The sequence below is a fragment of the Pelobates fuscus genome, chromosome 1 (genome assembly GCF_036172605.1).
Source record: "Pelobates fuscus isolate aPelFus1 chromosome 1, aPelFus1.pri, whole genome shotgun sequence".
NCBI lineage: Eukaryota > Metazoa > Chordata > Amphibia > Anura > Pelobatidae > Pelobates > Pelobates fuscus.
In genome coordinates this window covers 320926771-321070949 of record NC_086317.1, presented here as the reverse complement: position 1 = coordinate 321070949, position 144179 = coordinate 320926771, and positions in this window count along the sequence as shown.

Here is a 144179-nt window from a genome sequence, read left to right as displayed (position 1 = left end):
GCAAGTAACCGGACGTCCTCACGTGCCAATGGAACACCAAAATGCTGAAACACGTCCCCCAGAACCCGCAGCAGCAGAGCGCAGACACAAGAAGTCGTCCAGGCAGTGCACAAGGGGACCAACCTCCCGCCTCCCTACGCACCACCCATTCCAGGAAAGTGCTAAAGCTCTCAAAACAAACAGGATAGGGAGCCACCCCTATGGAGTCCACAGAAAACGGACCGTCAAAGGTACAGATCCACAGAAAACTGACCGTCAAAGGTACAACCCAGGAGACGGTGACCATCCAGGTGCACCGGAAGCAGCTGAAAAGCCGATTCCACATCCACCCTTGCCAGCAAGGCCCCCGAGGCCCGCAGCCCATACTATGTGAACCGCCGCATTGAAGGACGCATAGGAAAACCGGCAGAGTTCGGCAGCAATGTCAACAATTCACCGAACCCCCAGGAGGGTACGACAAATGAGGAAACAGGTGATATTTCCCTTGTTCCTTCTGTGGAACCCTACACAAAGGTGAAAACCCTCAAATAGGACATGGGGGAATACAAAAGGGAGGTCAGCCATTTGGCGCTAAGACTTCCTTAGCAAGCCTCTCCCAAACCACCTGAGGGAATTCCCATACAGACCCAAGGTTCTGAAACCGAGAGAGAACGCTCCAATAAAGGGAATGCCAAAACCCTGCTCAAAACCCTACAATATCTGTGTAGCCTGACGATCCTAAAAAGGTTGAGCCACGGGCGCATTGAGTTTATGACCACCGGTCCCGTTGCCTTTAGCCCCCACTAGCCCAGTGTTGCCCCGCTTAAAACAGCGGGAGCTGGGATGGGCCCCACCGCAACCAGAGCACTCGTGCTTGAACCGGCACAAGGACCTCCACTTACAGTGACTGTCATTGAATTTCCGAAAACATTAGGGGTCGATGGTGAATGTCCCCTCCGATTGGGGGCCGATGGGGAGGGGGATGTCCCCCCACCGGTCCCCCTAAGAAAGGACAGAAAAGTGCCCTGCAGAGGTGCCGGGCAAGTCATAATTGAGAGCCAGAGGCCGATGTCCGTCTGGTCCCAGGACAAACGAGAGTCACACCGCCAGGTGTACCTCCACCAACCCATCTCTCTATAGTTACAACAAGCGTTCCAAATTGTGTCCTGATGATAAGGGAATCTTTTAGGCAAACCAATAAGTTTGAATGACTATCTGTTCCTGACCAAATTAGAGATGTTTAAATTGCGTATACGCAGAAGTAAATTCACACTGACACACGGAGTTCAGGTTAAAAGAACTTCAAGGAAATTTATTGGCATCTGTTAAAAAGCGGGCTTGCAGACCCTTTTAAAGGCAAAATTACATCATTGGAAGAAATCAAGATATAGGCAAATAAACATTGTCAATTGGCTCAAGTGCAAAGTGGTTAGTCAAATGCCCTCCTTGTTGGGTGTTACATCTTTATGTCATAGCTGACGTCATGACGAGCTCCTACAGGTTTCGGCTCCATTTTGCTGGGCACGAGGGAGCTTACTCGATGGGAGGGGGGCTTTGGCAGCTATCCATAATGAGTAGCTGGTACGTTAGTCGTTCAAGGTTAGTATCCTCAAGGCCTTTTTAGCAATTATACATTCTATTAAGACTATCTGCTACAGTGTTTCATTTAATCAAGATTCTAGCATTTCCTGCTGACATGCTATTTCTACGAACAAAGCAATCTTGTAAGGTTTAAACTATGAGGCCTGAGAACTGAATATGAGAATATAGTATTAAAGGGGCCCAGTAATGGTTATAGTTTATAAGGGGCCTAATAATTCTACAACACTGATAGCAGAACAACGCAGAGCATTACTGGGGAGACTTCTCCCCAATAATGCTAGCCAGGATAGAAAAACGCCCGTAATCAATTCCCAAACGTGTAGGGAATTTTCCGTAGCGGAATCGCTCCCTGACCTTCTCGGACTCCTTACTGTTCTGTCCGACCACTGGGGGGTGGGTGGCTGGCAATAGGGAAAAAATTGCTATAAATCCCATTTTCAAATCTTATCTCTATTTCCTGCCTCAAGTGCACGCCCAGCAGGCCAGACCAGCACCTGTAAGAAGCGGGGACACAGAGAGAACAGGGGGAAGGTGTGGAGGGCAGAAGGGACCCGGAAAGAGCAGGGAGAAAAAAAGGGAGGGAAAGAAGAAAAGGCAAAGAAGGACCCAGCAGGGTGGGAGCAAGGGGGGCAGAAGGACATAAAGAAGCAGGAGGGAAACCAGGGGGCCCCCCCAGAGCAAGCTAGACCCCCGGCAGATACATAGGGTGAGACCATTGAAAGGATAGTGGGGAAAAGAGACAGAATTGGGGACAGGGGAGATAGACCCATGGGAGCCTACCTTACCACCAGATGAGGATCCTGGCCCACCTGAGGTCCTTCCCCCACTCCTCAACAGCGGTACCGAGGTACCCCGCGTGGCCCTACCAGGCCCACTCACTGCTGAGGCCCTGGACACAGCCCCGCTGTCCCGCCTGCTGTGGGAGGATCGAGAAGGCTGCTGGGGAGCCACACGCCATTGGGGAGGCGGCCGCACATCTGGAGTAGTAGTTGCAGCCGCGTGTCTGGAGTCCCAGTAGTGGGACAGGAAACCGAAATCAATATTTAGTCCTCTATTCTTGCTGTTAAAAAATTTGATCATTCTGTCTTCAAAAGTATTTGTTTCTTGGGTATTTTTAAAACTCCCTTTCAGTACTTTGATTTTAAGATCCTTCATTGAGTGGCCAGGCTGGGTAAAGTGGTGTCCCACAGGAGTGCAGTAGGATTCTTCTTTGTGGTGCTTAATAGAGTGTCTGTGCATATTCATTCTGCCATTTAATGGCTGGGTGGTTTCCCCAATGTAGCATCCTAGGTGGCATTTGGTGCATTGAATCATGTATACCACATTGCTGGATGTGCAGGAGTATGAACCTTCAATGCTGTAGGTTTTATTGTTGTGTGTGGCTGTGTTGTCTGTGCATATGTGCTGACACAGTTTGCAGTGAGGTTTTTTGCATTGACTGGTCCCATATACTTTATTCTTCCCATCAGTGGGCAGCTTCCTGTTGATTAATTTTTGTTGGAGGTTTGGTGGTTGTCTGAAGGCCAAAATGGGTGTTTCAGAGAAAATGTTTTTCAGAGTATCATCTTCTGTTAACATTGGTTGCAGGTCTTTAATGATTTTCTGTATTTATACATTATTACAAATATAAAAACCTTAGGCTTATTAGTTAAATACAGTTGATGTAAATGAGTGCTTATTAAAGTGCAAGTTTTATATCGATTGACTGTGCAAAATAATTAATCTCTTAGCCGCTACCATGCTGTAATGTGCAATTCTCCAGCAATCACATAAAAGACACCATTTTTTGTACCAGATTCAGTGGAGTGCTTAAGTTTGTGAATAAAACTTAATGGTACACCTAGTGCAAACAAGGAATGTATATATACCATATTTGTATATATTTTTTTTTATCCTTGGACATCCATTGTTGTGTATACCTTTAAGAAAGAAAAAACAAAACAGAAATAGCGCAGTACCCTTATGTACAAAAGTGTGCTATACACATAAATTGGAACACTCACATATTCCAGAGCTATAGCCTAGCTCTGTGAGTTATTCGCCTGTAGGTGACCTGACCCTTTTTCTTTATGAAGAGTAGTTTAGGAGTTTTCTTGTGTATAACTCCCAGAACTAGGCTATAGCTCTAGAATATGTGAGTGTTCCAACTTATGTGTATATCATACAATAAATCCACTATATACACAAACAATATGTGGTAGTGAGAGTGTGTAGCGCTTAGTAATAATCACTTACTGCCCAGCAATTTCTTAAGGGTATGTAAGGTATCTGGGTAGTGTTGGATCCGTTTGTTGTATGTTCCTCAAAAAAGAACAAAAAGAAAACAGGGGAAATTCGCCCTGGTGTTGAAATCCTTATAACTTTTGATATCAAAAATAAAGGTGAAGGTATTCTTCTCACCTGAATAAGAGCCTGTAACCTGGCTCTAAGTGTATTGGCCCGTGAGTCCTTTTAAGGGATGACTCCTTCCCCCTTTCAGCAGGATAGAAGATGTACCAGATGCATGTAACTCAATAAAGATTTATTCATACGAACATTTAAAATCATTTAAAATACATACAATGTCCTGGTAGCTGTCCAAAACGCGTTTCGCCGATCTCTCTCGGCTTTCTCAATTGGTGACTTCCATCCTGGTTTGTTCTATTTAAATATCCCTCCTTCCGTCCGGATTGGAGGAAACGGACCGCATTCCAGCCAATCACGGACGTTCTCATGGGGGAGTGTGAAGAAATTCAGCTGAAAGTGCTCTATCCCTTATTGGTGACGTCATCGCGCACGCACGTATAATCGAGCGTGTGACGTCACTTCCGGGAATCTGAATAGTCTCTATCCATTCCACTATTCGATGATGCCTCCCTCCCGGTCACGTGGGATCCAGCATAATTTCCTGTGATGTAGATTCGTACTCAGGTTTCCACATATGCAGAGGGTGATTTCGCCATTTTATTAGAAATAGCAAAAATGGGTTTTTAAAACATAGTGTATCTTTACATTTTAAAAATTATCACAACAGTAATCCACATCTAATGGAATTTATGGGAATCCAAAAAGTAATTGGAAATTGGAGAGGCGGGGATCCCATAAAACTAATTGGACAAGCAGAGATGAAATGGATTTTTAATTTGAACACTATGCAACCTTATGGTCTTAATGATGATTTTGAAATATGCCACTTTCTATAAATTCTTTTAATATATATTTTTTATATATATTTATCATGATTTTTACATAATTTTTTGCTATACATTTTTATTACAATATCTTCTTATTTACTTACTATTTTTAATATTAATTTTTGTATTTTATTCTTATAAATTGAGGTGGAGAAATCATCATAGTAACGATTATAGAAAGACCCCCCCCCCCTTTTTTTGCACAGCTTTTTGGGTTGCTTTTTGGTGGAGATGATATAATGATTTTTAATGTATTTGGTATTGACTAATAATCTATATCTCTTTATATCTATATCTATGTTTTTAAAATGCTCTAATATGAGCATATTATCCAAATAAAGGGAAGAATATGGACTTTTATGTGGACATTACTAAGGACATACTATTGCCAGCACCTTGCCCTCTAATAAAATGGCGAAATCACCCTCTGCATATGTGGAAACCTGAGTACGAATCTACATCACAGGAAATTATGCTGGATCCCACGTGACCGGGAGGGAGGCATCATCGAATAGTGGAATGGATAGAGACTATTCAGATTCCCGGAAGTGACGTCACGCGCTCGATTATACGTGCGTGCGCGATGACGTCACCAATAAGGGATAGAGCACTTTCAGCTGAATTTCTTCACACTCCCCCATGAGAACGTCCGTGATTGGCTGGAATGCGGTCCGTTTCCTCCAATCCGGACGGAAGGAGGGATATTTAAATAGAACAAACCAGGATGGAAGTCACCAATTGAGAAAGCCGAGAGAGATCGGCGAAACGCGTTTTGGACAGCTACCAGGACATTGTATGTATTTTAAATGATTTTAAATGTTCGTATGAATAAATATTTATTGAGTTACATGCATCTGGTACATCTTCTATCCTGCTGAAAGGGGGAAGGAGTCATCCCTTAAAAGGACTCACGGGCCAATACACTTAGAGCCAGGTTACAGGCTCTTATTCAGGTGAGAAGAATACCTTAACCTTTATTTTTGATATCAAAAGTTATAAGGATTTCAACACCAGGGCGAATTTCCCCTGTTTTCTTTTTGTTCTTTTTTGAGGAACATACAACAAACGGATCCAACACTACCCAGATACCTTACATACCCTTAAGAAATTGCTGGGGAGTAAGTGATTATTACTAAGCGCTACACACTCTCACTACCACATATTGTTTGTGTATATAGTGGATTTAGTGTATTGGATTATAATAGGATTGGAGAGTTCCTATTTTTGTGTGGGAGCTGCTGCACTAAGAGCACCTTATTTTGGAATTTGCTTTAAGCGCCTGTTAACACAGATTACTTTGTATACTTGTTATTATGTGTATATCACACTTGTGTACATAAGGGTACTGCACTATTTCTTTGTTTATATATTTTTCTTAAAGGTATACACAACATTGGATGTTTAAGGATATGTAAAAATACGGTATATATATATACATTCCTTCTTTGCACTAGGTGTACCATTAAGTTTTATTCCCTTATTAGTTAAATACTTCCAAATAAAATACCATCCATTAAAAATACAAATTCATAAAAAAAATGTTTTTATTAAAAAAAAAAAAAAAAAAATAAGATATATATTAACTCAGAAATGCTGAATCTCAAAACCATTATTAGGACCATCAGGGATAAGAGTATTAAGATTAAAAATTAAAAATCCATTCCATCTCTATCTTTTAATTAAAATTTCCCCCGCTCTGATCTTGCTCTACCTGTTTCATTCCTATGAATTTTAAGCCATTTAAGTCCATATTGTGGGGCTCTTTGAAATGTGAGGACACACCATGATTTTCAAAACCTTTCATAATGTTTCTAAGTGTTCCTCTATACAGGTGTGTAGGACTCTAGTTGTTTTTCCTATATACTTTAAGCCACATGGACATTGAATCAAATATATTAAATTCTTAGAGTGTCATGTCTTGAATTCCTTAATTTTATATTTTCAATTAACAGTTTAAAATTCCTTAATTATTATATCGTTTGCATGCCAAGCACTGTCCACATCCATAAAAGTCAATATGATTATTTAAAAAGGTTGTTTTTTTGTCATTATTTTTTATAAAACTCTAGTCTTAACTAATGTGTTCTTCATATTACGCACTCTTCTATGAATAGAAGTAGACTTTTCTGGTAGAATGAATTTTAAAAGAGGATCCTCTAAAAGTATAGCCCAATGTTTTTGATTATTGCCCTAATTTATTGTATACGCTATAACTTCATATAAAGGGGATATCTTCTGTAATATTAGTTACTTTAGGCTTGTATTGTAAAAGTTCCATCCTATGTTTTTTATTTTTTTCTGAATATAACTAGTTTTTGTTTTCATTTAAAAAGTCTTGTATTATTTTTAAGGATTGTTTTTCGAAGGTCACGTCATCTGTACAATTCCTTCTTAAAAAAGTGTCCTTTTGGTGCATTCTCTAGCCAAAGGGAAAAGTGACAATTATCTCTCTCAATAAAACTATTAGCGTCTGCTGGTTTAAAATAATTTTTGTTTTTCATAATACCTTATAAAAAACTACTACCTCTTTACTCCAAACACTATTTGATTGAATCCCCCCATTATTACAATTTAAGAAATATTTACATATTTACAATGTCAGTTCCTTAAACATATTCATGCATAGAGTATTTGACAATTTGTATTTATATTTCAGTTTCATACAAACTGTTTAGTAATTAATTGACAATCTTCATCAGGCGTAAAGATTTAAAGAGAAGTAATATATTCAACCTTTTTATACTGATCTCCAATATTTCTGCAAACTATGAATGAACAAAAGGAGAAATAAAATCTAAAAGTAAACATCCTTACATTTTTAGATACTATCTCTTGAATTTAAACATATAAATAGTTTTTTACTTTGTTAAATTGCATTTCAACATTTTCTTTTATATTTTATAGAACTGGGAGGTGAAGACACTATAGCTTAACTTTTTGCTCCTTAACGCCTTAACAATGTTACAATGTTTTTATGCTGTCCGAATAATAGTGGACTTTAATACCTGGGGCACTCTGCTGTAAGCTGGGGCCATAGTTAGCTCTCCTGAGTATCAGATGACTTGTATGCATTGCTTAAAGTGTGCACTGTATGCAGCCATTTAAACCAGAAGCAAACATTGGCTCAAAGCAACATAGTGGGGTTGCAGTGCCCACAGAAAAGAGACACAAGAAGTAATCTTGAAAGTAACACAGAGAGAAGGTACAGCAGCAGTAGCTCCTGGGTCATGCCAAATGTAAGTGCATAATGTGATCTCATTCTCTCCCTCAGTAGCCTCAGTGTCTGTGTGAAGCTTCATTAAGCAAGGGGATTTACTAAACTATGGTGTTCAAAGAGAGCACCAGAAAAGTCCAGAGAAGACAAGGTAAGGAAGAGAATATGGCAGACATTCCTAACAGTATTATTCTGCCTGTCACTAATAGTTATTTTATTTAATAGTTTAATATATTATTAAAACAAATACAAAACAATAATCTTTATTTAGTCAAAGGAACAATTTAATAAAGTGAAGTGTAACACATGAAAATAACTAATCTTTGGCAAAATAAATAATAAAGTATGAGGATGTTTGAATAGACCCTAAACTCACAATACGTAATACTTAGTGAAGTTTAATTGGTAAACATGTAAGAGGGTCTATATAGTGCATACATTCAGAGGTCAGAAACAAAATAAACACTTAGTACTTTAGAGAACAATCATAAATAGAAGTACTTAGTATAACCATCTTAGGAAAAGTGTGGCAAACAAGGTTACACTAATAACAACATGGTTATAAAGTTCATCTTCTGGCACTTGGTCAGAGAGGGTCAGAAATATCTATTGCTTATACTTGTAACCAAATCCTAGTGCACTGAAACACTATTATAATGACAGAGTGAGACAGGGTAAGTATATCAAATAAAAAAAAGTTTCAACGTTTGGCACTTAGCCAGAAAAAAAAAATGGTAGCTTTACTTATACTTGCAACCAAATCCAGACCTCAAAATACTGTAACCCTACTTGAGAGACAGTGACCTTGCATCTTCTAAATTCTGCCATGAATGTTATTGACACATACCAACAACTCCCTCCCAGGAGATATATTGCCCAGTCACATGTGAAAAATAAAAAAAACACTCTTACTACCTACAGGAAAAATGTAAAAGGTAAAGAAACAGGTACTCCTAAAACTAATAGAAGAGTCATGGGGAAAAAGTACACCTTTATTTAATTCCATGGTTAACATATAATGACATAAAACCTATCATATGTTTCTTAGCAGGTCTTAAAATAAGGTAAATACAATCTCAGATGAACAACACATATTACATGGTGTCATGATTTATTTGACAGAAATTAAGGTAAAATGAGGAATCTGTGTGTGGAAAATGAAGTAAACCCTTACTGCTTCCATATCTATTAAGAGGCTAAGTAGCAGAGGGGTGTGGCTAGCCAAGCGACAGAGGCAAGGACTTGCGATAATAGGCATCTATCCACATTTTAAAGCTCCCATGGGTCAAACCCTTTATCTCCTCCTAACAGAGAACACGATGGGGCGTAAGCACCAAAATTTTCACCCACCACCTGTGGCTGTGGCTCCCTCCAAAATGGTGCCCACAGTGCAAATTGAAGAAGAGGCCTCAGAGGCATCACAAGATGAATGGGAAATACCTACCTTGCCTGAACTGAAAGACGGCTACTCAGATACAGAATCAAATAAAGACTCTACACCGGCTACAAAAGATGGTATAAAGCACCTCCTGCAAGACATATGACGGATCTGAAAATCAGACCTCTGAGTGACACAATCGGAGATACGGGACCTCCGAGGTAGACACTAGACAGCAAACCCATGAGAACTGGATGCAAGCCACCCAGAGCCAGGTGGAAGATCTTGCCCAACAGGCACAGAAACTCACCCCATCTGTAAACTCACTAGAGTCTCAACACAGAAGACAGACTATACGTGTGAGGGGAATACCGGAAAAAATTAGGCGGAGATTCCCTGCTGCCCTTTCTTCAACAAATGGTGGCCTCAATGAGCCTTAAAGGAAATCACACCATGGGGATACAGAGTCCACAAGAGAGCAACCGCTTCTCATGGAGCGCCCAGAGACACGATAGCAGTCACCAGAGACATTATGGTTTGATCCTCTCATGACTAGATCCAGAGAGCTCAGGGCTGTCCAGTTTGATGTCTGTAGCAGTATATGGAGACCTCCATTCGCTGGGCTGATGTCAAGGAGAAAATTGCCACCAATAGCCAAGAATATGAGAGTAGCAACAATCTGCTATTGCTGGGGGGAAGATGGGACACTAATTGTCCCACAGGGAACCGAGACACTGAGAGGACCCCACGTTTTTCTTTTAGAGTCTGAATCTGCTGGTCGGAGGTCCAGAGGGAGCTGGGACTTAACAGTACAAATGAGGTTACAGGGAGAACCTCCACAAAATATTATGCCATTCGGCCTGCTTATATTTTGTTGTTCAATTTTGTTGGTAATTTTTATGATGTTTTTTCTAACTAGTGCTATTCCCATCAGCAGTTAGACCTTTTAGACCTCTTGTTGCATCACTGCATCACTCTTGCTATACCAGCACCTCTGTAGTTGATAGTGCAGTCCTATCTGTACAGCAAGGAAAAAGTATTTCCAATGTCAGCTAAAATAGATGATATTACTTTATGCTCTACTGTAATGCTCTGAAACAGTTGTATTTTAAATGATAAACCTCTAATAAAATACAAATTAAAAAACAAAAAAGGCTACGTAGCAGAAAGATGCTGCTAATCAAATGCCTTTAATTAATTGGTCAGCAGCAAGTGTGACCATTACTATAAAAGCCAAGGTTTTAGCAGTGTGCTGGTCTGAAGCATTCAGGTGTGTGTTAACACAACGCCAAAGAGAAAATACATCAGCAATGATCTTAGAGAAGCAACTATTGCTACCCATTAAAATGGGAGTGCCATTGGGTAATTTTTTAAACAATTGCAAGTCTGTAATTCTACAGAGGGAAAGATTATTGAAAAGTGGAAAACATTCAATCTTCCCAGGAGTGGACATCCTAGTAAATTCACTCTAAAATCAGACCATGCAATGCTCAGAGAAACTGCAAAAAAGTAGCATCTGAACAAACCACAAGGCTTCTGGAACTATGTCCGTTGTTTGGCCATAATACACAATGCCACGTTTAGCGAAAACCAAACACAGCATATCAGCACTGTCAAGCACGGTGATTATTGGGTAATACTTTTGGCTTGTTTTGCAGCTACAGGACCTGTAATTGAGTCTACCATGAACTCCTCTGTGTATTAAAGTATTTTAGTGTTGTGTATCTATCAGTTAATGCTTGGCCAAAACTGGGTCATGCAACAGGACATTGACCACAAGCAATCTACAAGAAAATGGCTGTAAAATAAAAAAAAATCAAGGTGTTTAAATGACCCTTTCAAAGTCCAGACCTCAACCCATTTGAAATGCTGTGGCAGAACCTTATGAGAGCTGTGCATAATCAATTACCAGCAATTCTCAATGAACTGAAAAAACTTTTAAAGAAGAGCCAAGGACTGATAAAGAAGGGCCAAGGACTGATAAAGTCAGACAGAAAATTATTACTTCAAGTTATTGCTAAAGGGGTTCTACATGCTATGGACTCACAAGGTGTACTTAGTTTTTCACACATGCCTTCTCCATTTTGACTTTATTTGTGTCAAATAAATAATGGCACAGTGTAATATGTAATGTGTTGTTGTTCATCTAAAGTTGTATTTACTTACTTTTAAGACCTGCTAAGGAACAGATGATTGTTATAATGTCCTGATATGTAAAACCATATCATTCAAAGAGGGTGTATTTTATTTTTGTAAGTGGACCTGCCTGTATACCTTGGTACAGAATAAGGTGTCAGAAGACCTACATAACTTAATAGTACTCTTAACTAAGTTACATGCCTAAAAGTAAATGGGGAAAAACTAAACCACCCATGCAAAAGACCACCATACAAAAACATGCTGAAGTGCGCACAATGCACATTTCAGTGTCAAATTGCTTTTAGGCCCAGACAAATGTGCAGTTTAGAGCCAAAACTTGCATCAGGCAATTCTTTCTTTTTTTGTTATTTTTCACTACTGGACCCTTAAAAAACCACTATAGTGCCAGGAAAACATACTTGTTTTCCTGGCACTATAGTGCCCTGTGGGTGCCCCCACCCTCAGGGACCCCCTCCCGCCCGGCTCTGGGGAGAGGAAAGGGTTAAAAATTACCTTTATTCCAGCGCCGGGCGGGGAGCTCTCCTCCTCCTCTCCGCCTCCGATCCTCCCTTTCGGCTGAATGCGCATGCGCGGCAAGAGCTGCGCGCGCATTCAGCCGGTCTCATAGGAAAGCATTTACAATGCTTTCCTATGGACGCTTGCGTGCTCTCACTGTGATTTTCACAGTGAGAATCACGCAAGCGCCTCTAGCGGCTGTCAGTGAGACAGCCACTAGAGGATTTGGAGGCTGGATTAACCCTATTATAAACATAGCAGTTTCTCTGAAACTGCTATGTTTATAAAAAAAAAGGGTTAATCCTAGAGGGCCCTGGCACCCAGACCACTTCATTAAGCTGAAGTGGTCTGGGTGCCTAGAGTGGTCCTTTAAGCATTAGTTTTTTTTATAGTTGGGGGGGGGTTTAGTGTTTTTCCCTTTTACTCTTGTTTCGCTTGTATCCTTGCAAGTACTATACTTTAGGAGTCAGAAGGGCCTATGCTAACAACAAATAAATGAAAACATGTGAGGGTCCAAAGGAACCCATATTAACCATGAAGAAGCCAACAGTAGTTCCATTCCCTCATCCCATGTGCAGAAGATGATCTTCATGGGATCCGCACAACAGTAGGCATGCCATGCAATCACATAGGAAATTACTTTAATCATCCAATCTGCAAGGATAAAACAGGTTCTAAATCCCCTGGGCTAATCCTGAAGATTAGTTTTCAATACATTTCACTGGTTGGGCAAATATACAAATATATTTCCCGTTTGTGGCTTCGTTTTCCTTATTACAATTTTTTTTAAATATATAAATGAGTATAAAAAGAAGACTTCTTGGGATTGGTTGAATAATCTTTATAAATATATTGACTGCCATGGTCACCCGATGGCCACTATATATATATATATATATATATGAAATATATGATGAGCATTGGGTGACTATGGCAGTCAATTACAGAGCCATTCTAATGTCACTTCAGGTAAGTATTATAATCACTATCAGTAAAATAAAATCACTAATTTCCTTATTTTGCATAGTAGCTGTTTTAATAATAAAGATGTTTATAAGACTATATGAAGTTTCTATTTGCATTAGGACATGATCATCCCGTTAAAAAATGAATCATGAATCCCTTCGGGACACAACTTGATTCTGTAATCAAATGTAAATGTGCGCTTTGGAAAATTAAAAACTCTATGCTTTGATATACAATCAGTCAGTTTGCTAAACAGTTCATGGAAAGGGACATTACTATATTATTTAGATGTTTGAAAGGGGCAAGTGCATACAGGCACATGACACTAATAACAAAGGAAGGGGAATGTAATTTATACAATTTAATCTAATTGTTTAAAACCTCAAATTTGATTCTCATTGACCTATATACTTTGTTAGTTATTAGACAGGGAAGTATTGGGATACTCTGACATAAAGAAAAACATCCGGGATAAGATATTATACAAAATAATGCATTTGAACACTATATCAATATAAAAAGTATTGGGAAAAAAAATCTGTTTTATTATATATCTACTTCAATATTTACATTGCAATATTAGTCTACTTTTATTGTGCGTATATAATCTACAAAATCTAAAATTATATGCATAAAAATTCAAAATCTGACGTAGAAGCCCATTTTACCTTGTAGTTCATATGTTCATTGTTTTTTGCCTCGTAGGGACTATATTTTATGTTTTCAATCAAGAACTTGTGCAGTGTTGAGCCAAGGGCTTAATCACTTTTAATATAATAAAGCAACATTTCAAGATATTATTAACCTCATCTGTCTAGATTTGGAACTAATAGACCATTGTGTGTGTATTGTCTTCATCCCTGCCAGAAATGTACATATTTATTTAGCCAGTCTTCAAGAGGAACATTTTGTAAAAGAAAGCCACCAGTAACCTTCAAGTGAGCGGGCATAGGTTAGTAGGGCACTAATTAAATGTCAGTCTTGACAGATTAAAATTATGAAATTTAAAATCACAGTGGAGCTCTTTGTCATTGTCAAATTAGGAGCCGATGTGATGAGGAGCGGGGGGAATGAATGGTTTAATGGATTGAAAGGAAATCTGAGTTAGCAGTGAGGTTTTCTTGTATTCAGATCAGGCCTTTGCTTTAAAACCAAATAATCCAAGTTCAATTTCACATTTAAAAACAGGTGTAGAATTGAAATACATTAGAAGACATTTTATTAAAAAAAAAAATCTTTGTGTCTCTAGATACCTTATTTTTTCCATTGAATTTAATTTCTGTCTTTTTTTTTATCAAAGATATATTTAAATGCTAAGATTTTTGTAGCTATACGTATTACATTATGCAAGATATCTCTGTTTTACTGTATGGTTGCAGAAGCTTTTTTAATGCTTTGACCATAGAAATGATGTTATTCAACACAAACTGGAAAGCTTTTCATTCAAAAAAAATAAATAAAAGATATTATAATATGGCACTTGCCAACGCTTGTGGTATAGCAGACTACTATTTAATTGCTGTAATCAAGGAGGGACAGTTATCAGTAGGAGTTAAAGCACATTTATTTTTTATTTACCACCATTTGTATTTTACTATTTAATTACTGTACTCATGGCAAACAAACCATAAATACCTCTATTTTCTGTCGATGGCTTTAAGCTAATGCACACAGCTCACGAAAGTATGGACAAGTTAACTATAAGGGAATTAGGATACAGCAAATGTTAGGCTTTCATTCTCATATGTAATATATAAACCCAACAAAAAGATAATATCCTAAAAAACGATATATAAACCCAGCAAAAACATTATATCCTGCCCGTGTCTTATCTCACAGACAAGCACTGCAGGAATAGGACAGGAGACAGAGTTGCAGGTTGCAAGTTATGGTAGAAACTGTTTTGCGTGTAATACACGCGCACTGTATTATTTGCATGCTTTTTATTGCATAAACAGAACGCATATATCTTTAATTTTCTAACACTGCGAGTCTGAGGCTAACTGAAAGAGAGACAAATGACTGACAGGGAGATTGCATGACTTGGAGTGTGAGTGCACAGTGAGTGGAGAGTGTGATATAGAACAGTGTTTCCCAACCCAGTCCTCAAGGCACACCTACCAGTCCAGGATTTAAGGATTACCCAGTTTTGTCTAAGGTGTTTTTAGAAAAAAAAGAAAAAACACCTTAGACAAAAATCCTTAAATCCTGGACTGGTAGGTGTGCCTTGAGGACTGGGTTGGGAAACACTGATATAGAATACGGGAGAGATCAGAGGGAGGATTTGGAATCCTGCGTATTCAGAGGTGGCTACAGAGTGCGGCCTAGCCGACAAGATAACAAAGGAAGGGGGATGTAATTTATACAATTTAATCTAATTGTTTAAAACCTCAAATTTGATTCTCATTGACCTATATACTTTGTTAGTTATTAGTCAGGGACGTATTGGGATACTCTGACATAAACAAAATATATTTTGGAATAAGAAATTATACAAAATAATGAATTTGAACACTAATTAGCACACTAAAAAGTATTGGAAAAAACAACATGCAAAATAGAGGTAGAAGAAATACCAACTACATAAACTCCAAACAGGGAAGGCTCACATGAAGCAGTAGAACAGAAAAGGGAAAATGCCATACAGATCATGCCAGACTTAGGGCAATCAGACTCATTAATGCAGAAAAAGTGGCACTAGTGTGGACCTGTTATGAATATGGTTGCTGAATTATAGTAAACAGTCTCTTAAATAGTAAGGATTTATTATATACAACTCATACATCAGGCATGTTCAATCCCTCTAGTAAGACACACTGTAGCATCTATCCAAAGTGAACAGTTTCAGACTCTTCAAGACATTCTTACAGTAGTACAAGAGGTGGACAGATTTTAAGTATATAGTCAAACAGAACAGAGGAAGCACTGGACCTACCTACATTACCTCACTGCAGTATCAGCAATGCAATATGAGAAATCTAGGCAATAGGAAGCACAATATGTATAGACTCAATGTGGAATCAATGAGGCACCAGTTAGTGCACAGGGATACCTATGACAACTGTTTGACTACAACTACCATCATGCAGAGCCATCCAACACGTATCTTGCGGTCAGACAACAACTGCAGTGATATACCCATGCCTCCCAACCACCCTGAATTCAGTAGGTGCAGTCCCGATTTTTGGGTCCTGTCCCGCCCTCCCACTTTGTTCCCTAGTGTCCGGCTTTTGAATACACAAAGGAACTGTCCCCAAAAAGTGTAGCACAAGAGCATCATTAAACATGTTCAAGCTGCACTCAGGGCACTAGGACCCTGGAGAGAGAACTCAAACAGTGCTCTCTGCAAGTCCTGGCCTCAGTGAGCAGGCTTGCTTGATTGGGAGGCTAACCTGCATGTAATTTTCAGGTGGGTCGACCTCCTTTGGGCTCCCTGAACCCTTTACCCATCTACCACCACTGCTGGAGGGTATAGATATACCATTTACAGCATGGCAGGACACGGGATTGGGATGGTGCACAGTATAACAGCAGAAATAGCTTGACAATACGTAGGGGTCAAGGATAGATAGAGAGGAACAAACTTAGTGAGAGAAGGAGAAGTCTATATACATCTAGCTTGTCAATATCTATGAAACATACAGAAGACGGGTCAGCGCCGAATAACATTATGAATTGAAGTATGTATTTGTTATGGGTGTCTCTGGTCTAAAGCATATCATAACAAACCAGATATGCCTTAGCAGTGAAGGTAGGAATTCCAAAATCTCTTGGAAGCTTGCACAATGTCATCTGTGAACTGGAAAGCATGCTGGCCTTTCCATTAACAATTACTCACCATTAAACCCTGCAGTCCTGCTGAAACATCCTCAAAGTGTCCAGGAGATGAGCAGAAGAATGTACTCTCTAGGTCTGACAACTAATTGCCCAGATACCCTATCTTTAAAAAAAAATTTTTCCATGCCTGAAGGAATTGAAGGGATAATTTAAATCACAATGCTGTATGACCCCTTTTAAACACAAAGCAAATCTACAAAACAGAGACGTGTAAGCGTTATGACATTAGCACCAGCTGCCTCTTATTAAAGGGGAACTGTCAGGTCTCTGGAATTTACCATTGAATAAAACATGGATACTCACCTATAAGTTGTAACCTGTCACCTTTTCCTTCTCATGAGAAACTCTTTTAAATGTATATTACATAGTTAGCAGATTACAGCATAATCCAGTTCACACAAAGTGAAGCCAAATCAAACCGTGCAAATGAAGAGGAGACATTTTATTTTCTACAAGTTTCCTTTATGCTGACTGACAGGTGCAAAATAGTCTGTAACAATGCATGACAGCGGGCTAAGATGGAGGTGCCTTGCTGCAAGATGAAGAGGCATGGACTACTATATTTACTTTTATTTTTCACACATCACAAATACATATTTTTTCAAAATAGTGGATAAGTAAAGGTATTGTAAAAATCTGATAAAGTGACAACCCTTTAACATGCACCCAGCAAACAATGAGCAGAAGCAATTAAATCAAGCAATTGGATAGTTAGTTACAAGACCACCGGCAGCATCAGACCCGACATCTACATCCACTATTTCAGCATAAGTAACTCCAACACATACCCCGACTACACTATTCTTAAAGGGACAGACACTGACCCAAAATGCTGTCCTGTTCTACTCCTCCCGGCACTACCCCTTACAAGAAGAAAAAGAGGTGACCTATCTGATAATCTGTATTGCAAATCAGGTACACTGAGGGTTTAGGCTTTTGAAAGAAAATGTCGGTCCTCTATTCAAAGCATTGCATCGATTTAGACAAGCACACAGTGACTTAAAATTTTTATTTCCTGACATTAGGCCTTGTCAAGCTATCTAGCACACTGCTTCAATGTTATATAAAAAAGTGCAAACAAGTACATGATGTCATTAAGGGGCATACGAATGATGTCCATACAGAGTCACATGAGATATGACATACCTTGTAAACAATGTTTTGGTGATAGATGTAAATATATAAAAAATTCAATTAAAAATACGATGACTAGTTATCCTTTTCGTTTGTCCTTTAATAATCCTTATTTCACACTCTTTATTTAATGTCATTATCTAGATTTTTAGAATTCAGGACCTGAAGTCTCCTGTGTTAATAAGTAATTAACAAAACCAAAGATTGTTAGATCTAAATGAATAGGCAAAAGTTTGGAGAAACTTAATAGTGTCCCCTACGGTAATAAGTAATACTTAATACGACTTGCTTCAATTTGTTCAATTTAGATACACACAACACAATATTAAAATCATAGTTGCTCTAAGTTGAGGATATTTAGCTGTAAATCAGTATTTAGATAACATTAATGGATGTTTGACAAAGAGGGAAGCTATAGTGCCAGGAAAACAAGTATTCAAACTAGACTGGGGACATGTAGTTCCAGGTTTCCAGGTGTCAGGCAAGCAGAGTTTTGTGGCGCAAGTGGTGCAACTGCTGCAGGAAGTTTGGTGAAGTCTTATCCAGGGCAGAGATCATTTGATCTGCACCATGGCCATGGAGCAGACCACAGTAATCTCACCCTCATGGCCGGCCGGCCGGCCTGCCTCACTAATAGATGGAACCTGTAAAATAAAGGTGGGGCATAGTCTTCCCCAACCATGAGTACTGGGTGGGGGATTTTAAAATAAATAATGGGGGTGTTGGGCACATCACTCTCCACCCCCTGCACCACCAGTGGCCATTTATTTAAAAAAAAGGGGAGAGAAAATGGGTGGGACTCTAATTATAATATCCAGAGGTGGACCTAGAGTGTTGCTTAAACCACATTTTTTGGCTGTCATGGGGCTGTATGAGCCTTATGTATCCGACAACCCCCACCCAGCCCCTAGTAATCCTCTGCCATTTTATCACAGGCCCCATTCTCATGGGGGCCTTTTTAGCAACTGTGCAGCAATGCCTTCCCAATCACTAGTTTTATAAGTTTAGTAGATATGCCCCCATCTGCTGCATGGCATTAACACCTCCTTTACAGTAATATGGAGTAATATGTCTTACTGAGCTCCATATGATTTTCATTTATTTATTTATTCATTCATTATTTATTTATTTGTTTATTTTTAATTATTTAATGTCCTTAGTCAAAAAGGGCTAGCCAGCAGCCACATAATTAACCTTTGCACTCTCAAGGGTTTTTAACTATTTGCCCACTGACTGCTACCAAATTCAGGCCTGTTTGTAACCTGTATTGCAAAATCCAGACATTGTTCATTAGCAAGGAGTAATGTCCAGATTTTGCAATCCAAATGGCTTGCAGCCTGCTCCCCCCCAGAACAGCCAGCTCCCCCAGAACAGCCTGCTCCCCCAGAACAGCCAGCTCCCCCAGAACAGCCAGCTCCCTTCAGAACAGTCAGCTCCCCCAGAAGAGCCAGCTCCCCATGGGGCCCCCAAAAGAGCTTCCTCTGCAGCCGCCAGCAGACCCAGCTGTCTGCCCGGCCCCAGGTGCCGACGGCCCACCGGGAAATTTCCCAGTATCCCGGTGGGCCAGTCTGGCCCTGCATTTAATACCGGTGAAATTACAATTTAAAAGGGTATATGATAATTTTCAGTTTAATTATTGTCAATAACATAAGTAAAAATGAAGATTTTGTTACTTAGAGCTTCTAAGCAACTGAAAACTTCTAACTAATCCTTTCACCTGCTGTTAATATTGTAGCTGCAAACAAACATGACAAAAATTATGACGCTAATAATATCACATACATGTTTAGCCTGAAATCTAAATAGAAGAAAATGTTTCAATATTTTATTTTACTTTCAGCAAATTAGCTTTTTTCTATTGTTTGTTATTGCAGTCATAGTTCAAACACCTATGTATAAACAATCCCATACTTTATAATAGGACAGTCATGTTCAAAGCACAGCTTGCAATAAAGAAATTAGCAAACTAGAAGCTGCAATTTCACTGAAGCACTCAAAAACAAAGAGGATTTAAAGTGACAAGATCCAATTATATTTAATTACCTGAGCTGTATTTTCATTTAACTGACACTTCATATTAAGAAGCCACATGCACTAACTTCAGAAACATTGGCTAAATTACAGACTAGTAATACGGTTATCTCATACAAAATTCTTACTATCTAATTTTATATTGCAAAATTATTCATAGAGCATTAAAACAAGACTTATGTTTGCTATTGCAGGACATAAATTACAATGTGGGTCTTTTTTATTCATACCGCACACACACTGTTCTGTTATCGGACTTGATACCTTTAGGGTGGGATTATTTCATTATTCTGTTAGCTCATCATGATGCAAGGACAAATATCCCCAACTTAAATACTTCAGAGAATCTTTTACAGTACTTACAATGGATAATTCTAACTATATAAATATTCAGCTTGTTGGCAGAATTCATACACTCTGTCTAGTCAGGTGTACTGGAGGTATTTAGCTTCCAGGGCACATTTGCCTATTGGCAGAGTTTTCCAAATTTAAAGGGGTGCTACAAACACAACACCAACTACAGCTTAGTTTAGTGACTCTCGTGCCAGGAAGCTATGGGTGCGGTTCTTCTGTTTGTTATTCAACTGTTTTCAAAGTCCACTATTTCTGATGGCAATATTTTAGGACTTTTCTCTTCCTCATTATTTGTTGAAAATATTCATACAAGGTAAAGCAAGATTCTGCCATGTCAATTTGCAGCCCTCCCAGTGTGACCAGATTACCTTTAATATGTAATCTTTTTTCCACACACACAGTCCCTTTAATGTTATTTTAGTATGTGTGGTTTGAGTAAGATTGTGTGTCGTGTGTGCGTGAATCTTGACATGTATGTATGTGTTTCACAAGTTTGTGTGATCCTGAATGTTTCTACCCTCTCTCTAACTCACACCCCCCTTTGTGTTCATCTACCATTTCTATCTCCTACTTGTGTCTCTATCAACAATTGTGCTACCATTGCTATCTCTCCATTATTTATGTCTCCATCTTTCCCCACTTGTGTTTCCCTTTTTACTTGTGCCCTTTCCCCATGTTTCTCAACCATATTTACCCAATTTTCTTCAACTCCATCTCTCCCCCATTTATGTCTTCCTTTCAAGCTATTAATACCTATGTGTCCCTTAACACGTGTCTCTCTCTCCTGTATCCCTTCTATGTCTCCCCATGCATATTTTGTATGTGTGACTGCATCCATGTATTCTAAGATTATATGGACTTGTGTTCTTGTGACATTTTTGTAGAAAATGTATGTCTAATGAAAGTTGTTTGTGGGAAGACTGTTTGGATGTTGGATGTATGTGCTGGGATCTGTTTATGGTGTTTTGTGTGTGGAGAGACTGGTTGTGGTGTTGTGTGTGGTGAATTCTTATGGTGTTGTATGTGTATAGGTAAACTGCTTGAGGTGTTGTAGTGGATTTTAGGCTATTTGTGGTGTTGAGTGTGGAAGAATGATTGTAATAAGTGAGAGCAGGCTGCTTGTGGTGCTTTATGTATGTGTAGGGAAAATCTGCTTGTTACATTATGGGGTTTGTATTGAGGAAGACGCATTTGTGACATGTATGTGGGGTAGCTGCTTATAGTATGTGTGTGGGGAATGTGAAGAACAAATAATGAATTGAGAATAAAACGATGGAAAAATAGAGAAAAAACTAATTTCTATAAGTATAGAGAGCAACGGTGAAAAGGTTGAGGGAGCAGTGGAAGTGAGCAATAAGTGCATATATAAAAGAAGGAAGGGATGTTGGCAACAGAGAAAGTGGAGAAAGTATTGGGAGAGAAGCGGGAACAACACAGTTAATGGAAGAAAAGACAATAGTGGGAAGAGATATAAAGACCTAGACCTGAAGTGAGACCAGGGCAATTTGTGACCTAAGAGACATAAGGACTGTGTGTAAAAGGTAAAGGGTTTGAGGGTAAGAATTCTTGAGACTAAAGATGAAGAGTAAGATAATTTGGGAATGGGAAGAGTGAGGGGAAAGGACCCAACCTGCCAACATGAAAGCCTTGGGATTAAAAGTAAGAGGTCAGGGAATTGAGGTTCAAAATATTAGGAAGTGGAGATGTCACCACGTTTTTGGAGGATCATAAAAGTATTTCATGTTAAAAAGGTTGCTTTTACCATGTCAGCAAGGATTTTATGTCTGAATGAGCTGTCACATTGCTCTGAATGTTTCTCATGGTCTATTTTATTTATTTCAATTAATTTTATTTTATTTTTTTCTGAAAATAGTTTGTTCATTTTTCAGAAACTTATTGCTGAGCATCCACGGTGCTATTTTATCTAAAATGCAAGGTTTGATTCAGGTTAGTTTAAAGTTTGTTTAGTTGGATTTGCATTTTGAATTAAGTATAGTGAATTTCCTCTTCACTTTGGCTCCTAAACATTTAGCCATTACTTTTACTGTATTCACTGCTGAAATAAACCTTAAATGTGTTTTCAGTTACTGGGATAGTTAATGTTGTGTAACTTGTTTCAAGAACATTCTCCTTTATTTTCAGAAAATATAGTGATAGCATTAGTGTAAGGTCACAGAAAGTTAAAATTCTAAATTACCTGAGAGAATTTAAAAATTTTGGTTTTAAAAAAGACCGTTATACACTATACAGTACTTAATTTTTTTCCTCTGAGAAGCCAAAACATTCTCATAGATTGGACCTATGTGTTTTTTTTCCCAAGAATTGCCTCCAGGGCTTACCTTGAATACAGATTAGCTTCATTTTGATTTACTTGTTGTTGACCTATTTTTGATTCTTAACTGACAGTAAAAAGATGGCAAAGTACTGTTATTTATTAGTGATGGATTGCAAATTTTATTTCTGGAAGGCACTCACAACAAATCTGTGTTTGTATTTTTATAGAATAAATATGTGGGTTTCTCTCTTCTACTCAAGAGGATCCTTCTAGAAGGATATTGGATTCCAAATACATTCAACTGTTCTTCCAATAACAAAGATAAGCAAGTATATATAATTTACATGTTTTGTGCTGCATCTTGCTAAGTTGCGCGGGATGCAGAATGACATACCTTAATACCTGCAGGAAAACTTGGGGGTCACTCCTCTTTCCATTAGCATTTTCTTATTTGTTAGTTCCCTTGATAGGGGAAGTCTTTAAAATATGTCCAGTCCGATGTCGTCTTTTGGGGGGGCAAGGTGGGGCATTTACCTTTCTTCAGTACATCCTTTCTGTATTTCCCTGTTGATCCCTTAACTCCATCCTCCTCCACATTTCCTCAGTAGAAAGGTTTCATCAAACGCGGATATGACGTGTCGTAGATCCTCCCAACACGTCAATTCCGTGAAATTAATATATTCTACTACTATTACGGATAGTTGCTTAATTGTATAATTGTTTCTGATTTAGTATTGTTTCATAATTTGTATGATGTCTGGGGAGTACAACACCTTTTGAAGAAGGAGTTCACTTTTCACTCCCATATCCATAGTTCATACTCATGGACTGACAGGTTCCTGCTCTCTTCCATGCTTTTGGGAAGAGCTTGTGCCTCTGGTGTGAGTTTCCCATAGGAAATACTTTTCTCTGAAAAGCCATTGTTTACATTAAAAAGCTGTAGTTGTTCTGGTGACTATAGTATCCAATTAATATACATTATGGTCAACAAGAGGGCTACATTATCAGAAGGTTGAAATGTAAACAGTGCACCCAAGGCAACAAAGCAGGGCTTCTTCTAGCAAACAACTTAAACTTATACAAAACAATTCATTTTGAATGACAATTGTCAGAAACTTTATAATCTCAAACATATAATTTCAGCCTTTGCAACTTTTTATTCAAATGTTATCACATGATAGTAGGCTTCATATTTTGCATAACTTTCTTTACTTTATGCCTCCAGCAGCACAAGTCAATCAATAAACTTTAAAGCAATCAGTAACAGGCATTAGTGATGTCGCGAACCCGAAATTTTCGGTTCGCGAACGCGAACTTCCTCAAATGTTCGCGAACCGGCGAACCGCCATTGACTTCAATGGGCAGGCGAATTTTAAAACCAACAGGGACTCTTTCTGGCCACAAAAGTGATGAAAAAGTTGTTTCAAGGGGACTAACACCTGGACTGTGGCATGCCGGAGGGGGATCCATGGCAAAACTCCCATGGAAAATTACACAGTTGATGCAGAGTCTGGTTTTAATCCAAAAAGGGCAGAAATCACCTAACATTCCTAAATCACAATGGATATGGATTGACACCTGACATATGACATATGGACACCTTGACATATGGATTGACACCTGTCTTCAGAGCCCCTGATGCACACGGACACAGAGCAGAATAGAGACTGTTCCCCTTACATATGGTCACTTGGCAGGTATGGATTGACACCGGTCCTCAAAGCCCCTGATACACACTGACACAGAGCAGAATAGGGACTGTTCCCCTTACATAGGGTCACTTGGCAGATATGGATTGACACCTATTCCTAAGGATCCCTGATACACACTGACACAGAGCAGAATAGGGACTGTTCCCCCTACATAGGGTCACTTGGCAGATATGGCGTGGTCGTGGGAGGAGGAGGAAGATGACTTTCACCTCTTCCCTGTTAGATTCCCGTTGTGCTGTGACATCACCCTTATACGCTGTGTAAAGCATACTTTTTAATTTATTTTGCAAATGCTGCATCCTTTCCGACTTGTAATTCGGTAACATTTCCGCCACTGTCTGCTTATACCGGGGGTCTAGTAGCGTGGACACCCAGAACAGGTCGTTCTCCTTAAGCCTTTTATACGAAGGCACGACAGCATGAAAGACCCCATTTGCACAAGGTTGGATGCCGAGCTACTCATTTCCCGTTCCTCCTCCTCACACAGAGCAGAATAGAGACTGTTCCCCCTACATAGGGTCACTTGGCAGATATGGATTGACACCTGTCCTCAAAACCCCTGATACACACTGACACAGAGCAGAATAGGGACTGTTCCCCCTACATAGGGTCACTTGGCAGATATGGATTGACACCTGTCCTCAAAACCCCTGATACACACTGACACAGAGCAGAATAGGGACTGTTCCTCCTACTTAGGGTCACTTGGCAGATATGGTGTGGTCGTGGGAGGAGGAGGATGACTTTCACCTCTTCCCCTGTTAGATTCCCGGTGTGCTGTGACATCACCCTTATACGCTGTGTAAAGCATACTTTTTAATTTATTTTGCAAATGCTGCATCCTTTCTGACTTGTAATTCGGTAACATTTCCGCCACTGTCTGCTTATACCGGGGGTCTAGTAGCGTGGACACCCAGAACAGGTCGTTCTCCTTCAGCCTTTTTATACGAGGGTCCCTTAACAGGCACGACAGCATGAAAGACCCCATTTGCACAAGGTTGGATGCCGAGCTACTCATTTCCCGTTCCTCCTCCTCACACAGAGCAGAATAGAGACTGTTCCCCCTACATAGGGTCACTTGGCAGATATGGATTGACACCTGTCCTCAAAACTCCTGATACACACTGACACAGAGCAGAATAGGGACTGTTCCCCCTACATAGGGTCACTTGGCAGATATGGATTGACACCTGTCCTCAAAGCCCCTCATACACACTGACAAAGAGCAGAATAGAGACTGTTCCCCCTACATAGGGTCACTTGGCAGGTATGGATTGACACCTGTCCTCAGAGACCATGAAACACACTGACACAGAGCAGAATAGAGACTGTTCCCCCTGCATAGGGTCACTTGGCAGGTATGGATTGACAATTGTCCTCAAAGCCCCTCATACACACTGACAAAGAGCAGAATAGAGACTGTTCCCCCCTACATAGGGTCACTTGGCAGGTATGGATTGACACCTGTCCTCAGAGACCATGAAACACACTGACACATAGCAGAATAGAGACTGTTCCCCCTGCATAGGGTCACTTGGCAGGTATGGATTGACAAATGTCCTCAAAGCCACTGACAAAGAGCAGAATAGAGACTGTTCCCCCTACATAGGGTCACTTGGCAGGTATGGATTGACACCTGTCCTCAGAGACCATGAAACACACTGACACAGAGCAGAATAGAGACTGTTCCCCCTACATAGGGTCACTTGGCAGATATGGATTGACACCTGTCCTCAGAGACCATGATACACACTGACACAGAGCAGAATAGGGACTGTTACCCCTACATAGGGTCACTTGGCAGGTATGGATTGACAAATGTCCTCAAAGCCCCTGATACACACTGACATAGAGCAGAATAGAGACTGTTCCCCCTACATAGGGTCACTTGGCAGGTATGGATTGACACCTGTCCTCAGAGACCATGATAAACACTGACATAGAGCAGAATAGAGACTGTTCCCCCTACATACGGTCACTTGGCAGGTATGGATTGACACCTGTCCTCAGGGACCCTGATACACACTGACACAGAGCAGAATATGGACTGTTCCTCCTACATAGGGTCACTTGGCAGATATGGATTGACACCTGTCCTCAAAACCCCTGATACACACTGACACAGAGCAGAATAGGGACTGTTCCCCCTACAAAGGGTCACTTGGCAGATATGGATTGACACCTGTCCTGAAAACCCCTGATACACACTGACACAGAGCAGAATAGGGACTGTTCCCCCTACATAGGGTCACTTGGCAGATATGGATTGACACCTGTCCTCAGAGACCATGATAAACACTGACACAGAGCAGAATAGGGACTGTTCCCCCTACATAGGGTCACTTGGCAGATATGGATTGACACCTGTCCTCAAAACCCCTGATACACACTGACACAGAGCAGAATAGGGACTGTTCCCCCTACATAGGGTCACTTGGCAGATATGGATTGACACCTGTCCTTAGGGACCCTGATACACACTGACACAGAGCAGAATAGAGACTGTTCCCCCTACATAGGGTCACTTGGCAGATATGGCGTGGTCGTGGGAGGAGGTGGAGGATGACTTTCACCTCTTCCCCTGTTAGATTCCCTTTGTGCTGTGACATCACCCTTATACGCTGTGTAAAGCATACTTTTTAATTTATTTTGCAAATGCTGCATCCTTTCCGACTTGTAATTCGGTAATATTTCCGCCACTGTCTGCTTATACCGGGGGTCTAGTAGCGTGGACAACCAGAACAGGTCGTTCTCCTTCAGCCTTTTTATACGAGGGTCCCTCAACAGGCACAACAGCATGAAAGACCCCATTTGCACATGGTTGGATGCCGAGCTACTCATTTCCCGTTCCTCCTCCTCACTGATGTCATTGAAGGTATGTTCTTCCCCCCAGCCACGTACAACACCACGGGTACCAGATAGGTGACAACAAGCACCCTGGGATGCCTGTTGTGTTTGGTCTTGCTCCTCCTCAAAGCCACATTCCTTCTCTGACTCCTCTTCCTCACAATCCTCTTCCAGCGTTGCCGCAGGTCCAGCAAGCGATGCTGATAAGGCTGTTTCTGGTGGTGATGGTGACCACAACTCTTCCTCTTCCTCTTCACGCTCATCTACGGCCTGATCCAGCACTCTTCGCAGGGCACGCTCCTGGAAGAAAACAAATGGTATGATGTCGCTGATGGTGCCTTCGGTGCGACTGACTAGGTTTGTCACCTCCTCAAAAGGACGCATAAGCCTACAGACATTGCGCATGAGCGTCCAGTAACGTGGAAAAAAAATTCCCAGCTCCCCAGAGGCTGTCCTAGTACCCCGGTCATACAAATATTCATTAACAGCTTTTTCTTGTTGGAGCAGGCGGTCGAACATTAGGAGTGTTGAATTCCAACATGTAGGGCTTTTGCAAATCAAGCGCCTCACTGGCATGTTGTTTCACCGCTGGATATCGGCAAAGTGAGCCATGGCCGTGTAGGAACGCCTGAAATGGCCACACACCTTCCTGGCCTGCTTCAGGACATCCTGTAAGCCTGTGTACTTATGCACAAAGCGTTGTACGATCAGATTACACACATGTGCCATGCAACTTCAATGCCGCTAACAATTTTTTTCCATTGTCACAAACCACTTTTCCGATATCCAGTTGCTGCGGAGTCAGCCACTTTTCCACCTGTGCGTTCAGGGCGGTGTGACTCTCTGCTTTCAAGCAAGTCAAACCCAAGATGGCATGACACTGCCGTATCCGGGATGTGGAATAGTACCTGGGGAGCTGGGGGGGTGACGTTGATGTGGAGCAAGACGCAGCAGCAGAAGAGGACTCAGCCGAGGAGGTTATGGAAGAGGATGGAGTAGGAGGAGTAGAGGAGGTGGCAGCAGGACTGCCTGCAAATCGTGGCAGTGTCACCAACTCCTCTGCAATGCCACGCATTCCATGCTTGGCAGCCGTCAGCAGGTTTACCCAATGCGCAGTGTAGGTGATATACCTGCCCTGACCATGCTTTGCAGACCAGGTATCAGTGGTCTGATGGACCCTTGCCCCAACACTGTGTGCCAGACATGCCATTACTTCCTTTTGCACAATCGAGTACAGGTTGGGGATTGCCTTTTGTGAAAAGAAATTCCGGCCGGGTACCTTCCACTGCGGTGTACCAATAGCTACAAATTTTTTGGAACGCCTCAGACTCCACCAGCTTGTATGGTAAAAGCTGGCGGGCTAATAGTTCGGACAAGCCAGCTGTCAGACGCTGGGCAAGGGGGTGACTTGGTGACATTGGCTTCTTACGCTCAAACATGTCCTTGACAGACACATGACTGTGGGCAGATGAGCGGGAACTGCTCAAGGCGGGAGACGGAGTGGCGGATGGTTGAGAGGGGGCAAGGAGGACAGCAGTGGTTGACGTGGCTGAAGATGCTGGACCAGGAGGAGGATGGCGGCTTAGAGTAGGCATGCTGCTTGTACTCATGTGTTGATCCCATAGGCGTTTGTGATGTGAGATCATGTGCCTAAGCAAAGCAGTTGTACCTAGGTGGGTGTTGGACCTCCCACGACTCATTTTCCTTTGGTACAGGTTGCAAATGGCATCGCTGTTGTCAGAGGCAGACACACAAAACAAATTCCACACTGCTGAGCTCTGCAATGACGGCATTCTGGTGGTGGACACAGCATGCGTTGATTTGCGTGCTGTCGGGCTGACCCCTGGTGCCGATGCATGCTGTCTGACTGTGCCACTAGCTCCTTGCGACGACCCCCCCCCCCCCCTGCTTCCAACTCGTCTCCTCCTCCTCTCTGTCTCCCCATCTGAACTTTCGCCCTGTTCTTCTTCTTGCCGAGCGGGCACCCACGTGATATCCATGGACGCATCGTCATCATCAACCGCTTCACTTGTATCTGACAACTCAGAAAAGGAAGCAGCAGCGGGTACAACATCATCATCATCACACCGTACCTCCATGTGTTTAATGCTGCCTGCCTGAGACATATCCCTGTTATCTACATCCTCTGTCAATAATGGTTGTGCATCACTCATTTCTTCAAACAGATGTGTGAATAACTCCTCTGACATACCAAGTAAAGCGTCTGTGGTGCTAGTTTTGGTGGTGGCGGCAGGCGGGTGAGTGGAATCTTGAGAGGTGCCTGAAGCTAAGCTGGAGGAGGATGGTGCGTCAAGGTTCCGAGCGGAGGCTGTACAAGATTGGGTGTCCTGTGTTAGCCAGTCAACTATGTCCTCAGAACTTTTCAAGTTCAGGGTACGTGGCTTCTGAAAACTGGGCATTATTCTAGGGCAAAAGGGAATCACAGCACCACGACCACGACGGCCCCTGCGGGGTGGCCTGCCTCTACCTGTCAGTTTTTTTGGGATTAGTGGTACTATGCGTGCAAGCTACTGTGAGACCAGATATGAGTGGCAATGTGCACTGGCAGCGGTCTGCAGAGCACACGCTGAAGGAAGGCCTGACAGAGCCGCTTGAAGGACACTGACTGGCTGCTCTTAGCTTACACTGGAAACCTTTTTTTATTTGTAAAAGCACGCTTCAGAGACACCAGATAACTGGCAATGTGCACTGGAACAGTTCTGCAGAGCACACACTGTAGGCCTGACAGAGCCGCTTGAAGGACACTGACTGGCTGCTATTAGCTTACACTGGAAACCTTTTTTCTTTGTAAATGCACGCTATAGAGACACCAGATATGAGTGGCAATGTGCACTGGCACCGGTCTGCAGAGCACACACTGTAGGCCTGACAGAGCCGCTTGAAGGACACTGACTGGCTGCTATTAGCTTACACTGGAAACCTTTTTTATTTGTAAAAGCACGCTATAGAGACACCAGATATGAGTGGCAATGTGCACTGGCACCGGTCTGCAGAGCACACACTGTAGGCCTGACAGAGCCGCTTGAAGGACACTGACTGGCTGCTATTAGCTTACACTGGAAACCTTTTTTCTTTGTAAAAGCACGCTATAGAGACACCAGATATGAGTGGCAATGTGCACTGGAACAGTTCTGCAGAGCACACACTGTAGGCCTGACAGAGTCGCTTGAAGGACACTGACTGGATGCTATTAGCTTACACTGGAAACCTTTTTTCTTTGTAAAAGCACGCTATAGAGACACCAGATATGAGTGGCAATGTGCACTGGAACAGTTCTGCAGAGCACACGCTGAAGGAAGGCCTGACACAGCCACTTGAAGGACACTGACTGGCTGCTATTAGCTTACACTGGAAACCTTTTTTATTTGTAAAAGCACGCTATAGAGACACCAGATATGAGTGGCAATGTGCACTGGAACAGTTCTGCAGAGCACACACTGTAGGCCTGACAGAGCCGCTTGAAGGACACTGACTGGATGCTATTAGCTTACACTGGAAACCTTTTTTCTTTGTAAAAGCACGCTATAGAGACACCAGATATGAGTGGCAATGTGCACTGGCACCGGTCTGCAGAGCACACACTGTAGGCCTGACAGAGCCGCTTGAATGACACTGACTGGCTGCTGTTAGCTTACACTGGAAACCTTTTTTATTTGTAAAAGCACGCTATAGAGACACCAGATATGAGTGGCAATGTGCACTGGAACAGTTCTGCAGAGCACACACTGTAGGCCTGACAGAGCCGCTTGAAGGACACTGACTGGATGCTATTAGCTTACACTGGAATCCTTTTTTCTTTGTAAAAGCACGCTATAGAGACACCAGATATGAGTGGCAATGTGCACTGGAACAGTTCTGCAGAGCACACACTGTAGGCCTGACAGAGCCGCTTGAAGGACACTGACTGGCTGCTATTAGCTTACACTGGAAACCTTTTTTATTTGTAAAAGCACGCTATAGAGACACCAGATATGAGTGGCAATGTGCACTGGAACAGTTCTGCAGAGCACACACTGTAGGCCTGACAGAGCCGCTTGAAGAACACTGACTGGCTGCTATTAGCTTACACTGGAAACCTTTTTTCTTTGTAAATGCACGCTATAGAGACACCAGATATGAGTGGCAATGTGCACTGGCACCGGTCTGCAGAGCACACACTGTAGGCCTGACAGAGCCGCTTGAAGGACACTGACTGGCTGCTATTTGCTTACACTGGAAACCTTTTTTATTTGTAAAAGCACGCTATAGAGACACCAGATATGAGTGGCAATGTGCACTGGAACAGTTCTGCAGAGCACACACTGTAGGCCTGACAGAGCCGCTTGAAGGACACTGACTGGCTGCTATTAGCTTACACTGGAAACATTTTTCTTTGTAAATGCACGCTATAGAGACACCAGATATGAGTGGCAATGTGCACTGGAACAGTTCTGCAGAGCACACACTGTAGGCCTGATACAGCCGCTTGAAGGACACTGACTTTCTTCTATTAGCTTACACTGGAAACCTTTTTTATTTGTAAAAGCACGCTACAGAGACACCAGATAACTGGCAATGTGCACTGGAACAGTTCTGCAGAGCACACACTGTAGGCCTGACAGAGCCGCTTGAAGGACACTGACTGGATGCTATTAGCTTACACTGGAAACCTTTTTTCTTTGTAAAAGCACGCTATAGAGACACCAGATATGAGTGGCAATGTGCACTGGCACCGGTCTGCAGAGCACACACTGTATGCCTGACAGAGCCGCTTGAAGGACACTGACTGGATGCTATTAGCTTACACTGGAAACCTTTTTTCTTTGTAAAAGCACGCTATAGAGACACCAGATATGAGTGGCAATGTGCACTGGCACCGGTCTGCAGAGCACACACTGTATGCCTGACAGAGCCGCTTGAAGGACACTGACTGGATGCTATTAGCTTACACTGGAAACCTTTTTTCTTTGTAAAAGCACGCTATAATCCCCCTCCTCAGACCACTCCCAGGAAATCTCTAAGTGGTACTGATTGAAACAATTCTGGGTGACCCCCAGTCGTACGTGGAGGCCCACTAAGTGGCAATAAGTGTTCTGCCGTACCTGACACCTGTTCGGTACCCCACAGACCGAAAGAGTGTCCCAACATGCCATAAGAGACATACATACAGGGGTGACCCCCATACACTGGGTGACCCCCAAGCGAGTCTTACTCCGGTGCTAGTGGCATAGGTACAAATGGGTGACCCCCCCTGCTGGACTGGGTGACCCCCCGTGCCCTTTCTAGGGTTTCTACCTTCAGAGTACACTCTGTCATTGTATGCACAGACCAGGGTGCACTAGATGCATGTATTCTGACACGTCTATGCTTCAACTGGAGGATCCGTACGCTTGGATTGATGGAGATATAGTGATGGCCATGGCTATTTTTATCATCTGTGGTGGTTATGTCATCTCATACAACAGTATTAGTCTCAAGTACACATTCATGTGATTCACATTCACAAGAGTATGTGGAGTATTTTCTATTGCTAATTCTTCCTCCAAACATTTATCATGCTAACGCTGGCAAGTGGGCACACTTCAAATTATCTTTTGCTTGCAAAACGCTAGTGAAAGCTAATTTACTAATATACATCCTACTGGATGCATTCAGTCACAATTGTTTTATTTTTTAAATAGTTTTTTTGTTCATATTCCAAATCCCATACTTTGTGTAGGGTTCTGATACAAAAAAACACAGATTTTGACCCAGATACCAAATGCATCCAGCTGATTCGTGCAGATTTGGTCGGGTTGGTCAAATTTTGACTGGAATTAGATTTAGTAAATATTACAAAGGATTGCCATTGTAGTCTGAATTTAGCCATTTTCATTCCAACAGATTCCAGTGTTTAGTAGATAACTCTGTTATTTTTTTCTACTGTTTACATCATCTTAAACTGTATAAAAAAATGTGCAGATGGATAAATAGATTTCACTTTTTACTTTTCATTGTTTTTCCTTTCCTTGCTAAGTTTCTAGGCTCTACTCTTTCTCCAATTTTCTGAGTATCTTGAATGCTAAACCAAACTGAAAACGCAGTGTCAGTACACAGGTCAAAGAGGTCAGAAGTGACAACAACTTTAAGTGTTATTAGTTCTGATACCATGACAAGACAGATACATTGTGGTTTGACTAAAGTGATGCATGTTAAATTTGTTGCAAATTACAGACATGATAGATATATGGATGGCTCATTGCAGCTGTCACTGTGTTTCTATCAGTCTCTCAGCTTTGGTTCTCCTGATGTTTCGTACCATCCCCCTTTTGAATTAAGCCATGTACAGTGGAGTGGATACGGGAAATGAGACATTCGTACAAGACAAATTGATTCTTTGCTTAACTATTACATTTAGAACAGAAACCAATAACATATAACTTCTAACTTGTTTAATGTATGCATTACATATACTTTTATTAAAAAAAAGTTACAAAGAGCAAATAACCACTGAGATGGGTGTTAAAACTAATAGTTTTTAAAAATCTTGTATATTAACATGTGCTACACTTATATATGTATATGTTTAAAGCTGAGTTAATTAAGGTGAGGTAACAAAAAAGTTAGTATAGGCAAAAATATTTTTATTTCTTAATTATTTTGACCTAAAAGTTGCAACTCAGTGTTTCCTTAATAAATGATTTAACTTCATGTTTGTCCTTTTTACTACCAAAAACATGTTGAATCATGGAAACATCATTGTCCCACTGTCTTGATGCACTGAATATGTGAACTGTAATGACCCTTAAAGGTACACATAGGATATAAATAATTTATATACTTTAGTAGAACTGTGTCTGTACTGATCCATAAGCTGTATATGTTTACATAATTTTATGCAATAACTATTAACTATCTCCATTAGCTTTTAAAGGAACACTCCAAGGACCATAACCACTACATCATGGTGCAGTGGGTATGGTGTCAGGAATACCCTGACATACTCCAATGTAAGTAGTCAAACCATTTAGTAAGTGACAAGGGAAGCATGAAGTTTCTTATTCCTTTTTAAAGCTGTTTCTGATATTCCTGTTGATTTTAGGTATTGACCTATGGATTGTTTGACTATTCTGTTTTCTGTACCCATGACCTTGGCTCTGTCTCTCATATTGTGGCTTTCTGGAACCTTGACTTCTTCTTGTCTTTGACCCTGAGTACCCACTTGCAGGTATTTCTTATTTACATTTGCTAACTCCAGACCGGTAATATGCTGTGTGATGGTTCTCGTCATCTGTCTCAGTTTTGCTGACCATTGCACTTAGTCAATTAGCAGGTCCAGTTTTTTTTTTAATTCAAAAACTTGCAGGTATTTGACTTGCATTACTTTTATAACTATATCTTTCAGGGATCATGGTAACATGATAAAAGTAAGGTAGATCATTAACCCTGGGGATCCAGTCCAACTGACAACAATGAACCTCATTGCATTCTTCTTTTCCTCTAGAACAGGGCAGTTCTCATGCGGTATAATGTTTGAGGAAGTCCTCCTGAGGTAAGGGGCGGGTGTAAAATGCAATTTCTCAGTAATAGTCCTAATGCATAGCACTGTGAGGGAGCTTGACTGTGAAGGCAGGGAGACCAGTGCTATGCTATGAAAGCTTAGAGAACCACTATAGGCACCCAGATCACTTAAGCTCAATGAAGTGGTCTGGGTGCCAGGTCCCTCTAGTTTTAACCCTGCAGCTGAAAACATAGCAGTTTCAGAGAAACTGCTATATTTCAACGAAGGTTAATCCAGCCTCTAGTGGTTTTCTCACTGACAGCCGCTAGAGGCCGCTTCCACTATACTCACTGTGAAAATCACAGTGAGAAGATGCTGGACGTCCATAGGAAAGTATTAAGTAATGCTTTCCTATGGGTGGTTTGAATGCATGCATGCACATTCGGAGCTGACGTTGGCAGGTGGTGGAGAGTTCCCCAGCGCAGAGGGAGCCTGGCGCTGGAGAAAGGTAAGTGGCTGAAGGGGTTTTAACCCCTTCAGCCCAGTGGGAGGGGGGCCCTGAGGGTGGGTGGGGGGGGACCTAATGACCCTATAGTGCCAGTAAAACGAGTTTGTTTTCCAGGCACTATAGTGGTCCTTTAATGAGAGTGCACAACTCCCTCTCAACTACATCATATGGGGAAAAAAAACCTCAGTAACCTTGTTTGACACATCTGTAATATATGACCTTTGTTGACACTCCTGTAATATTAAGGGAACTACCAGATATGGTGGTTATGTCCTAAGAGCCATGTATTTTGGAATAGAATTAGTAGGCTGTTTTTTTTATTTGTTTTTGAGGATTGTCCCACGCTATCCTTGGAATTTATTTTTTCTTTTACCTCCTCTTCTAGAAGGCCTGTCAGGATCCGAGAATACAAAGATCTAGTTATCAGAGAATAGATTACTTGTAATGGTTATACCGATCCCCCAGCATACAGTGCAAGAGTGCCCAATGAATAGTGATGTCCCGAACGGTTCGCTGACGAATAGTTCCTGGTGAACATAGCGTGTTTGCGTTCGCCACGGACGGCAAACTTATGCGATATTCGGTCCGCCCCCTATTAATTTACTAAAAATTACTTAGTATTAGTAAATTGTGCCCCTACTCGCAATACCGTGAGTAGCGGCATGTCTATTAAACAGTGAGCAGCCTGTGGCTGCTCACTGTTAAAAAAAAAAAGGGTTGGGGGCCCTAAAAATAACAATAAGGGGGGACCTATTGTCCCCCCGGCCCTCACCCCTGAGCGGTGGGTGGGGGCCATAAAATTAACAATAAGGGGGGGACCTATTGTCCCCCCCGGCCCCCACCCCTGAGCGGTGGGTGGGGGCCCTAATATTAACAATAAGGGGGGACCTATTGTCCCCCCCGGCCCCACCCCTAAGCGGCGGGAGGGGGCCCTAAAATTAACAATAAGGGGGGACCTATTGTCTCCCCTGGCCCCCACCCATGAGCGGTGGGTGGGGGCCCTAAAAATAACAATAAGGGGGACCTAGTGTCCCCCCCCCGGCCCCCACGGGGCCCTAAAATTAACAATAAGGGGGGACCTATTGTCCCCCCCAGCCCCCACCCCTGAGCGGTGGGTGGGGGCCTTAAATTAACAATAAGGGGGGGGACCTATTGTCCCCCCCGGCCTCCACCCCTGAGCGGTGGGTGGGGGCCCTAAAATTAACAATAAGGGGGAGACCTACTGTCCCCCCCGGCCCCCACCCCTGAGCGGTGGGTGGGGGCCCTAAAAATAACAATAATGGGGGACCTATTGTCCCCCCAGGCCCCCACCCCTGAGCGGTGGGTGGGGGCCCTAAATACAAAGGGGGGGGACCCTAGTCACTCCTCCCCCCCAAAAAAAAAATTATCTCCCTACCTACCCCCCTCACCCTAAAAATAATGAGGGGGGCCTTTAACTAAAAACCTGAAAAAAATTAGATAAAAACAACCATTCGATGTTTTCTTTCTTCTACAATCTTCTTTTTTCAGCCCCAAAAAGGCCAAATAAAAAACCATAATAACCGACGCAATTAAAAAAAAAAAAAAAAAACTAGCGCACAAAAAATAATCCATCTTCACCCATGGAGGGCTGCGCGCAGTTCAATTTTCCCACGCTGTGTAAATTGACACAGAGCACTGTGATTGGATGGATTTCAAGCCATCCAATCACAGTGCTCTGTGTCATTTTACAGAGCGTGGGAAAGTTCAATTTTCCCACGCTGTGTAAAATGACACAGAGCACTGTGATTGGATGAATTTCAAGTCATCCAATCACAGTGCTCTGTGTCATTTTACACAGCGTGGGAAAGTTCTTTGGAATTTTCCCACGCTGTGTAAAATGACACAGAGCACTCTGATTGGCTTAACGCAGCCAATCAGAGTGTTCTGAGCCTAATTGCAGGGCGGGGCAAGGCTTTATAAGCCTTCCCCCGCCCTGCAGAGCTCAGTCTGCGCGGAGCCCTCCATGGGTGAAGATGGATTATTTTTTGTGCGCTCGTTATTTTTTTTTTTTTAATTGCGTCGGTTATTATGGTTTTTTATTTGGCCTTTTTTGGGGCTGAAAAAAGAAGATTGTAGAAGAAAGAAAACATCGAATGGTAAGTTGTTTTTATCTAATTTTTTTCAGGTTTTTAGTTAAAGGTCCCCACCTCATTATTTTTAGGGTGAGGGGGGTACGTAGGGAGATATTTTTTTTTGGGGGGGGGGGAGGAGTGACTAGGGTCCCCCCTTTGTATTTAGGGCCCCCACCCACCGCTCTGGGGTGGGGACCGGGGGGGACAATAGGTCCCCCCTTATGGTTATTTTTAGGGCCCCCACCCACCGCTCAGGGGTGGGGGCCGGGGGGGACAATAGGTCCACCCTTATTGTAAATTTTAGGGCCCCCACCCACCGCTCAGGGGTGGGGGCCGGGGGGGGACAATAGGTCCCCCCTTATTGTTAATTTTAGGGCCCCCACCCACCGCTAAGGGGTGGGGGCCGGGGGGGGACAATAGGTCCCCCCTTATTGTTAATTTTAGGGCCCCCACCCTCTGCTCAGGGGTGGGGGCCAGGGGGGGCAATAGGTCCCCCTTATTGTTAATTTAAGAGCCCCCACCCACCGCTCAGGGGTGGGGGCCGGGGGGGACAATAGGTCCCCCCTTATGGTTATTTTTAGGGCCCCCACCCACCGCTCAGGGGTGGGGGCCGGGGGGGACAATAGGTCCCCCCTTATTGTTAATTTAAGGGCCCCCACCCACCGCTCAGGGGTTGGGGCCGGGGGGGACAATAGGTCCCCCCTTATTGTTAATTTTAGGGCCCCCACCCACCGCTCAGGGGTTGGGGCCGGGGGGGACAATAGGTCCCCCTTATTGTTAATTTTAGGGCCCCCACCCACCGCTAAGGGGTGGGGGCCGGGGGGGGACAATAGGTCCCCCCTTATTGTTAATTTTAGGGCCCCCACCCTCTGCTCAGGGGTGGGGGCCAGGGGGGGCAATAGGTCCCCCTTATTGTTAATTTAAGAGCCCCCACCCACCGCTCAGGGGTGGGGGCCGGGGGGGACAATAGGTCCCCCCCTTATTGTTAATTTTAGGGCCCCCACCCACCGCTCAGGGGTGGGGGCCGTGGGGGAACAATAGGTCCCCCCTTATTGTTAATTCTAGTGCCCCCACCCACCGCTCAGGGGTTGGGCCAGGGGGAAAATAGGTCCCCCCTTATTGTTATTTTTAGGGCCCCCACCCACCGCTCAGGGGTGGGGGCCGGGGGGACAGTAGGTCCCCCCTTATTGTTATTTTAAGGGCCCCCACCGCTCAGGGATGGGGGCCGGTGGGGACAGTAGGTCCCCCCCTTATTGTTATTTTTAGGGCCCCCACCCGCCACACAGGTGTGGGGGCCGGAGAGGGGGAGGACAGTAGTTCCCCCCCTCATTATCTTTATGGCCCCCACCCGCCGCCCAGGGGTGGGGGCCGGGGGGGGAGTACAATAGGTACCCCCCCTTATTATCATTATGGCCCCCACCCGCCGCCCAGGGGTGGGGGCCGGAGAGGGGGAGGACAGTAGGTCCCCCCCTCATTATCTTTATGGCCCCCACCCGAACCCTGGGGTGGGGGCCGGGGGGGGGAAGGAGAGTAGGTCTCCTCCCCCGCCTTCAACCACTATTGTGGCCAGAAAGAGTCCCTGTGGGTTTTAAAATTTGCCTGCCTATTGAAGGCTATGGCGGTTCGCCCGGTTCGCGAACCTTTGCGGAAGTTCGCGTCCGCCGTTCGCGAACCAAAAATTTTATGTTCGCGACATCACTACCAATGAATAAGCAATTTATACAATCCTTACCTTGCACGAATCTAAATATATGTGATTACGGGCCAAATGTATTCTGTAACTTTTTTTCTGTATAGAGGACTACATTTATTTAACTTTTGTTTTGCAAATCAAAACTGTTTCCTTTTCTGCAATGGAAATCAAATTATCAAATTATTTTTTTCAGGTTGTAAACTGGTTTTGTTAGTCACGAATATGCAACCAATGATGGTTTATTAAATTAATCTCACTTGTTCCACACATAGAATTTGCAAGCCATGAAATCAGTAAGGCATCTTTCATTAAACAGTATATATTTTTGTTTTTGCTTATGGGCAAGCAGAACTCAAAGCCACTTTGAGATTCATAATATACAGTTTATTTCCTCATCCACCTATCAATCCTGTCTAAATTTGTAATCGTTTTTTGTAAATTGTTGTTAAATCCTCCCTTTATAACATTGTAAAGCACAGAATAAGTTGATGTTATATAAAAATCAATAAATAATAATTGGATATGCCTATTACCCATGTACTCCTATTGTGCAGTGCCTAATACTGAAACCCAATTCTTCCATCTAGATTTTGCTCTGTATTCTGTTGTGTGCCTGTTTACTTGGTGTTCCTTGTACTTGGTGTTCCCTGTTGTCCATTTGCTTTGTGATTCTTACTTTGGATCAATTATTGGACGTCTGCTACTCTGCTTGTGACCCTGATCTTGAATTGCTTATTGGATTTTTGTGACACTACTTGTGACCTCAACCCTGGATTGTTTGTGAGCTTTGCTCATGCTTGTATTGTGTGCTGATTGACACTATCCACCAGTTTTCTAAATACAAAGCCCTGCTAAGGACTTGTCACCTAACAGGTCAAAACATGGAGGGCAATCTGTTGTCCAGCTTAACATACCTATAGTGCAACTGGATTGTACCTGGGCTTTAAAGCTCCTTTCACATATGGGAAGTAAATAAAGAAGTCAGAGAAAAATCTATTTAAATTATATTGTTTACAATTTTTCAAATTATATCAAGCTATTTAATTATGCTGCACATTTCAATGATTCACATTGCTACTGCATACATGTAGGACAAAACTGCAATGGCGTATATAGTATATACAAAATAAAAAAAAACCTAAATATACAACTTTACGTTTGGCATTTGTTTTTCATCCTTTATAGAAATATTAGAGGGGGTGAAGGACATAATATGCAATCCCTTACCTTGCAACATTTTAACAGTGTCTGATATGCAAGCAACTAGCCCAAATATATATTTTGTCACATATGTAGGTGTCCTTCTAACAATTTAATTATAAGGTAATACATATTAAAACTTGGTAATGGACATTTACAAATTAATGTATGCATGTGGGCAAAATTATCAGAAATTATTTAAAGGGTTACTCCAACCATTTTTGACATTTCGTGGTTTGTGATGTACATGTACAATGCCCTTTTGGGTATTAGTAATAGGTCCGCCCTTAAAACCTGTAAAAAAAAAAAAAAAAAAGTTTGAAATTTAGCAAACCATTCCTCCATCCTTAGTGCCCCCTGACGACAGACATACATTTTGCACAGAATTGACACTTGGCAGTCTGGTACAAAGTTCTGGGCTTCCTAATCCATGTGAGGGGGGTGTAAATAGTCCCCTGGCACACAAATGCAATTATGGTGATCGCAGTCTGGATGCTGCACATCCAGACTGCTACCACCATGATAACTTCAAATCACTGAAGTGGTTATGATGGTTGCAGTAACCCTTTAAGTTACATCACATGCTACTATGAAGCGCATAAGTTACATCACATATCTGCTCTAGGCAGTTTGCAAATAATAGAGAAAAAGATGAAAAAAACTGTGTACAAAAGGCGCTTATAAAATATTGAAAATCGTGTAGATGCTACAACACTCTTGTGGGGGTCCCTCACACCCACCTCAAATTGTAGAAACTAGAAGAAAGGTAGAAAAGCCAGAGGCAGTTCACCTATATGAGTGGAGCATACAGTGATAATAATGGATATCTACCCTATAACAAGGGTCATCTAGTCCTGATATTGTAGCAGTATCACTTTAAATTCAGCGTATATATACATAGAAAGAAAAACATATACAGGGAAATAATAGTGCAAATCTGTATGGTAAATAACCGTTGTGCAGTGATCAAAACAGAATGCTAACTCACATTTTTTAGAGCCTAAGATGGGATAGGCTCAAATCACTTGCGCTTTAGTACCGTCTGGTGGTACTTGTCCCCTTTTTTTGAAGCGTTGGTGGAATCCCTCAGAGATAAGAGATACAAAGAAAACGTAATAGGAGATAATATAGTGTAGTAACTTAGGTTATAAAGGTGAGTATACTGTATCTTTAAATAGGTGCTCACCTTATTCAGAGCCAGGTACTCGGCTCTGAGTTTACCAGCTTGAGTGTCAATAAGGGAGACACTTTCCCTTCTTGGAGCAGGTTTGGTGAAGATCAGAGGAGACTTGAATTAAAAATAAAAATTTATTTTGCCAGCAGGCAGTAAAATACAAACAAATAAAACAGAGTAAAAAATGTCCCATAAATATCCTTCACTTCCGAGACGCGTTTCACCCTACTTGAGGGCTTTCTCAATCGGTGTTCACTGCTCTCCTCCTCATTCTGGTTTAAATATGCTGGTCCGGTTCTTCATTGGTAGATTTCCTCATTGGTTAGCCAATCACATCACTCGTTTGGGGGGAGTGTACAAGCCACACTACACTCCCCCCAAACGAGTGATGTGATTGGCTAACCAATGAGGAAATCTACCAATGAAGAACCGGACCAGCATATTTAAACCAGAATGAGGAGGAGAGCAGTGAACACCGATTGAGAAAGCCCTCAAGTAGGGTGAAACGCGTCTCGGAAGTGAAGGATATTTATGGGACATTTTTTACTCTGTTTTATTTGTTTGTATTTTACTGCCTGCTGGCAAAATACATTTTTATTTTTAATTCAAGTCTCCTCTGATCTTCACCAAACCTGCTCCAAGAAGGGAAAGTGTCTCCCTTATTGACACTCAAGCTGGTAAACTCAGAGCCGAGTACCTGGCTCTGAATAAGGTGAGCACCTATTTAAAGATACAGTATACTCACCTTTATAACCTAAGTTACTACACTATATTATCTCCTATTACGTTTTCTTTGTATCTCTTATCTCTGAGGGATTCCACCAACGCTTCAAAAAAAGGGGACAAGTACCACCAGACGGTACTAAAGCGCAAGTGATTTGAGCCTATCCCATCTTAGGCTCTAAAAAATGTGAGTTAGCATTCTGTTTTGATCACTGCACAACGGTTATTTACCATACAGATTTGCACTATTATTTCCCTGTATATGTTTTTCTTTCTATGTATATATACGCTGAATTTAAAGTGATACTGCTACAATATCAGGACTAGACGACCCTTGTTATAGGGTAGGTATCCATTATTATCACTGTATGCTCCACTCATATAGGTGAACTGCCTCTGGCTTTTCTACCTTTCTTCTAGTTTGCAAATAATCCCTATACTGCACTAAGTAATATCAGAGCCCTCTCTGTTAGAAGGCAGCCATAAAGTTTGTCCTTTAGAACTTGCTATATTGTGTGACAAGTGGGGAGAAAGTTGATCACTTCCTGAAATGCAGCAGAACAGAATGGAGTCTTGACAGATTTCATTACTCTGCAGGGGGAAAACTGTCAAAACTGTAAGGGAAGTAACTTGGGTTTTATAGCCTAAATATTATTTTGCTCCGCAAAGCAAAACAAACATTAACTTGGAATTACTCGTTATTGGCAAGGAATGGGTTAATGTTCTTTCTTGCTTACATGAAAAGTACACCAAGAAAACAATTGGTGACACACTATGCCATAAAGGTCTAAAATCCTGCAGCGCCTGCAAGGTCCCCGTGCTCAAGAAAGCACATGTACAGGCCGTCTGAAGTTTGACAATGAACATCTGAATGATTCAGAAGAGAACTGGGTGAAAGTGTTGTGGTCCAATGAAATCAAAATCAAGCTCTTTGGCATCAACACAACTCGGTGTGTTTGGAGGAGGAGGAATGTTGCCTATGCCCCCAAGAACACCATCCCCACCGTCAAATATGGAGGTGGAAACATAATAAGCCAGTCTCCAGACCTTAATCCCATAGAAAATCTGTGGAGGGAGCTGAAGGTTCAAGTTGCCAAACGTCAGCCTCGAAACCTTAATGACTTGGAGAGGATCTGCAAAGAGGGGTGGGACAAAATCCCTCCTGAGATTTGTGCACACCTGGTGGCCAAGTACAAGACACCTCTGTGATTGCCAACAAGGGTTTTGCCACCAAGTCGAAGGGGCCAAATATTTTTTTCACTCATTGACATGCAAATCAATTCATAACTTTTTTGACATGCGTTTTTCTGGATTATTTTTTTTTTCTGTCTCTCACTGTTAAAATACACCTACCGTGAAAAATTATAAACTGATTATTTCTTTGTCAGTGGACAAAGGTTCAAAATCAGCAGGGGATCAAGTACTTTTTTCCCTCACTGTATAGGAAAAACTAAATTTTCTATTTTCTTCTAAAAATAGTGAGCCTCTAAATCACCCATCTTAAAAAAAAAACACACAAACAATAAAAAGAAATTATAATGTTTGCATGCATACTAATACATTTTAAAATTTTTGGTTTACACTTTTTTGTTATCTTTTCTCCACAATATCCAAAGACTATTTATTTTTCTGTGTTACCATTAGTTTGTTACATGCTTTGTTATTTTGTTTATTTGCTGTAAACTATTCGTCCGATTGCCAGCACAAAATGTAACTGATTGTGACCAATGCTTTGAACATTTGGTATGTTTTCCACGAGATTAAATTTTCAAAATGTTATCTTGATGCAGTCAGACAAAATGAAAGGTAATATTCCTTATCTGCCATAAATTGCTGTAGATCAACTGCTTTCATATGAACTTAAATAAGATTTAGTGTTTTCTGTCCTTCAAACAGTTACAATTGAAAGTGATCAGGATCAATATCTTTGCCCCTGAACACAGCCTGAGCTTTGTGCTTCACAATAGACAAGAGGTCTGTATTCAAATATTTCGGTGTCAAATTAATTTCCATGTTATCTCCAAATTCAATTAACTAGGAATCCTGTGGAACTAAGAAAAAAAAAGCCCGACACCCGGTAGTGACAAATTGCAGTGCTTAGTGTGCATATCAAGGTGAAGTGTTGAGCCTTGCTAATCTTCTCACTAATTCTCAATTACCGTAAAATGAAGTCATAAATCACCGAGACAAGGGATCGATGGAAATGTTGTTTTCAGGGTGATTGGCAGTCTAGCTTTAGATTTTTTTTTCTTTTCAAGATGTTTTAAGGTTACCATTTGGAAAAGGAACAGAGGGAAGGAAAATGAAGGGATTCAGAATAATATAGGCCCACAGGCCTCTGGGAATAGCGTGGAGGGACCACACCAATTTCAGGCCATCAGACATCAATTTTTCTCTTTTCATACCTGCAGTAGTAAATGAGAAACAAATTAAATTTCCTTTCGCTATTTTCACAGAAACGATTTAAATTTTTCATGGAAACTAATTTGCCCCTAGATAGATTGCACCTCATTCTATGAAAATATACAGTGGCACAGCAGAAAAAAATAAATTTGTGTCACTCCAGATTTGCCATTCTGTGAAATGTCATTCATAGCAGAGCGATAAATGAGGCCCTTTTGAAGCACAATGGCAGTACCTTGTGCTCTGGTGAATTAGCATTGTGCTCCCTACTCCATGGCATTCTCATATTCTCCCTGATATTAATTTGCAGTCTTTGGTTTTACATTCATGAGACTGAGATTGAAATGTAAATGAGGCACAAAATAAGTAGTCAGCACTAGACCTGGCCAAGCAGCCTATGTCATAGACTCATGGACGTACATGAAAATAGTTATCATTCTGAGAGATTAGCAGCTCGGAACATCAATCACTTCTGCAAGGAAACAATGAATAGAAAAAAAAACTCAACATGAGGGAGGAAATTACAACAGCTTTAAACTGGGAAAGGAATATGTAATAGGTCCAACCTGTTGTTGAAGCATTAAAGTGGTTGTAATGAAAAAGGAAAAAAATATTTTGCATTTACACTTTCTGGCTCTGTCTGCTGGTATCTTGTATTCAAATTATTCCATTTTGTAATCTCGATTTATCTATTAAATGAATCCAGCTTCTATATATAAAATCCCGCACAGAACTGACAAATACAGCAATGCTGTGTTCAGTGTGTCATTTTTCTTTTACTGAATTTCAAAGCACTGAAACTTTGGGGGGGTTGGGCGGGGGGAAAGATAAGCATATAAGTGAATTATGAATAATACCTTTTAAGGCACCCAAAATTATACTTTCTATTCTTACTATAATCTATTGATTAGGCTATTTTAAAGGTTGATATTAATATAACTAAAAAAGGTAAACATTGAGGGAATTACAATGGAATGTTTATTATATTTTTCTTTTGTCCTGGCACCGGCATCCCATTATAATAAGTGCTGGACGTGATTTACTTGTGTTTGCATTACTTCCCGGAGTGGTAGAATCAGAGTTCATGCACCATTTATTAATTTTCTTATGTGCGTACCCTCCCCCCAGTTTCATTATTTAATTCATTTAATGTTGACAGTTATAAAAATGTTTCAATGACGCCATGTGAAAGTAACAGAGAAAAATGAACTTTTATTAACAATATGAAATTCTTCCCTCCATATAATAATTGTGAACAATTCTTACAATACAACAAATCAGTTTAGTTATCTGCAAGAATACAGTATAAATGAAAATATAAAGAAATAAAATGCAATAGAGCACTATGCATGGCTAGAAACTTTAATCCAGTTGACCAAAGAGTTAAAAGAGACACTCTGGGTTACATACTTTATGATCTCTTCTCTTTTTTCTTTTTACTGTCAATTAAGTTTTTATTGATATGAAGGCATACAATACACAGCAAGAAATAAAAAAAAATAAAAAAAACAGCTTCTGACGCATAAATTTAGTGATAAGGAAACAACATTTAGCCTAGGCCAAGCTGTTAGAGGAGAGCGTCTCATTTTATAGGATATACATGTTTGTCGAACATAAAGTAAGAGAACAAATTTGGCATTATACTGCATGCATAAACCCTCAGGAGTGAATGCCACTGGGTGATAGGGCATAAAGAACACCATCCTGGTCTCTCCAGATTACATGTTGTCCAGGGCAAAAGAAAAAACTAAAGCAAATAAAATGTTAGCACGAAACGATATAACAATAAACGTAAAGGAAACATAGCAGAGTACTCTGTTCCCAACTGCTGTCAGCCAACCCCTGACTGGGGTAGATTTTTCGAAGTACCAATCCCCAGGTAACTCCACAAGCCCTGGGTCATGACCAGAGCCGTAACCAATTCCCACTGATTCAGCTGCTTATAGCACCGTAACTGTTATCTCTGAAAGGTGCAGCAGTATGTTCTCGCAGATGCCCCTTCAGGTCTCTCCGAGGGTGTGAACTGTACTGAGGGAATGATACCCCTAAGACTCTAGGCCTAGGAGAGTGAGAACTGGCAGGAGGTGACTTATTGAGTTGATAGCTTGACAGCACTTTGGGAATAAAATCCTGCTGCTTGTAGGTAACACATGCCTTGTGCCACTTAAATTTCGGTAGAGCTGATCAAAAGTTTGTGGTAGTGTGTCAACGTGGGAAGGCTGTTTTGCCTCATGATATATAGGAGAGCCTCAAGACAGCAGCCATCTTAGAGACTAGGCTCTGTGCAGTCAAGAGAGTATATATGTGGGAGTTTTGTTTAAGAGGCAAGGTAAGCACACCAGCAAGGACTGGTATAGCCTCCACTGTTCTGGGGTGGCCGGACAACGACTGCTTGTCTTTGTATATCCAGGTTGATAGCTAGCAGCTTCAGGTTGCTGCTCAAGGAAACTATAGGCAGAGATATCAGCCAATTCTTCAGTGCCCAAGCCACCACACAGGCTGCAAAACTACACTACCACCAAAACCACCCGGTGACATCTGCGATACCCTCACTTTGCGTTGCCATGAGCACCGAAGAGTAACTGAAGAGTAAGGTAAGTATAAAGCCAAGGTAAGTTGTATTAGTCAATTTACAATTTTCCTAAAACCTTTTCTTCTCCATTACTTTCTGCTCCATGGCTGTCTATGGTAAAATACTCTCTGAGCATACTGTATATCCGCTTGCAAAGTTCTGGGTATAGACCTGACATCTTCTGCTGAATCACAAAGCATCTTTTAAATAATACATCAGGCTTCTTTAACTGCATCCACTGTGTAAGTTCCAGAAAACAGTCCACACATAACAAAGTAATTAGGCAGATGCTTCCTGTATGCTTTCACTAAGATCCCTTGGAAAATTAATTCCAAAGTTTAAAACAAAATTGCTGGATTGAAAGCTGACTTGGAGTATGTTTGGCCTTAAATTTAGTCATTCTCTTTGAATTCACTTTGAACTCCAGACAAGTCTCACTTGTAAACAACGCTGTTAATGTAACTTCTCTAGAGAAGCCCAATTTGAAGACAATCCTTTAGGTTGTATAATTTCACTATATAATTTCAATTATAATTCCATCTAAACAAAAGGTCACATATAAAAAAAAAAAGTTATACATGGCTGGGATGAACTAACAGTATCACATATCATTATTTGCTTTGTTTAAGTGTCCTTATTCTATCTGTACTTTTGCATAGAGCTTCCTATATTGCACCTGTTAATGACAGTTACAGTAATATTTCTTGTGTTAAGTGGAGTAACTAAGGCAAAGAGGATTTTAAGGTGCATTGTTTCTCCTTGTCATAATTTGCTAGTCTTAATAACAGAATGCGGGAGAAGAGAACAGCTTTGCTACAGCTTGCGTCTAAGTTAATAATAGTTTACCAATACAACCTTAAAAATGTCATTAATTATAAACATGATCAACTAAATGATTTGTAACCCCACTTTTTGAATAGTAACATTTATTATCCAATACCTGTACTTTATTGTGAAATAGATAAACGACGATAGCCTGTTTTATTAGTCAATTCAAATGCTTACAAATGACTCATTCCTGAAAGTGAACAACTTTGAGATGAGAACATTGACACATTTTGTGGTAACTGATGGGATAAAATTGATTTTCTAGCAGATGGGAAACATATCTGATTTTGTATGATTTTATAGTGCCATAATAACTGTCAATGTCTTAAACCTTTGTGAGTACAGGAAGCTAACTGATATGCATAATCATAAATTATTTTCGTAATTAATGTCAAAGTCAGATTTCCAGATACACAAGATTTTCTCAAACAATCTCACTTTTCAAAAATACCCCATCAGTGGAATGAAAAAGCTTGCAAAGAACCCTACAGAGGTCTGCTCGTAACATATTTACTCACAATGTCTGTGTGCAAGAATGATGTGAGAGGATAGGCCATTAGAGTACTTAATTTCAAGGACAATTATGGGATGCACTTAACCAAGTAATTTTATGTTAAGTACGTTGACCACTAATAACACCAAATTTTCCTTATGATGAAATGCAAATGCAATGCTAATAGGAATTACCATGCCATCTCATATTTATTTCCTATTCACTATATTCAATTAACCTAAACAGGGCTCAACAACATTATGTTAATTAAGTAAAATGTAAAAATATCCATGTTGTCTTGATTGCTATTGTCCAAGGTAAGGTCAGCTCAACCGTGGTATTGAATAGGTTACATTATTGAAGCAAATGACAATTTGTTTTTTGAGTCTGAAAATTCATGCATTAGGGGGATATATTTCTCGAAAAAATGATTTCTTAAAGACTAAATTGTCAAAAACAAACACACAAAACAAAGATCTGTTATCGGAATAGCCAGATCTACGGGGTTATTTACTAAAGACCAAATTTAACTGGATGAGCAAAATCTGGTGAAAGTTACCAAATTCCAACCTCAGTTGTAATTCTCACATTTACAAAAGCCAAATTCAGTTGGTATTCAGTCTGCCCAGATGCATTCAGTGTCTGGATTAAAATCAGTGCTTTTGCAACCAAACCCTATACCAAGTATAGGATGTGAAAGATTAATCTGAATGCACCTGGCATTCGCTAATTATCATTCACTTTATTCAAGAGAACGATAATTAAAACCCCAGCAGTGTGAGGGTTACTTATGCGGTGGCTGACCAGTGCTTGCTAGCAAGCCGCCACATTAACAAAGTTTTTAAAAATGTTAAAAAATGAAAACCCTAAGGGGATCAGTAAGATCTCCATATTACTGTAATTGAGGTTTTAAACCTCCCTATGACCCCACCTCCCATGCAGCAGGTGGGGGCATATTTACTAAATGCCATTGCTGCCCAGTCACTAGAAAGTGCCTATTCCATGGGGACTGTGTCCCTTATACCCCTACCAATGGGCGTTATTAAAATAATTAAAGGAGGTAGACAGATTACTATTTAGTTAAGGAAATGGGAAGGAAAGGATCTTATTATAATATTAAAAGGGGGAAGATCTGGTGTCCTCTCCTGGCCCCTACCCATTTGTGGCAAGTGGGGGTTCTAACAATGATATTAATGTGAGACTTCTTTTAAGACTTATCTGTCAGATCGCATTGATTGATTGACTTACAAACCAACCAATTAGAGTGCACTTACTGTTTTCCCAAAGCATTGCAAGTTTTCCCATGCAACGTAATAGGTGACAGGGCGGAAAAGACTGCATAAGGCTTTCCTTGCTTATGAGCTCAGTCAGTGGCGAGACCTCGTAGGGCAAAGGTGGATTCATTTTATTGCTTCATGGGTTTGGATTTTCTAAGTTATTTTTTTTTTCATTAGAATCACAATGGCTGCCCAGTGGCTAGGTTTAACCCCTTAACGCCGTTACGGCGTGCTATGCCGTCACGGGTTAAGTGGGCTTTAAAGCCGTTATGACGGCATAGCACGCCGTAACGGCTTGCAGCCCCAGGAGGTAAGTTATACTTACCTCCGCCGCGATCCGCTTCGGGAGGACTGCCTCACAGCCCAGGCAGCCCTCCCACGGCAAATGAGGCCCCCGGGGGCCATGTGATCGCTCTCAAAGAGCGATCACATGGCCCCCTATAGCTGGCTGTGGATCTGCCAGCAGGGGGACTGTTTGAAATATCAGACAGTCCCCCTGCTGGTGGGAAGTATAAAAAATAAATAAAAGACAAGTGTAAAAATAAATTAAATATATTTTTATATATATATAATATGTATATATATTATATATATAATATATATACATATTATATATATGTAACGTCATACAAAGTGTATTTTAATATTAATATAAGTATATATATTAATATTAAAATACACTTAGAATGACGTTACATATATATAATATGTATATATATTATATATATAATAGATGTACATATATATATTAGATATAAATACGTATAATTAAAATAATAAATAAATTAAATAATAAAATAAATAAATAAAATATTGAAACAAAATTTAATATAAATTATATATGCATATGTAATTTCATTCTAACTGTATTTTGTTATTAATATATATATATCGGTAACAAAATACACTTAGAATGACATTCTATATATATCTATATATATATAAAATACAAATAACCGCAAATATATATATATATATAGATAAATACATATAATTACATAAAAGATTACATTAGTATACACGTAGAATTTAAATACCTATAAATGCATATATATTAAAATTCTACATGTATATTTAAATAATCTTTTAACGTAATTATGTGATTTGATTAATTAAAATTTGATTGACATGCATGACAACACAGGGAGAAAGTGCAGAGAATTTAATTCGCAAGCACTATATTTGACCCTGTAACTCTCCAAGACACCATAAAACCTGTACATAGGGGGTACTGTTTTACTCGGGAGACTTCGCTGAACTCAAATATTCGTGTTTCAAACTGGTAAATTGTATTACAACGATGATATTTTAAGTAAAAGTGACGTTTTTTGCATTTTTTACAAGCGAACTGCACTTTTATGGTCTATATTATTGTTGTAATATGTTTTACTGTTTTAAAACACTAATATTTGTGTTTAGTGAAGTCTCCCGAGAATAACAGTACCCCCCATGTACAGGTTTTATGGTGTTTTGGAACGTTAGAGAGTCACATATAAGGCTTGCATTTCATTTTTTTCACATTGAAATTTGCCAGATTGGTTATGTTGCCATTGAGAGCGTATGGTAGCCCAGGAATGAGAATTACCCCCATGATGGCATACCATTTGCAAAAGTAGACAACCCGAGGTATTGCAAGTGGGGTATGTCCAGTCTTTCTTAGTAGCCACTTAGTCACAAACACTGGCCAAATATTCGTTTTTTGCTTTTTTCACACAAAAACAAATATGAACGCTAACTTTGGCCAGTGTTTGTGACTAAGTGGCTACTAAAAAAGACTAAACATACCCCACTTTCAATACCTTGGCTTGTCTACTTTTTCAAATGGTATGCCATTATGGGGGTAATTCTCATTCCTGGGCTACCACACCGTCTCAAAGGTAACATTACCAATCTGGCAAATTTCAATTTGAAAATGTAATGTTCTATATTTGACCCTGTAACTTTCCAAAACAACATAAAACCTGTTAATGGGGGGTACTGTTGTACTCGTGAGACATCGCTGATTACAAATATGTGCATTTTTTTGCAGTAAAACCTAACAGTATTATGACATTCACAGTTAAAATGTCAGACGGAAATGCAAATTTAAAAAAAAATCTTATTTTCTCACTTTTTTTACTTTTATTCATAATAAATGATGTTCCATATATGAATAGTTAATAATAGATTAAAGCCTTGTTTCTCCTGAACAAAATGATATATAATAAGTGTGGGTGTATATAATTTGAAAGAGGGGAACTACGGGTGAACAGACACATAGCGCAAATTCCAGTTTTTGTTTACGTTTTGTTTTGATCAGAACGTGCACTATTGACTCCGTCCTGAAGGGGTTAAGCATTTAGTAAATATGCCCTAGCCTGCCATAAGGCAAATGGGACCATAGGGAGGCTTAAAACCTCTCCTACAGTAATATGGGGGTATTATTGACCCCTATAGGCTTTTAAATTATTTAGTTGTTCATTTTACTTTTTATTATGTGTCTACCAAGCGGTGGCCAACTGATACATAATTAACCCTTACACTGCCAAGGTATTTTTTAAAACTATTTCTCTATTTAACTATTTGCCTATCAAATGCCTTTTCAGTATTAAGGGCATAAAAAACAAAAAGATTCCCGTTCCTATGCTTGATGTCCATTAAATCAAGAACATTGTACTGTTAGATACTTGTTTATGGAGCATGAACCCAGCATATTCCTTGGTGGTCCAGTGGTGCTGCAGAGGCTCTCTCCCTTCACCTCTGCCGGATGAAGGCTCTTTCTGTGAGTCCCGCCACCACGTGTAATCGAGTGTGCCGTGGTTACCGCAGCAACGCTCAAAAAGCCGGGACTCAGCACGCAGGTGAAGGCATAGAGCCTCCTCCCCTTCCTGCTGCGCAAACTCTGCAAAGACTTATAGAGGGAGATCAAAAGATCTCCCTGACTGGGTCTGTGTGCTTGTAAATGGTCCGGGCTTGCAGGACCCTCAGGTGGCCTGGGCACCTTACTAGAGAAGTAACTGTACCCCTCCTGGAGTGAGGGGCCTGGTCGCAGCTGTGTTAATTCTTTACAGGAATATCGGGAGGATGAAATGTTTTAGGTACTAAATGGATACCATTTCACACAACTTTTGAAACAAGGTTTAAATGTTAACATAGATGCAACAATACCATTTTTGTCACATTCAGTCGGTGTTGCAAAAATAGATAAAATAACAATTGTCCTACTTCCTGCTGTTGGGTATTTATAATGATCTTGATATACATTTTTATTATTATATTTTAAGCATATTCAGCATCAATATGTGTTGCCTTAAGTGCTGCAGCTGTGTGGTGATTTTCCAGTATATACAGCAAAGCTATTAGAGTCAAGAAATTACTAACTAGAGCTTGGGCCTTAGAGACTGGATTTTTCACCAATTAGAGAACTACAACTCCCATGAAGCTTTGCATGCCCTATGAATGCCTTTAGAATGGCAAAGCATCATGGAAACTGTAGTTTTGAAACATGCAGGGATCTACCTTTTGGGCACCCCTAATTTAGGCCTTAATTCTACCAGATTTTGGTGTCCACTCCAGGATTTGAAAATTACTTTTTGCATCCAATAAGCGTTTGTAACTTATTTGTACATTCACTCATTTATTTTATGTGGTTAATAGTTTGTTGTCTGTTTGCTTTTAACTTTATTAATGGGTAAATTGGGCTAGTTCAACACACATCATTTTATAATCAATTTTCTAATCATGATTTTTTTGATACTCGATGGCATTAAATCACCCAGTAGAAGTCATAGCATAAACGTTGCATTAATGTTTCAATGATGAGCCATCTCCAATATTAACCACACAGAGCATTGCGTTACCTATATCATCATTACAGTAAAATAGCATACAAATTCTAGATTAAAACAAATGATTTCATTACTAATTGTGTAAACATAATAACCTAGTTTAATAAACGAATATACCATGTGTTTCTTCTTACAAATGTTTAGACAATCTAAAACGATTTATCAGTAATTTGCAATAAAAAGCTTTGTACTCTTCAGATTTCTGCAAACCACCCCTAGAGAAACAGATGCTTGACTTACGTTCTATAAAATCAAATTGAGTTATTTTTTGTAGCAATGTTTTCTACAGTATATTAATGTTAAATGAATAAAAATGACATTAGTGGGAAAGATCTACATGGTTACAACAAACTCCTGATGCAAGACCAGATGGTCACTTCTAACTGATGTAATCTAGCAAACTCTGTTGAGAGTCAAGCTATTGATTGAATTTCTGAGTTTAAATGCAGGCCCCATATCTACACATGTCTACACTGATATCACTTGCTTGAAATTCAATACAGAGGTGTAGATTGGGAGAGGATGTAGCTGCAGCCTATTAAGCCTGTCAATTCCATCAGCTGTCTAATACTTTAAAATGCTGTGTGTAGTTTTTAATAGAATGACATTAGATTTGGAGAACATATATTTAGGCTTTGATTGCTTGAGGTGTGAAGTGTGGGTATAATTAAATTGAATGCTGTCCAATAATACTGATAACAAATATTTAACATATTTTGTAGGCTACATTATAATTGAATAAAACATAATTCACCATAATGAGAGTAATTATTCCCTAGATATGAACAATTAATGAAAGTCTGTAAGACACTTCTATACCGCAAACAGAAATATACTTAAAGGGACACTATACGCACCCAGACCACATCATCTCATTGAAGTAGTCTGGGTGCAGGGTCCCTGTCCCCTTAGCTTTAGCAGTTTTAGAGGAACTGCAATGTTTATATTACAAAGTTAAGACTGCCTCTAGTTGCTGTTTCTTGGGGTGCTTTCTGCAATTGAGTTTAACTTAAGTTTAGCTTTGTATGAAGAGGTCCAGCATCTTCAAAATCCCCATATGAAAGCTTGTATTCAATACATTAGCTTCTCCCCCATTGTCGCCGTCAGAGGAGGCAGAGATGAATCCAGTGCTGGGGGGCCTCAATGCTGGAAAGAGGTAAGTGTAAAAGGTTTTTTTTAACAGCTTTCAACAAACAGGGGGGAAGGGTCAGACAATAGCCTCATGGATGAGGAATACTATAGCGCTAGGAATACACTTTTGTATACCTAACACCATAGTGTTCCTCTAAAGGGACATTATAGGCACCCAAACCATTTCAACTCTTTAAAGTAATCTGGGTGCAGTGTTTTTGTCCCCCATAGACCTGCATTATAGGTTTAGAGAAACTGCAACGATTACATTGCAGGACTAAGACTGCCTCTAGTGGCTGTCAATCGGACAGCCACTAGAGGCACTTCCTGGTGGCTAGGCGACTTTTGGTCGCCTAACTGAGGCTGGAAGTCCTCACGCTATGCTGCATCAGCTAAATCCCTGTAGGAGGCATTGCTTTCTTATGGGGAGGGCCTAATGTGCTTGCGGAACTCGCTGCGCATACGCATTTGGCTCCCCGTTGGATGATGTCAGAGGAGGTGGAGACTTTTTAATGCAGGGCCATGAGAGAGGGGGTGGGTAGAGGGAACTATAGTGTAAGGAATACAGATTATAAAGTATCCCTTTAACTAACTGAACATTTAAGACACTTGAGCTGAAAATGCTTTGAGAAAGCACGTTATATATATTTTAATCCTGTCTCATCTCCCCATCTCACTAACTTTCTTCTATTGCTTGTCCATCTGTTTCATACAGTATTTATAGATCTTATTATATTTTGTAAATTAACTTTGCAATCAATTAAACTTAAAGGTGCACTATCAATGCACTATCAATGTGCAGGGTGTTTAATCATGTTTTGCTGCTCTACTTCACCTAATTTAAGAAAAAATAAAAAAAATTCCCAAGTTTTTTTGTTTGAAAAAAATGAAAAAAAGAGGGATGCCTTTTTCTTATGGGGAGTATGATCTTTGGCAATTATTGGAAATAGGTGGAGCTTAAACAAATTTTCATTTTAGTTGCAAGATAATTTACCCACAATTCATCAGACAAGAATAGCAAATCTCAGACATCATGGACAGAGGATAACAAAATGGAAGCACCTGAATATTAAAGGGACACTATAAGCACCCAGATTACTTCAGCTCATTGACATGGTGCAGTGTCTCAGGTCCCTTAACCCTGCAAAGGTAATTACTGCAGTTTTTAATATACTGCAACAATTACCTTTGAGGGATAACTCCATCTCTAGTGGCTGTTTAGAGGGACGTCCGGATCATTAGGCGACTTTTGGTCGCCTAACAGACACTGGACGTCCTTACGCTATGCATGAGGACATTCAGCATCACCCAAAATCCCACAGGAAAGCACTGTAGAATGCTTTCCTATGGGTGAAGTCTTAATGCCATCGCATGTGCATTAGGTTTCCCCCGGAGGCTGATGTTGGTGGGGGAGGACGGAACGAGGGCAGAGGAAATCAGATAAGTCACAGAAGGGGTTTTTTTTTTTTTTAAATTCTTTATTTTTGTTGTGCAGGCAGGTAAACGACATGTCATGCGCCACAGTAGCTTGCATAAGTAGTTACAGAGATTGAGTAGTGGCGATATTACGTGCACATTTTTTTTCTTTTTGTTGAGAAAAACAAACCGTTTAACAAGTTTAACATTGATGAATATTGCTGGACCTTTGCTGCCAAGTAGTGTAGTATATAGAGGGGTCAGCTTTACTTAGTTGAACACTATTGCTGTGTAACGAATGCTGGAACAGTTAAGTCTGCATGGAAAACCAGGCTGGTAGTACAAGTGTAGGGTATTGCAGATTTGCGAGTTTTCTTATTCAATGTGTTAGGTATGAAGAGAAACACATGCTCTTCATTTTGATCAAGCTTATCTATGTAGTGAGTGGTGTGATCAGGGTATATATGCCTATCGTAACACTTTTTTGGTTGGCAAGCTATTGCCGAGTCGTGAGCCGGTGTAGGAAGTATTAAGGGCGGTAGGCCTCTCACTAGTGGCGGCTGTCGCCTAGCGTACGGATGGGGTCCCTGGCAGTAGGCTGTGCTGTATAAAAGTGGTAGCACATCTAATTAAACACATTAATACCGATTATAACCAGTATGAGTTTTTCCTTGGGACTGGAGTGTCCACCAATGTTGCCCTTACGGTAGCCTTAGTTCCAGTCTCGAATGGGCCAGCCCCGAACAAGTGCCCTTGTGGGTAGACAGCCACTAAAAGTGTTGTGAGTAGGGTAGTCCGTCTATGCTGCATGTCCCATGCTCGCCTAAGCGGTTAGGAGTAATAGGTCTTATAAAAACAACATAGGGGGGTATATAAGGAAATAGGTTGAAACCAAAAATGCAGTGCTCGACTTTGCGTAGCTCTGCTTGTGTGGCCGTTATGCTGGAAAACTCTGAAAGCGAGTCTACGCTTTGGTCAGGGTACCTCTGGGAGAGTCTCCCGTGAATACATCAAGTGCCATGCCTAGTAGTCCTGTCTGTTAGTTATCATGTCGGTTATGTCGGATTTATTATAGAGAGCGACTAAGGTTTGCGCTTACCTCTTAAGTTGCATTCTGTTTGCCTTGTGGGTGCTTAAGAAAATAACCAATGGTAAAATAATAACCTATACTTGCATGAGAGTAAAACTAGGGGTTCGGGTGTCTATCACAATATGTCCTATGTATTCTTCCCTCTCTCTCTCTGTCTCCCTTGCACCTGTCATGTTATACCTTTTCCCCTCCCTCAAGTTTTGCACTTCAGCTGTGCAGTGTATGGTGTCTCTACGTCGTGAACCTTATCAGGGCAGGGTTGGGCCGAGTGCATCCTAGCAAGTTGGCAAGATGCTGCCGTTTGTGCCAGGGGGCGAGTGAGTTCGTCTAACGTCTAAGTGTCTAAGTGTATAAGTGTCAAGCGCTGTAATACTGTGTATAAGTGTATAAGTGTCAAGCGCTGTAATACTGCTCGGCTACGCCGAGGCGACCTCATCACCACCTAACACTCTGGTGACCTAAACATGGCGGTGAGGTGCAAACAATTAGGTTAGTCGGCTGGGTAAAGAGGGATAATGAGTGGCAGTCTTTGTAAATGCAGTCCTTTATGGTGGGGAAATGTCCCAGGAACTCGCATAGTCCCGAATTGTCTTTCAGGTTGTGGCAATGGTGGTGGTTCCGGCCTGTCTTCTGGGCACGAAGTCGACGATGTTGGCAGTTTCCCAACTTGGGGGGTACGGACGTCTTTCCTTGGGTATCGCCAGTGTTGGTATGTTCGGAGGGAGGCCGAGCAGCCCCAGGATCGCTGGCGCCTCCTGCAGGCTGTGTAGCTTGTGCGTATCATCGCCCTTCGTAACCAGCAGAGTGTGAGCTGGGCCCCATCGATATTTGATATGTTGCTCCCGTAGGAGTGATGTGAGCTGGTGCAGGGATCTCCGCCAGGCTAGCGTTGCCCCTGAGAGATCCGCATAAAATGTTAAAGTCATGCCCTCGAAGGGGTAGGTCGATTGTGCCCTGGCCGCTGTCAGGATTGCGGTCCTGTCTTTTTGAGCTTGAAACTGCAGAATTACATCCCGGGTGGCTGATTCCGGGGCCTTAGCCGGTTTTGGGATGCGGAACATTTCATCCAGCGCCACCATTTTGGCTTGCTTTGGGTTAAGCAGTACTGAGAGGAGCCTTCGTACAAAATGGGGCAATTCAGAGTCCGTTATAGTGTCTGCTATGCCTCTTATCTTGAGGTGCTTCAGCCGACGCTTATCCTCCATCTCAGCATATCGTAGGTCATTCTGCGTAGACATGTTCCGCAGCGCCTTGACCTCCTGTTGTAATTCCTTGATTTGTGCGTCTTGGGTTTGCGCGGTGTGTTCCACAGCCCCGAGACGTCCGCTGAGGCCCGTCAGAGTGTCCCGAATCGAGGCCACGTCCGCCGATATTTTTTTATGGTGGTCGGCCATTAATTCTCTGATGGCCTCCATGCTAACCGGTGTAGGGGTAGCGGTAGGCGGAGGGGGCTGTTGTCGGGTCAGAGGCGATTGAAGGGCGGCCTGTGTGGGCTCCTCTTCTGCCTCATCTGATGAACCACTGTAGAAGTCTGAGCATCCCCCATGGAGGGACGCCATGTTAAGGGTGGAGGCTTCTTGGGCCTTCCGCCACAGCTCTCCAATATGTGTGCCCGGTTTGATTTTGTCAGGCTTCAGTTTTTTCGTTTTTCGCCCCATCCCGTCGGGCGAAGCAGCTGGGGCTGTCCGGGTCGGGTTTAGCTCGATTATATGGGTTTTTAGTAGGTTTTTCTCGCTGTCAGGCCCGGAGCTCGGCAGACCTGCGACCGTCCGCTTCTGTAGTTAGGCCACGCCCCTCAGAAGGGGTTTTTAATGCCTTTTGCACCATGGGTAAGGTGGGAGAGTAAATCTTTTTTTTTTCCAGGCACTATAGTTTCCCTTTATGATCCAGTGTAAGGAAGAAAAGATAATAAACATAAAAAAGGCACATAGAAGGAGTGATGTATAATCATTAAGAGAGAAAGGAATGGAAAAGCAAAAAAATTAAAAAAGGACAGTGCTGCTTTAACATGATATTTTATGTAATGAAGACTTGTTTGATCATAGTCTTCAACACCATTCGTCCTAATATCTCGAGCTTATTAGGATGCAGTTACTTATATGTTTTTGTATATCTATATATTGTAGAGCAATGCAGAAACATTAGTGCTTTAAATAATAATAATAGTAATATTTTTTTAACAATAAAAACGGTACTTAAATTAATGAAAACAAGATGTCAAATACGTGATATTATGGAAACATACAGTACATTTTGATGTCTGACCATTTTGGTATTTACCAGAAACATCATACATATTTATAAAAAGAAAAAACACTCCTAATATGATGGAAATTAAAATGTAGCGTAAGAAGATAAACCATTGAAAGGCAATTCCAGTACATCATAAAACCAGATATGCTGCTGTTTTCTGGGAACCAAGGAATATTGACAAATTGACATTTTTGACATTTAATTTTCTCTCCTTCCTATTACCATTATTTTTCTCGTTGTGTGATAGGATAAAAAGCATAATAATTTGCATGGCAACAAGGAACTTTCTAAGAAAGTGCTCAGTTTGCACTAAAGGCTAAATGATAATGTGAAACTCAATCTAAAACTCTACATATTATAATACAAAATATAGGATGAAAAAAATAATTGTACATCTTGAACCTCTTTTGGAGACCTCCAATTGGGAAGTATGTGTTGCAGCTTAGTGTAGAACAGTGATTCTACACTAACCTAGTTCTTAAGACACACCAATGGTGCAGAGTTTTGCAATTTTGCCATAGGAATAGGATGTGCAGATGCCTAAATCTTGGATTTTTGATGCCTTATAGCAGTATGAAGTCTGAAACACAACCTGTCGTTGCTCATTAGCATGTCAAGCTGGGAACTCTGTGATAGTTACGGAAACATGACTTCTCGAGTTTCTATACCCAAGAAGGACTTTTCAAAGTCCACCTTGAGATATGCAAGTAATGCATACCACTAATTTTTATTTACACTGGGGAGAATTAGTTTTTTTAATACGAATTTTATTGATTTTTTTTACAAAAATAAACCAATAAAAAAAGTACACATTATACATTAAGACATCAATGTAATATTATAACTCAAGGCCCTGAGAGAGACAAATGTACATACGTCGATAAAAGATTCTCACTTTTGTCATTACGTTGTTACATGCTTGCTACTGGGCTCCAATCTACCTTATAGGATTTCCAATTTACTAACCTTGACAAGCCCAGCTCAATCTTACATTGCTAGATAATTTGTTCTCACAACCCGTTCCAATGCGGGATATTGGGAGATTTTCAATTTCTGGCTCTCAAGACACTGAGGATATTCTAAAATGTTTGGTCTCATCACAATCTTTTTGGTACCTTGCTATATATATGTGGGGGGGGGGGGGATAATGATTATTTTGATTAAAATTATTATTGTTGGTAGAATTAAAAGTAATGCAATCTGGAAATTAATGTTAGAAAGTGATTGTCCCTGATAAAATCTTACCTAGGAACAGAAAAGGGCAGATCATTCTTTACATGTCTTGGATAACAATGGCAACTAGTATACAACATTTTGAGATTTCAAAGAGCTGTCTCTTTGAGAGATGTCTTTATATTAAAGGGGCACCCTGAGGTACATGGACATCTTCCATGCATATTAAAACTTTTTAATAAAAATAAAAGTATCTATATTAAAATAACACAATCATCAAATATTTTGAATATCTTAATATAGTAATATATTTATGCACAAAGATGCCAATATAGATGAATTTTAAAAACAACATTGAGATGGTATTGTATAGCATATTATTATAGTATTATATTAGGATATACAAAACATTAATGACTATATTCCAATAACATGAATATCCTCTTTTACCAATAAATAAATACTACATTAAATTACTGCAGAATTTAGCTATGCAACACTGCTGAAAGCAGTTAGAATGTTTGATGTATAGTAGCAGTGTGAGTGCTTGCATTTAGGTTAGGGTAAGCACATGAAGCACTACTGGGGTTTCCAAAATACTATCATGCATGTCATGCTGGTTCAGTAGAGAAGAAGAGGTCCAGGCACTCCAATTGCTTAAATGGCAATGGCATGTTTATTGGAACCAAGGGAACACTGCAACGTTTCAACCCAAAATTGGACATTTGTCAAGCTTGTAGTGTTCCCTTGATTCCAAAAAAAAGTGCCTAAAGCAATTGGAGTGCCTGGACCTCTTCTTCTCTACTGGTATCTACAAACTTTTTTTTATTGTAAATGCAAGATATAATTGACAATGCATGCATCAATAATAAGCAAATGGGACTCAACAACAACAGTGTCATTAGTGCATAGGAAATATTTTACATTCACATTTTCAACAGTAAAACAGGGCAGATAAATCAAAGTAAATACAAATAAAAATAAAGAAATAACTGACCAGTCTAACTAAGGTGCATATAATGCTCGGTTTATGTGTAGCCGCTATAATGCCCCAGGTAATATAAGGGAACATACCAAATGATATGGGAAAAAAAACGTTAAATATCATCATATTTTTATATAGAGAAGAGGGCATTAGAGTTAATATATCTTTCCTAGTAATGCTCTTCAAAAAGTATGTGGGGACAGAGTACATGTTCCTTGCAGATGAAATGTGAGGAATTAATTTTTGTCCCCAAAATAACTGAGTAGCAGGCTGTGTTATCATCTACTGTTTAATGTCATTGAGCAAGGCAACAATATAGCACACTGCTGCCACATGGACATCATTAAAGTCACCCACTGGTGACTTGGCTCACAACCACCATATCCTATTTCAAGGAAATACAGGTGTGTTGCTGAATAAACAAGGATACAATTGATAGGAAGCTCAACAACCCCTAAGAAATTAAGCAGGAGCATAGTGAACAAACCATAGAGTCAGTTGTTGATCCAAGAGTGCATGAAATAGGTAGACTGGACAAAAGTAAAAACTATGGTAAACTAAACTAAATGCCGTCTTGCTTCGGCACCCCACACATGATTCCCAAGTCAAGAAAAAAAAGTTTGGCAAGGAGTTCTTTATTGGTTAATGTAGTCAGCCAATCCTGGTATCTACACTTTGTTGGGCTGGTGCAGGCCCATGTTAGGCACCTTTTTGCGTATGTGAATGGAGCGCAGTTCCTATTGTTGTATTGTAATACATGTTAATCCAGTCCTGTTCCAAGAGTGGTCTGACTACTTGGGCATATCAGGCACTGGATTGAGGGCCAAGGCAGTCAGGGGCCTGGAAGAACAGCAATGCTCTTGTTGGATAAATCAGAGCTCTCCCCAACTGGAAAGGTAAAAGTCAGAGAAATATTTTCCAGCAATAGGTTGCAAGGCCCCTGATGGCACGGAGAACCCCTGCAACCTATCACACTGTAAGTGACTCTCACGCAACACTCTGTGTGATGGGGAGAGGTGAGGATAGGAAGTGACATCACATTCTAGGGTCAAAAGAGGAAGCTAGGATCACAAGAGGGATGATGGGAAGGTAATGTGTGAAAGGCAAAAGATTGGGTAATGGGAGACAAATAGATGGGTGTTGTAAAGACATAAGTATTGGATGGTAAAATATATAAAAAATCTGGGAAGGAGGTTGGGGAGTCCTAAAGATTATAACAAGATGAAAAACATGTACTACATATAAATATATACCTCATTCACACTCACACGCATTATGCTGTCACTCCTCATTTACAAATGCTTACACTCTGAACATATATACCCCGGCATGCACGCTCACACTGACATGCCTCACAAATAAAGTCCTCCATTCACACACACTGCTCAAACATACTACTCTCTCCCTGCAATCATACACAGACACTCCACTGTTTTCAAACATGTAACCTCTTCACAAAATACACCCCTGCATTCACACGCAAATATTACATACAAATACTCCATTGTTCACACACATCTGTGCTACTCATTTGTGGCATTCACACACTTAGACTACAAGCAAATAAACCTCTGCATTTTATACTCTCTGGCACTACACAAGTTATTCTTTAGTATTTACACACACCAACATTACACACACAAGTACTTTGACACATTGAGTGATATTATTAAATTAAATACAAATACTTCATTGCTTTAATATATTTGAAAAAGACAAAAATACATTCCTCCATTCACGCACGATTTTACTACATTCAAATGCATACTCACAGTCATACATTAACGCTCTGCACAGATACTCATACATTCATGCTGAAATAAAAATAACTAAGTAAAAGAAACCACACACACAATGCACAAGTGCATTCACATTAAATGTACACACTCAAATTCAATCATGAATTCATACTCAGATCTGCACACTAAACACATTCAAAGCATAACGCTGTGTTATATGAAAGTTTTATTTAATATTTACTTAATATATGTGTATTTGACCTTCAAATGGCCTAGGATATAATTTTACCCAAGGGCCCAGAAGGCTGTCAGTTTATCAGTTCTCTTGTATTTTTATGATAGAATATGGTTTATGCATTTACTTCATGCTGCTGAGCATAATTGCACATTAGTAATTATTTTTGTATTTGTTTTGTTTTAATCTTAAAGTATATTTTAATGACATTTACTAAATATTTAAAATGCAACAAAAATAAGAGAACTTCAGCTTAGAATGTCCCTTTAACTAGTCGCAAATATGTATAAGTCCCCATTGTACAAAGCCACGCGATTAGTTTGCATTAACAAATGTTAGATAGATAGACAGACAGACAGGTGGGTGGACAGACGGCTGGACGGGCAGGCAGGTGGACAAACAGCTGGACGGGCAGGCAGGTGGAAGGATGGATGGACGGGTGGACAGGCAGACAGGCAGACAGACAGACAGATGGACAGAGGTATGGACAGGTAGAATAGAGTGAAATAAAAAGGTAAAAATTTGCTACACACAGTTATTTTCAAGACCATGAAGAACTTGGAACTGACCAGGCAAATTAAATATTTAGCCCAAAACTGCTGTAGTGGAACTTTTTCCTTTTTAGTTCTGGGCTTAGTGAATAACACTATAGATACTGTACAATAGTTAATTTAAACATACTAGAAAATTTAGATGAAAAGGAATAAATAATACATGCTTTCAATTACAAACAAAAGTTAAATTTTCCTAGGATTAGTAAAGCAGTTTTTCTTGTTTACGTTTCATAGAATATAACAAAGCATTTGATGAAACTATAAAATAAATTTGGTTAAAAATGACTTTCCACATCAAGTTGACAAAGTCGATATAATTAAATATATTAAGAAACATCCCCTAACGCATTTTTCCAGTCATTAATGATGTACGGTTTCTTTTTCTGCTTCATGAAACCCCACAAATTAAATTATATTATAATATGATATTTAGTTTATTAACATTTACAATATTAACAAATATAAAAATATGCATCCAGTTGGTTCAACTGACTACAAAACATACGATAAAACAGTATTTTGTGGATAGTGCACTATTGTTTGTTTCCAACCACACTGCAGTTTTAAGACAATGAAAAAAAAAATCAATTTACATTTATACATTTATAGTTTTAGATAGCTGCATGCATTTTTTAAATATTAAATTATGTGTATCAGCTACACCACTATCTTCTATGTCAGAATAATAAAACCCAAATTTAAAAAACAAAAAACAGAATGTTTTCTTCTCTATATTGAAAACATAATAAATATACCCTTGTTATTTAAATTAACAGCTTTTAAAATTGGCTTTGGTTTTATGGAATCATTAAATAATTCATATAAAAAAAAAAAAAAAACCTGAGTGATTAAATACAATAATTATTCTGATGATGATGTAATCCCAAAGGAAAGAGATGATTCATATATAATACAGTGCCATCCGGAGTCTTGCATCTATTACAGCTGTATAAAAGGGCCCTATCTAGCATTGCTTTAATCTTATTGGGAAATGCATTACTCTGAAAGCAGAGGTCATCTTTCCAAAATTGATGACTGGGGGAAAGCAATCCCTGAAAAGCTTTAGTTGGAACATATTTACCAACATTTAATTGAAAATATATTTCCATCAATAGTCCTTTCAAACAATCCTTTTCTTTCCCAGAACCAAATGCCAGGAGAGGTTTATTTTTATTCGGACAAGATCCTTTGCTGGAATGGTGACCCTCAAATATTAAAGTTAAACTCATAGATAAAGAGTTTATTATTCGTCTAAAGTTACAATATTCTGTTCTGTGTAATTATTCATTAGGGATTTTTTTTTTGTGGATTGAAAAGAAAAAAGGCTAAACTACGATAATATAAAATGTCAAAATATTACATATTTTCCATATAACTAAGAATCATCTGTCATATAAGAGAAATAGGTTAAAGAGATGTTTTCTTAATTTCTATAAGAAATATATCTAACTCAAAATGAATAATGAAGCAATATGTTTTCTATATTCAATTGATTTTAAGTAACTCTTGGGTATAGACATGATAGAAAAATACTAACCTTTTGTGAACATTGTGACTAATCTTACTAGTGACCGAATGACATCTTCGGTACCCATAAAAAGAAATGTCATATTGAGAAATGGAGTGTTCTTTGTGACTGAGCTAAGAAAATAAACTATTAACATGGGAAAAGATTTTTTAAAATAGCTCATACAGAGTGGCAGGGGATATGCAACACAGAATAAATGAAATAATTAATTGTGTTTTTAATTATAGACAATGGATTTAATTATTATTGGGGGGAAAAAAAGGAGAAAAAAACCCACTATGATGCGCTTTTGGACCCTCCATAGTGAACAAATATAATGTTTTGTTTTTTTTAAAAGTCACCTTCAATGAATCTTGTTAATTTTTTTACCATACTTACCTCCTGCTCATCAGTCCCAGCACAGCCATTAGCCCACTTCCATGTGAGGCAACTTCCTTTGGTGCTGCCCCCACTTTATGAAGCATAGTAACACTTACAAACACCCGGATCAACCTTCCCTGATTGAAGCCAAATCTAAAGATGTGCTCTGTTGCAGTCAGTCAGATATCAAACACAGAGTCAATGCTCATAGTCTGTCTGATGGAGGGTGTGATTTTAACAGCGGTTTAATACAAAAGCTGTACAATGGCTAGCAGTTTCGCTAGCACAATATATAGACAGATTGATGAGAATATTTGATGTCTGTAGAGAACAAAGTGACATAACAGGTATCCTTTAAATAAAACTTTGGTTCAGTTTGTGTATTGTCCATGTTTCATGGAAGTTTCTGCAATAGTTAGAAGGTGACTATACATACTGGTGGCTTACTATATAAGCTCAAATAAGCAAACATTCCTAGAATAAATATTGCTACATATATATATATATATATATATATATATATATATATATATATATATATATATATATATATATATATATATATATATATATACCAGTCTCATTCATTGTGTAAGATGTATATAATATTTGTATTGTGTATTGTGTATTGTGGTTTTGTGGTATACATATTTCCAGCACCCTAGATTTACCACATTCTTTTTTTTAGTTATTGTTTATTGAAATTTTCAGTTCCAAGAAAATAATGAACCATCATACATGGCGACATACATGACATACATATTGATACAGTAATACATTCACATTATAAGTGTACATTGCTGGGTTATATCAGCCTTCCACAGGTCATCAATTCATACAATGTATTTGCTTAGTCGTACCAGTACCAGGTGTATCACTATAACTAAGTACATAATGATGGTAGAAGAATCATTGCTGCAACCATATCGGCAATGAAAATTATTATTATTGGTATTATTATTATTATTATAAGTATTGTGCAATTAACAAAATACAAATACAAAAAAGTACAGAAATTATACAACAAATAATACAATTTAAGCACTAACTCGTATATGCCTCCGTGTACCCTGTGGAGCCATCACATGTCTCCTGTAGGACATCTGCCCTGGCTCTGCTTACCGAATAAATCCTTTCCTACACTCTTACTCCTCTGCCTCACTCCTTCTGCACTGTATGCATTAAGTTCACCCAGAGCTTATCAAATTTGACTCTCTCTTCTATGTAATTATGTTATGGTTGACAGAGTTGGGCATCCTACCTGTTTCCATTGCAAAGCTATGAGTTGTCTTGGTACTAATGTAGTCTGACAGATTTCACATGTCTTGGGAGAGTAAACGGCAATAATAATAACAGATAACTCGATGGGATAAAAGATACAAGGTCCAAACCCAACTTTCCACACAGTGTAGGAACCTCCTTCTATAGCGGTTGTATTATACAACAGGCTACCCAAATGTGTAACATGGTACCATCTGTCTCCCCACACCTCTAACACATATAGGAAATTGAGCTATTTATTTAGTTGAGGTGACTAGGGGTGAAATACCAATCATATATTAATTTTCTGTGTGCCTCCATCAATATGTATCTATGGGTCAATCCTCTAAGGGCATTTATAGCAGTTAACGAAGTCTGATCAGATATCTGCATTTCGCTATCCTATTCCCACATCCACAAAAATAAAGGTTTTGAATTGTGGACATTACCTTCCAGAGCTTCATTGATCTCCTCCTACACCTATTGATCAAGAGCCCAAAGTCAATGTCCTTAGAGCATGTTTAGTCTGAGGGTGTAATCCCATGCATCAGGATTATACTTGTAATTTGTAAGTATGGGAAAATTTGATTTGGCATAAGTGCAAATTTAATCTGCACCTCTGGAAATGGCAGCACTTGACTCTGAGGTAGGAGAGAGTCTATATAAACTGCCCCCGTCCTGGCCCAGTGCCTCAGCAACAACCAAGGAGAAAGGGTCGGCAGCGCCGACACCGGGGTGGATGACAGAATTTCCTCCATATCTCATTCACGAATGTGCCTGCCACTGACTTGGGGTTCATATAGAGTTCAACACTACAAGTGTCGAACCTTGGGACATCTCCATATTCACCCACTGAAGCATACCTCTTTTTTTAGTTATTGTTTTTTTTTATTTTTATTAGAGTTGCATGAGGCCATAATCCTCTGCCACCAGGAAATTATGTTCAAGAGCTTGTGCATATTGTTGGATCCCTGCCTATGCTTTGCAAAGCCCAATTGTTCATTAGCTATAATGCATTGCAATATTTGGGATAAGCAATTAGCAAAGAGCTGCGCATGGAGTTTAGTGTCACTGTTAAGTAATGAGATGGGTTGGAAATTGGGGCACTGATCTGGAGTTTTGCCTGGCTTCGGGAGTATGGTTTTAATTGCTCGCAGCATCTCTGAGGGTAATTTTCCCTCAATTAAGCCAACTTGGAGCAATTGCGGAGCCAAGAAATATAGATTTCGTAACCCATCCTTCCCGGTGCTTTGCAGGCTGGCATCTGCACTATACTCTTAGTAATCTCTGCTCGGTCAAATGGTCTCATCAGGTTTCATGCCTTACTAGGGAAATGAGTGATAGCCTCTGGGGAAGGGACTGGGCTGGCTGGGCTGTCCTGCAGATTATACAGTTCAATATTATTTGAGGTTCTAAAATTTATTCACGGTTTTCAGAAGATTTGATATGTGCAATCTTGGAAGGTGGCATACGTCTTTTTAGGCTCAAAGCCAGTAACACCCAAGCGTTATTGCCAGAAATTGAAAATGTATTAGTATGTGTCCCCAGTGATGGCTGGGTTTTGTTGGTGTGTGTAAGAGCTGTAATTTCTGCCAGTACAGAGGTGTTCTTAGGTGTTCTTTGTTTTTTTGCAAAACGTGCATGTTTTATAAACTGGCCCATAACTACTACCTTATAAACCAACCAGATAGTGCTATCTTGCATCAAGCATTCAATTGGTTTGAAAGTAACACAATTACTTAGTTACCTCGTTGACCACCAAGGGGTTCATTAACACATGTTCGTTTAACCTCCACGTGCAACTCCCTGACAGGTTATAAAGATCATCTAGAAAGATCGTTATCACAGCCTGGTCAGACTATGTGATAAACCCAATGTTTTTTTATTTAACCCTTCTATTCAAGAATATGTGTTACATGCAAAGGAGTGGTATGAGTAATTTATCTCTGTAGGATAGAGTATTCACCACGAATCTATAATGTCTTGATGTAAAAGGATATCTATGCAGTTACAAGTATCTTTGCTCCTAGAGAAGCAGGTTCAATGTAAGCTGGGGAGGAGAAATCCACAGCAGGGTCCAACAAGAAGTTAGTGTCACCTTCTATAACCAGCTCCCCAAACTTGTAGATTACAAAATGATAACATATAGTGAGGGAAAAAAGTATTTGATCCCCTGCTGATTTTAAATGTTAGTCCACTGACAAAGAAATTATCAGTCTATAATTTTAATGGTAGGCATATTTTACCAATGAGAGACAGAATAAAAAAAAAAAAAACACATGTCAAAAAAGTTTTAAATTGATTTGTGTGTCAATGAGTAAAAAAGGTATGTGATCCCCTATCAATCATCGAAATTTCTGGCTCCCAGGTGTCTTTTATACAAGTAAAGAGCTGAGATTAGGAGCACTCTCCTAAAGGGAGTGCTCCTAGTCTCAGCTCATTAACTGTATAAATAACACATGTCCACAGAAGCAATCAATCAATCAGATTTCAAACTCTCCACCATGGCCAAGACCAAGGAGCTGTCCAATGATGTCAGTGACAAGATTGTAGACCTACACAAGGCTGGAAAGGGCTACAAGAAAATCGCCAAGCAGCTTGGTGAGAAGGAGACAACAGTTGGTGCGATTATTTGCAAATGGAAGAAACACAAAATTACTGTCAGTCTCCCTCGTTCTGGTGCTCCATGCAAGATCTCACCTTGTGGAGTTTCAATGATCATGATAACGATGAGGAATCAGCCCAGAACTACATGCAAGGATCTTGTTAATGATCTCAAAGCAGCTGGGACCATAGTCACAAGAAAACAATTGGTAACACACTGAAGGACTGAAATCCTGCAGCACCTGCAATGTTCCCCTGCTCAAGAAAGCACATGTACTGGCCCGTCTGAAGTTTGCCAATGAACATCTGAATGATTCAGAGGAGAACTGGGTGAAAGTGTTGTGGTCAGGTGAGACCAAAATCGAGCTCTTTGGTATCAACTCAACTTGCTGTGTTTGGAGGAGGAGGAATGCTTCCTATGACCCCAAGAACAACATCCCCACCGTCAAACATGGAGGTCAAAATATTATGCTTTTGGGGTGTTTTCTGCTAAAGGGACAGGACAACTGCACAGCATCAAAGGGATGATGGACGGGGCCATCAAACCTTGGGCGAGTACTTCCCTCAGTCAGGGCATTGAAAATGGGTTGTGAATGGGTATTCCAGCATGACAATGACCCAAAACACACATCCAAGGCAACAAAGGAGTGGCTCAAGAAGAAGCACATTAAGTTCCTGGAGTGGCCTAGTCAGTCTCTAGACCTTAATCCAATAGAAAATCTGTGGAGGGAACTGAAGGTTCGAGTTGCCAAACACCAGTCTCGAAACCTTAATGACTTGGAGAGGATCTGCAAAGAGGAGTGGGACAAAATGACCTCTGTGATTGCCAACAAGGGTTTTACCACCAAGTACTAAGTCGAAGGGGTCAAATATTTATTTCACTTATTGACATGCAGATCAATTCATAACTTTTTTGATATGTGTTTTTCTGGATTTTTCTTTTTTTGTTATTCTGTCTCTCTGTTAAAATACACCTACCATTAAAATTATAGACTAATTGTGACGGCCCGCCTGCCACCCCGACTGGGTACCTCCATCTATCACTGCTTCCTAGTACTTGCAAGTACCATAATCCCTGCACTGGAACACCATAACCACCGTAGACCCCACAAACCACTGCAGCTTGGTTGGGGTCTCGCCGTCCTCCACCTACCCTGGACCCAAAACCAAGATCCAGCTTCCAGTGGGTAGACCTCTCCTAGTCCAGAGAGCGTAGCAGGAACAGGGGACAAACCGCAGCACTTTTGCCCACAGTCGCCGTGGCTTGACTGGGGCCCTGGAACCGCTCCATCCTGGAGCCACATGGGGAATTAGCTCTAGTCCTTACAAGGACTTTCCCCATTGAATCCCCTGCAAGCTAGAACAGCAGACACAGGAATAAATCTCCTTTCCCTCCAATAACAGGACAACACACAGTTTTGGAGTGTAAGCTGGAATAGCAATTTAATGGAGGTACATTGGCCTTTTTTTCAAGTTTTCCAACAAGGGTGACACCCAGGTGAACCTTGTTGGGCACAGGGACACAAACGTCCAAACCAATAACAACACATTTACAATATAAGGCACTCCCACACATGGCAAACAATCACTCCCCTCTGCTTGGAAGATAATTGTGTTAATTACAGTATCAACTCAATTATCTCCAGGCAGAAAAAACACACTTTTCTGAAAAGTCCCCAAAGTACCCCAAAACACACCATATCCCCATAAAAGTCACATCCCCTGAGAGCCCTGAATTTCCTGTAAGTCATAGTTTTGACTGACCGTGCACATGGTCCAATGCCCAAAACAATTCCTGGGAAATCAGTGCTAACAGTCGGTCAAGTCTGGTAGTCTTTTACAGGTTTCCCTGCAGGGCCCATAGTCTGTGGGCCGGAGGCTGGGAAGCAGGCTCCTCCAGGAACTTGTGGCAAACTCACTTGGAGAGGGGAGTTTGTCACACTAATCATTTCTTTGTCAGTGGGCAAACGTTCAAAATCAGCAGGGGATCAAATACTTTTTTTCCCTTACTGTAAATGGGGTTTTAACATCACATTAATAGCAGCAGTTGTGAATATGGTGGCACTGCAGACATCAATAACAAGGCAGTAAATTTAAAAACATAAGAATTCCAAACTTAAAAAGGAAGAAACCATGGCAATATTGGCCAACAATTTTTGGGTACTAAAACGATTGTTAGGGAAATTAAATTCAAGGTCTATCCCCCTCTCCAGATTATCCCCATAATACCGCTTGCTGGAGCTAGACCAAAAAATTAAATTAGGCTGATATCCTAGGCCAATATGGGATGCCTAGTAAGGATACTGTGGAGTATAATCATAGACCCAAACCTGGAACTGTGAGCCCCAAACAAGGTACTGTATATCTGTTGGAAGGCACCTCATCCCCTTCCCCTGCATTGGAGAGACATAACCAAAAGCACCAGAACTACTATGTGTGTTGCATGGTGCAGTTCTTTGACTGCCAATACTTTCGAACAATCTTCCAAGACTTTTGTGTAGCTCGTCTCTTGTCTCTTTGTCTTCGGATGTTGTTCTCCATCGAGATATTCCATTGTAGCTATACTTTGGAACCCTCTTCTGGGTTGGCTATTTGTCTGCTCCATTCCGCCTCACAATGAGCTTAACTGGGAACCCCCACTTAAACATTATGTTGGCTTCACTCAATTACTTTGTTATCAGGACAAAAGCACTTCTCTTATTCAGGTCCACAAATAGCTCCAGATCCAAAAACCAGACCAGCAGCTCCCTGTGTTTTCTTGAAGCTTACATGATATTTTCCTTCACTAGGTAGTAGTGCACTTGAGTTATGACGTCCCTTGGTACGGTAGCATGCAAGTATTGTGTGTTTGGGTGCCTGTGAGTGTGATCTAGCATAAGCTCCATCTGCGTCAATTCCAGCGCCAATCCTTGAAACAGTTGTGTCACAAATTATGCCCGATATCTAGGGCCCACCTCCTACAGGATGCCCTTGATTCGTATCTTACAAGAGCAGTCCCTGTCCTCTTCATCTGCTAATTGTCTTCTAACCTCTGCATTTTTTTTCCATCTCTTCATATGCATCTGCCATAGTTTGTGGGCCGCAATTCATTCCTCAGTTTTTTTATTCCAAATAAGAGTCTCCCATTGCCTGGAGGTCTTGCTTTATTTCATGTGCCAATTTTATGAAGTGTACCCTCAGGGATTTTTTAAGCTCATTGAGCATTCTATGTATCGATACTTTATGGCTGGAGTCGAGGGTATTGCTTCCCTCCGAGCATGAGGCCAGAGAAGACAGCTCTATGGAGCCATCTTGGTCTGCTACCTCCGGGAGAGAGAGGACCTGGATTCGCCTATGAGCCACAGTAAGCTTATACGTCATAGCAGCTTTGTGCGTCATTATATTGACAAAGTGTGAAGCACCTGTTTAACGCTTTGTAGTCGAGTGAAATCTCTGTGTTACATGCTGTATACCTCTTCACCAGGATGGAGCGCCAGACACACACGTCTCACTCAATGCAGCTCCAAACTATGATCCCTAGATTTACTTTTTTATTACTCATTGTTTTTTACTTGTACCATATGTTTCCTTCCATATGCATAACAACATATCTACTATCACTCTGTAGTTATAACTGAAATAGTCTCAATTCTTTGTTGGCAAACATATGGAGTCAATTATGTTTCAATATATTTGCTAATGAAAAAATAATGCTCTCAATACTTATTTCAATCTTCACTAATCAGCATGTCCAGATTTTATGAGTACTAACAATTTGAAATTACTTTTGACTCCAGATAATTGTAATTAGTTTTATCATCTCACCCATTCATAATCTTTTTTCCACCTCTACCATTCGGTATATTCGAAACCATGAACTAATCTTACAATGCCCTAAGAAACACTACACTCATTTCACACTATATTTACAAATAATATCATATTGATTCTCTGATACCAAAATAACTTTAGATAAATTAAATTGTTTATATCCATTCAACTACACCTCCCCTGGTGGAAACAAAATGGATATTAACTTTCTGAGTTTTTATATCCTGCTCTGTAAATTGAACTTTAATCACACACATGATTGCAAGGTCTAGCAATCTAGTACCAGAGCAGGAGATAAGAAATTCTAAATTAAACAGAATTTGCAATAATGTTAGTGTAAACATTAGTTCTCTCCTTACAGGAAGTGTTTAGGAAGGCTGCATAAATCAAATGCAGGGAGGTGTGACTCGAGCTGTATAAATAATTAAAATAACTGAACTTCTAAATATCAGAGATTTGAGCAGTGAGACTGCAGGGGGATGATCTATACACCAAAAGTACTTCATTAAGCTAAAGTTAAAGAAGATGATTATTTTATAGTAAATGGATAAAAGCTAGAAATCACCTATTGTTCTATTGTTGTTGTGTAGTCATATAGTTTTTTTTTCTAATTCCTGATCATGTTTGGCCCATTGTTCCTGCAAGGGCCACTTTGGCTCCCGTTGCATTGGAGCAGCCCTGCTAAGTTCCTTGAATTCTGAAACCTAAATATTTTGACATCAAGTAAAGTGATCCCTTTTATGTTCCTTATATGGTGTTTTAATGTAATGAATGCAGGTGGCATTTTGTGACATATGGATTTGGTGCCACTTCTACCACTCCAGACCCTTTTTAATCAATTTCTGCTCTGCTCTGCTCTACTTTTTCTGGATTTATATATATATATATATATATATATATATATATATATATATATATTGTCCTAAAACTCCTTGTATGCAAATTTCCCCCAACTGTCATTAAAGGGACACTCCAGTGCCAGGAAAACAATCTGTGTTCCTGGCACTGCAGGTCTCCTCTCCCTCCCACCGCCCATCCCCGGTTGTTGACTGATCCCGCCCGCCCGCCGGCCGGGGAGACCTAATGCGCATGCGGACGTGCCCTCTAGTGGCTGTCTAGTAGACAGCCACTAGAAGAAGAAGAGTTAACCCTGCAAGGTAACTATTGCAGTTTATAAAAAACTGCAATAATTACACTTGCAGGGTTAAGGAGTAGTGGGAGTTAGCACCCAGACCACTCCAATGGGTAGAAGTGGTCTGGGTGCCTGGAGTAGTCCTTTAATGGAAAAAACTAAATTTTACCAAACTAGCAAATTCTTAAAAAAATATGTACTTAGAAAATGTAAGCTCTTTTTCTAAAGTTAAAACAAATCTCGTAGGTAAATCCTAATACAATATGGATTAAAAACATTATTAATTTACCTTGGCTCACATTCAGCCCAAATATAAATCTCTAACGAGAAAGAAGGTTTCTTATATAACTGTGAACACTGGTTAACCTATAAATAGGGAAAACATAAACATGCGCAGCAATGGTTGTAAAATACAGGAGCAAATACAACCAGACAGCAGCAGATAACTTACCATTAACTGATAGGAGTAGTTGTATTTCCATTAGCTGCATTTAAGGTTGGCACACTACTTACCATTATGTAATAGAAATTCTACTCACCATATACTATATTTTCTGTGGCCTTAACATCATGTGACAAGGACATTAGTGATGACATTTTGCCATGTCAACATAGTAGCTTTCATGCCAGTGTTTGCATGTTCTAGTGTTTATTGTTATCACTGCTAATTATATTTGATGACTACTCTTTGAAAAGTGCTTTTGATAATGGCAGTATATAAGAAAAGTAAAATAAATGGTCAAAATATACACAGAAAAGTACTTTCATTCCATTTCCATGCCCCTGCTTAGGTACTCATTTCAAAAGAATGATTCATTTGATCTAATGTTAACTACAAGTGTATTAGTTAAATATGTGATAGAGGCCAATTTTAATAACCACTGATATTAAAATAAAAAGTGTTTTGGAAAAATAACAGTCCCATAAACATTGTAATAGTGCAATATATCTCTCAAATATTCTAAACAATAATACAGATACAAAAAAAAAAAAGATCAAATGAATATTTTTTTTCATGAAGTGTGCTTTGTAGATACATGTGATTGTTGTAATATGTGTATATCAGCTCCAAGACTAAAAAAGGTCACAGCTGGTTACACTTTTAATTTAGCATAACTGAAGCAGGTGGAAACCACAAAGCAATATTTGGGAAGGCAAAAGGAACTGGGTCATATGTTATGTCAGTCAGGGTCACTAATTAGAATTAAAGCATTTCCAGGACAAAAACAGTTTGTCGGGTTTCTCAAAAGAGTTCCTCCCACTGACCAAAAGTCACAGACTGTTCGTCAATATATTGTGATAATAGCTTTAAAGCAGATAAATACAATATACAATCATATTTCTCATTAAATTATGTTACTTGCTTTGCAAAATAAAAACTTGTTATATATATATATATATATATATATATATTGTTCTGTTAAAAATATGTTTATGTGTAAATCCATAACCATCCACATAGGTATCCATAGTATATAAATATACATATAGTTGTCAAACATTTCACAGAGAAAACTGCTTTGCATCATGTATTCCTGCTAAATGAAATTATTTTTTGTTAGCAATTAAAGCACTTAATTCATGCAGTGTTTACATCAACTCAAAGTTCAATTTAAAAAAAAAAAAAAAACAATTGTTTAATTGTAATTTATACCATTGTTAGCACTTTCCATTTATTTCTATATAATTATTCAGGTTGCAAACTATTTGTAATGAAGAGTAATTTAAACTTAAAAAGCTGTAACCACCAGCTCCATATTGAAAAGTACATCTTTGCCAATATCTTTCTATACTTGTCCTTATGGCATATACTCTCCATTCCATATATACTTTCAAAGACTTGAGATGGACCACTCCTCCACAGGTTGCCTTCGATTTAGTATTAAAGGTTGGGTTTATGCTCCTACGCTAACAAGTTGGAAATCTCTGGAAATTCTAAGTAAATTGTCAGCAGTTTTACTGCATAACTAATTGGGTCCGTCATCTCAATACGCTGTGAACTATACCAGACAGCAAATAGGCTCTGAACTTAAAACCTCTGCAAGAACCCATCATCCATTATTTAGTATGTGCTAGAAGCTCGCATTTTCTTTCTACCCCATGTGAAAATAGTTAACCATGAAAAGAGTCCCACCCCTCTACTTTACAAAATAGTGAAATTAAGTTTTCCGTACAGCTACCAGGGGACGGTAGTAAATCACCGTGGTAACAGAGTTTACTTTGATTCTGAAAAAAAGCACTTGTCCATATGTAACAACGATAACCTTTTAGAAGGTTTGGAAAACAAATCTGACACCCCATTAAAAGGCAAATGATTTTTTCCCCCCGACAAGGAAAAGAAACTTTTTAAAACATAGAAGACTATTAATAAATAATGGGCCTTTTTTTTATAGGAAAAGCTGACATGAAAGCTTAAGCTATAAACTGTATCAGAGGCAGTGTTTTGACTTGTGTGGTTTATTTATTAAAGTAGTGAGATTGAAGCTCACTTTTATTAGCTGCACAAAAGATATTTTATTAAATGTCACATTGTAAATTGATTTTTAAAAAGTACAGAAAAAAATTACATTTTCTCGGATGTGTAATGCGGCAAAAACCTGATCTTCATGCAAACCACTAAACCACAAAGTGAAGTTGGTTTGTAGCTTAAAGATCTGTAAATGTATCTTTACTGTGATCCATTTGCAACATAATTACTTTATGTTTATTTACGGACTTCTTTCTGAATGCTATACTTGCCTATCAAATGCTCGATTAATGCTATAAGCTATTGATTCCAGGGTAATTCAAAACATAAATTTTTATTATATAAAATGTGAGCTCACCTTATTTTACTATCTGAAATGTTTTGTCATTAATAAAATGTACAGATAATTATAAAAATGCTATATAATGGAAGACAACATGATTATTTAGACATGCATATGAAAGTCTATAAGACTGCATACCAAACAGGCTATTAGAACTGTGGCAGAAAGCAAAACCACAAGTGAAATACTCTAGCATTTTAACGTTATATCTTTCATGTCGAATCAGTTGGCTTTGTTTATTGAGCAAAATTGTTGACTATATATTTAAAATAAAATAAACACTACATGCATAGTGTTTATTTTATTTTAAATTATCAGTTAAATTGCTTTTGCTGTCTTAACAGCTCAAGCTTGTTCTTTCTCCTAATTTGAGTTGGACTTAGGAATGAGCCAAGGGTAATACAAATCTGGCTTGTGTTTAGTTGCTAGTTACCTAAATTGGTGTCCTTAAATATGGCAATTACACATCCGGGGGTACCATATTGCCATATCTAATGATACTGAATAAGGGAGTTATATCTGCTAAACTGTTCCCTAACTTAGTACCTTTAAATATGGCAATCACACCTAAGGGTACCCTTTTATATATGTAGTTATCTACTAAACAGTGGAAAGATCAAATATAAAAAAAATAATAAAAGCCCTTTTGTTAATTTTGATCTTTCAGTAGCTTAGTAAATAGCTCCATGATGTTGTATCCTTATGTGGGATTGCCATATTTAAGGATACCAAAATAGGGAGCAATGTACTATACACAGCTCCCTCCCTAATTCGCTTAAATAAGACAATCGTATATAAGGATACTGGATACTAAATTATGGACTTTTAAAATTGTATTTCTGAAATGAGAAATTAGACATATTTCTTCCGAAACGAAATGATTAATAAATAAATGAAATTTGTTTCAAATGAAACTAAATTTATTTTTGTCCGAATTCATTCAGATAAACCAAAAGTTTACTCAATGCACATAACAGTACTATGTTCATTAAAAAAAAAAAAAAATGCAAATAGCTACATTTCCAACTCCTGATATATTACTTCTCCCCAACCGGTATTCCAAATGTCCTGACTGACTAGAGCCAGACCTATTCCAGAATGAATAATTAACAACTCTATCCCATGTATATCACATAACCTAGACTCGTAATGGAAGAAAATTGTCCTTACAATTCATCTTTAGAACAAGAGATCTAATTTTTAAACAGCTATTCTTGCTCGATGTGTTTAATTTATAAGTTATTTTCTTCTCTGTGAAGTCTGAAACACAATGCCTGTCTATGCTCATTAGCATGTCAAACTTAGAACTGTGGGATAGTTGTGTAAACGTGATTTCTCAAGTTCTTTTTTGAGTGGTATGGTTATTAATATTAAAAACAAAATATTCTAGAAAAAGATATGTCTTAGAAAAAAATTAAAAGTAAGACAATAAATAGAACTGCAAATAAGAAAATAAATAAATGGAGATTACTAAAAAAATATTTTCATTATTTGGTGTATATACATTGCAGTTCTGTACAATAGAGGCAACAAAGACAAATAATAAACACATACTGATAAAAAAAAAGGAAAAAAGAGCCCTACCCGTGACGTTACAAACTAGCAATTACAGTACTTTTATACAAAGTGCTTAGCACTGCGATAACAATCTAAAGGTAATAATGGGTAGCTGACACAAGCATTACAGGGGGTGTTTCACCAAAGTACTGACCAAAGATCAGAAACAAACAAACATGTATTCTTTGTTGTAGAGTGAAGTCAGTGTTTTCATAGGCGTAAATGAACATAAAGGAATATAATTTTTAGAAACAAGCAACAGGCTTTTCTGTAGAGAGATAAAGAGGAACAGTAGTTTGGGGTGGAGAGGGTTATGTGATTTTGTGGCATTTGTTGGTATAGTAAAAACATACATTATACCTTACCTCCTTTAGATTGTAACCTTGTTTGAGTTAGGTCTTCATCAACCTCCTGTAATAGTTTGTCTTATTTGTTAAATTCACCTTTTTATAATATGATAAAGTGATATGGAATAAGTTAGCAGTATATAAATTCATATAATAATAATAATAATAATAATAATAATAATAAAATAATGAAATAAGTTTAAATCATAAAAATGTATATCAAATAACTATGAAAGAAATTAAGTTGAATAAAAATAAAAGAGAAAACATTTATAATATTAAATATGAGGATTTCTATATAAATGTAGAAATTGCTTTGAGTTTCCTAAAATGTTTACTATTTGAATAAAAATTTAATATACATCTGTAAGTTTTTAAATGAATGCTCATATATATAAAATATCAATGCAAACAATTATTTGCACAAAACATCTAAAGTCCTTATCACAAAAGTATCATAATTTCAGAAGTCCATCAAAGGTAAAACATTTTATTCTAGAGAAAGTAATAGACCTCTAAAAAGATTAAAGGAACAACTGGATGCTCAAAAGTAATCTGATGTTCAAAATCGCGAATATTAATCTAATGTAGACTGAATTTGAATAGTAAAATAACATTCTATTCAGATGGAATTCCGTTAATCGAATTCCAACCTCAATTAGCTTTATTAAAAGGTGTAATAACTATTATGTATATATTTTGCAGTGCAATGATAGGCTTATTTTTTAGCCATTGTTTTGTCGGAAAAGTTTTCCACAAATAATTTGCATGGACAAAATGTGATCAATTGAATATAAATAAATTGCCAAAATACATTGATTCAGCCAAACCAAATTTTCTGTTTTGCACATGACTAGGAAATACACATAAACACATCACTTAACGGAATACTGTAGATATCCCCTTGAGGACACAGCTTCAGAAGCTGGACTCACCCTTAAGGACACAAGCAATTTTTCTATTTTTCTACTGTTTGTGTTCAACAGCATGTCTCTTATTTATTGCACCAACACATATTACATACTGGGTTTTTTTTTAGGACAAAAAGGGCGTTAATTTGATGTCACATTTACATATGTAAATTATCATGAATTATATAAAATAATGCCAAAAAAATGAGTGGAAAAACAATAAAAAAATACTTTTTTTTGTTCCAGATTTTTAGCAATAATAACGTGTGCATAATATGTCCAGCTTAGGAAAAGTAATTCAAAATAAATTCATTGATGTGTCTTCACTTATAGAGTACATAATATGTATAGGACTTCAGCTTATGTTGAAAGTTACAGGTCACAAAATACATGGACTAAAAAAAAAAATATCAATGTGACAACATTTTAGAAGTTGTTATGTTTGTATTGTTAGTTTAGTAGCCGTCACAAAGGTATATATTTATATAAAGTAGACATTACAGGCTATTTACCTAAGGTTAGTTTGACACTTTTTACATAGCCATTTCATTGCCAATCTCTGCTAAACATTGGAATAAAATTGTGTTTTTCCTCTATTTTGGCATATACACATATAATGGTTTGTTGAATTTGTATTTCATAAAGCTGGTCTATGCTATTCCTGTACAGAACCCCATATTGTGTTCAGATACATCTTCTGAGTACAACAATAATCCCATTGTATGCATTTGGCAATATTCTGTAAAGCTAGAATGCCAAATAAGAGACAAGGCTTTTTAAAGGGACACTCCAGGCACCCAGACCACTTCTGCTCATTGGAGTGGTCTGGGTGCCAACTCCCACTACTCCTAACCCTGCAAGTGTAATTATTGCAGTTTTTTATAAACTTCAATAATTACCTTGCAGGGTTAACTCCACCTCTAGTGGCTGTCTACCAGACAGCCACTAAAGGGAACTTCCTGCTTCATAGCACAGGAAACCTGTGCTAGAGCGTCGCTAGACATCCTCACTCTGTGTGAGGACCTCCAGCGTCGCTCAAATCCCCATAGGAAAGCATTGAAATTCGTTTTCAATGCTTTCCTATGGGGAGCGCTAATGCGCATGCGCGGCATTGCCGCAAATGCGCATTAGGTCTCCTCGGCCGGTGGGCGGGATCTGTCTCGCCCACCGGCCGACGGAAGCACAGGGAGGAGGGTCGTGGAGGAGGGACATCGCCGCTGCCTCAGGAAAGTCACTGAATGGGTTTTCACCCCTTCAGTAACTGGGGATTGGTGGGTGGGAGGGAGAGGGACCCTCCAGTGCCAGGAAAACGGATCATTTTCCTGGCACTGGAGTTTCCCTTTAAGTTTTCCATAGTTAGAATTTTCATAGATGGATTTGATGGGCCTATATCTCATTTTGAGGCGTTATAACAGTTTGACTGTTCAAATAACCAGGTGAGGGAAATACATGTTGCATCTTTGCTGGGTATTTCTTACACGTGATATGTGCCACTGTCATAAAATCCCCCAAATTATCAGTTACATCTTTTAAGTAAAACAATATGCCAAATGTATGACCTAGACAATATTTTGTGAAGTTACAGTGCTGTAAAAGAGACTTTCAGGTTTTTAAGTGTAAATTTTCATAGATGGTTTTGATGGGTCCGTGTTCTATTTTAGAACACTTTAGCAGGCTTCATATATCAACTACACCATAAAGGCATATCATTTCTTAAAGAAGACATCCCAGGGTATTGCTTGTGACCCATGTTAAAGGGGGCGTGGGATTTAACTTTAACTTTTTTTTTTTTTTTTTCAGGGAGAAGATCAGCAGCACTGATCCATCTACCTGCATTTCACACTGAACACAGAAGTACAGGGATGCGGATCAGGAGTCCCTGCAGCAAATGTGCGCATTCCGGTGTACACTATGGTCATTGCTTTCACCTAGAAGTAGTGGGCAAAATGATATTCTCGTCCCGAGAATGAATGCCCTTTTTCATGCTTGACAATACCTTACTGGCCTTGGCCACTGCTGATTGACATTGCACATTGTTGCATAGTTTGTTGTCTATAACAATTCCCAAGTCCTTTTCGTGTGTTGTTATCCCTAATTCGCTTCCATTATGGGTATACGTTGCTTGTGTATTCTTTATGCCGAAGTACATAACTTTGCATTTTTCAACATTAAATTTAATCTGCCATTTGAGTGCCCAGTCTTCCAGTCTATCTAAATCCCTCTGCAGCAAAGTAATATCTTGCTCACATTGTATTATTTTACAAAGATTTGTGTCATCTGCAAACACTGAAACATGACTTTCAATGCTGTCTTCAAGATCATTTATAAACATGTTAAATAGAAGGGGTCCCAGAACAGAACCCTGAGGGACACCACTTGCCACCTCTGTCCAGCTTGAAAATTTACCATTAATGACAACTCTTTGTACTCTGTTTTTAAGCCACCCATGTTCTACCCAAATCAAGCATTGTCATCTAGACCAATTTCCTTGAGTTTGAACACTAATCTATTGTGTGGAACTGTATCAAATGACCTGGCAAAATCCAAATAGATCACATCCACTGCAACACCCTGATCTATACTTCTACTTACTTACTTCGTAGAACGCAATTAAGTTATATAACAGGATACACTTAATTAAAAAAAATTAAACCAATATAATAATAGGTGTAATATAAATAGTTAAAAAGGTAAAGTCAATATTGAGATTCATGTGGATGAAGAGTGTTTAAGTTAAAAACCCATTCCATTTTGTATTTGCCTAATATTTTTAATTTGTTGCCACCACACCAGGAGGGAGTGACTTTTTTGATAGCACAGAATTTTAACAAGCTGGGGTCTTTATTGTTGATTAGAAAGTGATAAGATACTGAGTGATTGGTAAATCCTTCAAATATATTTCTACATTGTTCTGCTACTCTTGTTTTAAATTTTCTAGTGGCCATGCCTACATGTTGTAGATGACAAGGGCCCTCCAATAAATATATAATGTTTTTGGAGTAATAAAATTGTTTATTTTATATATTTTTTGAGATTGGTTAGATTTCAATTCTAGTGTTCAGGGATTATTTTTGTCTGTGTTTCTACATGCTTTGAAAGTTTTACATTTGTAGAACCATTTTAAACTTGGGGGCTGTAAAGTAATTTTTTCTTCAGAGTTCTGGTATTGGATGAGTTCATTTCTATTTAGTTTACCTATTTTAAGGATGAGGTTATCTATATATTTTTTTCTCAACCAATTTTTTTTTTTAGAGAATTTTTTTAGAGAATAGGCTTGCTTTGTAAACATTTCCTGATCGGTACAGTTTCTTTTTATTCAAATTAATTGACTATCAGGAATGCTTTTGAGCCATAGCGAGTAGCAGAAACTTGTAGAGTCACTAAAAATATATATTTTTAAGAGGTTTTTGTATTTAAAATTTTCTTCTCAAAAGCAATCTCCAAGACTAAAAAATGTATTTTCGTTTTACTAAAATCTAAATTTTAAATAATTCCCCAATTATTAAGGTTTAATTATCTTTTCAAATGTGTTAAGATCTGTTTCTGTGTGTAACGGCACCCCCAGGCATAAAAGGGGTTAAACCGCCGTTTAGGAGATCTTCCCCTTCCAGAAATCAGGCACAGCTGCTGCAGAACACCAAACTCCCGAACTGGATACAAAATAGCACTCCAACTCCCGAACTGGAACCTCACAAATAGCTGCTAGCAGACGAACAGATAAAGCAGACAATCAGCTTACACTCCTGGCAATCAGTCTCTAACAGCATACAGTAAATCCCCCGAAGAACGAGACAAGGCTCCGTGTTGAGAGTCAAGCAGTGGTCTGTTTTAATTAACACTCACAGACTTTTATGCAAGTCCCCATGCAGGGGGACATCCCACAGGGAGGGACAACATGTAACCAATCCCGTACAGTAAAACATAAAACATACCCAGCACAAACACATAAAATCCTCCCCTCTGCTTGTGATATAATTACTTAACACAATGGGTTAATGTAATTTATCACAGGCAGGAAAAATACAGTTTCTACAGCATATTCATAACTTCTAAAATATAAATCACATTCACATAAAAATTATATATTCACAATTAATCCATTTAGGGGAACAACATATCAAAAAAATTGCATGAATCAGACCAGGGGTTCAGAAGTTAGTAAAGTATCTTTTGGGGCCTGGCTGGCAGCATGGCTATCTGGCCCAAACCGGTTTTACAGAGCCCTCTATCCTGGAGACAATGGGGAAAATAATCCAATTATATCCAGGGATAGAGGCAGACTCCATTGAGCACATGTTACCAGTAAAACACAAAAGGATACAAAAATACATAACTCCTATCATACTGAATTGAATGGGCCAAATCTCCCAGGGTCCATAGTCACAGGGCAAGAGGCGGGCAACCAGGCTCCTCCAATGCAATATGGCGAGATTGGTCTCATCACATCCTGTCATTTCAATTAAAAATAAATCATCAATATACCATTTGTATAGGATCAGGTTTGCCATCCATTGGTGATGGGACCATAAGGTGGAGTTCTCCTAAACCACCATAAAAAGATTTGTGTAGCTGGGGGATTATTTAATTTTTTGTGTATTTTATGGATAATTAAATTATGGGGATAGTAGGATGTGTTATATTAATATAAGTGTATTATTGTTTTCTTAAATGGATACATCTTTGCCTTTCTCTCAAACTTCAGTTCATTTTTCTTTTAATATTTGAGGTTAGGTCAGATAAAAGTTAGATACAAACCTCATTATCATTGAGTTGTTTGTATGCCTCATAAATATACATTTCTGCTGGAAGAAAGACTAGGCCTCCACCTTTATCTGCCGGTTTGATGGCATTGCTCTCATCTTCTTTGAGGGCTTTTATAGCCAACCTTCCCTTCTTTGTAAAATCATTATGGTCAAATCTATTGTTTTTAATTTTCTTTAAATTCTTTGTGACCATCTACTCAAGTCCTTCTAAACAACTGGATGTATAGGTGGAGGGATAGAACATAGATTTGGGTTTTAATTTTGTATGCGTCTAAGGTGAGCTAGATACAGGGAGTGCAGAATTATTAGGCAAGTTGTATTTTTGAGGATTAATTTTATTATTGAACAACAACCATGTTCTCAATGAACCCAAAAAAACTAATTAATATCAAAGCTGAATATTTTTGGAAGTAGTTTTTAGTTTGTTTTTAGTTATAGCTATTTTAGGGGGATATCTGTGTGTGCAGGTGACTATTACTGTGCATAATTATTAGGCAACTTAACAAAAAACAAATATATACCCATTTCAATTATTTATTTTTACCAGTGAAACCAATATAACATCTCAACATTCACAAATATACATTTCTGACATTCAAAAACATAACAAAAACAAATCAGTGACCAATATAGCCACCTTTATTTGCAAGGACACTCAAAAGCCTGCCATCCATGGATTCTGTCAGTGTTTTGATCTGTTCACCATCAACATTGCGTCCAGCAGCAACCACAGCCTCCCAGACACTGTTCAGAGAGGTGTACTGTTTTCCCTCCTTGTAAATCTCACATTTGATGATGGACCATAGGTTCTCAATGGGGTTCAGATCAGGTGAACAAGGAGGCCATGTCATTAGATTTTCTTCTTTTATACCCTTTCTTGCCAGCCACGCTGTGGAGTACTTGGACGCGTGTGATGGAGCATTGTCCTGCATGAAAATCATGTTTTTCTTGAAGGATGCAGACTTCTTCCTGTACCATTGCTTGAAGAAGGTGTCTTCCAGAAACTGGGAGTTGAGCTTGACTCCATCCTCAACCCGAAAAGGCCCCACAAGCTCATCTTTGATGATACCAGCCCAAACCAGTACTCCACCTCCACCTTGCTGGCGTCTGAGTCAGACTGGAGCTCTCTGCCCTTTACCAATCCATCCATCTGGCCCATCAAGACTCACTCTCATTTCATCAGTCCATAAAACCTTAGAAAAATCAGTCTTGAGATATTTCTTGGCCCAGTCTTGACGTTTCAGCTTGTGTGTCTTGTTCAGTGGTGGTCGTCTTTCAGCCTTTCTTACCTTGGCCATGTCTCTGAGTATTGCACACCTTGTGCTTTTGGGCACTCCAGGGATGTTGCTCTGAAATATGGCCAAACTGGTGGCAAGTGGCATCTTGGCAGCTGCACGCTTGACTTTTCTCAGTTCATGGGCAGTTATTTTGCGCCTTGGTTTCTCCACACGCTTCTTGCGACCCTGTTGACTATTTTGAATGAAACGCTTGATTGTTCGATGATCACGCTTCAGAAGCTTTGCAATTTTAAGAGTGCTGCATCCCTCTGCAAGATATCTCACTATTTTTAACTTTTCTGAGCCTGTCAAGTCCTTCTTTTGACCCATTTTGCCAAAGGAAAGGAGGTTGCCTAATAATTATGCACACCTGATATAGGGTGTTGATGTCATTAGACCACACCCCTTCTCATTACAGAGATGCACATCACCTAATATGCTTAATTGGTAGTAGGCTTTCGAGCCTATACAGCTTGGAGTAAGACAACATGCATAAAGAGGATGATGTGGTCAAAATACTCATTTGCCTAATAATTCTGCACGCAGTGTATGGTTTGATTATTGGCATCTTCGTTGGCGTAGCAAAAAAATTTAATTTCTTCAGAGCAACCTGTCTCACAAATTTATTGATGTCAATATACACTGCAAATTGGTTACATTTTTGAGTGGGTCGTATTTTAGATCTTTACTAAGAACAGCTAGTTCTGTGGCATTTAAGATGATATTTATACATTTTGGGTGGGTAATTATTATGTTCTTCCTTTTCTCTTCTATTTTTCGGTGTTGGTTGGCATTGATTTCCAAAAAATGGTCCTCTATGTCTGATGTATAATTAATTTGGCCATATCCTGGTGTCTATCTTTACATTTTTAAATCTCCTGCCTTGTCCACTCATTGTCAAAATAATATATATTGCAGTTTTGTTGTTTTGCATAAAGGGACACTATAGTCACCTGAACAACTTTAGCTTAATGAAGCAGTTTTGGTGTATAGAACATGCCCCTGCAGTCTCACTGCTCAATCCTCTGCCATTTAGGAGTTAAATCCCTTTGTTTATGAACCCTAGTCACACCTCCCTGCATGTGACTTGCACAGCCTTCCATAAACACTTCCTGTAAAGAGAGCCCTATTTGGGCTTTCTGTATTGCAAGTTCTGTTTAATTAAGATTTTCTTATCCCCTGCTATGTTAATAGCTTGCTAGACCTTGCAAGAGCCTCCTGTATGTGATTAAAGTTCAATTTAGAGATTGAGATACAATTATTTAAGGTAAATTACATCTGTTTGAAAGTGAAACCAGCTTTTTTTTCATGCAGGCTCTGTCAATCATAGCCAGGGGAGGTGTGGCTAGGGCTGCATAAACAGAAACAAAGTGATTTAACTCCTAAATGACAGTGAATTGAGCAGTGAAATTGCAGGGGATGGAATCTATACACTAAAACTGCTTTATTTAGCTAAAGTAATTTAGGTGACTATAGTGTTCTTTAATCTTGTTTATCCCTGATGTCTTTTTTTATTTTGATATGGTTTGTTTCTGTCTTAATTTTGCTTTGTGTTATAATTTAATTGTATTTATATTCTTGACTTTCTCTAATGGAAGATACTGTTTATTTTAGCTGATAATTTTCATTATACCTAACAAACTATTTTCTAATTGTTTGTATCATTCTTCCATAACTTGTTTGTAATCTCTATCAGAGGTGGGCATCTTAAATAATCTTAAACCTCTGGAAGTGATTTTTTTCTTCAGTTTGTCTTAGCCTCTCTACTGACTTACCAAAACTAATTTTTTGTTCCACAGTTGTGAGTACCTCTCATATATTTTTTTATACTTTTACCTAATACAGTGAGCACTATATTTTAATTCTCTGTTTTTATATATCACACCATGAGAGCCTCTGCAAGCAAATTCCCAGATTTTACTATTAACATGACATAAAGTCATGATTTTATTAAAGACGCGGAGGCGAGTATTATGCATATCTATTTCTTTATTACTCTCAGCAGCAAAGAAATAGAGATAAATAAATAACTGAAATGAACAAAAAAATACAGTGCTCAAGCAACCAATCACATAACACAGGAAGTGACTATAATATGCTTGAATAACATATAACATATAACTTGCGGATAACGAAGACCAAAATGTAGAACATCCAACTTCAGCTAACGTAGCCAACAGCATCTCCAACATGGAAAATCACGATGAATTCAGGCTAAAGGAGACACAGAAAAAAGAAGGTAATATCTGGGCTCACAACTACAACAAGTAAATAACTAAGTCAAACCCAATGCTTCACACTGAAATACGGTAATACATCAAGTGGCAGCATAAACGCATTCCCCAATACATAGGACGTCAGATACTGAACCATAAAATCAAAACTTCAAATAGAGAACTTACCATACTTACCCACCATACCAGCCAATGTGCAACCCCATCCGGGTGGGTGGGTGGGAATAATACTCGCCTCCGTGTCCTTAATAAAATCATGACTTTACGTCATGTTAATAGTAAAATCTGGGAATTTTATTAAAGACACGGAGGCTCCTATTATGCAAGTTCAAAGCTTAGAAACCACTTGAGATGCAAAATGGTCAATCGGTCTGAAGTAGAAGTCACGAAAAGTCGATTCCCGTGACCAATCCGCTGCACGTAGAATATCTTCCAAGCAGCAGCCCATAGCCGAAGCCTTAGAGGCCATAGCTCCACGGACAGAATGAGGGGTGAATCTGGACGTATCGATCCCGGCCAGAGTCAACAACTCTCGTACCCATCTTGCCAACGTAGGTGTAGACACCGGAAGGTGTGGGGCTCGAAATGAAATGAACAAGGGGCCTAAATCCGGGGATCTCAACGGTCGAATAACCTCGAGATAGGCCTGAAAGCATTCGACCGGACAGAGAGCAGGATTATCTTGGAATCTAGGATAAACGAACACTTTTGAAGCCGACTTCGTCCTTTTGGATATGTTAAAGGAGATGCCTTCCAGGGTGAATGCATTGGCATTCCAGTCAAGTGCTCGAACATCCGACACCCTCTTACAAGAAATTAGACATAACAGCATGACCACCTTAGCCGACAGCTGTTTCAGTATCAGATCCTGGTACCAAGATGACAAAAATCGGAGAACCACATTCACGTCCCAAAAGAAAGTGAATCTCGCACAGGGCGGTCTAGTGAGACGAATCCCTTTGAGCAGCTGGCATACGAAGGGGTGACGTCCCACAGGCGAACCATTCAAACCTTGATGCCCAACTGATATAGTGGAACAGCATAGATTAATGGTGCGATACGCTTTCCCAGATTCAAACATCCCAGTAAGGAATTCCATGATCATATGTAAAGGGGCAGATACGGGATCCACTGACCGTTCCACGCACCAACAAGACCAGATTCGCCAGGCGGATCGGTATGCCACTCGAGTACCTGGTGCCCATGCATTGTCGAGGAGGTCGAGAGTTGACTGCGGAACTCTCGCGATAGTCCAGGGTCCCCTGAAATGGGCCATGCCATCAGATGTAGGAGGCCGCGATCCACTAACTCGTGCAAGTTGCCATCCGGATCCTTCAGGAGATTCGGGAAGGTCGGTATTAGACGTGGGTAATCTGCGGTCAATTCCATTAACCGAGGGAACCAAGGTCGAGGCCGCCACAGTGGTGTGATCAGCACCATTGAGCAGCCGTGTCGAGTCAGTTTCGACAGCGTGCGAGCTATCAGATTGAACGGGGGAAAGGCATAAAGCCGAGCATTCGGCCAATCCTGAAGGAACGCATCCGTTGCCACTGCTGCCGGATCTGGTCTCCAACTGAAGAACTTGGACACTTGTGTGTTGAGACGGGACGCGAAAAGGTCCACTTTGAATGGGCCCCAAATTAGGTCCAATCCCTGGAAGGCCGCAGCTTGTAAGTGCCAATCTTCAGAGTCTCTCAAGTAGCGTGAGTTCCAATCGGCCGTTGAGTTGTCCAGTCCCGGAATATGTTCCACCTGCACGGAAACGTTGTTGCGAAGGCAGAACCGCCAGAAGTCCTTTGCCATGAGAGCTAGCATGCGCGATTTCGTGCCTCCCAGGTGGTTGATGTAGCGTACCGCTGACACGTTGTCCATCCTGAGCATCACACAACAATTCGCCCGTTCCGGTGTAAGGCTGCGAATAGCGAATGCTCCCGCCAATAGTTCCAGGCAATTGATGTGGAGCGTTTGTTCTTGATCTGACCATCTGCCTCCGGTAGACGCGGTACCACAACGTGCGCCCCAGCCGTGTAAGCTGGCATCGGACTCTATCACGACGTCCGGGACGGAACCGAATATGGCTCTCCCGTTCCAGGCATCCATGTGGGCCAGCCACCAGGTCAATTCGTCTCTGGACTCATCGTCGAGCCTCACCCTCTTCTCGTAAGAGTGGCCTGCATGCAGGTGAGAGCCCTTTAACCGTTGAAGGGCCCGATAATGGAGAGGTCCAGGGAATATCGCTTGTATTGAGGCGGCTAAGAGGCCGATCACTCTCGCCAGATGTCGAATAGAGAGGTCGTCTGCACGTAACGTACGTCTGATCTCTTTCTTGATAGCCTTTATCTTGGACTCCGGCAGGAATAGGAACTGTAGGATGGAATCCACCGTAAACCCCAGAAATTCTATCGATAGGATGGGATCCAACACTGATTTCTCCCAATTGATGAGAAAACCTAGATTCTGGAGCAAGGACATAGTCCATGAGACATGGACCTGTAATTGCTCTTTCGATTGTGCCATCAGTAAGATGTCGTCCAAATATATGATCAGACGCACTCCACGGCTCCGGAGGAAGGACACCACCGGCGTCATGACCTTGATGAAGCACCAGCGGGCCGAGGAGAGTCCGAATGGCAGACAAGTAAACTTCCAGCGCTCCCCTTTCCAGGTGAACTGGAGGAAATCTCTGTGGGCCGTGGTTATAGGCACTGTCAAATAAACGTCCTTGAGGTCCAGTTTGGCCAACCAGTCGGACTCTTGAAGGAGGTCTCGAAGGCAGTGGATGCCTTCCATCTGGAAATGACAATACTGGAGAAAGGCGTTGAGGGGGCGGAGGTTGATGACTGGACGGACACCCCCTCCTTTCTTTGGGACCAACAATAGGTTGCTCGTAAACCCCGGCTGAGTAAACGGGACCTCTTGTATTGCACCCTTGGTGCGAAGTTCCATGATCTCCGAGGAGATCAATTCTTCTTGATCTCGAGCGAGTGAGAGTTCCCTGGGGACAAGGAGTTGGACAGGCATGGATACAAAATCTATGTGGTAACCCCGCACTGTTTGGAGAACCCAAACATCTGTTGTCAAGGCAGCCCACGCCTCGTAAAACTGGGCCAATCTGCCCGCCACCCGCTCTTGTGTATGAGGGAAAAAAGGGGTACTCACCATAAGGGCGTCTGCCCATCGAGGCACCTCTCGGATAGCGGGAATTCCAGGGTCTCCCTCTGGAGGGGAAGAACGGAGCCGGTCTTGGCTCTTGGAAATTCCTGGCAGGGAAGAAGGAGCCTCTCTGGGCTCGAGACGAACCCCGGAATCCACAGCCGGGTGGACGGCTCCTGTTGCGCCCGGCCCCTCCAAAAACCCTAGGGGAAAACACCCTCTTCATATTAGCCTGGGTCTTATCAATGGCTGTGAAAGCTTTTACGTAAGACCCCAGGTCTCTGACAAAATTATCGCCAAACAGCATCCCCTCAGCCGAGGGGCCAGGTTCTGATATGGCCATGGTAGCCAACTTCGGGTCGATCTTAAGCAGGATTGCTTTCCTGCGTTCAGCGGAAATGGCCATGTTGGCATTGCCTAGCAGGCAAATGGCACGTTGCACCCAGCCAATCGCCACATCTATGTCAAGCTCCGCCTCACCTGCTTTGGCGGCTTCCAATACCTCATAGGCTTTAGACAGAGGGCCAAAGGTGTCCATTATCTTATCCTGACAGTTTTTCAGGGAAAAATCCAGGCCTTTCTTTTGTTTCCAGCCTGATTTGTTAAGGAATTGGGCAATCTGAGGATCGACCTCTGGCGTCTTACACGGCGATCCTGGGACCGAAGGCCTAGGGCATTCAGCCCGTAACTTACTGCGACTCTCCTTACAGAGTGGCGTACGCATCCTGTGCGCGATATAGCGGGCGATATGCTCGGGGGGTTCCCACTCAGCGGAACGAGGATGACGCAAGTCGTCCGGATCAAACAGGGGGTTACCCTGCGGATCCAGAATCCCTGCGTCACCGCTCGCCCCCTGGGCAGTAACACCCTTAGCAGGGAAAGCGCCCCCAGGATTGGGTGCTATGGCAGGGGGAGCTCCCTCCTCCGAGCCAGCTCCATCATCGGAAGCATAGTCCAATTCCTCATATTCATCCTCCTCACTCCGGTCGCTCTCCGACCTTTCCTCACGGGATCTAGCCCGTTTCCATGATCTGGCTGTTTTTGCCCGACCAGGGGCTCTTTTGCGCGGTGGAAGCGCGCCATCTGTGACTGCCTCAGGCGAGTCTGTCAGGGCAGGTAAAAGTGGGAGGAGTGGGTCATGGAGTGGGAGGAGAGGTGTTTGGCCTTCACCTTGGCCTTACGGGCAACGGGTGAGGCAGGGGCAGGGGCAGGACCCGCACCCAGTAGGATAGGGTTAGCTACAAAACAAAAGAGACTGCGCTAAAGTCTGGGAGAAGGACGAGGACATAGCCCCCATAGCGGAGGCGAGCGCTCTCTGGAGAGAGGACGCCATGCATAGAATGCAGATTCAGGTGATTTATGCCCTTTATGGATTAAAACCAAACATTCCTAAATTGTTTTGAATAACGTGCTTTAAAACATCAGGTATGATGTTGTATCGATCAGGTAGTGTAAGGGTTACGCCCGCTTCACAGTGACAGACCAAACTCCCCGTTTAACGCACTGCAAACAACCGCAAACAGCACATTTGCACAACCGCAAACTCCCCATTTGCACAAGGTTGGATACCAAGCTAGCCATGTCCCGTTCCTTGTCCTCACTGATGTTATTGAAGGTCTCTTCCTCCACCCAGCCACGTACAACACCAAGGGTCCCTGAAAAGTGACAACAAGCCCCCTCTAGTTTTTTTTTAAATGTACACTACTGTTACACCAGATATGAGTTGCACTGGTGTGACACTGTGCCCTGGCAGGCCCTGAAACACACATGTGTGAAGGAAACTGACTGCTATTATATTACAGTCAAAAAATTTTGTTTTTTTTAAATGCAAGCTATTGAGACACCAGATATGAGTGGTGGCACTGGGCAAGTGGGCACAGTATACCCTGTGAGCCTGACACACACGCTGGCAGGCAGGCAACTGCTATTAGATTACACAGGAAAAAGAAAAAAAAGAAGACTGATGTTATAGCCCTAAAAAGGGCTTTTTGGGGTGCTGTCCTTACAGCAGAGATCAGATGAGTCCTTCAGGACTGTAGTGGACACTGAATACACTAGCCTAGCTATCGATTTCCCTATTAAATCAGCAGCAGCTACACTGTCCCTCCTCTCACTAAGAATGCAGCTTCCGGGGGGCGGGGCCTAGCTGTCATGGAGGAAAGACGCACTTCGTGTGAGCTCCCTCAATATCTCTCTTTAAGCAGCTATCAACAAGCAAATTTCACCCCAGAAGGGGATGACCCAGCAATGTTGCTCCTACCTGACCGACCCGACATGCTTAATAGCGGTCAGCAACTCAACAGAGTCTTACTTTCCTCCGCGTGGCAAGTGTGGCCTGGTGCTCACCGGGCGGGAGAGGCGGCCGATCTCCTGATCCTGGGATGCCCAGGAGCAGCTACTTCCCAGCAGGAGCTCTGTTACCCCCCCCCCCCCCCTCGGACCCGTGGGGGTTATCCTGGTCCACCCCTGAGAGGCTGTCTGGAGCTAATGGACGCACAGAGCACAGCCGTCCAGGCTGACATACTCATCTGCGACTCTCCCAATATGGCGGCAGCAGTGTGTCCTCCTGGTACCAGCAAAGCATGGCAGGATATTGAGTCTAAGCTGGACAGACTCTTTAATCAATTTTGAAAGCAAATAACAAGCAGGAAGCCCCAACAAGCTCCACCACAGCCCCAACAAGCTCCACCACAGCTAAGCAAAGCAGTCCCCATTAAAATCCACCAACGCAAAAGGCGTCGAAGACGGGACCGGAGGCACAAACAGAAATTCAGAGCCTGCCCCACGTCAAGCACTCGCCTCCACCTTAAGCCACCACAATCCCGCACCGGACGTGAAGCACCACCGGGACAGATCCGACCACCTGACAAAACAAGCTTCCACCACCTCAAGCCGCGAACCCGGCACTCAGCCAGAGACTTGCCTTTGTTGTTCCAGGTATCAGGGACTCCCAGGGTCTGCACCTGGCGCCCAGAAGGGATCGGATGAGCACAAGCAGTAAACAACAGCCTGCCAAGCATGTCCCACTATAGCCGATCCTCCACACCATGCCTTTGATCACATGAACTGTTCTCTGCACATTAACTAATCGTAAAGTACCAAGCGTTTAAACATGTCATTATTTCACCTCCTAAAGAGTTTATTGTCGTAGTTCCTTACATGCCTTTACCTTAACCGTTCATGTATTATGTTATTCACTAGTCTCATCTCATGGGGCAACTCACACTTGATTTATAACTAGTGGTGGAGCTGCTGATATAAATACACAGTTGATAACGTGCAAGCTACACCCTAAACATGACAGCCATCTTTCACAACAATTGACTGCTATATGCTCATACCCTCAGTGCAACTAGCCATGATATATGCACGTTCAGCCTAGCATGCTCAAATATAACACACTTCTGTCTAAAAAAATTATACAAAAAAAAAAGAATGCAGCTTCAGAATTAATCTAAATTGTATGCTGTCTAGGAGGTGGGAGGGTCTGGGAGGGAGGGTCTGCTGCTGATTGGCTGGAATGTGTCTGCTGAATGTGAGGTACAGGGTCAAAGTTTACTCAATGATGACGAATAGGGGGTGGACCGAACATCGCCAGGAACTATTCGCCAGCGAACCATTCGGGACATCACTAGTGCTGGAATTTAGGGATCTGATACGATCAAGGAGCCAGGGACCGCAGCTTTCAAGTCAGACAGAAGGTTTTCATTTTAAAACCGGTCCACCATGACAAGCTGCAGGCCACCTGGCAGGGCCCACACTGGGTGGTAGAACAAAAGTGTGATACCACCTATGTGATTGGCCTGTGCTCTGGCAAAGGGGGAGATGCATACTCCATGTGAACATGCTCAAACCCTACCATGAGCAAGCAGAGGAAGTGGCGGCTATCTGTGCCCCTGCCTCAGACGATTTTGAGAATATGCAATTAGGAGAGCAGTTGAATCATCAGGAGCATACATAAGTATGGTAGTTGCTAGCAGCCAGGGGGAGCTACCTTTTATAATATGCCCGGGTTCACTCCTTTGGCCACACACCGAGTAGACACCCCAGGACAGCTACCTCTATGACAGTCTCCTTACCGAATAGCTGAATCGGTTAAGGAAAACATGAGGAAGGAGATCCAGGAAATGCTTCAACTAGGCGTCATTGAGCCATCTGACAGCCCCTACCCCCCCCCGCCCCCCCCTGGCAGTACTAGTATCGAAGCGTGACGGCACAACCTGCTTCTGTGTAGACTACCGGAGGTTGAATAATAAAACCCTGTCAGACACCTATTCTGTGCCCAAGATAGATGAGCTCCTAGACAATATTGTCAGGGGCCAGTACTTCACTACAATCGATCTGTGTAAGGGGTACTGGCAGATTCCTCTGGCAAAGGATGCCATACCCAAGTCGGTGTCTGTCACTCCGTTCGGCGTGTACCAGTTCCGGGTCATGCTCTACGGGATAAAAAAATGCTCCGGTGACATTTCAGAAGATGGTAGATTGGCAATTGGACAGGTTCCAGGATTATGCGTGTGCATATCTGGACAATATTACCATTTACAGCAACACCTGGCTAGAACACTTGACCCACATAAGGGCAGTATTAGACTGCATTAAAGAAGCAGGTTTGACACTTACGCCCACTAAGTGTCACATAGAGTACAGTACCTTGGCCACCGAGTCGGGAGCAGACAACAGAAGCTTGAACCCGCAAAGGTTGAAACAGAAGCACAGTGGCCCACCCCACATACTAAGACCTAGGCTCTGGCTTTCCTAGGGACAGCAGGGTATAATTTGTACCCAACTACAGTACCCTTGCCAAACCTCTCACAGACCTAACCCGCAAGAACCTTCCTAGGCAGGTAGTTTGGCCCCAGAGTGTGAGCAGGCATTTCAACAACTGAAAGAGGCTCTAGTAAATACACCTTTATTGGCTGCTTCCGATCCAACTAAACGTTTTCTTGTCCATACAGACGCTTTTATGTTTGGATTTGAAGCAGTACTGAGGCAAGTCAGAGTCGATGGCGGTGAACATCCTGTGGGTTACTTAAGCAGAAAACGTTTACCTCGAGAAGTAAGCTATGCCACCATTGAGAAAGAATGCCTAGCCGTGGTGTGGTACCTCATGAAGCTGCAACCTTACCTCTACAGGCAGCCCTTCTACTTGTTCACAGATCACAACCCATTAGTGTGATTAAACCGGGTGGTAGGGGACCACGCCAGGCTGCTTTGCTGGAGTTTAGTGCCTCACTGTCAGCAGACACATTCCAGCCAATCAGCAGCAGACCCTCCCTTCCAGACCCTCCCACCTCCTGTACAGCATCCATTTTAGATTCATTCTGAAGCTGCATTCTTAGTGAGAGGAGGGAAAGTGTAGCTGCTGCTGTTTTGATAGGGAAATGGATAGCTAGGCTAGTGTATTCAGTGTCCACTACAGTCCTGAAGGACTCATCTGATCTCTGCTCTAAGGACAGCATCCCAAAAAGCCATTTTTAGGGCTAGAAAATCAGTCTGCTTTTTTTCCTGTGTAATCTAATTGCAGTTGCCTGCCTGCCAGCTTCTGTGTCAGGCTCACAGTGAATACTGTGGCCACTTGCCCAGTGCCACCACTCATATCTGGTGTCACAATAGTTTGCATTTAAAAACAAAAATTTTTTTCACTGTAATAGATTGAATAGCAGTTAGTTGTCTGCAAGCGTCTGTGTGTCAGGCCTACAGCGTGTACTCTGCCAAGCTCTGCCAGTGCACAGTGCCACTCATATCTGGTGTCACAATAGCGTGCATTTAAAAACAATTTTTTTTTCACTGTTATAGATTGAATAGCAGTTAGTTGTCTTCAAGCGTCTGTGTGTCAGGCCTACAGCGTCTACTCTGCCAACCTCTGCCAGTGCACAGTGTCACTCATATCTGGTGTCACAATAGCGTGCATTTAAAACCAAAAACATATTTTTCACTGTAATAGATTGAATAGCAGTTAGTTGTCTGCAAGTGTCTGTGTGTCAGGCCAACAGCGTGTACTCTGCCAACCTCTGCCAGTGCACAGTGCTACTCATATCTGGTGTCACAATAGATTGCATTTAAAAACAAAAACATTTTTTTCACTGTTATAGATTGAATTGCAGTTAGTTGTCTGCAAGCGGGTGTCAGGCCTACAGCGTGTACTCTGCCAACCTCTGCCAGTGCACAGTGCCACTCATATCTGGTGTCACAATTGCGTGCATTTAAAACCAAAACAATTGTTTACACTGTTATAGATTGAATAGCAGTTAGTTGTCTTCAAGCGTGTGTGTCAGGCCTACAGCGTGTACTCTGCCAACCTCTGCCAGTGCACAGTGCCACTCATATCTGGTGTCACAATAGCTTGCATTTAAAAACAAAAAAAGGTTTTGACTGTAATATAATAGCAGTCAGTGTCCTTCATAAGTGTGTGTCAGGCCTACAGTGTGTACTCTGCCAACCTCTGCCAGTGCACAGTGCCACTCATATCTGGTGTCACAATAGCGTGCATTTAAAAACCCCAAAACTTTTTTCACTGTTATAGATTGAATAGCAGTTAGTTGTCTTTAAGTGGGTGTGTCAGGCCTACAGCGTCCACTCTGCCAACCTCTGCCAGTGCACAGTGCCACTCATATCTGGTGTCACAATAGCGTGCATTTAAAAACCCCAAAACTTTTTTCACTGTTATAGATTGAATAGCAGTTAGTTGTCTTCAAGCGGGTGTCAGACCTACAGCGTGTACTCTGCCAACCTCTGCCAGTGCACAGTGCCACCACTCATATCTGGTGTCACAATAGCTTGCATTTAAAAACAAAAAATTTTTTCACTGTAATAGATTGAATAGCAGTTAGTTGTCTGCAAGCGTCTGTGTGTCAGGCCTACAGCGTGTACTCTGCCAAGCTCTGCCAGTGCACAGTGCCACTCATATCTGGTGTCACAATAGCGTGCATTTAAAAACAATTTTTTTTCACTGTTATAGATTGAATAGCAGTTAGTTGTCTTCAAGCGTCTGTGTGTCAGGCCTACAGCGTGTACTCTGCCAACCTCTGCCACTGCACAGTGCCACATATGTGGTCTCACAGTAGCTTGCATGCATAGTACCACTAATCCAAAAAAAAATGACAGGCAGAGGCAGGCCACCCCGCAGGGGCCGTCGTGGTCGTGGTGCTGTGATTCCCTTTTTCCCTAGAATAATGCCCAGTTTTCAGAGGCCAAGTACCCTGAAATTGAAATGTTCTGAGGACATAGTTGACTGGCTAACACAGGACACCCAATCTTCTACAGCTTCCGCTCGGAACCTTGACGCACCATCCTCCTCCAGCTTAGCTTCGGGCACCTCTCAAGATACCACTCACCCGCCTGCCGCCACCTCCAACACTAGCACCACAGCCGCTTCACTTTATCTGTCAGAGGAGTTATTTACACATCCGTTTGAAGAAATGAGTGATGCGCAACCATTATTGCCAGAGGATGTAGATAACAGGGATATGTCTCAGTCAGGCAGCATTACACACATGGACGTACGGTGTGATGATGATGATGTTGTACCCGCTGCTGCTTCCTTTGCTGAGTTGTCAGATACAAGTGAAGCGGTTGATGATGACGACTTTCTTCTTACCTTTGGTGAAAGAGGGGGGAGAGGGGACACAGCCAACCTTGGTGGTCCAGTTGTGAGTTCTGTAAAGCTTGCAGCTAATCTGGCTGCATGCTGCTTCCTGTCCTCCTGCGCGCAGAATGCTGTGTGGAGCATTGTCATGCTAACGCGCAGCAATGCTTCACACATCCTGCTTGCGGGAGGAGCGAACTGCCTTACAGGTCGGCCTCTCCTGCAGCCCTGGGTCCTAGCCACTGCCCAGTGTGCCCATGCGGAAAGACGTTCCTGACAGACACACACACTCACTTCCAGACACACACACATTTACTTCCAAACACACACTCACTGACAGACACACACACACTTACTGACAGACACACTCACACACTTACTGACAGACACACACACTCACTGACAGACACACACACACACTTACTAACAGACACACACACTAACTGACAGATACACACACAGTTACTGTGACTCACTTTCAGACGCACACACTCACAAATTAATTCTACTGCTTCTTGCTCCTACCTTTAGGAGTCCTCTGGGTCCTCTCCTCGGGGTTCAGTGGCTTTCATAATCTTCCTCCTCCACTCTGCTCCCTCGCACTGTTTAGTGATGCAGGACCGGAATGACATCATATTCCGGCTCCCGGCATCACCAGAGAGGGCGCGAGGGAGCAGGAAGATCATTAGCACAGTCAGCGCTGCCTCGCCGCACCTGCCTCCTTCCTCACCTGGCCGATATATTGCTGCAGAGTAGGCACCTGGCGCCTGGGACAAGCAGGTGTCTACTCTTGCTATGGGGGTGCCCTTAGGTGGCCAGCTGGCCACCTGCTGGGCTCCCTGTGACAGGCCATCCGCCTGCTCCTTGCGGTGCTCCCTACCTCCTTGTGCCTGGGCCCTTCAACGCGTGTTTTTCAAATAATTTAGAGTGGCCTGGGGGGCAATTGCCTCACTGCCCAACGGCCCAGCCCGCCCCTGCCCCCATCCACAACTAATGGTTGAGGGACACTAGATCCCCCTTAATGTTATGATTATAGACTACGCAACCATGGGTGGGGGCTGGGGTGGGGGACACTAGGACATTACAGTATAAAATTAGTAGCCACCAGGGCAGAGGGGAGAAAAGTAACCTACCAACTTCCCAGTAGTTTCGTTTTTTTTTTTTTTTTTTTATTCTTTATTTTTAGTGTGCACAAAAAGAACAGTAAGTCCTGATGCGCCACAACAGCGACATCGGAGTATAACTCAAAACATTCACATTACAGGTCATGGTTATCACTGGTCAGGCACATTTTTGTTTAAAAGAAAGACATAACGAGAATACAACAGTGTGGTATTTTGGTTCGTTTAAACATTCAGTTGCGGAGCGTGAAATTAGTGAGATATAGGTGTTTGAAGTGTGGTTCTTTCAGTTGACGCTGTATTTCAGACTGGTTTAATATAGCCTATGTATTCGTGGGGTTATATTATGTCCGCTGTGGGTGGGATATGTCGGGCTTAAGTTTGGCCAATATATATAGCTTTAGGTTGCTTACACTCATTTTTGAGTTGAATTCCCTTCAGCATTGGTCTCATACAGTCTGCAGGAGAGCTTGTTCCCCTCTGTGGTCACCTGTGTAAGTCAACGTGGGAGCCTCGTTAAGAGAGAGAGTGTCGAAAGTCCACTGCCTGTATAGTACAAGGGGGTTAGAGCAGGGGTGAGTAGTTAGCAGTCACATCCTCGCTATAGACTGTGGGTGCTAGTCAGCTGTGTGTGGAGCTAGTCAGTGTAGATATTTTAAGGGTCAGCGACCACTAGGTCGTCATGTGAAGTAATCTCGCTCAGTTAGTGGAGTTTACGCTGTCCCCTATGGCAGGAAGACGTTTATTCGTAATCTAAGTTCAAAACGCTCATAGTAAAGTACATGACAGTATTTGATGCGTTACAGGGGAGCGAGCTATGTCAGAGGGTAACTTGTGCTGTGTATTTGTGGGGCCGGACCGTGATAGAAGACGGGTCTCTTTCTCAGAACTATCAATGGTGACAGACTGCTCGCGGTAGCTAGGGTCTTGCGCATTAAGTACTACATGAGTATGCCCCGTGGTCCCCTACGGGCACATTAACATCTGTCTCGTGGGAGATAACTGGTATGGCTTGTCCCGGTTACGCTGACTGTCAGTATAGTCCCTACAAGGCAGCCGTTTGCACGGAGTGAGGTTTAAGAAACAATAATAACTTAACATAACATAAACAACAAAACTGGCAACTATACTTGGGTCTCACGCTATATCTTCATCATATCTGGTTGGTCGCCAACATTTTAAGCTATAGGAGGGTAGGAGAAGGCCCTGTATTACACGGTAAATTCAACATATACGATGTGCATAGCAGTGATAAAGAAAAACTAGGATGCCCCATGCTGGGTGTCCTGTACCCCGGTAAAATAAGATATAGTAAACTAGACATTTGCTCCTGTTAAGGTAACCCACCCCCCGCCATTGGTTGAGCAGAGTAAAACATGTCATGTCCCGACATACTAGATGCTACTGTCATGTAGCGGTTTCAGCCAGGGACAGGCCGTGTTAGTCTCGGTGTCTCTATGTCGTGATCGCAGCGTACGTCTCCGGTGTGGAACTCTGGGGGATGAATGGGACGCTCCTGTCCGGGTCCCATACATGAGTGCGGTTGGGAGAGCTGCGAGTGTTCGTGATGGCTGGTTCTGCCGAGGTCAGCAACTCTTGAGGTAAGTCCAGGAGCTGGAGGAATGCCGGGGCGTCTTGGATGTCCTGGATGGTGTGAAAGTCCTTTCCCCGCGTGGCTGTTAGTGTCCTGTGGGGTCGCCACCGGTATTCTACCTTGTGGGCACGGAGGATCAGAGTGAGTGGCTTCAGCGATCTACGCCAAGCTAAGGTGCTGTTAGATAGATCTGAGTAGAGCGAGATGTCCTTGTTCTCAAATCGGAAGGGGGTTTTGGTTCGAAAGGCTGTTAAAATCGCCGTTCTGTGCCCGCTGTTGCGGAGGCTCAGGATAACATCCTGTGTGGCGTTGGTTGGCACGTTCGGTAGTTTGGGGATTCTAAAGACCCCTTCTGGAGTGATCGCTGCGGGTTTTCCTTGTGGTAGGATTGGAAGGAGCATCCGATCAATTAATAGAGATAGGTCGGCCTCGGCAATGTCCTCACGTACTCCCCTTATTTTTATGTTGGACGCCCGCCTAGCGTCTTCAAGCGCCGCAAGGCGATGGTCGAGTTGCTGGTTCTGTTGTTCCAGGCCTTGTACTGTGTGTTGTAGTGCTGTTATGTCCTGAGTGTGGGTCAGGGACGAGCCCTCCAATTTGGAGATGCGGCCTGTTAGGCCCTGCAGGTCTGCGCGGAGCGTTTTGATTTCCTCATGGAAGCTGTGTTTTAAGTCCGCCATGAGCGCTTTCATGACCGCTACAGTAATCGGTTATGCATCTGCCTCTTTGCCACATTGTCGTGCCTTCCGCGGTGGGTCTGGGATCAGCAGATATCCCCCTTCTTCATCGGAAATGTCTTCGGAAAAATCCGAACACCCGCCGTGTTGGGCCGCCATGTTAGTCTCAGAGGCGCCTCGTGCTTGCATCCACATCTCCCCTATTGTAAGACCTGATGGGGGCTTGTGTGGTACCGTCTTCTTCCCCTTTCTCCCCATTTGGTCTTGGGGTGTTTGCTGGCAGGTAAGGGTAAATGTGGGGGAAATGTTGTTTGTTTTTCGCCGTTTCGGGTTCGGAGCTCCCCTTGCATGCGACTAGTCTCTTCAGCGTGTAAGCTCCGCCTCCGTAGTTTAGTGGAGGCATGGCAGGAACTATATCCCCCACCTATTATTTTATAGACCACATACCATAAGATTGGGTCTTTCAAGTGATTGGGCAACAATGACTGCTCATTTGCTTGTTTTAAACAGTTAGGAGATATGCCGCCACGTGGCACATAGCAGGTGGGGGCATAGAGAAGTTTAAAACCTCTCTCATAGTAATATGGTGGTCTTTTTGACCCCCATAGAGTTTTTATTTATTAACTTTTTTACTGTGGCGACTGGCTATCAAGCAATGGACAATCACCACATAAATAACCATTGCATTGCCAAGGGTTTTTAACTATTTGCCCGCTGGTTGCTGGCACTACTAGCGAGCAAACAGTATTTCAAAATTATCAGTTCATTAACAAACAAGCAAGTGGACAATAATTTGGAAATGTGCATCCTGCCATTCATTTCTGAATTCTATTAATATCAGTGCCTTGTGAATGTTCTCAGCAAATACTTTTTTATTGAAGATTTTAAATATTTAAAAAACAATAAAATATATAGCAACAATAACATAAAAAAGAAACTGGGGATAAAAAAAAAAGTAAACTAGTCTTCCAATTATGTACAATATATGTACAATTATAAAATAATTAAAAATTTAAATGCAATATAATACACAGTGAATACAATGAGAAGAAATCAATATGTGATCAAGTGATGGTAATGGTTATAAGTAATATTAATGTCTGAATATCCACGTCCTCCCACATTGACCATTTATATCTCAGAATATTAGTGTTTTCCGATGGTGGTTGTAACTGTCCACTTATTACTTTAAATCTTTGTTTAGCACTGACTGCCACAGGTGGAACCTTTCTGCCTTCCTCTTGTTTCCCTGGGGGAATGTTTGAGCAGCAGACCCCCTCCTTCCTCTAGTTTTGGAGGCAAAAAACTCTGTGATTCAGCATTCAGATGCAAAGCAAGTCATCTTAATATAATAGATTTAAATATAATAGATTTTAATATAATATGTCTAATAATCTGCTTTTATAACTCATTATGTGTTTATTACTTTGCAGTGTTATTTTATAAATAAATGATGAACTCCAACAAAATGGCATTAGATTGCCTTAGGAGTTAATATACTCACTTGTAGCAAGCTCTATCTCTAATAGACTCCAATAAAATGGCGCCAGTTTGCCTTTGAAGTTCAATATTCTGTATATAGACTCTATAACTTTGAAACTGCCACCCGCGGAATGACGTCATTACGGGATGACGTTGAGACGTCCTTGTGATGGAGAATGGACACGCCTATATGCACATCAATGACGAAAGGGAGAGTACCGCTCGGAATCATCAACAGATGTCCGAAAAAAGCGCCAAGACCAATAGGTTTAAAAGAGAAGAGCAGGCAGGAGGACAGTAGCAACCCACTTTTGAGAAAGGCGTTAACGCGAAACGTGTCAAGTGGACAGTGGGCTTATTTGTTATATGTGAGGGTATTTATTTTTTACCTAATAAATTTACTGTTTTTATCACCTATTTCCTGCATCCTGGAATATTTATGGTGTATGATCAACTTCAATGAGGCTGGTAAAAAGAAAACTCTGACCTACTACAACTACTATCCACGGCATCCTCCTTTACAAGCTACTAGTCTGAGCCAGCTTTTTTAAGTGGCTCAGGATCTTGTGAGTTGGACCAGTAGAAGTATATATCACAGTAGTTTTAACTGTGTATACTATATTACTCTATAGGAGTAGGTGATGTGTAGAGTCCCACAAGGGGAAACCAACATCAGGTGAGCTCCACTATATAAGAAATGAGGAAGGGAGGCCCTACCTTTAATCAATCTAAGGATAAAAAGGGATATGCAAACAAAAAGTATAACTTGGAAAAAAGGGAGATCTACTAAACGGTGCCCAGGGGATCAATTGTCTGGAGTACTAGCTAGCATCTAAGTTCCAGTTCCCCTAGTGGCCGACTGGAAGGTAATGTAAACGAGGTTAAGGAGAGAGAAGAGGCACAGGGTCCCCAGAGAACAAGGGACCGGGTAAGCAGGTCTAAACGCAGATCAAAAGCCTCACACAAAAAAATAAATAAAAAAATCTCTCAATTCACCCTAAAAGTTACCTCGACACCGTGGTGTAACCACTAGTGTCTACCTGAACCAACTCTCCCTACTAAAGTTATAAATAAATAAATAAACACCTAATAATCAATAACTATAGTGGTAACAAAAATAAAAAAGTGCTACCAAGTGCAGAGATTAAAGAAAAAGAATATATATTACTCTATAGTCAAAAGATATGCTGTATAGTCCATATCTCTGTATATAGTTTACATTCCTCAGATTTTTAATGTAATATCAATGTGTGCAGATAACTGAACCCCACATTTGTAATCCTGTTTGTAACCTCCTTTTTGGTGATCTCTGTAAACAAATGTATTATATGTCATTTTACAGTCTTCACGGTGCTCGATACTCGGTGCTTATGGTTCACGGTGCTCAAGGTGTTAAAGAGATTAATGATGGTGGTGTTCCACCATCCTGCACACCCTCAATGCAAAATAATAAAAGTACTGCACCCATCAGAAGCTCTCCTCTCGTTATTTACTCGATGCCAAAGGGGCCGCAACAGTGAAAACTCGTCACTGCGGTGGAGACTCGACGCTGCATCTCTGTCATCACTTGCAGCGTCGCTGTCTTCATAAAACTGTGAGTAAAAGCTTCCCAATGCCTCGCAGGACAGGCCCGGACACCATTATGGCAGCAAAGAAAAGGCTGAAAAGTAAACGTGTCACGTGGACTTTTAAATACAGCGGGCTGTTTATATGTGGTCTGGAAGCCGCCATTGATTAATATGGAAGCCAAATAATTAATATTTTGCTAAAGCAGGGATTAAGTTATTATATTTGTGATATAAGAGCCTAGTGTTAGAGGCCTGGTGTAAAATTGTTCACAACACTATCTCCTAAGGTCCTACTCTACTAAACTGTTGTTTAATTACTTAAAGGGTAAATTGTCTGGTTGGAAAGCATCAGCAGTATATTTTGTTTAAAATATTTTGTTGTGTTGTATGCATTGTTTGCTAATCTTTATAAGTTTACAAGTGTAATGCCTTTTTTCAGTCGTAGTTTAAATAGCAAGTTTGAGCCAACACTCATCCAAAATTGAGAGCAGACACATACACTTGAAAGGCAAAGGCACACTAACACAAAATGTTGTCACCTGCTAAAGAAACAGAAAAACCCACAGAGATGCAACAGGTGCGATACAGCTCCAGAGAATGAAGCTTAACAGAAAAGGCCAAGAAATGCATGAAGAAACAGTTAAGAAAAATGAAAAGGCATTCAACAAGGTGTACGACTCTTGGAAGGAGCTAGCAAAATAAATTAGGAAGACGTTAAGGAATTTCTGCTCAACTGAAGACCTTGATACAAGACTGAAGGAGATTAAAGCCAAAGAAGCGTAAGTACACCAACAGTATGAGTCCATTCGCTGCAATCATTCCACTACCCCAGATGTTGTTAAGAGAATGGATGCATGTGTCGCTTAAACAGCTGAATATAGACGGAATCTTTAATGATCGACTTGAGAAAGAAAGAGTGAGGGTGATACTTAATAAGGAGAAGTACGAGTCAGTCTTTGGAAACACTGAAACTGTCCTATCAGTCATTACCAGACTGCAACTCAAGCTCAAGAGCCACTTCCAGATCTTCTAGCAAATGTGCAGATGTAGAAGCTGACGTTGCATCCAAGATAGAGCAGGCAAAGGCAATGCAAGCTAAGCTGAACAAACTGGAGATTCAATTAAAGCTTAAAGAGGCAGAACTTAAACTGAAGTTGCATGAGGAAAAGACAAGGCTACAACAGCTAAGAGCAGAAAATGAAGTCAAGGTATCAACCATGTCTATGATGGTCTTGAAGATTGTGAGCAGAAGACAGACTATAAGGTGCAATACCTCGGCCAAAATAATGAACCTCAAACCTCATTAAATCCACAAGCTGTGCCATTTCAACCTTCAAATACACCACTTGAGGGATCAAGACCACAAGAAGAGATTAGCCTAACTCCAGGTCTTGCAAGTCTGCTCATCTCCAACCGTCTTACTATATCTGAACCAACTGTAGAAGATCCTTTAAAGTTCATAGATTGGAAGATATCCTTCACAGCACTGATTGATCAGAAACCACTCCCTGTGTGCAAAAAAATGTTGTACTTGAAGAATTATCTCGGAGGCAAAGCTCGTAAGGCAGTTGAAGGTTTCTTTTATCGAAATTCAGAAGATGCTTATTTTGGTGCTTGGGGAATCCTACAGGAAAGGTATGAAGGTCCATTTGTTGTCCAAAGAGCTTTCAGAGAAAGACTGACTAAATAGCCAAAGATATCAGCAAATGATCCTGTAGCATTAAGAGAGTTTGCAGATGTCCTTCAAGGTTGTGTCGAGGCCATTGCTCATGTTAAGGGCCTAGCTATTCTAAATGATTGTGAAAAAAATCACAAGCTTCTCAGGGAACTGCCTGAATGGATAGTGTGCCGATGGAGTCGAATCATTGTGAATGAATTAGATAAGTCTCAAGAATATCAGACTTTTGCTTGTTTCACAGAGTTCCTACAAAAAAAAGCTACGATAGCATGCAACACCATTGCCTCTCTCTTTCTCCTCAACATCAAAACTATAGATGAGAGACTTCCTAAGAGAGCCAAGTTGCTCAACACAAACACAAGCACTCAAATGAAATCCTCCACCTCCAGTACCCCAGAGATCTCAGCCTCAAGACCATAACCACTTTTCCTAGTCTGCAAAGATGCAACACACGGTGTTGCTAAATGTCCAACTTTTGCAGCAAAGACCATCAGTGAAAAGAAGGCCTTCATTCATGAAAACCACCTCTGCTTTGGTTGCTTAAGAAAGGGCCACACTACAAAAACTGCAAAGGGAGACACACGTGTTGCATATGTAGTCGACATCATCCAAACTGTTTGCACATACAGAGAAACATAGAGCCTGTCAAAATGACAAACAACAATCCAGTAGCAACAGGAAGTAAAGCAAACAACAACATTCCCAAAGTTATGTCCCATACATTGACAAGGCATACTTCTGCCACATCCTGCATTGTTCCAGTTCTGTTGTCAGCTACAGCTGAACCCCAGAGAAAAATCCTCACTTACGCCTTACTTGACATGCAGAGTGATTCAACCTTTATTTTAGCTGACCTAGTATCTAAGCTAAGTGTGAGCACCCAGCCTCTACAGCTAAAGCTCAGCACAATGACAGCTGTCGACAGTCATATCAAGTCAAATCGCTCACTGTCTTTAAGTGCGTGGCTTCAGTTCTGAAGCTCAAGTCCAACTCTGTCAAGCCTACACAAGAGATTTCATCCCAGTAGATAAGTCTCACATTCCAACTAAGAAGACTGCCCTCCAGTGGTCACACCTCAATCACTTGGCAAAAAAGATACAGCCACATCAAGACTGTGAAGTCGGACTGTTTATTGGGTATGGCTGCCCATCTGCACTAGCCCCCTTAGAAGTAGTTACTGGCTCTGAAAATGAACCCTTCACTCAAAGAACTGTGTTGGGATGGAGCATTATAGGATCTGCAAATCCACACCTTGGTAGACAGGGTAGCCAGAGCTTCGTACACAGAGTAGCAGTGAAAGAAATGCCAATGCCCCCAGTCACTGATATGTTAAAGGCTTTGGAAATGGACTTCATTGAAAGAAGGTATGAGGATAAGTACATGTCTCAAGATGATGTTCGCTTTGTGAAGTTTCTCTCTGAAACCATAATGAAAAGAGAAGATGGGCACCATGAGATGCTGTTACCCTTCAAAGACAAAAGTCAACCGGCACTACCAAGCAATAAGAGGCTGACCATTATGCAACGCAACATCTAAAGAAAAGGATAAAGGCCAATAAACAGTACCATGAACACTACACTGCATTCATGGAAGAAACAATCAGAAAAGGTGATGCAGAACCAGCCCCTTCATTACCAGAGGAAGAAACGGTGTGGTACATCCCACATCACAGGGTTTATCACTCCAAGAAGCCAGACAAATTAAGAGTCATCTTTGATTGTTCAGCAAAGTTCCAATGCATCTCCCTAAACAATACTCTACTGACTGGTCCCGACCTGATAAATTCCCTAGTGGGAGTTCTCTGTCGCTTCAGGAAGGAAGCAGTTGCTGTGATATGCGACATTGAAAAGATGTTCCATCAGTTCTACATCCCGCCAGAAATGTGCAACTATGTAAGGTGCCTTTGGTGAGAGAGAGGTCAGTTGGAAACAGAACCTAAAGAGTACAGAGTGGCAGTTCACCTTTTCGGTTCCAGCTCCTCTGCAGGATGTGCCAACTTTGGCCTTAAGTATCTTGCACGACAACACGAAGCAGATTATCCCTCAGCATCAGCCTTCATCGAAAAGAACGTTTATGTCGACAATAGCCTAACCAGCATTTCAACAGTCAGGGAAGCTACAAATCTAATCCTCGAAGCACAAGAATTAGGCAAAAATGCTGGTCCTCGAATGCATAAGTTCAACTCTAATAAAAGGGGCGGCCTGTCTTGTATAGCTCTTTTGGAAAGAGCAACAACTTGTGAACCTCTCCAACTTAACCCAGACTCAACACCAGGTCAAGTACTTGGCATTCAGTGGCCAATTGAAAACGACACCTTCAGCTTCAGGGTTGACATAAAGGACCAACCCACAAGTATCCTGTCAGTTGTAGCCTCTGTTTATGTTCCTCTAGGCTTCATAGCTCCCTTCATACTGAGTGGCAAGTGCATTCTCCAAGAGCTTTGCCGCATGGGCATCAATTGGGATGAAGCACTTCCTGAGAACTTAAGCCCACGGTGGGAGGCCTGGAAGAGTAGTCTGCAAGCTTTAAGGGAAATCAAGATACCCAGATGCAACCATCCTCCAGACTTCGGTAACACAGTGAAGATGGAACTACACCACTTTTCTGATGCCTGTTCGTACCTTAGGTACAAGAATGACATAGGTCAAGTCCATTGCATCTTCGTAATGGCTAAAGCAAGAGTCGCGCCGACGAATATCGTGAGCCTCCCAAGGCTTGAACTCTCAGCTGCAGTTACCGCAGCAAAGTTGAGTGTCATGTTGAAGGCAGAACTTGAAATAGAAATTGACAAAGAATTCTTCTGAAAAAGCGAGAAGATTTCACATGTTTGTAGCCAATCGTGTTCAACTCATAACAGATTAAAGATCCAACTTGGTGGCATTATGTGGATACAGCACAAAACCCAGCCAGCCATGCATCCAGGGGTCTTCACGTATCAGATATATCCTCCTCAAGCTGGTTATCTGGGCCTAGTTTCCTATGGAAATCTGAAGTACTCGCATCTCCAAGTTCTTCAGCAGAACTGATTGTAGGCGACCCCCAAGTCAAACCCATCACAACCCTTGTATCACAAGTCAGTGAACAAATTGATATTCTAAATCATCTGAACAAGTTTTCCAGTTGGTTAATGCTCGTTAAGGTGATTGCAAGAATCAAGAGAATAAGATTGAAGACATATCACTGCAGCAATATTGTGACTGTGGAGGAACGTAGGAAGGCTGGGGAGGGATAGGTTTAGTTCAACTGCAAGTTTTCCCCCAAGAGCTAAAACTTCTTCAAAGAGGATACGGTCTTCCAAGTTCAAGTCCTCTCAGTTACCTTGACCCAATTCTGGTTCAAGGACTTCTTCGTGTTGGTGGAAGACTGTCAAGATCAACCCTTATTCAAGAAACAAAGCACCCAGTCAACCTCCCAAAAGAAGGGCACATTACCCAGTTAATCCTGTCCCACTACCATGCAGCCACTTGTCACCAGGGCTGCAGCCAAACTCTAACTGAACTCAGAGCATATGGATTGTGGGTGCTTGGTGGGAGCAAGTCAGTTGCCAAGTTAATACATAAAATGTGTACAGTGTTGAAAGCTCTGGCATCCCATAGAAAAGCAACATATGTCAGATCTCCCCGAAGAATGTGCAGAAGTTTCAGCTCCCTTTACATACTGTGGTATGGACTGGTACGGCCCCTTTATCACCAAACAAGGTTGTAAGGAGTACAAGAGGTATGGTCTCATCTTCACATGGTTCTCCTCATGTGCAGTCCACATTGAGATGCTCGAAGATTTTTCTACAGACTCCTTCATCAATGCTTTAAGGTGTTTAATCAGTTTGAGAGGAGTCATTTGCCAACTCCACTGTGACCAAGGCACGAACATCATAGGAGCAAAGAACGAACTTAACCCCTTAAGGACACATGACGTGTGTGACACGTCATGATTCCATTTTATTCCAGAAGTTTGGTCCTTAAGGGGTTAAAGAAGCTCTGAAGCAGTGTGACACCAAGGCACTAGACGCTTTTCTATCTGATGAACAGTGCGAGTTTATCTTCAATGACCCCTCTGCAAGTCATGCATGTGGAGTCTGGGAACGTCAATTAGAACCATTCTTAATGTGCTAAGTGCTGCAAAAGTCCAATGTTCAAGTAGACTAGACGATGCTTCTCTTAGAACTCTATTTTATGAAACCATGTGTCAGGGTACCTGAGGTCTCTACCTCTAAAAGAGGTAGAGACTTAGTAGTTTATCCGTCCAAACGAGCTGTTTCCTTCGTTCCTCGCGGTTCATCCAGTCACTTAAACACCGACCGCGAGGAATCCACGTCCTTTTCTAGCGGTACGCTCAATACGTGACGTCATGACGCTATCACGAGCGACCTGCCACTCAAGTGTCCGATATCCAATCGGTACTTGTCAGAGGCGTGTCTACCATCCGGAGCCAGGGTATTTAAGCTTACTTCTCACTTCAGCTCATTGCCCTGTCGTGGTTCTAGCTTGTCTAGTCACTCAGTGCTCTGGTATTCTAGTTTGCTCTATTGGTTTTGACTCGGCTTGTTGTACTACCCTGCTTATCTCTGTTATCCCTTGACCCGGCTTGTCTCTCGCTTATCTGTCTTCTCGTTCCCTCGACCTCGGCTTGTCTCTGACTATTCTCTATTACTCTCGGTACGTTAGTCCGGCCATTCTAAGGCCCGGTATACGTACCTTTCCACTCTTTGTACTCTGCGTGTTGGATCCCTGTCCCGATCCTGACATTACGACAGGGCCAATGGATCCTGCAGGTACAAACAGTCAGCTTGGTTCTTCTGATCCCAGGTTTGACGCCATGGAGCATAGGATGGATCAGATGGCTCTAGCACTACAGGCACTTTTGTCTCGTGCTAGTAACCCACCTGAGGAGACACGTACTCCTTCTATTTCTCCTGCAGTCTCAGGTCTAGAGGTAGCCACTGTAGGTGCTTCTTCCCGTATTACCCCACCAGTACGTTATGGCGGGTCACCGGAAAAGTGTCGTGGCTTTCTGAACCAGATTAGCATCCATTTCGAATTACAACCCCGCTCTTATCCTACAGATAGAGCGAAGGTTGGATTTGTTATTACTTTACTCATTGAGAAAGCTCTGAGATGGGCCAATCCTTTATGGGAGAATGATAATCCACTAGTCTATAATTATAATGCCTTTGTAGCTGCGTTTAGAAGAACTTTTGACCCTCCTGGTAGAAAGGTCAATGCAGCTAGATTACTGTTGCGCCTTAGACAGGACGATCGAACACTAGTGGATTATGCACTAGAGTTCAGGTCCTTGGCGGCAGAAGTTAAGTGGAACGAACAGGCTTATATAGATGTGTTTCTGAATGGGTTATCAGATGTAATTCTTGACGAGGTTGCTACTAGAGAACTCCCTGAGAATTTGGAGGATTTAATTTCCTTTATATCTCGTATTGATGAACGCCTAAGAGAGAGGCAGAACACTCGAGATAGGACCCGTAGACCCTCCTTTAAACTAGCGCCTACCTTTCAAAATTCTGAGTTCGAGGACTTACGTATTTCTGAACCTATGCAGATAGGCAGTACTCATCTCACAGAGAGGGAGAGACAGTACAGAAGAAGGGAGGGTTTATGTATGTATTGTGGAGTCAGAGGTCATTTACGCCTAAATTGTCCTAATCGTTCGGGAAACGCTCGCACCTAAGTTTCTCTAGAGGACAGGCCTTGGGTGTTTCTACTTTGTCCTCTATTCACAACTACAAAGAGTTCAGGCTTCTGTTACCCGTTTCTTTAAAATGGGAAAAGGGAGTAGTCAAGACTATGGCACTAATCGATTCTGGAGCTGCTGAGAGCTTTATAGATCAGGGTTTTGCTGCCAAGCATGCTATTCCATCCCAGTTAAAAGAGACACCACTGGCTGTTGAGGCCATCGATGGTAGACCGTTACTTGAGCCTGTCATTTTCCGTGAGACCATACCGATTAACTTAACTGCTGGCATCCTACATAGAGAGGACATATCCTTACTGCTCATTTCTTCTCCGTCTATTCCCATAGTCCTGGGGTACTCCTGGTTGAGGAGACATAACCCTATTATTAATTGGGAGTCAGGGGAGATAGTTTCATGGGGACAGAATTGTCAAGAGAAATGCTTGCGGAAGGTCTCACCTCTCTGCTTAACCAACACCTCGACTAACTCTGACAATCCTACAGAGACACAAATTCCGTCTCAGTATCTAGATTTAAAGGCAGTGTTTGACAAAAAGAAAGCCGATACCTTACCCCCACACAGGTCCTTTGATTGCAAAATTAACCTACTCCCTGGTACCATGCCGCCCAGAGGTCATGTATACCCGTTATCTACGAAAGAGAACTCAGTTCTAGAGGAGTATATTCACGAAAATTTAGACAAGGGATTCATTAGGAGGTCCTCCTCTCCTGCCGTGGCTGGATTTTTTTTTGTTAAAAAGAAGGATGGTTCTTTAAGACCTTGTATTGATTATCGAGGCCTAAATAAGATAACCATTAAAAATGCCTACCCGATTCCCTTGATCACCGAACTCTTCGATCGTTTGAAGGGCTCTACAATTTTCACCAAATTGGATCTCAGAGGGGCATATAACTTGGTGAGAATCCAGCAGGGACATGAGTGGATGACGGCATTCAATACTCGATATGGCCACTATGAATATACAGTCATGCCTTTTGGGTTATGCAATGCACCAGCTGTATTCCAGGATCTGATAAATGAGGTTCTTAGGGAATTTCAGCAAGATTGCGTCATTGTATACCTAGATGATATACTCATACATTCTAGTGAGATTGAGACTCATCACAAGCAAGTCAGGAGGGTTTTGCACAAGCTTCTTCAACATGGCTTGTACTGCAAGTTGGAGAAATGTAGCTTTGATCAAACCCAGGTAACCTTTCTCGGCTATGTGATCTCGGGGGAGGGATTTAAGATGGATCCGGATAAGCTCCAGTCCATTCTAGAGTGGCCTTTACCCAAAGGTCTTAAAGCCATACAGAGATTTATTGGTTTTTCTAATTATTATAGGCGCTTTATTAAGGGTTATTCTTCAATTATCGCACCTATCACCAATATGACCAAACAGGGGGCTGATACTAAGAATTGGACTACTGAAGCCCTTCTTGCGTTCAAAACTCTCAAGGAGCTTTTCGCTTCCGCTCCAATTTTAGTTCACCCCGACACTTCCCTGCCTTTTCTACTTGAGGTAGACGCATCAGAGACTGGTTTAGGTGCTGTCCTATCTCAAAGGTTGGGTGTTGATAAACCATTACATCCATGTGGATTTTTCTCTAAAAAATTGTCTGGTACAGAGAGCAGATATGACATTGGTGACAGAGAATTACTAGCGGTTATCAAGGCTTTGAAAGAGTGGAGACATTTATTGGAAGGTACATTACATCCTGTTACCATTCTAACGGACCACAAAAATTTGTCTTATATCGGAGAGGCCAAGCGTTTGTCCTCCAGGCAGGCTCGTTGGTCGTTATTTCTTACCCATTTCAATTACGTTCTGACTTACAGACCTGGGTCAAAAAATTCTAAAGCCGATGCGCTATCTCGCCAATATGAGCCGTCTGCTTCAGTTGAACCACTTTTGTCCTCCATTGTACCCAAATGCAATATTATTGCTAATACCAGTCTCAAGATCCATTCTCCGCTACTTGACCAGATCTTGAAGTCACAACATCTGGCACCCGGAAACACTCCTGAGGGAAGAAACTTTGTCCCTCCTGAACTCCAACTGGAACTCTTACAATGTTTTCACGAAAGTAAAGTAGCTGGACATCCTGGTATTCGCAAGACATACTCTCTGATATCCAAAGATTTCTGGTGGCCTTCACTACGAAAAGATATTGAGGAGTTCGTCGCAGCTTGTGAGACTTGTGCCAAGACTAAGCAACCTCATACATCCCCTTGTGGCCTGTTACACCCCTTGGACATTCCTGAGAAACCTTGGTCCTGTTTGTCCATAGACTTTATCGTAGATTTACCTGCTTCCAAGAGACAGACTGTTATTCTCACGGTGGTGGATAGATTTACAAAGATGGCCCATTTCGTGCCATTACCTAAACTTCCGACTTCTCCTGAATTGGCAGAGATTTTTGCGAGAGAAGTTTTTCGCCTACATGGGATTCCTTCGGAGATTGTTTCTGATAGAGGTTCTCAATTTATCTCACGTTTCTGGAGATCCTTTTGTTCTCAAATGGGAATCAAATTGAACTTCTCCTCTGCCTATCACCCTCAGTCTAACGGAGCTGCTGAACGCACCAATCAAAAGATCGAGCAGTATCTACGTTGCTTTGTTTCCGAACACCAGGACGATTGGGTCGGTTTGATCCCTTGGGCGGAGTTCGCACACAATAACCTTGTTTGTGATTCAACTCGCTCTAGCCCTTTCTTCATGAACTATGGCTTTCATCCTTCAATTTTTCCTTCGGTTTCCTCTTCTCAGGGGATACCGTCGGTTGATGATCATGTCGCCAACCTGAAGAAATTATGGGATCAGACTCGGCAAATTCTGTTACATAATTCCTCGTTGTTCAAGAGACACGCTGACAAGCATAGAAGAGCGGCTCCGGTCTTCGTTCCTGGGGATAGGGTGTGGCTGAGCACTAAGAATATTCGCCTAAAAGTTCCATCTATGAAATTTGCTCCTCGCTACATAGGTCCTTACAGGGTTCTCACTCGTATCAACCCGGTTGCGTATCGCCTTGCTCTGCCACCTGCCTTACGCATTCCTAACTCTTTTCATGTCTCCTTGTTGAAACCTCTTATTTGCAACAAATTCTCCTCTAAGGTTTCCTCACCTCGTCCTGTTCAGGTGGAGGGTCGGGAGGAGTACGAGGTCAGCTCCATCATTGATTCCAGAATTTCAAGGGGAAAATTGCAATATCTGGTCAACTGGAGGGGATATGGTCCTGAGGAGAGGAGTTGGGTACCTCAGGAGGACGTTCATGCTTCTCGCCTTCGCAGAGCATTTCACCTCCGCTTTCCATCTCATCCCGGTTCCTTCCGCCCGGTGGGCGTATCTGAGAGGGGGGGTACTGTCAGGGTACCTGAGGTCTCTACCTCTAAAAGAGGTAGAGACTTAGTAGTTTATCCGTCCAAACGAGCTGTTTCCTTCGTTCCTCGCGGTTCATCCAGTCACTTAAACACCGACCGCGAGGAATCCACGTCCTTTTCTAGCGGTACGCTCAATACGTGACGTCATGACGCTATCACGAGCGACCTGCCACTCAAGTGTCCGATATCCAATCGGTACTTGTCAGAGGCGTGTCTACCATCCGGAGCCAGGGTATTTAAGCTTACTTCTCACTTCAGCTCATTGCCCTGTCGTGGTTCTAGCTTGTCTAGTCACTCAGTGCTCTGGTATTCTAGTTTGCTCTATTGGTTTTGACTCGGCTTGTTGTACTACCCTGCTTATCTCTGTTATCCCTTGACCCGGCTTGTCTCTCGCTTATCTGTCTTCTCGTTCCCTCGACCTCGGCTTGTCTCTGACTATTCTCTATTACTCTCGGTACGTTAGTCCGGCCATTCTAAGGCCCGGTATACGTACCTTTCCACTCTTTGTACTCTGCGTGTTGGATCCCTGTCCCGATCCTGACACCATGGCCATTGTTAACAGTCATTCTTTAACTGTTGATGGAATCAACTACCCCAAAGCACCAGAACCTCTAACTCCAAGCCATATCATCCTGATGAAATCCAAGGTTGCATTACCCCCACCCGGGAAGTTCGTAAAGGAAGATGTATATGCAGCTAAAAGCTGGCGTAGAATACAGTATTTAGCAGAACAGTTCTGCAGTCGGTGGAAAAAAGAATACCTCATGAGCGTTTCCACAAGACAGAAATGGCACACGCCTCAACATAACCTGAAAGTCAATGACATAGTTATCATCAAAGAAGATATGTCTCCAAGATGCCAGTGGCAGCTAGGATGTGTAATTGAAACCACAATAGAAAAGTCTAGTTCGTCGAGTCGATGTGTTAATAGGTGACAGAAGATTGCAAGATAAGAAGGACTATGCATCAAAACCTTTAATTATTATTCGTCCTATTCAAAAGCAAATATTTTATCCGTTCCAGTGATACACTAACACACAACACAATAGCCAGTTACAGAGGTACCTATAAGCTAATTGCGTACAACTCATGTCCATAGTGGTCAACGTTATGTTCTATAAATCACACATGACTCCTTAAGTTTTATATTCATCATGGCATGATTTGGTGGGAGTGTAACTGTCTGCTTATTACTTTAAATCTTTGTTTAGCAATGACTGCCACAGGTGGAACCTTTCTGCCTTCCTTTTGTTTCTCTGGGGAATGTTTGAGCAGCAGACCTCCTCTAGTTTTCCTCTAGTTTTGGAGGCAAAAAGCTCTGTGATGCATAGCAAGCCAGCAGGACCTCGCGGGGAGGCAATTGTCACTAAGGTTTCTTAAAGTTTAAGTGCATCCATTGGCAAGCGGAGCGAGGTACGCAGTAAAAGTGCATTGCTTATAATAGTATATATGTTCTTAGGCATAAATTGCGTCCATGCTGTTAGTCAAAATATATTCGGTGTAGTCCAAATCTCTATATATAGTTTGTATTCCTCAAATGTTTAATGTAATATCAATGTGTGCAGATAACTGACCTCCACATCTGTAATCCTGTTTGTAACCCCCTTTTTGGTGATCTCTGTAAACAAATGTATTATATGACTAGTGATGTACCGAACTGTTCGCCGGCGAATAGTTCCCGGCGAACATAGCATGTTCGCGCCCGCCACCGCGGGCGAACACATGCGGTGTTCGGTCCGCCCCCTATTCGTCATCATTGAGTAAACTTTGACCCTGTACCTCACAGTCAGCAGACACATTACAGCCAATCAGCAGCACACCCTCCCTAGCAGACCCTCCCACCTACTGGACAGCATCCATTTTAGATTAATTCGGAAGCTGCAACCATTTTTTATTTTTTTTTCAATTTTTTTTTTTTTTTTTTTTAGTGCATATAAATGTTACAAGTAGATACTACCCCCAGACACTCTGTGTTACTGCAGATACTCCCTCCAGACACCCTGTGTTACTGCAGATACTCCCCCCAGACACTCTGTGTTACTGCAGATACTCCCTCCAGACACTGACACAGAGCAGAATAGGGACTGTTCCCCCTACATAGGGTCACTTGGCAGATATGGATTGACACCTATCCTAAGGATCCCTGATAAACACTGACACGGAGCCCTCCATGGGTGAAGATGGATTAATTTTTTTTTTTGTGCTCGGGTTTTTGATTTTATTTTTAAGTTCGACGGGTATGATGGCTTTTTATTTGGCCTTTTTTGGGGCTAAAAAAATGAAGATTTTAGAAGAAGAAGACGTTGAATAGTAAGTTGAATTTTACTTTACAGGGTAGTAATTTTATTCCCCATTCACTATGTTTTAGGGTGAGGGGGGTAGGTAGGGGCTTTTTTATTTGGTTGTGTGACTAGGGGCTTGGGGACACACACTGCATACACACTATACACACACTGCACACACTATACACACACTACACACAATATACACACACTATACACACAATATACACACACACTGTACACTCTATACACACACTGTACACACTATGCACACACACACTGCATACACACACTACACACACTGCATACACTGCACACACTATACACACTGCACACACTATACACACACTGCACACACTATACACACTATACACACACTACACACACTACACACACACACTGTACACACTATGCACACACTGCATACACTATGCACACACTATACACACACACTACATACACACTGCACACATTATACACACACTACACACACTATACACACAATATACACACACACTGTACACACTATGCACACACTGCACACACTGCATACACTATGCACACACTATACACACACACACTACACACACTGCATACACACACTATACACACTCTATACACACTGCACACACTATACACACTATACACACACACTATACACACTCACTATACACACAATATACACACACTGTACACACTATACACACTCACTATACACACAATATACACACACTGTACACACTATACACACTCACTATACACACAATATATACACACTTTACACACTATACACACACTGCATAAACATACATTTAAAAAAAATTGCAGCTGTTTTTTACATTTCAAAGTTGGGGAGGGGGGTGCCAAATAAAGGATCCGCCCCGGGTGCCAAATGCTCCAGGTACGCCCCTGTATAGAGGGGAGCCATGTTACTCTGTATATAGAGAGGAGCCATGTTTACACTGTATATAGAGGGGAGCCATGTTACTCTGTATATAGAGGGGAGCCATGTTACTCTTATGGTTCACGGTGCTCAAGGTGTTGAAGAGATTAATGTTGGTGGTGTTCAACCCTCCTGCACACCCTCGATGCAAAAGAATAAAAGTACTGCACCCATCAGAAGCTTTCCTCTCGTTATTTACTCGATGACAAAGGGGTCGCAACAGTGGTCTAAGTGTCAATTCACATCTTTTACTTTCTAATACAAAGTTTAAGACCTCCCATATAGTGGGTACAGTAGCAGTCTTCCAATAGTGAGGGATAATGTAAGTAGCGTCTATCAGAAGGTGTCCTGGTATTATTTTTCTGCATCTAGTTAAATCATCAAGGAGTTTTTGAGTAAACAAAGTTCATGGGATAAAGTGATAATACTATTAACCAATTTTTTAAAATAATTCCATTAAAGTTTAATTTTAGGGCATGTCACTAAAATATGGAATAGGGTACCAACTTGTCCGCAATCCCTCCAAAACGTGTTAGTGTTTGTAAGCTGTAATTTTAAAAGTCTAGAAAGAGTAAGGTACCACCTGTATAGGATCTTATAATGATTTTCTAAAAGAGTTATACATTGGGTGATACCATTTAATGATAGTAAAAAGCTGAACCAATCTTCTATTCCAAATTTTTTGTTTAATTATTTTTCCTAAGACAACATTAAATCAAATGTTTGGCCTGGTTCTCTGGCAAAATAAGAGTAGCATGTGGAAATGGTGCGTTTCCGACCAGGAAGCAATAGATAAAATATTTTCTAAATTTGGAAATCCTGTAGTGATTGTTAATTATTTTTTTAAATTTTTCATACATGCATCACATTGTGAATCTTCTGAATCCTATCCGATGTATGGGGTTCAGATGTGAAAGAAGTGATTTTAATCCAGACACAGAATTCATCCAGGTGATTGCTGCAGATTCAATCGGTCCATATATGAGCATTGCCCTTGCGGTGAGGATTTGGTCAATCATTTTTAAAGAATATTGCTCATCCAGACAAAATAAAGTGTTTAAAGAATAATCATGTAAATAACCATGTGCACTATGGTCTCTTTGTTTCCAGAAATATGTTATATGAAAAACTTTAATGTTAAGCATTACTATTTTATCTGGGTTTTAAAAATCATAATAATGTTAAATAAGTAAATATAATGTAGATTGCAACAATCATACAAGGATATATACCATTAACATAACATTGATGATGGTGATAAAACATGAGAAATTATCTTCATAAGGCAGCTATGATTTAGCCTGTTTTGGAAATATAAAAAAAAATGAAAAAATTTCCTTTTTCAGGCAGAATTTGATTCACAATGACTATTAAAGCTGAATATGTCAAATCATTTGGCTTGAGATCTAATTATGTGTAATTCCTTTCAGTGTTCAACAGGAGGTGACGTCCCTCTAGTGAATGTATTCCAAAGTTCTAAATTGTCTGGAATGGATCAGAAATTTCCTATCAAATGAATGTAATATATGCATATGTACAGCCACTAATCTGTCTCCGATTATAACCACAGACTCAACAAAATATCCTGTAATAATAAAAACTCTAATAGAATTCTGACAGAAATTAATTAGGTCAGTATGTGTCAAAAATCTTCTTTAATCAACAGAAACTGTCAAACTGGAAAATATAGCTACATATACACATAGTTAGTTACATGGTTAATAAGAAAATAATAAGTAAAGTAAACGCAATCACATAATTAAACAAAACAGTCATAAGATTATTTTTCCCAGATAGCAGTGCCAATCAGCAATCAAGAAGAATACGTGACAAATAAGTCTTTTATTATGTCTGTAACATACAAGTTCACTTAACCAGGCTATAGTGTTTCAATTAAAACCATTTTTTCTGTCAGTTTTAAACATTAATTCTCATAAATATATTAAAAAGAATGCAAAAATATGTTTTTTGTTTAAAGTTCTTATCCTATATAAAAAAAAAAGAAAAAAAAAGAAGAAGCATGACAGCCAAGGTAGCCTCGCCTTACCCTTAAAGGAACATTGTTGCTTTTCTTAAACTGTCATTCTATTTCACCTTTGAAATTCTCCTTAGTCTTTTAGTTATATAAATACTACATTTTCTTAAGCGGAGCCCATCAATGGCAATCTTTGGCACACAATAGCATCAGTTAAAAGAATCTCACAAAAATGCAAACAGTAGACGACACAAGCAGAGGAGAACAAAATGGAGGTATCTTGGTATTGAGATTCAACAAAAGGAAGGTAAAATAATTAATTTTAAAAAGTCAATTCATAATGGGGAATGAGTATAATCAATAAGATCCAAGGGGTACAAGGAAAGGAAAACAAAATAAAAATGGATAGTGTTGTATTCTTCAGTTTACTTTACCAGAGGTTAAACTGCAAGTACATAGGGAGAATAAGTCAGAATTTTATGAAGCTTGAATTTCGTTCAATTACAGTATTCCATCAAATCTTTTTGTGTTCTACAGAGTTTTGCAACAAAGAGGTGTTAGGATGTTATGACCACTTCATTTTACTTTAACTAAGCATGTTTGTAATAATTCCATGCACTCTGACCACAACACTTTCACCCAGTTCTCCTTTGAATCATTTAAGAAGAATTCGGAAAAATTATAATGCCAGTCGTACCCATAACCAGTTCCCCTGCAATGGGGCAAATAGTTCAGTAATTATTTTTCTCTGATATTGGTCCCCATCAAGCTCTGAAACTTCTTCATGTCTGGTGACATGCCTCCGCAGAGCCGAAAGCTAATCTAGTCTCAGTTTATTAGCTGAAAGCATTAGCTGACCACTTACAGCCAATGAAGAGCACACTGTGCAAAAAAAAATGCACAGACTTGACATTAGCCATACCGGAACTCTTTTTCCAGGCTGGCTAATCTAAATTGCTCTATATACATACTCTAGCTACCATAACCACTTCAAATCACTGAAGTAGCCATGGTACATGATTCCCTCTCTGTTAACTATATGCCAAACTATGACATTTCAATATTAGGCATAAAAAAGCTATTCGAAGAATTGATGTAAACTTCTTAAATATATAATTTACAAATGCTTTGATTATTTGGATGATGTTTAGATGATATTAAAAAATACCTCATTTCATAGAGATTGTAAATTGTTATTGCACATTAAACCTTTGGGGGGAAAGCTTGCATCCTGTTATTTATTATGAAAATTAATAGATCTATTCCTTAAGTATATTTTGTATTAAAATTCCTTAAAACACATGTAGTTTTCAAGTTAAAAAGACATTTCATAAAACACTCCATTTCTTTTACTATATTAATCTTTTTAGCCTTTGCAGCTTGAAAATTGCTTGTACATGGAAGTCGCCAAACTAGACGATATCACTCACTAAATAAAGTAATGTTTCCTTGTCAAAAAAGCGCTTTTAAAAAAAAAGACCCCTTTTGATGTATGACCTCTTTAAATGTATGTATATGTGAAAGTCGTCTGGTATTTAAGCTGGAGTACTTACTTATTCTTTTACAACCCGGCAGAGAATAAAACTAATAAGTATTTCTAGTTCTTTAAAGATTGATTTATTATCATTTTAAAAAAACACGCCTTTTCATTTGGAAAGTCATTTGCTCGGTTGTGATTGCATATATACAGCAGCTAAGGGTCAGCTTTGGCCTTAAAGCTCGTTATTACCTATACACGTATCCAGGGATTTCTAAGTCTACACTGATTATCAACAAATGCACCTTTAAGATTAGCAGAAATCGTCTAGGGAGTAATGGAGCCATGGTAATCTGCGGCAAACTAGCACTGCCTCCGGCAATAAAAATAGCCGAGACAATGGTCCTGTCCAATTTGATATTACCACTGTGAAGGTTGTAAGCATTCCAGACCTAAAATAACTTTTACTATAAAATGTCTTGGAAAATACAAAAATGAAGATAAGATATAATCCAAAATGACTATACCCATGGGACAAATAGTTTAGGATTAATTGCTGTACCATAACACTGTGCTACAATTCTAGGCATTATTTATGATGTGGTGAAGACCAAGAGGTGAAATCAAGCACCACCTTATGAATAAACCGTTGTACAAGTTACCAATCTTTTTAAAGTGGAGAAAATGATGACTGGCCAATGCCAATCATTATACTCAGTCAATTCTAGGATTGAATGCAATGTTTGTTACCTCCTCTTCAAACTAACTGGAAAGCAAAATCATGTTTAAATGTAATGTCAATTAAAATTATTTGAATATGATGATTAATAAAATCCATAAGATTGATTACTGGCCTAAAATTATTGGAACAGTAATGGAACTTGGGCTCAAACACAGGACTTAGAACAAAGAACTTTAGATAAGGCATCAATTAATATGCGTTCTGTTCTCAATTAGGATTTGCAGCACCTATTGTAGCACAATTTATTCTGTGTTACTGCCAAAGATTCTTATATTTTAAAGGTATTCCATGGATATAGAACAGAAGTAATTTCAATGAAGGGTTCTATACGTATTAATTTAGAATGGACATCCGTACTTACTGCTCTGACAATTCTCTGTGTGTGCTCTCCTTTCATTGTCAATCAACCTGTCAAATGTTTAACTACCAAGAACACCATAACACTATTTTAAATTATATTGTAAGAAGCATGCTAAATACATCTTAAACATCATGGTGATTTGAAAGTTGAATTTCTATATTAAAAATTGACAGAGCAAGCAAATGGTATATTTTCCTTAAACCTTTAGAATTACCATGAAAAAGTCTAGATTAAATAAACGTAAACAGCAAAAATACAAACTCACATCATTCATTCTTTGTTGATGAGCCTAGGAGTGGTGGGGAAGATGGATGGCGAGAAAGAAAGGTTAAATATAACAAAATGTACTGTAGAAAAAAAAACAGGGTGAAGGAATAAATGTTATTATAATGTTTTAGCTGTGTAACCAAGGGGACCTGCATTGGCAAGATAGTGACACATTTGTATGTATTTGGTATGTTTTCCATCATCTGTTTTGCAGCTTGGTCTAATAATTGGTCCCAGAAGTGAGTAAATTTCTAGTTCCAAAGAATGGCAATGCCTAAATTTAAATCAAACAGATCATGAACCAATAGATATTTTTTTATTTTCTCTTGCTAGATATTGCAGGACTCTGGCAAGTGAGGGAGAGTGAGAGAGTTTGGTTCTCTATTGTTAAATGTTCCACAGCCATGGACCCAATTAAAAAAAAAAAAGAAGACATTTTGTATTTTCCTTTTAACACCACAGAAGACAACAATGGGTTAATCTTTACTATCAGCAAAAATATTTAGGTTTTTTTTTTTATGCCAAGGATACCACTATGGGGGTACGCAGCACAAGGCAAGGGGAGGCAAGTGCCCAGCTGGTATTTGGATTTTTAGTTTATTTAAATTGGGCATAAGTGTGACAGAGCAAGCACATATTATGGCTTTGTCCCCACTTGAAAATTTCTACTGATGCCTGTTGATACAAAATACCATGTAGCAAATAGCTAATGGTATTGCAATTTCTTTGGTTTCCTACAGAGTACTTTCACTCTTGTCTGGCTTTTTTTATATTAAATATACTATATCTCCTGCTTTAAAGGTTTTTTTTTCTTTATTCACCTCTTCTTTAGCTTATTTCTCCTTAATCTTTACTAAATAATGAATTAGATGTAATTGGAGTTGTTTTTCTCTTCATCCAACCACATGGTCAAAGTAAACCTTAAACTTAAAAATTGGAGGTATATTTGCAATTTTCATTGAGGTACACTTGATGCCTAACGCAGGCTTTAGAGATCTCATGCTTAATCACACTTAACCACACTTAACCCCTTTGTATTAAAGCGTTTAGGATATCATTTGTTTCTAAACAGGTGATTGACCTGCTGATTTCACTCTGTGGAAGTGTATTTTTTTTTTTTAACTAATACAAATCTGAGAAATTGTTCATTTAAAAAAAATGATGTTTTTGTATGTGTAAAATTTAATGCCACTTGATCTCATGTGATTCTTGAAAAATACATTGTACTTTTCTTGCATTGTATCTTTGTGAAATTTGCATGTCCAACCTAATATCCTTGCATAAAAAAAGTCTAAAACAAAAAATAAAGCCGTGTGTCCCATGAGATGTACACTTTCAGAGTTATTCACCCAACTCAAAATGTGAAAATATTAAACCGTATGTCCAAGACACTAAAAGCTAAAAAGGGAAAGCTATAAGCAAGAATTTTGCTTTGATTTTACACTCTGGATGCAATCCCTTAAAATGTGGAGTTTGCTAAATAACTGTGTTTAATATTGCTTTAGATGTTATAGCTAGTGCAGGTACTAGATTAAACCACATACATATAATCCTGTCCATTGAAAAATGGACCATTTAAATACAATTATAAAGACAATCACAAACATTTAAACATGGCCACATCGTACATCTTTGTCATTGTCAGTACTACATTTATTATCATCATGCATATAATGCAACTATTAAGACATTGAAACAAGTCTTTTGCCATATGTGAAAAGTGCAATCAGTGCAGTTATTTAAAGAGAGAAATATAAGAATGGGTGCCTTTACCACTCCCAGTCATATGATAAGGTTACTAAACAAAAAATAAGCAGTACAATACAAGTGTACATTAATAGTAGTTGAAAGCATATAATTAAAATTGTTCATTCACCCCCCCCTTCCCCCCGACTCCTCTTTTGCAACTGTCAAAAATAAGTGAATACTTTTCTAGCAACCTACTTCATACCCCTACTTATACCCTTTGTGTCACTATACCCCACTTCCTCTAGCATGTAAGCTCATTGAGCAGGGCCCTTAACCCCTCTGTTCCTGTGAGTCCATTTGTCTGGTTACAATTACGTGTCTGATAGTCCACCCATTGTACAGCGCTATGGAATTTGTTGGCGCTATATAAATAATAAAATAATAAGGGAGGGAGGTGGGCCTGTGCAATGGCCCACTTATTCACGTATTTTGTGTAAGGGAAGCTATATTGTGTTGATTAATAACACCTAAAAGCTGAGCATTAAACTCCTGGAATATTCAGATTGAACTGTGTAGACTAGATGCAAAGGTTAGTGCTGACAACATTTAATAAACTTGGAGTTCTTTACAAAAACCGTATATATATATATATATATATATATATATATATATATATATACTATATTCAAGTATTATTAAAGTTGTATGCTATAGCTTCTGTCGCTCAATAAAAAAAGACAACAAAGAAAAACAAAAGATGCTGTACTATCTTGTCAATCAGACAACATACACTGGACAACATTGATTTTCAAAGGTTTTGCTTCCTAAAAAAAAAATGGTGAACTGAACCCACATATAATTTCATATTGACAGTATCATAAAGGAATTTTTAAAACATGAAATTAAGGTTGTTGACTCTTACATGTTTAGTAGCATGATGTTTTCACAATTGTTTTCATCAGTCCCAGTTTTATATGAAGCGAAAGCTAAATAACTTTGTCAGGTCAACAAGTGGTTCAAGTGCCACATTTTTCTGTCCTGAAACTTTTACAGAGTAGTGAATTCTTTTTAATGACACTTTAGCTTGGCTGTCTTATTCACAATGTAACAACAGTATTTGGTATATCTGAGTTGCATTCCAAGTAGCAGAGCCACTGCTTTTCGATCTCCTGCTTTTATGGTCTTTCCTAACAGGATCCATTCAGCCTAAGCATGCCCTGGCTTGACCATGCTTTATCACTTCCACAAATGTTATGCAACCTGTCAGTAAATACAATCAAGTTTTTGGATCCCTCCTTGTCCTCCCAGACAGAGCTACAGTGATGGAGAAAAGTATTTGATCCCCTGCTGAAGAAATGATCAGTCTATAATTTTAAAGGTAGGTGTATTTTAACAGTGAGAGACAGAATTAAAAAAAAAATTCAGAAAAACGCATGTCAAAAAAGTTATACATTGATTTGCATGTTAATGAGTGAAATAAATATTTGATCCCCTATCAATCAGCAAGATTTCTGGCTCCCAGGTGTCTCTTAAAGGGAGTGCTCCTATTCTCAGCTTGTTACCTGTATAAAAGACACCTGTCCACAGAAGCAATCAATCAATCAAATTCCAAACTCTCCACCATGGCCAAGACCAAAGAGCTGTCCAAGGATGTCAGGGACAAGATTGTAGACCTACACAAGGCTGGAATGGTCTACAAGACCATCGCCAAGCAGCTCGGTGAGAAGGTGACTACAATTGGTGCGATTATTCGCAAATGGAAGAAACACTAAATAAATGTCAGTCTGGTCCTCCATGCAAGATCTCACCTCAAGATCAATGAGTTTCAATGATTATGAGAATGGTGAGGAATCAGCTCAGTCACCAAGAAAACAATTGGTAACACACTACACCGTGAAGGACTAAAATCCTGCAGCGACCGCAAGTTCCCCCTGCTCAAGAAAGCACATGAACAGGCCCGTCTAAAGTTTGCCAGTGAACATCTGAATGATTCAGAGGAGAACTGGGTGAAAGTGTTGTGGTCAGATGATACCAAAATCAAGCTCTTTGGCATCAACTCAAATTGTCGTGTTTGGAGGAGGAGGAATGCTACCTATGACCTCAAGAACCCCATCCCCACTATCAAGGTGGAAACATTATGCTTTGGGGGTGTTTTTCTGCTAAGGGGACAGGACAACTGAACCACATCAAAGGGACGATGGATGGGGCCATGTACTGTCAAATCTTGGGTGAGAACCTCCTTACCTCAACCAGGGCATTGAACATGGGTCGTGGATGGGTATTCCATCATGACAATGACCCAATACACACAGCCAAGACAACAAAGGAGTGGCTCAAAAAGAAGCACATTAAGGTTCTGGAGTGGCCTGGCCAGTCTCTAGACCATAATCCCATAGAAAAACTGTGGAGGGTGCAGAAGGGTCGAGTTGCAAAAACATCATCCTCGAAACCTTAATGACTTGGAGAGGATCTGCAAAGAGGAGTGGGATAAAATCCCTCCTGAGATGTGTGCAAACCTGGTGGCCAACTACAAAAAACCTCTGTGATTGCCAACAAGGGTTTTGCCACCAAGTACTAAGTTGAAGGGGTCAAATACTTATTTCACTTATTGACATGCAAATCAATTTATAACTTTTTCTGGATTAGAAAAAAAAAACCTGTCTCTCACTGTTAAAATACACCAATATACCAATATACCATTAAAATTATAAAGTGACCATTTCTTTGTCAGTGGACAAACATTCAAAATCAGCAGGGGATCAAATACTTTTTTCCCTCACTGTATGGAGAATAAGCCTGATGTGATTCACAGATCATCATCTGCATTTATAAGTAGATTGTAAGACAAGGAGTTCCTATTCTATATTCTATAATCATGAAAGTACTTTCTATGGAAACATATGACTGCTAAATTCACCCAGACCACTTCATTTCAGCAAAATGGCCTGGGTGCAGTGGTTCTGTATGTTTAACTCTTCAAAACATTTCTGTTTTGCAGAAGTTGAATGTTTACCTGGAAGGGCTAAATGAGCCTCTACTGGCTGTCATATTGACAGCCACTAGAAGAGCTTCCGGTGCACTGACCAAGTAAAATTCAGTCACATGATGTATTACGTCCCCAATGCTCCTCTATGAGGAACATTGAATTGGTCACTGGCTGGGGAAACCATGCCTTCTTAGGATGTTGTAAGAGGAGGAGGGGCGAGTTAATGTGATGTCGAACGGTGGATACTATCCTAGATAGGGTCAGAAACACGATACTGTCAGGAATTCAGGTTTGTATTCCTGATGCTATAGTGTTCCTTTAATATTCACTGTTGTAAGGTTGGTAGACATACATTAAGTGTTTCAGATCAAAAGAAGCTACAGAGACACATATTTTATAGTTCTGAATACTATACTATAGATTTAAATAAATATTAACACTCTATATATGTGTATTTCTTACATAAGATAGGAAATTGTCAAACTGCAATTTATGTGTAATCCAATCTCATTGTCATCAGTTTTTCCAGCTTTTCTCCCTTTTATAAACGTTTTCAATACAAACAGGCTGATATACTGATGTGCAAATTTTGAACTATATATTCTGCAATACAAAGTTATAAATGAATATTATACATGAATTTTCAAATAGGGCTTTAAGGCCTTCATTCATGCTAAAATTTACACATCAATATTTCAGAGGAACACTAATATTTAAATCCCTGCCTTAACCTTCCAATTATTACTTCTTCTTACACAATTTTGGACACACAGAAATTCAGTTTCATCTTTTGCTATTGCACGTTAAAAGCCTCCGCAGCTTCAAACTCGCAAGCCAAAAAAAACAATGTCTGCTGGACCTATTTTGCGATGACAGCTAGTAATGAAATACAAAGAAAACATGGGAATTTGATTCAGGTAAGTATGAGTACAGTAAAATAATTTTCTGCATCTTTGGTAATCTCTTTGGTAAAACTAAAAGGAAGGAGATAGAGAATGCTGTAAAGATGTCTTAATTTCTGAAACAATAGCTTCATAGTTCGGGCATGAACCCCTGATGTAATCCGACATGTGCACACAAATGAATACATATTCCACACTTTGCCAGCTGGCATATATGCATAGCCATTAACGCTGGTGGAGGTATTCTGTATTGCTCATAAGAGCACAGCCATAGGCAATAGTGTAATAAAAGTTATACTTAACTGGTGTTGAGCCGGAAACACAATATCATCGTGATCTTACCATCAAATAGAGTTCAATGCCAACTTTTTGTTTCAGCAAAGTTTTTATGTTGTGATAATTTCCCACTGCTCTTAATGTACATGAATAATTTTTAAAGTATAAAAATACATTTACCCTCCAATACCTTTATGTTTTGTGTGTCCAAAAAAAGCTGTTTAATTTAACAAATCCTCCCCCAAAAAGTTTGAACTTTGCAATTTTGACTTTGCGGACAGTTATTTAGTAGGTGTTAAATTTTTGTGTATACACTCTTCTAGAAGATGACACTGCACAGTCATCAAATTGTGCAGATTTGTTGGAATTTTCTTTATTTTAAAACCTGCTTATTATTGAGATAGGCATACTTTCTTTATAGAAACTTACGTTCAACATAAACAATTTGCAACAAAAAAAAAAAAAATTGTACTCTATAGTATGCAGTAAAATAAATTCACCCCATCTAAAATGTACATTCTGTTAGACAGGTTAAACAACAGGGACATGGCAGATATAGTAACTATTATATAAGTACCTTGCTACTTGCTATAGGTAAGGTTAGAGTGAGTATTGGCAGTTGTAGCAAGGCTTACTAATGGAAGGGCAATAGGGGAGGTTGCATACCACACCTGTCAAAATAGCAAATCACTCTTTTTTTTTTAATTCTTACTTTTATTTAAGGCATATGAGATGGGGTACAGAAGGTAGAGCAGGGGAAACGTATGCATAGGTACATCATGGGATCAATACATCGATAGCATTTATGCAACACATTTCTGGGATTTAGATGCCTCATTTTTAAATTTTGTTGTTTAACGAGAGTGAAACCACAGTATATTTAGATTAACTAGGGCATCATAGCCCAGTGATGGTAACATGAAGTAAACTTATATCACATGCAGAGCTATACCGTTGATTTGTCGTTGCCTTACTGCTGCTCTTTTCATGACCGCTTAATTCGAGTATAAGTAAAATGCTAGGTATAGAAGTAGACCAGTGTGTGTAGACTATATAGCGGGCTATAGAGTTGGTAGTCATAGCATGCTAATACATATGGCATAGGTAAAATTAAAGAGCATGAGTATTTTCGGCATACATAGCATTTCAAGCATAGCGGGTAATAACGAAACTAAACATGCTATATAGTTGAGTCTGAGCATTAGGAGTAAAACATATGAGGATCAGGCAAAAAATACAGCATGCTATCAAAATACAACTGGCTGTTACTACACACTGTTAAATTAAGCACAGCTTTAAAGGGTTTGGGGGCATGTGTAAGGGGACACGCTTGCATGTATGCTTGAGTGAGTGAGCGTAAGACTTTAGCAATAGTTATTATTTGTAGTTGTAGTTGTACCTCCGTGGACCTAGTGTAAATAGGTTTAGACATGTGTAACCTCGGCTACCAGAACATGGATTGTTCCAACCTTGGGTTCGTCAGAGATTGGCAGAGTCGCTAGTTGGTGTAACAGAATGTGGGTATAGGTGACATAATAAGTGTCGCAGTGCTTGCTGGGTTAACATTGGTTGTCTTGCTTTATGTGTGACAGGTGTGTATGCGAAAGCTCGTCTGGCCTAAGAGGCTTGGCGGTCAGTTAGGTCGAGTTATATGTGGCAAGTAAAAGGGGTCTAACAATATCTAAAGGAGCATGTGCATAAATTTGCAAGCCTGCATCAACAGTTGGGTTATCAGAGCTTTTGTCTCATCGTGTATGTGTCCATATAGCGTCCATTCAGGAGTGTTGCGTCGGCTGCCTGTGTGTTGCGTCCTCCAGCGGGGATCTGTGGCGGTGGCGCCGGGTAAGCACAGGTGTTGGCTAACATCCAGGAGCAGGCCAGCTCTTCCCTCCAGCTCCGGGCCAGCGACAAGGCCGGCATTGTATTCCCACGGACTCGGGAACTGCTAGAGACCGGGTCCTTCCCTGGTGGGACAGGTCTGGGGGCCTTGAGGTGTTTACCCCGCTCACGGCGGGCAGGCCTCCACCTGCGTGGGAGATGCACTGGGGTCATGCCCACGGTGGCCTTTGGCCCGGATGGGCTAATGCGGTGAGTGACAGGCTTTTTATTCTTAATAGTGCCCGAGGGCTGTCCAGTCCCCCTCCGGGTGTCGCCCCTCTGTTTGCTTTCAGTGCTTCTGTGCTCTCGCTGCTGTACCTGCGCGGCAGCGTACCTCGCCTCGATCTGTGCCCAGAAGTTGTTGAACAGGTTGTTCAGGCGAGTATTCAGAGGCTCGGTGGCGTCGTATCGGTGCCCCGTAGGCGCGCTTACTTTGCTGGGTTGTGTTTCCGCCATGTCATAATGGCACGCGGCCTGCTGGCTTTGTGAGTGGCTGGGAGCCGTGTCAGTTCTCGGAGACCACAGAGGTATGAGAGTCGGTGTTATTTGGACCGGGATAACCCCCGCCGGTCCTGTGGGGGGGAAGCCATAAGTTGCGGAGGCTGTTTGTTTTGATGGGCTGGGAGAGCGGCCGTCTCTACCCTGCCCTGCGTGTTGTAGGCCCCAAGCCTCGGGTCAAGCTTTCCAGCGGGCATATCAGGCATGTAAGGTATCCCCCTGTTCCCCTGCTTCTGTACAACAAGGTGGGGTAAGCTGGGGGTCAATCCAAGGCGATGTGCCCCTGTTTTCCGTCGAGTATTAGGCCCAGGCTCGGGAGCTCACAGACAGCGTGTCTGCTCAGCTCCACGGTCAGGCTCCTCCCCCAGCAAATCACTCTTTAAACTATTAATTTAAGCACCATGACCACTTTGGTTATTTAAAGTAGTCGTAGTCATGATGCTTTGGAGACTCAATGTGCAGCTTTTCATTATGAAATGGAGCATATATATAAATATAGCCCCTTGCTGTTAGAGGTGTAACTCCAGCTCCAACTGAGTCATTAAGATGTCATAAGTTACCCCAAAACAAGAGTTATTGGCTGTCTAATGTCCATTCTATCTATATTGAATGTATGTTATCAGCATCTGGCTACAGGTGACCAATGGTGGTATGGCCTTCTCGTTTATTCTGCCCAAGTCCTGCCCTTAACCCATCATCTGGGATGTCCTTCCCCATTTAGCGAGGAGTAGTGCTGTTACTGGAGAAGTAGCAGGCTGCAGGGCGAATTTGACCTCTGCACCTGAACAGAGGTAAGTTTTAGCTATTTTCTTTTTTTTCTTTTTTTCTTTTTGGGTGTGTACCAGTATAGTAAGTGTTACTCTGAGCAAAACAGTGTTTTAGAAAAAAGAGATCCACACACAAAGATAGTATGTGCTCAATTTTAATTGAAAAAAAATTATTTAAATGGATTTCACTAATTAAAAACATCAAATAAATTGTGTTTCTCATATAAATGCAAAGACAATGTGGAGTATAGATAAACAGACAGTGCTGAAAACATAAATTGGGCGTAGAAATAAACCTGCACTTAAATATGGTATGTATTAAATATGGAATGTATTAAAATAAAAAATTAGCATGGAGGCTTGCAAATTAGGCAAATTAGGTAAACCACATTATGTACTGCTAATGCAAAATGCTTTGTGTGGGACAGCCAAAATGTAAGCATGAATAGCTGGTACTCAAATCCCAGTCATGCACACTTTTTAATTTAACACATAAATATATATATATGCGTCTGACTTCCTCCACTATAAATTTATGCAGGTAGTATCACAGGTTTTTGTTGGTTGGTGGGTCAGTCCTACTTGGTAAACATGGCTACAGAACGCCAGATAAGTTGCTCAGGAAAGTGTTTCTAAATAGTGGTATGGTATCCGGACTCTCTATAAAAGAACTGCAGCAAGTGGCTGTAAACCAGCACAACACAGCATAGAGAAGGATGCAGTGCTTCAACAGCTACACGTGTGCACCCGGGGTCCTTCAAAGGCCTGGAAAACAAAACAAAACAGGGTTTTATTACAAATGGCATACATAGAAACATAGAAACATAGAATGTGACGGCAGATAAGAACCATTCGGCCCATCCAGTCTGCCCAATTTTCTAAATACTTGCATTAGTCCCTGGCCTTATCTTATAGTTAGGATAGCCTTATGCCTATCCCATGCATGCTTAAACTACTTTACTGTGTTAACCTCTACCACTTCAGCTGGAATAATCACTATAAAGGTTATTCTTTAATGTTTGAATTAAAAATTTAATGAAAAAGAGCTAACTTTTGTGGTATTTTCAGATATGGTGATAGGTCAGCTACGTATAAGTTAAAGGGACACTCCAAATATCTAAAACACTTAAGCTTATGAAGAGTGTATTCTCCTTTTAGTTTTACAAAAAGTAAAATTCAGTAGAAATAAGGAGTTTTATAAATTAACCTTATTACACCCCTGGCTGTTAATTAAAACATTTTTCAAAGTTTTGCTTATAAACATTTACAGCCAGTGCAACTAAAAACAATTGGCTCACAATATATTAACTTATTAGTTCTGGTTTTAGGACAAATATTGGAAGTTGGGGAATTATGGTGTTAAAGTTAAACATTTGCAATATTTGGTCTGCTAATGGTGCAGTTTTAATATTAGTTACATAATCCAAAACCACTATACAATTAATATTTTATTTTCATGGAGAATTTCACTTCTTTAAAAAAATTTACAGATTACAGATTTTTATTCCACTACTGCCGTCAAATACAGCAATACTCCTTGGTGGACCATTGTCAATGTTTTAAAAACTTTAAGGGACAAGCTATATACATGCAGTTTCAGTTTTCAAATTCCCAATTTTAACTTATTGATTTATTGAACCCATAACACCAGTTCTTAGCTGTATTTGTGCCCCTCATTATAGCATACTGTATCAGAGTTTGTCCTATACCAGAGTACGCCCCAGTTTCCTGGAGGGGGCTGATGGCTCACCTCCTGCCCAGTGATTATGGCCCTGGGAATATTGCCCTTTAAAGACAGTATTTGGGAATGATGGATTTTTATTATGCGGCTACTGGCCCTTTAAGCACAGTGTATGGACTTCTATTAGACTGTGTACATATTGTGTATAGGGAGGTGTACCCGTCCCCAGTTTCCTGTCCCATTGTTCTCCAGCAGGGCCTTGTCCCAGGCACACTGCCAGACTAGTTAGAACTGGTTTGGGCTGGAAAGTTTGAGCTGGAGAGCCATGCTTCAGTGGAACTAAAGAGAAATCCACCTAACTTTTAAACCCCATAACTCCCAAACCCCTGGCCCGATCTGGGTGATTTTTGAATATGTTATTCACCCAGATCAGGGCTATCAGATGTGTGGGTTGTACCTTGTACTTAATTGGTTAATGTACTAATCATTGTGGGTGGCTCCCTTGCACAGGAGCATTGCATAAAAGCAGGGGTTGTGTGATTAAAAGTTAGTTAAGTTCTACTCCTGATACTGTGTGTCGTCCAGCGATTGGGAAAGGTGATGGGATACTATGGGACTTTATTGCTGTTTGTGCTGGATATTCTCTTGGATTTATTACTTGTTGTGGATCCAGATCCACAGAGGAGCAAGTACCCAGATCCCCAACGGCAGTGTGAAGAGCAGGGAGTGGAGAGCATCGTCTCCCCTCCCCAGCGGGCAGTGTACCTTGCAGGGAGCGGAGAGTAGCGTCCTCCCTCCCCAGCGGCAGGGTGAGCTACAGGGATGCTGGGCAGTCAGCCCAGATCCCCAGTGGCAGTGTGAAGTGCAAGGAGAGGAGAGTAGCGTCCTCCCTCCCCAGTGGCAGGGTGAGCTACAGGGATGCTGGGCAGTCGGTTCAGATCCCCAGTGGCAGGGTGAAGAGCAGGGAGTGGAGAGCATCGTCTCCCCTCCCCAGCGACAGTGTACCTTGCAGGGAGCGGAGAGTAGCGTCCTCCCTCCCCAGCGGCAGGGTGAGCTACAGGGATGCTGGGCAGTCAGCCCAGATCCCCAGTGGCAGTGTGAAGTGCAAGGAGAGGAGAGTAGCGTCCTCCCTCCCCAGCGGCAGGGTGAGCTACAGGGATGCTGGGCAGTCAGCTCAGATCCCCAGCGGTAGTGTGAAGAACAGCGAGAGGAGAGTAGCGTCCTCCCTCCCCAGCGGCAGGGTGAGCTACAGGGATGCAGGGCAGTCGGCCCAGATCCCCAGCGGCAGTGTACCTTGCAGGGAGAGGAGAGTAGCGTCCTCCCTCCCCAGCGGCAGGGTGAGCTACAGGGATGCTGGGCAGTCGGCCCAGATCCCCAGCGGCAGTGTGTTTCATTGGGGGTAGAGAGCAGCATCCTCCCTCCCCAGCAGCAGCATAGCCCACCAAGGGGAGACAGTAAGCCCCACAACAGTGCAGATGGGACCGTAGTCTCTGCACCTACACCACCAAGGATAAGGACAGTCTGTCCTGTTTCCCAACAGCAAGACCGTTTAGCCAAAGGGGAGACAGTCTGTTTCCCCCTCCAGCAGCCAAGTGTGATGTTGGGAGAAGTGACAGGCGGTCTCTCTCCCCAGTGGCAGAGTGCCTTACAGGGAGGGGAGACAACTGGTTTCCCTCTCCAGCGGCTGAGCATGTCATTGGAAGGGGAGACGGCTGGTTCCCCTTCCCAACAGTAGAACAATTTATTGGAAGGGGAGACAGTCGGTCCCCCCCCCTACAACAAAGGAGAGCGTTGCAGGAAGAAGAGCTGGCATCTGGGCAGAAAGCCAGCGGCTTCTGCCCTCTCTTCCCTTCTGCCTTAGAACCTGATGGCGCACCATCTACATCAAGGGCACCAAGGACCACAGAGCTAAGTTTCGCTGGCCTTGACCCACCAGGTCTAAAGGAGGGGAACTGCATCCGCCATCCCCAGCAACAGTTTTGTCCAACCAGGGGAGAAGGCGCCCTGGTTACTTTGCTACCAGACTATGGATTTACAACTGGGCACATGTGGCAGGAGGACACCGGGACAGCTACACCGGGTAAGAAAGGCCGACCGACTATCAGCACCCCAGACCGATTGGAGGTCTGGAGTCTGGATAGTCTTTTTGGTAAAGGGAAGAAATGTAGCGGACTGGGTCCTATACCAGAGTACGCCCCAGTTTCCTGGAGGGGGCTGATGGCTCACCTCCTGCCCAGTTATTATGGCCCTGGGGGTATTGCCCTTTAAAGACAGTATTTGGGCATGATGGATTTTTATTATGCGGCTACTGGCCCTTTAAGCACAGTGTATGGACTTCTATTAGACTGTGTATAGATTGTGTATAGGAAGGTGTACCCCTCCCCTGTTTCCTGTCCCATTGTTCTCCAGCAGGGCGTTGTCCCAGGCACACTGCCAGACTAGTTGGAAAGGGTTTGGGCTGGGAAGTTTGGGCTGGAGAGCCATGCTTCAGTGGAACTAAAGGGAAACCCACCTAACTTTTAAACCCCATAACTCCCGAACCCCTGGCCCGATCTGGGATTTTTGAATATGTTATTCACCCAGATCAGGGTTATCAGGGGATAACACATTTAGGCATGTACCCTATGTATTTGGGGTACATCTAGAAGTTGCAGAAAAATATGTACATTTTAATTATGTTAACAGATAAGCTGATGGAAGGAGATGTGTGGGTTGTACCTTGTACTTTATTGGTTAATGTACTAATTATTATGGGTGGCTCCCTTGCACGGTAGAATTGCATAAAAGCAGGGGTTGTGTGATTAAAAGTTAGTTAAGTTCTACTCCTGATACTGTGTGTCGTCCAGTGATTGGGAAAGGTGATGGGATACTATGGGACTTTATTGCTGATTGTGCTGGATATTCTCTTGGATTTATTACTTGTTCCTGCATCCTCTGGATATATTGGTGGAGTTAAGCTGTGAGAAATCAGCTCTCCGCTACACATACCATATGTTGACAGCTTGGTTATTTAATACAGTGAGTTTTTAAATATTTCACCTGGCCATTTAATCAATTTGGTTTTGTAGGTAAGGTGAATGTAACAGGCCCTGTGTGTCCCATTGCTGTAAAGACCCCCAGGTTTATATTCTGCTACATCTCCTAGTATAGACATGGCCAACGGGTATGCTTTTGCCAAGTTATTGGAAACTCCATAGATTCAAATTACAGATGTAATTTTTGCATGCCTCATTGCTTCCTAAGGAAGCTGTTTGTTTAAGAAATACTACCTGTGTTAAGTAATACTACCTGTGTTATTACGTAATGCTACCTGTGTTATCATCATGACTAGTGTCAATCTCGAATGCTATTTTTAACCCTAACTAATCCTAGATCTAGTTAAACAATGCAAAGCCTAACCCTATCTAGACCCATCAATTCCTAATTCTAATTTTATAACATGACAGGAGGCTTCGTATTTGCTTAAGTCTCTCTTTACTAGAACTCCACAGCAGCACAGAAAACAACCAATCAGAAAAAAGTTAGGTACTATAAAACTCCCCTCCCCATGCATCATTTCCTCTTTCTTTGCTGCTCTGCATCAGTACAGGTCAGAGTACCACTGCCTCCTGCTAACATTAGTGGGAGCCTTTGGGATTTTAATTATATTTTCAGTGTTTCACCTATTTTTATTTGGGGACTTCTTTGTGTGTTTCAATTTATTCACCCCTGCCTATTGCTCTGGGTTTTGTGGGGAGTTGTCTTTATTTGTTCTCTCCTCATCTTCCTGGGATGTTTATCCTTCTCTGTCCCCTTTTATTTTGCCTTCTCTGTCCCCCTGGACCTCATTCCTCCGGTCGCGGGGTGCTCTGTTTTTTCTCACACCCGCCGGCCGGAGGCTTTACACGTGGCCGCCTGCCGCCGGCTTTACCCGCGGACCGCATGTCCGCAGGGGGAAGAGGGAGCATTACGCTGCCCCACTTGTGTTTACTTCTCCTCCGGTCGCGGTGTTCTGTTACCGCCGATCGGAGGCTTTACACGTGGCCGTCCGCTTACCGCGGACCGCATGCCCGCCGGGGGAGGAGGGAGCATTTCGCTGCCTCTCCCGTGGTTTGCTCCTCCTCCGGTCGCGGTATTATGATACCGCCGACCGGAGGTTTTTCCCGCGGACCTCATGCCCGTCGGGGGAGGAGGGAGCAATTCGCCGCCCCTCCTGTGGTTTGCTTCACCTCCGGTCGCGGTATTAGGATACCGCCGACCGGAGCCTCTACACGTGGCTGCCCACCTCGGCCGGCTCAATCCACGGACTGCATGTGTCCGCCGGGGGAGGGGAGGGCAATTGCTTCCGCTCGCCCCCCCGACCCCTCTCCTCACTGTCATGCCAGTTCTCTCATCTTCTCTGATTGCCAGCTCTCCTTTGTGTATATGTTCAGATTACTGCGTTTAGGTGACATGGGTTTTTTGGCATATTCTTCCTGAGATTGATGGGTGTTTGGCATATATACACAGTTTGCTGTAATTTGCTCTGTGGTTTTTTTGCTGACAGTGTATTTCTCAGATCGCTGTATGTTTTACTGACAGCGCATGTCTAGATTTTGTTTTTCTACCATGTATGTGCAGTTTTTGCTGTGTGTCTGACTGACGCTGTTTATCACAGATTTCGTTTTACTAACAGTGTGTAGGACAGATGTTTTGAGCTTTGCCGTCAGTGCACTTCACAGACTGCTGTGTTTTTCTGACAGTGTATTTCAGGATTTAGTCTTTTCTGACAGTGTATGTCGCAGTTGGCTGTGCGTTTTCACTGACAATGTATTTCTAGATTTCGTTTTCCTCACCGTGTATGTCACTGTTGCTGTGTGTTTGCTGTCTGTGCGAATCACAGATCAATGTGTGTTTTGCTGGCAGTGTCTTTCTCAGATAGCTGAGAGTTTTGCAGTCTGTACATATTGCTATTTTCTACACGTTTCACAGATTTCCGTGAGTTTCAAGGGTGTATGTACTCAGTTGTACAGGCTCTGTACAAGGTAGACAGTGCTAGTTAGCTCTCAGACTCATATGCTTCTGAGTAGGAATATGTTGGCGCTATATAAATGGCAATATGACAATAATATATTTGTCTGGTCCAGCTATGAGGTCTCAGATGGGACTGCTCTGGTATGAATTATCTGTCTATGGCATGTATATATGTATATCAGACCTGGCTCTGTCTCAAACTGGTATGGGAAACCAGTCTGCGCTGATGCGAGACAATTTTGTCAGGTTCTCGGGGAGTTAATTATCTGGCTATGGTTTAACCCTTCTCCTCCTGCAGGTGGTATGATGATGGTATTCTATAATCGCTAGAATTCCTACGGATCGGTGAGAGCATATGCTTACCTTTCACAGTTCAAGGACAGTTTCGCTCAGTGCACCTTGCACTCATGGCCATGATGGTCACTGGAATACTTCCGCCTATACCCAATACAGCTGGAATACCACTATTTCCCTGCTGGGCACTTGGGGGACCGCCAGTCCCGGTGCAGGTTATTCACACGGCATTACGCTGTCTAAAAGGGTTGGGGTCTAGGGATCCTACGTCACAGGACGCTCTGAGGATCTACTAAATTTAGGGGCCTCTATCCAACTCAGAGGTCCCCACTCTCACTCAGTACCCCTCGTAAGCGCTACGGAATTGGATGGCGCTATATAAATAACGTGTTATAATAATATAACAATAATACACGACCCAGGATTGGCCTGATATGTCTGTGCCCCATTGATTGGCCTGCTATGTCCGTGCCCCATTGATTGGCCTGCTATGTCTGTGCCCATAAGATTGGCCTGCTATGTCTGTGCCCATAAGATTGGCCTGCTATGTCTGTGCCCATAAGATTGGCCTGCTATGTCTGTGCCCATAAGAATGGCCTGCTATTGTCTGTGCCCATAAGAACGGCCTGCTGTTGTCTGTGCCCATAAGAACGGCCTGCTATTGTCTGTGCCCATAAGAACGGCCTGCTTTTGTCTGTGCCCATAAGAACGGCCTGCTTTTGTCTGTGCCCATAAGAATGGCCTGCTATTGTCTGTGCCCATAAGAACGGCCTGCTATTGTCTGTGCCCATAAGAACGGCCTGCTATTGTCTGTGCCCATAAGAACGGCCTGCTCCATAAGTATGGCCTACTATGTCGGTGCCTTTTGCTTGGCCAACTATTCTGTGTCCATTAGTTTGGCCTGTTGGGCCTGCTCTATCCCCTTTTGGCCGCAGGCCTGGGGGAATATCACTGAGGAGAAGCCAGTGTCCACCAGTGACATGGAAATGGGCGGGTGTCCGGACAAACACCACTGCCATACTACCCAAGAGGACACCAATATACGGCCATCTGAATATGGTAGGTAGGGTGAAGGCCCTAAACCTCAGACCTGAAGGGCAAGTTTTCTTATTAAGACCCCGGACACACTTCCGCGGTTGCGCCAGTCCGGCGACGGCACTTCTCCGAGGAGAACTTTGCACAGGCAAGGACCGGTACTCAGACACCTTCAGGAGAACGCGGTGTTTTCCTTGTCTTTATCAGCTAACTCCGTATCTGTCTCCCGGTGTCCATATAACTATCGGTAGTTATTCCTGCGTGAGGTTAGCTCCTGGCCCTGTTCAGTGGGGCTTACTTGTCTTGCCTTCTAGCTAAGATGGAATTTGCGTTCTACTCGCATCTACGTTTTTGTTGTCTTTTTCGTTTTTCGTGACTTCCTTTTCCTTTCGCTCGGGTCGTCGAGAGGCCTGACTTGGCCTCCTCCGACCTCCCGGGTGCTCGTGGATTGCGGAGAACGTCTCCAGCTTTCCTAGACTACCAACGGTTCGCCCGGACCCCGTGCGCGCGCACGGGATCCGGACGGTCAGTTGATAGTTTTTTCCATCGTTTTTCCCGTAGATTGCCCTCAGCCTTATGCTGATACTCGTATTTGGTGTACCCTTTAGTTGGTCACCCTGAGTCCCTAGGGACCCTAGCTTGGATCACAGGAGGGTGCGGCCCTCCATCTCTTCAATCCGAGAATATTTTATCTGCTGGAGCAGAGAGCGAACCCCTCTCAGATACGTTACCGGACACTGATTTGTTATTAGAGGGCGCAGCCCCCCCCTCAACCTCAGCCAGAGACTGAGCTGGATACAGGGGTCATGTTTGGAGGAAGCATTCTCATAGAGAGGAACGGTCACGGATGCTGACTCTACTGTTTGGTTATTTACGGGTGCGGCCCGCTCAGGCTATCAGCCGGACGTTAGCACGATATATGATCACATTAGTAGAGAGCGCGGCTCTCTCATGCACTCGACGCTCTACGGTGCCATCCATTTGTTCATCACACAGGCTTGTACCTGTGCAAGACACCGATGTCTACAGGGAGGGGCGTCCCTCCTGCATTCAAGTAGTTCTGACGTTCGTGCTACTGATTTCGATATAGAGGACTGCCTGGTCATGCAAGATATCCATAGGTAGACTGGTTCCCTCTAGTCTATCTCCTGTAATGGAGGGATATTCTCACCGTGGTATAACGAGGGGTGACTCCCACTTGTTTATACACATTCCTGGAGATGGTACGGCTATCGGATGGAACTCAGGTATTATGTGAGTGCAGGTTTGGGTATATTCTGCACCATAACAAGCAGAGGATTGCTTTCTGTTTTTGGATATCCGGACCATTGTGAACAACTGCTCAGACAGTTTCTCCCGTATTTAGGTAGCAGGAGATACGGGGACCTTCAGGGAGCAAACGGGCTCTACCTTGCTCGGGTAACAGGATTAAGGAGAGCCTATTACCCGCTCTGAAGGTAAAAAGCCGTACGTATGGTTCACAGGGTACGACCGGAAACCCCCGTTTGGTCTTGACCTCCCCGGTCCTCAGATCTTGGGATAAGATGGCAGGACTGCCCCGTCTCCTCGAAACGCATACCGGGTGATCAGGGTTCGGAGATGGAGGACCCTCCGTCTATTCTCTAGTTATCCCTCACGGGAGCCATCTTGTTGGATTCGCGCTACCCTACTTTTCAACTATCGTCGAGGAGACCTACGAGACCTTATGGTGGTACCTGGTATACCCGACTCTCACACAGACATCTTTCACTCTTGGACGAGGGCATTTCAGGATGAAAATCTGCGTTCCTGTTTGCACTTCCCATTCCTTTGAGCTTTTCTGGGATTCCCTATTCCCAGAATAGTCGACCACCGTTCCTCCACTCAAGTTCAGTTCGGAACCCTGAACGGACGTCTTCTGGAGCTCTTTCTCTACGGCGTCCGAAGTTTACACGGTCCGTTTGGACTATTGGAATCACTTTGTATACGGCTGGTCTGGCCACACTCTCATTGTGTGCGTTATGAATTTATGCTCGGATGAGTCACCCCACCGGGTAGGACAGGAAGGTACGAAGATCCTCCTCGGCTTCTATTGCGATTTTGGTGGTGGTCTCCGGGCATTCCTTGAGATTGGAGATCTCCCTGCAAGGCCGCATCGCCGAATGGCCCTGGCACGATCGGTGGAGCCGCCTTATGGGTCATGAGTTGAGACTTGGTGTCAGTTTTCTTCTCGCGACCCTAGGTCATAGAGCGGATTTTGAAGTTATACGACTACAGGAATGTGACTAATAGGTCAGCTTGCCAGCTCATGGACCGACTTCTAGGAAACAGTTTGCTACACCACGTACAATGGATTTACCGACGGAGGGTGCCTTTTTCCGTATTTGAGATGCCTTGTCGGTTGGCATCTTCTTTGACCCGTCGGCTGTCATTTATCGTATTGGAATGTCCAATTAGGATTACTCTGATATTTCCTGGTATAATTACCAGCGACACGAACAGAGTTGGATTGGTGAACTGAGCTTTCAAACAGCAAATACGAAGCCTCCTGTCATGTTATAAAATTGTAGATTATGCTAGCTTTAGTGTACCTATAATCTTAATTTTATTAATGACAGGAGGCGAGT